This window comes from Rhinolophus ferrumequinum, chromosome 17 (assembly GCF_004115265.2).
Source record: "Rhinolophus ferrumequinum isolate MPI-CBG mRhiFer1 chromosome 17, mRhiFer1_v1.p, whole genome shotgun sequence".
Classification (NCBI taxonomy): domain Eukaryota; kingdom Metazoa; phylum Chordata; class Mammalia; order Chiroptera; family Rhinolophidae; genus Rhinolophus; species Rhinolophus ferrumequinum.
The window spans coordinates 44,270,493-44,399,194 of NC_046300.1; the positions used below are offsets into that span (position 1 = coordinate 44,270,493).

At 40.8% G+C, this 128,702-nt stretch overlaps 2 protein-coding genes across 24 annotated transcripts; one reads left to right on the forward strand and one right to left on the reverse strand.

The window, feature by feature from the left end:
• The first annotated feature begins 3,693 nt into the window (after window positions 1-3,693).
• LHFPL4 (LHFPL tetraspan subfamily member 4) lies at window positions 3,694-29,360 on the forward strand. 2 transcript variants are annotated; one of them, XM_033132947.1, is made up of 4 exons: window positions 3,694-3,825; window positions 4,804-5,245; window positions 24,247-24,483; window positions 26,950-29,360. In XM_033132947.1, the coding sequence occupies exons 2-4, from the start codon at window positions 4,840-4,842 to the stop codon at window positions 27,048-27,050; spliced, it is 744 nt and encodes a 247-aa protein (XP_032988838.1). In that variant the 5' UTR covers window positions 3,694-3,825; window positions 4,804-4,839; the 3' UTR covers window positions 27,051-29,360. The 2 variants fall into 2 exon arrangements, with proteins under 2 accessions (XP_032988838.1, XP_032988837.1); XM_033132946.1 differs by having other exon boundaries at window positions 3,697-3,825; window positions 4,751-5,245.
• A 13,862-nt stretch (window positions 29,361-43,222) lies between these two features.
• On the reverse strand, window positions 43,223-119,749 carry SETD5 (SET domain containing 5). 22 transcript variants are annotated; one of them, XM_033131923.1, is made up of 25 exons: window positions 85,579-85,716; window positions 84,539-84,763; window positions 81,080-81,272; window positions 80,692-80,797; window positions 80,157-80,308; window positions 79,785-79,843; window positions 79,100-79,278; window positions 78,117-78,155; window positions 74,649-74,891; window positions 73,938-74,086; window positions 73,437-73,554; window positions 72,599-72,708; window positions 71,416-71,668; window positions 70,971-71,051; window positions 69,949-70,206; window positions 68,944-69,264; window positions 68,308-68,550; window positions 63,081-63,210; window positions 56,626-56,870; window positions 52,991-53,047; window positions 50,312-50,782; window positions 47,635-47,933; window positions 46,633-46,766; window positions 46,068-46,156; window positions 43,223-45,741 (listed from the first exon to the last, which is right to left on the reverse strand). In XM_033131923.1, the coding sequence occupies exons 3-25, from the start codon at window positions 81,169-81,171 to the stop codon at window positions 45,133-45,135; spliced, it is 4,437 nt and encodes a 1,478-aa protein (XP_032987814.1). In that variant the 5' UTR covers window positions 81,172-81,272; window positions 84,539-84,763; window positions 85,579-85,716; the 3' UTR covers window positions 43,223-45,132. The 22 variants fall into 22 exon arrangements, with proteins under 22 accessions (XP_032987814.1, XP_032987809.1, XP_032987806.1 ...); XM_033131918.1 differs by having other exon boundaries at window positions 71,416-71,665; window positions 80,157-80,365; XM_033131915.1 differs by having other exon boundaries at window positions 80,157-80,365.
• Window positions 119,750-128,702: the final 8,953 nt, after the last annotated feature.

Sequence of the window (128,702 nt, forward strand, 5' to 3'; positions counted from 1 at the left end):
GGGTTAGGGCTCACCCATAGAACCTCATTTTACCTTAATCACCTCTTTAAAGGCCCTGTCTCCAAATACAGTCACATTTTGAGATACTAGAGGTCAGGACTTCAACATATGAATGGGGGGGGAGGAGGGCATAATTCAGCCCATAACACGATCTGATAGAGTTATTGTGAAGGTCAAATGAGACAATACATGTAAAGCAAAGATGGGGAACCAAAATGTTTTAAGAACTTAATGATTGTTCAATGTAACTGAACACTTACGTTAGGCATAAGGGTATCTGGCAAGTTACAAAACTTTCTTCGCTAGAATATTGGCTGGAAGTGCCCTGGGGGCTTCTCTTCTCAGCCAGGTGCTCAGTCCAGCATCATTGCCTGATGGTCAATAGTCCCCATCTTAATCCCCACAACTGTTCCATTCTGGTCCGGCTACTCCTTGGAGACAATACGCTCTTCCCGTAGAGAGTTGTCAAACTTTCTGTAACCGCTCCAAGGTTTGTGTTTAAAATGAGGAGACATTCTGTCCCAGCTACGCACAGCGCAGCAAATGCCTTTCCAATACTACTGCTCTTTCTACTCCTTGGGCAAGCCACTTATTAAAATTTAATGACAATCACTTACATTTATAAAGCTATTTTCAATTTACAAAGCTCTTTTCCATCCATTATCTCTTTAAATCCTCCTAACATCTGTAGGAAGGAAGTATGTTTTCTCCATTTTATAAATGAAGAGCATAGGACTCCGAGGAGTGGCATCATTGTCCCGCGTCACACAGTTGATCAGTGGCAGAGATGGGCCTCAAATTCTGGTCTTTTGGTTCTAACATGTCAGGAGTATCTCACCTATTCCGGCATTCTTCTACAATATAAGTAATCCAGTATACAAGCCCTACTTTCTTTTGAGGGGATGTAGGTAAGTTATTTGGACTATTTTGATTGGAAGTGACAAAACCCCACACTGGCTTCGGCAAAAATTGAATTTATTGGCTCACCTAACAGAACAACCCAGAAGCAGTTCTTCAAGCATGAATAGATCCAGATGCTGAAACTACGTCACCAGGACTGTCTCTCTCCACGTCTTAGCTTCACTCTGTGTTCCTCTTATTCTTTTTTTTTTTTTTAACTTTAAAAACCTCCAGGGCTTAAAAGAAGCAAATTTATGATAACAAGCAAAAGGTGGCGTCCCCGACCCGCAGGTTTCTCAGGAGGAGGACTCTGGGAGATGCGGCAGGCAGCCCGGGCCAGTGTCCCCACGGCTTCTTGCCTGCGGTGGCACAGGACAAGAAAAGCACGGAAGCAACTCCATCTTATTCTTAGACATACGTTCTGCTTGGGATGTCAAAGATGGCCCCCAGTAGCTAAAGCTTATAATTCCCCCAGCTCAACAAACTCAGTAGAAAGTGAACGCCTCTTTCTTGTAAACTGCAACAAATGACCTGGATATCATTCTCAACTACAGAGGGTGCCAAAACAATGTATACATATTTTAAGAAAGGAAAAAAATGTGTTAAAATTGTAATACTCAATATATACTGATAACAAAAGATGAATACAAGTCATGTATATACATTTTTTTGGCACCCCCCGATACTTGGGTTCACTTATGCGCCCCACGCCTGAAGTAATCATGTGTGTAGTACGATGGAGTGTTCTCATTGTCCAGGCACGCTCATATGCCCTCTTCTGGAGAGGAGTATGTGCTGGGATGAGGCTCACCAAACCCAGGGATTGAGTGACGGAGAATGGAGTCTCTTCAAAGCAAAAGTACTGGTGTCCAGTGGTGTGCGTGGTGGGCAGATCCCTACAGGGTGCTTTGCTCTGGAGAACTCAAACAGAACAACCAGTGAGGAATGGGGGGACTACCTGAGCAAGAACTCTTAGTTCTTGACCAAGTAATAAGTGAACCTTTGTGGGGTTTTTTTCTTGGACTTCCTAGTTTGGCTCAGCAGGAAAGAAAAAAAAGGCAATAATTCATGGTAGAGTAAGGAGGAAAGATGGAGCTTCTGGCTCCAGTAACTTGCGTTCAGAATAGTACCAAACCAGGAGCACCCGTGGAAGGAGAATTTGAGGTGCTCTTTGAGGATGACCACTTGCCTGCTCTGTATTCCCAGGGCCTTCTATCTCCCCATGAAGCTGTGAGCTCCAGGAGGGCAGGGACCACATCTGATTTACCCACCGTCTTCTTCCCAGGGCCTAGCATGATGCTATGCTTGGCACATAGCAAGGGCCTATCACATGTTTATTGCATGGATGAATAAATTCATGAATCTGATTGATCAGACTAAGGGGCAGGATTGATTCACCTCTTTGTGTAAGTAAATGTCCCTCTTTGACCTTTGTTCTCCATCTGTCATCTGGGAGGTGTAGAACAAGACTCTCTCCACAACCCCTTGCAGCTTATGATTCCAGTATCTTAGGACCATCAGGATACCCTCTGCAAGGAGCCAGTGGAAGGTAACCAAACTTACTGAGCACTCTGTGCTCAGGTGACATGACCTCACATGGGTCTGAGTTGCCCAAATTGTGGGAACTCATGGACCCGTAATTTTTTTTTGGGGGGGGGATGAAAATGACACTGCCCATTTTTTATTTTGCCCAATAAGGACATTATAAAAATCCTTCCATAAACTATCATTGCCATTTCTTTTAAAAAAGGAATTTTTGCACTAAGATAGTAGAAAGTACATAATCTCAGAAAACAACAACCAGTCCCTTTTTCCTCCTGCATCAGTTGGCAACCTTACATGCTGCTGATGCTGATGATTTGCAGATAGATGCAAATTTCATCAGACTGACCCCTGTGTGGAGTCCAGCATTTGGAACCCATGAACAGATTATTTTTTTCAAACCCCCTTCCACTTTTAAGTGAGCTTAATCTCCCCCACTTTAGGGACGAGGAAACAGGTTCAAAGAGTGCAAGAGCAAGGTCACAGAGACAGTACGTAGGAGTTAGTTTGTCCGAACCAAAGGCAACCCAAATCACCAAGCCAAAGCTAAATTCTTGCAGGGAAAGAAATGACCCACCCTGGCGCCTTGGATTGCCCCCGGGGTGTTCTCGGCCTCACCTTGAGCCTGGATTTGGATGCTTTGTTCTTAATGATGTGCCCACCTTCATGCCAGGCACTGGGGAGAGTGTAGGGAGGGAAACCAACAGGTTCCCAGCCTCCTCTCCTGTCTCCCGATACTCACCTGCGTCCTGTTCCCCAGGCCCCGCTCGTTGCACTGGCGGCCGATGAATCCCCACCGTAGGCGTGGGCTGCTAACAGGTTAGGGGGTTCCCTCTCCCAGGGGTGTTGGCAGTTTCCTAGGCGACTCTAGGAACCTTCAACGCTTCCAAGACCCAAAGGACTAGAAGCGAAATGGTGCAACTTGAGGTACTGTGATAGGCTGTAGGGAAGGTAATTTGGAAGGAAGAGATCAGTTCAAACCCTATCAAATAATACCCCATTCGGCCCCTCCCCCATTCCCACCGGCTTTGTGGGGACCCACAGCCCCACAGCTTAGGCTGGAAGAAGGAGGTCCCCCAATCCAGAGGGCCTTACTGTGGAGGGGACTTACTATTGCTGTGGCTGGGGGACGTCGGGGACCGTGTCACCCCCCCCCCTTTCCGCTCCGCCCCGCACGCCAGAGGCAGGAGCGCGCCTTCGCCTGGCCGCGCCGGTGCACGAGAGCGCCCGCCTTGGCGCGGGAGCGCGCCCCGGGGAGAGCCCGAGCAAGATGGAGGCCGCGCGGCGGCCGCCGCCTGGGCCAAGGCAGCCGCTACTGGGAGCGCCGAGTCGCGGCGCCTAGGCTGTGCCAGTCCCGGACCCGCTGCCCAGGACCAGGCCCAGGTTGGTCTCCCCGCACCCCCTCCCCGAAGCCGCAGCCTCGGTGCTCGTCCGGCCTGGGCGCGGGGCAGCCGCCCCCCCACCCCTGGCCCTACTGGGGCCCGGCCGTTCCCCAGCGTCCGGGGGACACCCCCTGCCCACCGCCCTCTCCTCGTAGCCCAGGCTGCCTTCACGCCAAGGTCCCTCGTCCCCTTGGCCTGGGAAACCTCTCTCCCCAGCCCTGGCCCGCCAATACTAGGCTCCCTCCCAGCCTACATCCAGCCCTGGCTTCTGAAGGACCCCTCGAGTCCTCCCATCCCGTGTCCAGACCCTGCAGTCCCAGACCCCGACTCCCCTCTAGCCTCATCCTGATCCCTCCGCTTCGTCCTCTTAGACCCTCATACCAGCCTCCCCTCCCTCTCCCAGCCCCCATATCACCTTCCCAATCCCCCAGTACCTGCCCCTTATTTCCCTTTCTTACCCCCTCAGTGAAGCGCCCACCCCCTCTCTACAGCCTTTTCTGGACACCCAAAACCAGACCTCCTACCCCTAATACCATTTCCTTCCGAGCTCCGTATGTACAACCCCTCTGCTAATCCTGCAATACCGGTCCCCAGCCTCCATTCCATCTCCCCATGATCCCCTCTTATTCCTCCAATACCAGCCCCCAGGCTCCCTCCCCAACTCCCCCATGACCGCTTTCTAACCCCCACATTCCAGCTCCCATATCTTCATCACAGCCCCCTCATCCCAGCCCCCCAACTTTCACACGGCCCCTTCCTAAGTCCACAATTGGAGATCTCTGCCAGTCTCCCCACAGACTACAACCCAACACTCATGACCCCCGCTTAGCTTCCCCATACCAGCCCCCGGGGCTCCCCAGCTCCGCCCAAGCCCTGCCCTCGCGAGTTCTTTGGCTCAGGGTTGCTTCTCGCGTGTGCGTCCCCAGCTCCCTCCCGGCAACCCGGTGGCGGTCGGTCCCGGGCCGGCGGCCCCCGTCAGCGGCCGCCGTCGCTGCCGGCCCCGCCCCCGGGCACCATGCTGCCCTCGCAGGAGGCCTCCAAGCTCTATCACGAGCACTACATGCGGAATTCGCGGGCCATCGGCGTGCTATGGGCCATCTTCACCATCTGCTTCGCCATCATCAACGTGGTGGTCTTCATCCAGCCCTACTGGGTGGGCGACAGCGTGAGCACCCCCAAGCCTGGCTACTTCGGCCTCTTCCACTACTGTGTGGGCAGCGGGCTAGCGGGCCGCGAGCTCACCTGCCGCGGTTCGTTCACCGACTTCAGCACCATCCCGTCCGGCGCCTTCAAGGCGGCCGCCTTCTTCGTGCTGCTCTCCATGGTGCTGATCCTCGGCTGCATCACGTGCTTTGCGCTTTTCTTCTTCTGCAACACCGCCACGGTCTACAAGATCTGCGCCTGGATGCAGCTCCTGGCAGGTAGGGGAGGGCCGGGGGCGGGACCCCTAGAACAGGTGCTGGGGAAGGGGGCTCCTTCCTTCTAGAACCCCTTCTTGGAGGAGTCAGAGATAGATTCTGCTCATCTGTCTAACGACACACCTCCTTGGCTGCTCCTCAGCGGCCACTGGGGGTGGGGAGACGGGTTATGAGAGAGAGAGAGAGAGAGAGAGAGAGAGAGAGAGAGAGAGAGAGAGAGAGAGAGAGAGAGAGAGAGAGAGAGAGAGAGAGAGAGAGACACCTTGGGGCAGGGGCTAGAGCCTTAGAAGTGGGTCTTTGGGATTGTGTGCTTGGACATGGGCAGACTGTATTTATTGATAGTTTAGCATTATGTTAGAGTCTCTCGTGGCTGTTTTATGGGAAATAATTATCTGATGAGGAGTTACTCTAGGTGTGAGCAGTGTGTGTGTGTGTGTGTGTGTGTGTGTGTGTGTGTGTATGTGAAAAAAGCATGAGATGGGGAATCAAGAGATCTGACTTTGAGCTTTCACTTGCTGACATCATTAAATTGGGTGTTTCGCTTTACTTCTCTGAGGCTCAGTTTCCTCATTTGTAAAACAGTGAAGAGGATTCCAAGAACAAATGAAAGAGTATCTTGTAAACTTTAAAGTTCTGTGCTAAGATAAAGGAGGACAGAAGGAGGCTGTTTATAGTGTATCCAATGTTTGAAATGTGGGCGATTGACAGCACCTGGCAAATGGGTCTCTGGAGGACAGGTCTCTGTTCCCTACCACCACCCAATGCAGGAAGGGTTCTGGTGCCATGCCCAAAGAGAATGAGCTCCTGAGACCCTCTGAAATGTTTGGCTAAGATAGATATCTTAACCTAACAATCAAAGAAGGGCCTTTGGGAATAAGAACTGCTGAGACAATTTTCCAGGATCCATTAGAGTCCCCTACCCCCACCCTCATTTCGATCGAAGACATATTTTAAAGATTCAGCAACTTGGGCATTTGCCTAATTGCAAGCAGGGAAGAGAGTTGGGCTGGGGAAAGTGGGGCCAGAGGATGGGGGAGGAGGGCTGATGAAAGCTAAGAAAAAGTTTGGAGCCTTCCAGGGTGAGAAGGAGAAGGGAAAATATGACGGTCATGCAGCAGAGATGGTTTTTGAAAATAAGCACCTCAAGACATTCAACAAGTGTTGGCCCCTTTAAAATAAATTAAAATAAAATAAAGTAATGACATAACTTAAAAGTCAGGAGTATCTGGCTTCAGGCATGAATGGATCCAGATGCTTAAACAATGTCATTAAAATATGTCTCCCTCCATTTCTTGGTTTTTCTGTGTTGGCTCATTTTTAAGTCCTCTTCTGTTTTGAAGGTGATAAATAAGGCTACTAGCAGCTCTGAATTTACAATTGCTTCAACTTAGTAATGCCTGTGGAAAAAGAGCTCCTCTAACTCAATGGTTCCAAAAGTTCCAGGGCTGATTCTCATGGGCTCAGCTTTGGTCAAGTGTCCACCTCGTAATTAATCAGTGTGACTTGTCTAAGGCCTCAGCCACATGCCCGTCCCTGTAACACATGGACTGATAGTTGAGAAAGATCAATTCCTGCAAAGAGAAGTCAAACCTGACCACTGGAAGAGGGATACTTTAGGTAAGACAAGTGCAGAAAGAAATGGAAACCCAGGGCAATCAAGAAGGCTGCTGGCTTAGTTGGGCAGGACAGGTGTGAGGTGTGGGAGAGCATTCTGAATGGAGAGGAAGGTCATGGGCAGAGACACAGAGGTGAGAAAGCCACATTTAGATTGAGTGTGACATCCACGTGGGGAACGGCGTGTGGAGAGGGCAGGAAGGAATGATGGGACCAGTGTGCAAGGCTCTGGATACGGGGTCAAGGAATCTGGCTTCAATCAGTAGCAGTTTGAAGTTGCTATGACGTTTATTATTATTCAGGGAAAATAGCAGTTAACATTTTATGAGCCTTTACTCTTTGCGTGATCACTTGCTAACATTTACATGCATACTGTTATTTGATCCTCATAGAATCTATGGAGGAGGTGACCTTATCGATATTTTATAGATGAGAACACTGAGCCTCAAAGAAGCAAAAGTCATTTGTTCAAGGTCATAAAGGTAGTTAGTGGTGGAGCCAGGATTATAACTCCGTCTGTTTGATGCTAAAGCCCAACAATTTATAAAGGAACATTAATGCTGGGGATAGTGGTGTGATGTATTTGCATTTACCAGAGTCAAATGTAAAGCACAGGGGCTGGCAGTTCCAGGTCGCCCTTTATGGAGTTAGGGGTCAGCTTTGCAGGGCTTCTCAGGATATCTCTGTGACTCTGTACCTGGTCTTTCCCAGGGACTGGGAAGACACAATGTGCTAGCTTATCTGTTAGACATTTTCACATTTATTATGTCATTTAATCTTCACCTGTGAAAGTGACTTGCTTAAAGGCCACACATCTAATGAAAGGTGGAGATGAAACTTAACACAAGTCCAAAAAGATCTGTTATAGCTGTTAGCTCTATGTACTCAATGTTTACCTGTGGGTTGGGTGAAGTTTGCCAAGGGGGGTTCGCTGGCTGGAGAGAGACTCAGGTTGGAAGCCTGGCCGATGGCCTGAGGGTGCAGTGTGGGGAAGTGGATTAAGAGCAGAGGACTTAGAATTCCCACTCTGCCACTTCTCAGCTGTGTGGCCTTGGATAAAAGTGTTTTTCTCTCTGAGTCTCAGTGTCCTTATCTGTAAAATGGAGATTATTATTGTACCTACTTCAGAGGTGGTAGAAAGAAATATACAAAATGATGGGTATAAAATGCTGGGTGTAGTTCCTGGTGTACAGTAAACACTCGATAAATGGTCACTTTTATTCCTGTAACATAGTCTGAGTGAAGAGCAGTTTGTGAGAAGTCCTTGATGCTCAGGTGGAAAAGTTGGGACTTGCTGGGATAATCGAAGGCCTTGTGAAGTCATAAGCTATCAGCTGGGAAGGGTCTTACGCCTCAGCTTGCCCAACTCCTTCATTTTACAGATGAAAAAAACTGAGTCGCAGAGAGAAGAGACAAGTTCATGATCCCAAAGTGAGACCCTCTATCCACAGAAGGGAGATGATTCTGACCCAATTCATTCAATATTGAGTGCCTACTATGTGCCAGGCACTGCCTGGTGCTGGAGTCACAGCAGAGAACAGAGTGTGTGACATGAAGTGGGAGCTGGGGGAGACTGAAGGTGGAGATGGCAACAAGGGCTGGTTGGTGATCCAGAAATGCGATCTGCCAGCCTTCCAGATGTGTGTCCTGAATCAGCAGGGTTTCGGGGCTAGGCCCAGAAATGACAGGAGCTCCTGTCACTATGGCACAATATGCATCCACATTTCTTGCTGTTTGTTTCAGATTTGGTTTAAGATTTTATTCATCCAATAAGTCTTTGTTGATGTGCATGACCCTGCTGACTACATTGGGGGCATTTCTTTCCTCCCTCCCTTCATCCTTCCCTCATTTTCTTTCTTCCTCCCCCAACTCTCCCTGTCACTCTTCTTTCCTTCCTCCCTTCTTCATGCCCTCCCTCCCTCCCTGCCCCCTTCCTTTTTCTATTACATCAATCCTTTTCTGATACCTCCTCTCGGTGTCAGGCACCGTGATAAGCTCTGGGAATCCTGATGAAGAGCCCTCACTCCCAGGGACATGTTTTCATAGTCTAATGGCAGAGGCAGGGAAGAAAACAGATCATCACACTGTGTACAACACATGAAATGACTGAATCATGCACAGCGTAGTCTGGGGCGCGAATGGGACTTCTGACACAGTTAAAGACAGCAGGAAAGTCTTCTAAAAAGTAACAGCATTTGAGCTGAGTTTTAAGGAATGGGAAGGAGGGAGAAAGCAAACCAGGCAGAAAAGACAGTACGATCAAAGGCATGGAGGTGGGACATAGCCTGGTGTGTTTCGGGGACTACAAGCAATTAGGGCCAAGAGAGGTGCAAGTTGAGACAGAGAGATGGATCATGCAGAGCTTCGAAGCCACGGTAAGGAGTTTAGACGTTACCTATAGGCAGCAGATAGTTGACTTTTTAAAAATTGTTTATAAATTTTCCGGACATCTATTTACTTTTTGGAAAAGTTATTATATGCACATGATACAAAATTCAAAAGGTAAAAAGGTATACAATCAGCCATAAGTCTTTTTCTTGCCCTCGTCCTCCAACGATCCTCCCAAAGGCAATCACTGTTACCAGTTTCTTGCATATCCTTGCCAAGAATTCCCATAAACATACAAGGAAATGCAAACGATATATATTTTTTTACATAAGTGGTATATTACTTACCTATTGCTGCATAACAAATTACCCCCAAGCTTAAAGCAACAAGCAATCATTATCTCTGTTACTGTGAGTCACAGGAATTTGGGGAGCTGGAGGAATCTAGCCACACTCACGTGTTGACAGGAAACCTCAGAATGAGTGATACGAGAGAGAAAGAAAAAGGAAGAAGCTACACTACCCAACCCCCTTTTTCAGTAACAGCTTCGTTGAGATATAACTCATATGCCACACAATTCATCCATATAAAATGTATAATCCAGTGATTTTTAGCATATTCACAGAGTCGAGCAGTTATCACCATAATCAATTTTAGGATATTTTCAACTCAAAAAGAACCCTTATGTCCTTTAGCTATCACCCTCTCAACCTATTCCCGCAGCAACCACTAGTCTACTTTCTGTCTCTATAGATTGGCCTACTCAGGACATTTCATAGAAATGGAATCATATAATATGTGACCGGCATCTTTCCCTTACCATAAAGTTTTTGAGGTTTATCATGTTGTAGCATGTATCAATGCTATATTCCTTTTTGTGGCTGAATAATATTCCATTGTATGGATGTATCACATTTTGTTTACCCAGTTATCAATTAGTGGACATTTGGGTTGTTTCCACCTTTTGGCTATTTTGAATAATGCTGTGAAATTTGTGTACAAGTTTTTGTGTGGACACATGGTTTCATTTCTCTTGGGTGTGTACCTAGGAGTGAAATTGCCAGCTACATAACAACTTTATATTTAACATTTTGAGGAAATGCCAGATTGTTTTCCATTGTAAATTCCCACCAGCAGTGAGCGTTCCCATGTCTTCATATGCTCATCAACACTTGCTATTACCTAACTTTTTGATCATAACGATCATACTAGGTATGAATTGGTATCTCATTGTTTTGATTTGCGTTTCCATAATGATTCGTGGTGTTGAGCCTCTTTTCCTGTGCTTATTGGCCATTTGTATATCATCTTTGGAAAAGTATCTATTCAGATTCTTTGTCCATTTTTAAAATTGGTTTATTTTTCTTTTTATTATTGAGTTGTGAGAGTTCTTTATATACTCTCGATATAAGTCTCTTATCAAATATGTGATTTGCAAATGTCTTCCATTCTATGGCTGTCTTTTCATTTTCTTTGTAGTGTTCTTTGAGCACAAAAGTTTTTAATTTGTGCAAAATCCAATTTATCTATTTTTTTTTTCTTTTGTTGCTTGTACTTTTGGTGTCATAACTGAGAATCCATTGCCAAATCCAGGGTCACAAAAATTTACCTGTATGTTTTCTTCTAAGAGTTTTATAATTTTAACTCTTACACTTAGATCTCTGATCCATTTGAGTTAATTTCTATATATGTGTAAAGCCAGGGTCCAACTTCATTCTTTTGCATATGGCTATCCAGTTGTCCCAGCACCATTTATTGAAAAGATTATTCTTTCTCAATTGAATGGTCTTAGCATCTTTGTCAAAACATTAATTGACCATAGATATATGCGTTAACTTCTAGATTCTCAATTCTATTCCATTGACCTGTATGTCTATCTTTATGCTGTATCAGATTGTTCTGATTACTATTGCTTTGTAGTGAGTTTTCAAGTCAGGATGTGTGTGAGTCCTCCAATTTTCAGGATTGTTTTGGCCATCACACTGCCTTTTATGTCCTAATCTCAGATATCATATACCATCACTTTTGCTACACTCTGTCGTTAGAAGTGAGTTAGTAAATTCAGTGCACGTTCAAAGGGAGGAGAATACACCTCCTCTTCTTGAAGGGAAGACTGTCAAAGAATTTGTGGACATAAGAACCACGACAAATTGTAGCATACTAAACGTTTGGTTTGTCTTGCTTTTTTCATTCAACAATACATTTTTGAGATTGTTTTACATCATTATATATAAAGAGCTACTTCTTTCTGAAGAGCTGCATAATATACTTCTGTATAGCTATATCATCATGTATTTAATCATTATTTGAGTTGTTTATAATATTTTGCTATGACAATATTTCAGTGGATAATGCTGTATATAAATAATTTGATACGTATGTAAGTATAAGGATAAAATGAGACTCTGGGTGGTGAACACACAATGAGAGATATAGATGATATATTACAGAATTGTACACCTGAAATCTATGTAACTTTACTAATCATTGTCACCCCGATAAACTTTAATTTAAAAAAAAAAAGGATAAAATGAAGACCTAGAGTGAAGTTGCTGGATTAAATGGTCTGTATATTTACAATACTGTCAAATCCAGCCGTAGCACCCTCTCCTCCCAGCAGCAGTGCATGGAAGTCCCTGTTCCCTTACATCTTTGCCCACTGAGTGTGTTATCAAATATTTTACTTTTGCCAACCCAATGGGTAAAAAATACTGTTATGTAGTAGGTAGTCATTTGCCTGTTTCTGGTTATGAATGAGGTTGAGTACCTCTTATATTAGTTCATATATGCTTTTCTATCAGTTAATAGTATTTTCCTCTTTTATATGTAAGAACTCATTATATTAAGAAAGTTAGCTCCTTGTCTGTGATGTGAGTTACAAATATTGTTTCCCAGTTTGTCTTTTGACTTTGTCTATGGATGTTTTCCCCATGGTGAAATTCAATTTTTCTCAACATAAGCAAATCATCCTGTATGGCTCCTGGGTCTAGTGTAATACCTGGAAAGATCTTGAAGTATTTTGAGCCTGGGGGAAACGTACCAGATCTGGCTGTTAGTGGAAAGGCTGGGTTGGAGGTGTTAAGAGGATGAGGGCTAAAACTATCCTTATTCTGAAAGCCTCTTAATTTTGTCTTTTTCTTTTCACTCCTGTTTCATGTTATCCATCATTATCAACCTTACTTTTATCCCAGAGCAATTTAATAGCATAATGAGAGACCTGGATCAGGATTCTGTGCCTGACACATAGTAGGTGCTTAATAAATGTCTATTAAATGAATGAATGAATGAGTGAGTCATGATATCTGATTTAAGTCCTCGCTCCACCACCCACCCCTCTGGGAGCATATTCAGTGGTCAGATAACCTGAATTTGAATCCCGAGTGTAGCATTACCAACTAAGTATCCTTAGGAAGGTTGTGTAATTTCTGAGTTTCAGTTTCCTCCTCTATACAATGGGAACAAAAATAGTAACTACTTCACTGGGCTATTGAAGGATTGATTGTAAATATGTGTACAGACCCTGGCAGAAAGGGAACTCTCAGTAACTGTTAGCTGTTCTGTGACTTGTGTCAAATCACTTTGGCTCCAACATTCCGTGGCCTGTACTAGAACAAGGGAGAAAAGCTTAAAAAGTGGAAAGAATTGGGAGATAAGCCCAAAAAGTAGGTAGGACTGGCCTATGGAGAGCCTTGAAAGTTGGGTCTTGGAGTTTGGGTCCTATTCCTAGGTGATGCGGAATCACTTTTAGGCACAGAGTGACCAGGGTCAGATGTGGGTTTAGGAAGGTGACGTGGTGGCTGCTGGAGGGAGGCAGGCAGCCCCGGGAGAAGGCGAGGCAGTGGTCCAGCTGAGAAGTGCTGAGGCTGGGGGAGGGAGAGGAGGAGAAAGATTGGGACCTATTTAGGGGACCAGCAGGTGTGCTGGGGTGAGGACAGGCAGGTGTTGCAAATGACTCCAGCTTTCCTCCTTGGACAGTTGGGTCTCTGGAGTGACATTCCCAAAGGACACAGGAGCAAGGTCAGGTCAGTCTGGGAAATGGTGAATTTGAGGTCCCTATGGGATGTGCAAGAGGAAGAGTCTGACAAGCAATTGGATATTGAGGTGTGGAGCTTAGGAGAGAAAACTAAACTGAAAATGTAGATGTGAAGCGTCCCCTTATAAGACTGAGTAGGGGCTGCAACTTCCAGGGGAGAGTATATGGAAGGAGGGAGAAGAGGAGACAGCTTAGAAACACCAACCCGTAAGAGGCAGGGGGAGGAGGAGCCAGGAAAGGAGGCTTGGCGAGAGAAGCCAGAAGCTGCTCAAATTAGCAACCAAGAAACTGAAAAGGATGGCCTTGAGAAAGGACGCCTGCCTGGAAGAGCCAGAGGGCAACTGGAAAGAGATGGAACCAGCTGGAAGGGCCGTGTCCAGAACTGAAGGGAGTGCGACAGGATGACAGGATGTGGGGAGAGCACACAGCCTAGCACGGAGTGGCTGAGTCTGGGCAAAGGGGTGCACCTGGCAGGTTCAAAAGTTAGTAAGAGGCTGTGTGCTCCATGCAGGCTGGGCCTGGAGGTGGAGGACGAGTGTAAATACTGTTCCCAAATAATGACCATATAAAGTGATGGGTGTTCCATGTCCCCATAACAACGTCTATGGCACCAGATACAATTATTTGTGTTCTTAACCGTCCTTCTACTCAACTATGAGCTCCTTAAGATCAGGATGCGTGAGCTGGGGACTGAATGACTTAGAGGAAGAGTGTCCCAGGGGGAGGGACAGGTCAGTGCACAGGCCTCCAGGTGGGACTGAATGTAACATTTTTTCAGGGCTAGAAAAGAGGCCAGCATGGCTGGAGGGGGGTTAGAGAGAACCTGTGGGCCTTGTAAACCTGGACCAGGCATCGGGGTTTTACCCTGAGTGCAACTGGGAGCTTTTGGAGAGCGTTAAGCAGGATTGACACCATCTGTTTTGGACGGTTCACTCTGGATGCTGAGTGGACAATAGACTGTGATGGGGCAGAGGTGGGAGCAGAGGAGCTAGTTAGGAGGCCACTGCGATGAGCCAGGAGGGAGAGCATGGTGGCTTGCACAGGGGGTGGCAGTGAAGATGGAGAGAAGATGCCTGTCCTGGGTATGTTTTTGGAGCCAATGGGCCTTGCAAATGGATTGGATGTGTGGGGTGAGGGAAAGGATGGAGTCAGGGTGCCTCCTAGCACTGGGGAGCTGGATGGGGAGTGGGGAGCGCAGGCCCAGGAGTCCCATCCTCTGAGATCCCCAGATGACAGAGGTACTAAGATTGGGCCTGGATCTTTAAACCCAGTGGGTCACAAGTGACTGTTAGGAGAGGTCTGTCTCCCTGAGAAGCCCCTGCCCTAGGTTGGCATGGTGAGGGAGGAGCAGAGCCAAAGCTCAGACCTTGTAGGGAGGGGCTTGTGGATAGCCTTCTCCTCCTGGGGAGGAGTGAGTGAGTGAGTGTGTGTGCGTGAGTGTGTGTGTGTGTGTGTGTCCCTGTTAGAGGTTTTCCCTACTGCCTCCTACTGCACCAGGACAGGGGAGGCGTTCCCTGGGAGAGCTGTGGTCCCAACGTGGACACAAACCCTTCACTGGGCTCCTCTCAGCCCCAATCTCAGCCTGACCCTGTCCAGAAAACTGTCTAAAACTTGAGGGAGGGACTTAAAGAGGATACCAGCAGCCCATCAATGGTGTAGTCTATGCTTTACTGCATCTCTGTATATCACATTCTCTAAGACTTTTACTGATTTGTAAAATTATCATTGTTCTTTGTAGAACAATTTGAGAATATAGATGAGCAAAATTAGACCCATAATTTCACTCTCCCAGAAATAGTCATTCTTAACTGCTTGATCTATACACATGACAGTATAGAGTACTGATTATATGAGCAAGCTCTTGAGCCAGACCATCAGGGTTCAAATTCTGGTTCTGCAACTTACCAGCTGTGTGACTTGGGATAACTTGGACAGCCTCTCTGCCATAGCGTCCTCATCTGTAAAAAGAAGATAATAATGGCACCTACTCTTAGTGCTATGGGGATTAAATGAAGTAATCTGTGTATTTAGTATAGTGCCTGGCATAGTAAATTCTATATAACTTTGCTTTAACTATGTATTTTTTCCAAAGTGAAATTATATTATTTTTACAGCCTTTTGAAACCAAACATATCTTGAGTATCTCCTGTATAATTAAATCTTCCTCAGTATAATTTTAATAGCTGGGTAGTACTCCATGGTATGAAAGAGTTATATTTCTGTACTTTTGGATATTAAGTTTCTTTCCTTCCTCTCTTTATTATTTCTCCCCTCCCCCTTCATTTCCCTCTTTTTCTTCTTTCTCATCTTTTCTCTCTTAAAATAACAATGTGATAGACAGCCTAAATCTGTAATGTACTCTAAATCTACTCTACTCTGTCATGAGTATAGCTAAATCTTAGAGCAAATCCATTAACATTTTCTTTCTTTTTTGCATTTTCTTAGGATAAATTCCTAGCAATTGGCAAGCTGAGTCAAAAAGGGCTTAAAGGTTTTCATTTTTATGTTTTTATGATGAATCCATTATTTCTACAAGTTACATTTGGTTTGTGCATTGCCATTCTTTGTTGCTTTAATTATTTCATTCTAAGTGAATGAAAATCTTTGGCAAGAGTCATTTACTAGTAGTCAGCTCCACCCACTTGATGGTTTCAGTAGGTAAGTTGTTCACCTGGTTACAAATTCAAAAGGTGCGTCAAGTTATCAGTACAACATCGCCCTCCTACTGGTCCTCCAGCTACTCAGTTTGTCTTCTTACTAGAAGTAACCAGGGTTATCAGTGTCCTATAAATCCTTCCAGAAATATTTTACGTACATGCAAGATGATACTCACACATATTCTTTCCCCACTGTCATGCGGGGTCTCAGCTCCCGCTCCCCACATAAGAATGCAGGATATGGTGAGGACAAAAAGGAACACCCACAGAGGCATGGATAGGGGGTTCATACCACTATATTCTTGATAGCAGTTGGTCGAGACACAAAAGCAAACATCAACTAGTACCCCAATGAGGGGTTTTCCTGCACCCCAGTCTCGCTGGCGGCCGAGCGAGACACAGGAAGTAGGACCACACGATCTGCGATCCGCCATCCACGCTTGCTAACCCCACTTGCTAGCCGCACTCCACAGTCCGCTTCTCTGCCAACCAACCAACCAACCCACGTGCTAGCTGCAATCTGCACTTGCTAGCGCAGCCACGGCAGTTATACTGGTGGCTAATGGCTAACTGGTTATAGCTGATGGCCAACTAGTCACAGCTGACGGCCATCTACTACCTGAGCCAGCACCTTTCCATGTGAGGCCGAGAGCCTGGAAACTGCTCTCTGGGACTGTTCCCACACCCACTCTTTACAGAATGCTAGCGTTGTACCATATGTGCTGCTCTGAACCTTGCCTTTCACTTAGTAGCATATCCAGATGTCGTTCCACATCAGCACATACAGAGCTTCCTCCCTCCCTTTATGACTGTGTAATGTGCCACTGCATGGGTGTACCCTGGGCCGTGACCTACCGATGGGCATTTAGGTTATTTCCCGTGTTTACATATTACACACAATGGTATGCAGCCTTTTTTTTTTTTCCAAAGTCAACATATATAACATACTTCCAGAAAAGTGCAAAAATCATCAGGTCTACAGCTCAGAGAAATTCCACAAAGTGACTATGCCTATGTAAACAGCATCCAGATCAAGAACCTCATCCAATCACTACCGTCCTGACTTTCAATCCTGTAGATTAGTTTGGTCTGTTTTTGAACTTTATCTGAACGTAATCACACTTTCTCCTCAACGTTATGACTCTAAGGTGCATCTAAGTTGTAGCACCTAGCCACAGTTTATTCATGCTCATAGTTATCTAATATTCCATTGGGTGAGAATGCATGATTGATTTCTCCATCACAGGGCGAATAGTCATCTGGGTTGTTTCCAGTTTGGGGCTATGAATCAGGCTCCTGTGAACCTTCCAGGACATGTCCTTGGTGAACACAGCTGCACATTTCTGCTGGGAGCACCTGTGGAGAGGATGGCTGATTGCTTAGGGATGGTGGACGAGGCTCAGTTCGCAGACATACAATGGCGAGCAGCTTTTGGAGGCTTTTGATCTACCAGGTGGGGCTGCTCTCCAGCACCTGCACCCTCTGAATGGGCAGGGTTTTTCCTTCTCTTGAGGAGGAGGGGCCTATTACACAGAGCCTCTGGGGACCTGTGGGAGGTGAGGGGGCCGAAGGCTCTCTTGGTGGCCTGTGCAGCCCCTCACGGTGCTCCAGTGCCCCTGTAGCAGCTGAGCCTCCTGCGTAACAGAGACCCGTTCCTCCATCCTGCTGAGCTTCCATCTGCAGGGCCTGGGTGCAAGGGACCCAGGCGAAAAAGAAGGAGGTGACACATCAGAGAGGCCACATCAGGAGAGAGGGGAATAAGGCCTTATCCTGTCAGCTCGGGCTGACACAGCAAAATAGCACATACTGGGCAGTTTAAACATTTATTTCCTCTCAGTTCTGGCAGCTGAGGAGTCCCAGATGAAGGTGGTGGCACGGTTGGGTCCTGGTGAGGGCCTTCTTCCTGGCTTTAGATGGCCACCTTCTTGCTGTGTCCTCATAAGGGGGAGAAAGAGCAAGGTCTGGTGTCTCTTTTGATAAGGGCAATAATGCCATCATGGGACCCCACCCTCATGACCTCATCTAACCCGAAGTTCCTCCCAAAGGCCCCACCTCCAAATACCAGCACACTGATGGTTAGAGCTTCAACATAGGAAATTTGTGGGGACACAGTTCAATCCTTAGCGAGCTTCTTTGGAGTCTGCTCAGGGACAGAAAGGCCCAGGGAACATCCAGTCGGCCCCCCCAGTAATGGGTACTAGCTGTGGTGTGTCAGGCGTGGAGTGGACAGATGAGCAAAAATAGAGGCCTCCTTGTAGGAGTGCCCAGCTCAGTGGATGTCTTAGAAGAGGTGTAACAGTATTATAATAAAACTGTTAAAATAGCTAAGCATAAAATGCATCATTAAAAAGCTTTATGTAGTGGCGCTGGTTGGCTCAGGTGGTTAGAGCACAGTGCTCATAACACCAAGATCGCCGGTTCGATTCCCACATGGGCCAGTGTGCTGCGCCCTCCACAACTAGAGTGAAAACAACAGCTCGACTTGGAGCTGATTGATCCTGGAAAAAACACACTGTTCCCCAATATTCCCCAGTAAAAATTAAAAAAAAAAAAGATTGAAAGGAAATATACTAAAATATTAAAAAAATAATAATAAAATAAAATAAAATAAAAAATATAAAAACTATAGATGGGACTAGATTACACTATAAATAGTATTCTGTACCTTGATTTTTAAATTTCTTAATGTATCTTAGAAGATGATCCATGACAACATACAGAGGGTGCCAAAAAAATGTACACACATTTTAAGAAAGGAAAAAACTGTATTAAAATTGTAATACAATGAATGACGCTAGCATTCATTTGATTAACATCATCTTTTGAGCGAATATTGTACTACACACACATTGCTACCGTAATTCAATTCAACTTCAAAAAGTGATACACATATAACATCTCTTAAAATGTGTACATTTTTGTTTGGCACCCCCGGTATACGGTTGTGCTGCATTTGTTTTAATGGCTTTTAGTATTCCATGGCACGGATATACCATATAACCAGTTCCCACTTAATAGACATTTCAGTCCTGTGTTATAAACATGGGGGTGCAGTGAACACGCTGTACACATAAGATACATTTCTGAGTCAAGGGATACATGCATGTACAATTTTTATGGATACCGCCGTGTTGTTTTCCCAACGTGCCACCTTTATGCTCCACAATGAGGCGTATCGCCATTATGGTGATGATGGTGACCACCCAATCTACCTCATGGCCTTGAGAAGTAGATATCACCATTCCTATGATGACAGAACCTAGGTTCAGAAAGGTGAAGTGACTTCCCAAGGACATACAGTTTAAAGTTTTTTCCCCGATATATACATATGATACAAAATTCAGAATGAATAACATTGTATTCATGTATATAAGACTAGGTTTGGCTGCGTGTCATAGGAATACCCAAAATAATGGTTGTTATGACCAACAGTTCTAGTCCTTTTTGTAAAACCAATGCCCGAGAGTTAGGCAGTCCAGAGCAGGTATGGTAGCTCCTGAAGTCATTGGCTCCTTCCAGAGCTCTGCTCCCCCACTCCTGGAGTATGGCACTTGTCCTCATTGCTGAGAGGGCTGCTGGAGCCCTAGCCATCACATCTGCATTCCAGTCAGCAGGATGAAGGAATAGATGAAGAAAACGGGGGCGAAGAGCACATTTTAGCATCCTTATAAATCTGTTTATATAAAGTTGTTTCCTTGAAGATACGTAACACATCTGCAGGCATTTTTACGTAATCTTGTGGCATAGTCATCCAGCTGCAAGGGGGACTGGAAAATGCAGTCTTTGTTTTCGAGAGGTGAGTTCTCAGCTAAAAATTGGGGCTCTAATAGTAGGGAAGAGGGGATGAACAGATAGTATAGTAAACTGTTGGTTTCTATCATGGTTATATGTAAAAATATCTCCTTCCCCTGGCAGTCACTGTTAACATTTCTTGAATATCTAGAAAAAGGCTTCTTTTGTCCATGATTTTTTTCCACTCTGCCAAGAGTTGCCATGACCTGTCCCTACTTCACCCTTAATAATTTGCCCTTCCTCTTCTCTGTCGTTTGATTCTCACAAAAGCTCTATGAAATGAGTAGGGCAGATGTCATGATCCCCATTTTACAGATGAAGAAACCGAGGTCCAGAGAGGTAACTTGACTTTGCCTAAAGTTGCACCGTAAAAAATGAAGCTGAGCCTCCTGTTGATGCAGTACCAGGCAGGCAGTGTTTCATAACTTCAAGGAGAAAGTCTCGGTTTGGTGTTAGTGTGCCTTTAACTCCTCTCACACGTACTATTATAATAAATCTTTTAAACAAGGGAGCAGCCCTCAGACTCAGAGCATTTGGCAGGCAAAAGTACCTAGCCAGAATCTAAGAACATTGTTTTGGTTTCATTATACTTATATTTATAGTTCCCTTCTATTTATGGCAAGTGATCCTGCTTTCCTTTTCTTTGATAGTCATTAAGCTAACTTTTTCAGTAAATGCCTCTAAGTTAAAAAGTGAATCTTCAAAGGAAAACATTAAGTAAAGATCTGTCTGGGTTTGCAGACAGATCCCACCATTTACTGTGTGATGTTGGATATGACACTTGGTCCTTCCGAGCCTCAGTAGCTTCATCTGTAAAATGAGGACGATAATTTTTTCCACCTCATAGATTTTGTTATAGGATTAAATGAAATCATGAATGTCAAGAGCTTAGCACCTTGGCACATAGTTAAGCATTCAATATTATTTGTTAACATTATCATCACATTATTAATAATATTAATATTATTAATCTCAATTTTGTCCCAATACCTCCTGGCTGCTTTGAGCAAGGATAGTGGGCTGTAGGGTAACTGGATAGAGACGCCCCATTCTAGGGCCCCTTTCCCTATACCAGTCGTTCTCAACCAGGGACAGTTTTGTTCCCCAGGGGACATCTGGCAATGTCTAGAGACTTTTTTTTATTATGATGGGGTGGTGGTGCCCCTGACATCTGGTTGGTAGAGGCTAGGGATGATGCTGACCATCCCACAATGCACAGGACAGTCTCCCGCCATGAAGAATTATCAGGCCAAGTGTCAAAAACACTGCGGTTGAGAAATCCTACCCCATGCTGCACCCTGCACTTGTACCTGTGCCTTGAAGCAACCAGCTCTTCAGCCAGCTCATTATTTCCAAAAGAGACTTGAACTTGTACTCCAGAGACCTCAGCCTCACTTCCTTCATCCAGCAAATGGGGTGCTGAAATCTACCTTGCCTCTAGTGATCCCATCTCCTGATGGTGAACCTCTTGGTCACTCCCCTGGCCTACGCTGTCCCTAAGTGGTCTTTTCCTCTCTTCCCCCAGGTCCAGGGAAAGCCATGTGGTTGCCTTTTCTCCTTTTGCTTGATTTCTGGATGTTTCCCATTCCCATAGTTACCACCTAAAACACTGGAAGAGCAAAGCAGGCTGGGAGTGAGAGATGGAGGGAGAGGCTCCATCACCAACCAGCCTCCTTGGAGCACGCTGTTATTCTGGTGTCAGCCCCTAGTCTGTTTCCTTCCAAGAACTGCTTGACATGTATAACTATCCCATTTGTGTGTTGACTTGATTCGATTCCTTCCAACATACCTCTGCTCCCGAGGTTAGAAACCATGCCTGCCAGTGTCCCCAGAACCCTGCTCAGGGCCTGGCACTCAGAATTTATATGTGGAATGTAGGCAGGGAGAGCCAGAGAGGGGAAAGGGCCAAGGGATAGATACAGAGAAGGAAGAGAAGCTACATAAGGAAGAAAAGAGGAGGGTTGTTGAATGACTGTTAAATGCTGAGAGATCTAAACAGAAGAGGAAGAGCGAGGGTCGAGACTGAAACTTGAGCACGATATAGACTAGCTCAAGAGGGGGAGAAGGATGCAAAGAGACAGATGCAAACGGAGAAAGATGGAAAGGGTAAAGAAAGAAAGAAACGGACTAGAGAGAGAGATGCATAAGTGGTGAAGCAGAGAGAAATAGAGAGGAGGTGCAGGCGCAAAACCAGGAGAAGAAAACCTCATTGAGGGCTGAGCGCGGGTGGCGGTGGGCCCTGTCGGACAGCGGGCAGGAGCCAGAGCAGGCACCGCTAGGAGCTCCGGATGCTGGAGCAGTTTCCATGGAGACGGGGAATGTTCCCGGCGGGAGAAGAAACACTGCATGTACCCCAGGAGGAAAGGGCCTGAGAGGAGGCGGTGGGGCTGGCTGAGTTTGCCCTCTCCCCAGTCTCTAATCTTTCCTGCTGCATGAAGGTGGAGTGGGGTGAGAGTTGGGCGGGGGAGGGGCAGCGGAGGCTGCGCACTTGCCTGGGGAAGGGCCCTGGGGACTCTGAGGGCAGGATGAAGGGCTGTGCTGAATCGTCTCAGTCTCTCCCATTTCCCCACCCTGGCATTTGATCCTCCTTCCCTCTCCGTTAGGGGCCTGAAGGGCTTCGAAAAGTGTCAGGGATGTATGGGGAGGTGGCTGGGTCAAGCCTTCTCCGTAGGCTTCTCCTCTCTTCCCGCCCCGTAAATGCTGGAGCACTGCAGAGCTCAGTCCTGAGCCTTCTCTTCAGTTTCCATAACGTCCAGACTTAGGAATCTGTGTGCCCACAGTTCCCAAAGTTACATCTCCAACACTGATTCCCCCCCAGCTTCCCTCTCCATTTGGGTGTCTAAGCGCATCTTCAAACTTGTTGAATTCTTTAAATGGCCCAGCTCATTACCGCCTCAGGGATTTTTGCATTTGCCATTCCCTTTGCAGGAACCCTGACCAGCCCTTAGGTGGCAGGGAGGGTGTTCCACTGGAGCTGAGAGGAGGCGAGCATTGCAGAGGGGAGGAAGCCCTGCTAGAATGTGTGTGTGTGTGTGTGCGTGTGTGTGTGTGTGTGTGTGTGTGTGTCTGTGTAGTCACACTGCTGTGGGGAGCCCTGCATCAGCATGAGGAGCACAACCTGGGGGGGGGGGCAGGGATACTGTCATGGACACTGTCTTATTACAGGAAGGAGGCGGGGTGAGGCCAGGTGGCCGCTGGGGCCTCTGGAGGGAGCTAGCAAAGCTGAAGTCCCCCTCCCTGTCCTGGGAACTAGGTGGGCCTTGTGGACAGTGGTCAGAACTGACCACCACCCCAACTTTGTCATCACTCTCATCTAAAGCCCAGGTTAAGGACCCCGGGGCCTGGTGTGGAATCTCCGGGTCTCAGACACAGTAACCCAGTCGTTGGCGGGACTGTCAGACACTAAGAGGGTGACATCAAACCGCAGGCATAGTCATAGTCATGCGGCCTCCAGCATGGCAAGGCGAAGAGAGACCACCCGCTATGCGGCCCACTGAGTCTGGTTGGCTCCGATTGGCTGTGCGGAGCATGTGCCCCTCTCTGAGCCAATCAGTTACCAGAGGAATGCAATGTACTGATTGGCTCAGACTTGAGTCCCACCCACTAGGCTAATCAGTGGGAAGAGCCTGAGATTGACAGAGCTGAGTCAGTAGACACAGGAGTGGGTGCCAATGAGGGAACCCAAACCCCCTTCTCTCCAATTATTCCCTTATTTTGTGATTTTTATTTTTACCATTATGACTAGTTTTAATAATCACCGCTAACATTTATCCAGGGCTTACTGTGTCAAGCACTTAACATTTGCTGTCTCCCGTAATCTTTACAATCACTTGAATGCCAACATTAGCCCCATTTTACAGATGAGCCTCTCTCTCCCCCACTACATACAATCTCTGCGAGGCTAGGGTCCAAGTACCCCAGGAGGTCCTCAATAGATACTCCTTGAGTGTGTGAATGCCTGGGGCTGTGCCAAGTGTCTTAAAAACATGACTTCATTTAATCCTCACAACCACTCTGTGCGGTAAGTACTGATTTCCATCATATAGACACAAACAGGGGGCACCGCCAAAGTCATACACTAAGTGAAAGAACTAGGCTCAACCCCCATCGTGCTTACCCCAGTCTAGTTACTGAGCGCAGGGCTGAATGAGAACTTATTGCCAGCATCTTGAGGGAAAGAAAAATGGCGCTCAATAAATGTTTGTTGAGTGACCTAAATACATACATACGTACATAGACACAAACATACACAAATAGTGATGAGGACGGGAGAGGGTAAGCCTGGCCAAGATGCTAACGGGAACTGAAGGAGGTGACAGTGATGTGCTATTTTCTGCTATTTCCGGGAAGGCTTCCTGGAGGGGGTGTTGATTTGATGGGTGTGGGAAAGGCAATGATGGGTTCCCTAAAGCTCTCTGAGGCAGGGGCCATCTCAGGCTCTAGATTTTCTGCAACCCACAGGAAGCGGTTAACAGGCTCTAGGGTTGATGGGTGGATTGGGGGCGCAGTCGGAGGAGGGCTCCGGGGAGTCATCATCCCCTTCTCTCTTCCTCACTGACCGCGGCCTTGCGCCCTCTCAGCTCTGTGCCTCGTGCTGGGCTGCATGATCTTCCCCGACGGCTGGGACTCCGAGACCATCCGGGACATGTGCGGGGCCAAGACCGGGAAGTACTCCCTGGGGGACTGTTCGGTGCGCTGGGCGTACATCCTGGCCATCATCGGCATCCTCAACGCCCTTATCCTCTCCTTTCTCGCCTTCGTGCTGGGCAACCGGCAAACAGACCTGCTTCAGGAGGAGCTTAAGCAAGACAACAAAGGTGAGTGGGCATCTCTGGGTGGGCGGCTGCCGGCCTGGGCTGAGGGGTGAGGGCAAGGCCTGCCTCTTGAAGGCAGGGCAACTGCAAAGTCAATAGTGAGGCAAGAATTGGGAATGGTACAGACAGTACGACCACCTTGAAAACAACGTGGCGTTATCCCTCAGACTGGAACATTTGCTTGCCTGTGACCCAGCAAACCCACCTGTGAGTATAAACCCATGAGAAACACGTAAGAATGCTCTTGCAGAAGTTTCAAAAGTAGCTAAGAACCAAAAACAGCCTAAATGGCCATTGACAGGAAGATAGTTCATAACTGTGAAAATGAATGAACCTCAGTTATATCAACAGAATGGATACAGGCTGGAAACAATATTGGGGGAAGGGGAAATGAAGTTCCAGAAGATGACATGAGATTTTTATTGAGCTCAAAAACCAAGCACCACTAAGCGATGTCTAGTTTAAACATACATATATTGTTAGTAATCCTGAAATGAGAAATCCAAACAGTAGGATGGTAGTTACATATGGTTGGGGTGGACAGGGGGAAGCCAGGAACATGAGATGGGGGACAGGCAGGTGGGTACGAATTGTTGGTGGAGTTACAGTTCTTGCATGGTGGGCCCGCAGCTGTTTGTTACAGTATTCTTTATACTGAGTATATTACCTATATGCTTCTGTACATATCAAGTAACATTAAAATGCAATAAAGCAAAAACTTAGGCCAGAGTCTCAGGGGTCACCACTTTTATCAGATGCTTCTCTGTGCATCTTCCTACCAGATCCATTCCTTTACAAACCAGAGAGTAGTGTTACTTGCTAACATGACTTAGGACAGGCATCAGTCATCCTAAAGAAACCCCTCCTCAAATTGCTTTTTGTGCTCCACCCGGGAGCATGATAAATGACTAAAGGTCTGTGTTTTTATCATTTCATGGAGAACCATCTTGCCCTTTTAATCCAACACTTAGCATTACAGAAGATGAAGGAACTGTAATTCTCCTTTTCGGGGCTGTTACTATACTATCACTGGCAACGACACAATGAACGTCTTTGTATTTTCTTGGTGTCTTTCCAGAAGTGGAATCGCACACTTAGCATTGTAATGAGTGCCAGATTTTTCTCCACAGGAGGGTTGGTCTTCTAATCCAGGAGCCCTCCGTGCCCCCTGGAGTAAGGGGAGACACTGCATGGCATCGGTGGCTAGACCCCCGTCTGTCTGGGTGTGCTGTGAGAAACCAGTCATTTTCATCGTCACACCCTTCCTTGAGACCTTAGCACATACTGGGTCTCTAGCGCTTCCCCTGACTCATATTCATCTTTTGGAGTCAGTCTCTCATGTATAAAATAGGGATAACGGTGGTAGCGTTATCTCACGTGGCAAGGGCAGTTTAGTATTATGGTAGAACCCTTGGACCGTGAGAGCAGATTGTGTAGGAAGCAGGCTGATCTAAGAAATGACTTCACCTCCTTGAGCCTCAGTTTCCTGCATGAGGATGGTGAAAACAGTGCCACCTGACAGGGCTGTCCTGTGAAGATGAAAGAAAGGTTATGCCTGTAAAGGGCCACGTGGTGCATGCTCAGTAAAAGCTGTCACTCCTTGCAACTCTCCAACAGGCAGGCATCATGACCACCATTTTACAAATGAGAAAGTGGAGTCTAGAGAAGTCCAGCAACTTAGAGAAGTCCAAAGTCACCGAAGTGGTGGAGCCAAAATGTGAACCCAGGTCCAAGTCCAAAGGCCACGCTCTTTCCCCTGCCTGCCCCCTTTTCAGGCCCCTCCCAGGCTGCTGGCTGCTAACCTCAGCTCTGAGGCTCCTGCCCCTGGACGGCTTGACCTGCTGTGGTTTCTGTGGTGTTGGTGTGAGGTCAGGGCCTGCCCTCTGGTGGCAGCTTTCAGAAGTGCAGGACTAAGGCAGCCATCTGGCCTTTCTGAAGGGCCTCCAGGATGTGACCCGTGTGAGGTGGACGCACTCAGTGGCCTCCCTTCCCTCCCCAAAAGACCTAGCATCTCAGTGTTAAAAGTGACACCAGGGGGCCCCAGTTTGCCTTCTTTCAGCATCCAGTGATCTCTGTCCCTCACTGGGAGCTCAAGATGAGTGAGCCTCAGAGTTCAGTTCTGAGCTAAAGACCTCTGGAACAAAAGTAAGAAAAAAAAAATTGCTATCATGTCCAGCATTTACCATGTGCCAAACACTGCAGAGTCCCTGGCTGGTGTTATTTATGTCTCTCTGGCCCCTCAGAAGCGCCCTGTGAACGAGGCTGTTCTGCCCATCTTACAGATGAGGAAGTTGGGACTCAGCAAGGTCCAATGGCCTGCTCAAGGCCATCCAGCTAGACAGAGGCCTGATTGGCATTTCAGAGTCTGTGCAGCTCATCCATCTGCCCTCCTCTGCCCTGAGGAGGGGCCAAGGGGAGCCCCAGTGCCCCAGAGGTCTCTGACTTTCTCCAATTCTCTCTTTCTCTTAGATTTTGTGGGCTCTACAGTAAGCTCCGTGTTGCGGCCAGGGGGTGATGTCTCTGGCTGGGGAGTCCTCCCCTGTCCCATTGCTCACTCACAGGGACCCTGAAGGCCAGGACCCAGCCCAGGAATTGACCTGCCCTCAGTGTCTCCCATCTCGTGCCCTCTCATCCCTCCACTCAAGCTCCAAGGGAAGACCTCAATCGGACTGACTTCTCTCCTGCTACCCGACCACCAGCTCCAGGCTTTGAAGAGAGGTTGGGGTTGGGTGTAGCCTGGGGGAGGGGAGAGGCCCTGCAGACTCCGGAAGGGCCTGATTCTGCCCCTCCCTCAACTGACCTAAGGGAGCCAGACATCCATCCCTGGGGTGTCTCCTCTTCTCTCCAGCCTGGCCTGGGGGACCCTGCAGTGTCTCCAGGGGAAGGAGGAACTGTGATTCCAGCTCCCCAGGCTCCCTCTTTCAGGGGGCTGCTGCCTGGCTGTATCCTGGCCTCCTCTGGTCCCTGCCTCCTGCAGAAACTTATTCAAGACACTGCCCTAGGGCGACCAGACTCTTTCCTATCTTTTTTTTTTTTTTTTTGCCAATGATGGTTACATCGTTTTTGCAGAGCTCCAGGTGCCACCAGCCTCCCCAGGGCTGCTCTGCCCCTGCTCCAGCCCGCTCCCAGCTCTCTCCAAGGACTCTGAGCTGCACCGAGAGAAAAAGCACAGGGCCTCCCTGTCAAGTGCTCCCTGGGTCCTGTTCAGCCCAGAGTCTGAGAAAAGACAGACAGCCTCTTAGGCTGCCAGAGGAGGAGCTCTGACTTGGGGCTGCGGGGCTGGGAGGGGCTCTGCCTGGGGCTGCCTGGCCTCTCTGCCGGGCTGGCTCAACCTTGACTGGACCCTTGACCACAGCCCGTTTTGTACAGCACAGACTCCTTGGCTCTCTTGTCAGGGTCGAAGGTTGGGGAGAGCGCCTAAGAGTGGGGAGTTAGGGGATGCGTCACCCCTCTGCCCCTTCTCATGCCGCCTGACCCTGGGCATGTGCCAAGGGCAGAGACTGTCTTGCCTCTTTGATACTTTTCTGCATAACTTGAACTTGCAGGTCACCTCTGAACAGGGTACCCCTGTCCCCATACCCAGGCCTTGTAACCCTGTCCCCACCTCTTCCTTCTCCTTGCCCACCTCTCGCCTTGCGTTATGCCCGGGGTCTGCGGCCCAATGGGCAGTGCTTGGAGCTGAGGCATGAGTGTGTGTGTGTATGAGCGTGTGTGTGTGTGTGCGTGTGTGTGTGTGTGTGTGTGACGGGGGCAGATGAGGAGTCTTCTCTCCCCCTCTCCTCCCACTGTGGGGAGCGTCTCCTTCCGCTTAGCAGGGAGCAAATAAGGAAGACGCCAAGTGTTTCTGGACTTCCCTTGCTGCTGCGTTGTCCTGGCGGTACAGCCATCTGGTCTGGGGTGTGGGCAGCCCTCTTCAGGCCCTAGTTCAGGCGGCAGGTGGGCTTCTTCCAGTGTGCCTGCTTCTGTCTGCGGGTGCTGGTGGACTGGCCCCCTGTGGAGAAGGAGTGTGAGACCGCAGCATTTTGTTATGTTGGCCTCAGCCAAAGAAGAGCAGAAAAGCAGTGAGTGCCATGTATTTGCCAACCTTGTGTTCATTTCCATCAGATATGGACCTGAGAGGAGGGTTTCCAAGACAGACCCTAGAAATCCTCTGCCAGAGTCCCCCGATTGGACTCAAACTGGAATCAGATGCTGGGTCCTGATAGGATTCCAGAAACCCGGAGCTTCCCAAGTCCTGACCTCCCCACCCCCACCCTCTCACTGCCTCCTCCTGGGCAAACACCTTCCCCCAGTGCTCTGCCCAGCACTGTGCTCCCCTCTCTTCTGCTCCCACCAAGCCCCCCACTGCAGCTCCCTTGCTGGCACCTTCCCCAGCAGGCTGTCTGCAGGTGGGCTGGACACTGGGGTCCCAGGTGGAAGGGGAGGGTGAGGGGACCCTCGTGGGAGAGAGGGAGTGAGAGGCAGAGTGACACCAAAGCCCAGTGTTGGAAGGCTGCAAGGGGGTGGGGCTGGGAGCAAGTGATTAGGAATGGGGAGAAGACGGGTGAAAGAAAATAAGAGACAGGAGAGGAGAGAGGGAGATGGAGACGTACAGAGACAGAGCAAAGGAAAGGGGGATCCAAAAAGGTACAGAAATGGAGAAAGGAGAGGGGATGAGCGAGAACAGAGGGGTCTGGCGAGGGAAAGAGAACCTGGGATGGAAAGACTGAAGAAGGAATAGGGATAGGGAAGGAAGCAGATGGCAAGATGAGTTGTGGGAAACCAGACAAATGCAGGAAGAAACGGAAGGGGATGGAGAGGAAGATGAAGTACGCTGAGGAATGGGGGAGAAGCTGCTGTGAGGGGAGAGCTCATTCCCCCAAGATTACCCACTGCCGGGGGGGGGGGGGGGGGGGGGGGGGGCCACCAGACCCCGTGTGCCTTGTGGAGAGTTTAGAACTTACCCCCTAGGAGGCCGAGGCCTGGGTTCCAGGCAGCCGACCCTGACCCTGGGAACAAACAGTCCGGATGCCTGCTGAGCTGGTTAGCGCCGCTGGAGCCGGTCAGCGGTAGAGAAAAGGGAGGTTAGTTCCTTTGGGTGACAGTGTTTCCATGTCAGCGTCCACTCAGCTAGCTGCTGCCCTGACCTCGGAATTTGGGGTTAGGAAAGCAGTGTTGGGTGCGCTGAAGGAACACCAGGGTAATACAGGGAAGGGGTGGGGGGGGGGCAAATCATGGGTGTCCCTGAGGCTTCAGCAGAGGTGGGAGTAGAGTGGGCAACAGATGTGTCAGCCAGGGCCCCAGGGGAAGCCGCGTGGCCATATCGAGGCCCAGATGTCTCTTGGGGCAAGGAAGCCATGGTGGCTGGAGGAGGTTTGTGGTTCGCCTTTCCCCAAAGCAGGCGACTGGGCTTTAGCCTCCGGGAGGGGATGGAAGCAGAGGGGGTGTCTCTTGCACTTTAGGTCCCCAAAAGAAGCTGATCTTTAAGCTGGCCTCCGAGATGCTCCTCCCTTTATTGTGACTGAAGCAAAGGCGCTCCCCAGTTTTCTCTGCCCTGGTCGGGGGACTACTTCACGATAGGCTAACGTGGCCACAACCTAGGCGTGGTTCAGAGCCCTCGCTGGTCAAGGCCTTCTGGGTCCCAGGATGGGAAAACTTCCCTTTTTGGGGACCAGTCCCCATGGAGGAACACACTGTTTTCCTGAGGGAGTGATCATGGGTAAGAACAAGATCCTTTCCATGCCCGGAATTGCCAAGACGTTGGGAGCTTATACGAGTAGATAAGGCTGTAGAGGAAAATTCCTTGGCTTTCTTTTGAGATTCCTGCTTGGGCTCAGTGGAATCCCCCTTCTGCAGCTTCCAGTGTGAACTAAAAAAGGGAGACCCTCTCTTTGGAGAAGCTGGGATATTCCCAGCACGAGAAACTTCCACAGGCCCCTGCCTGGATCAGCGCTAGCCTTGGGGTAGGACTGGAGTTTCCTGAGAAGGGAACAAGGGAGCCACAGTTCTTCCAGAGCTCTGACCAGCAGACCTCAGAGGGCCTATGCTGTGTGTCGTTAGGATAGCTTGGTGTTGTCTACATCCCATTAGTAAGTTCTGTCTGAACGTGTCCTCGCTGTTCATTGTCCATTTTGGTAACACTTATTTCAGTCCTGACCCCTTCTGCTGCTGCTGGATTTGAGCTTCAGTGCAGGTGGAATGATGTTCAAATAAAGAAACACTTTATATCACCCACGCTCGCTTCTCCTTTTCTGAGTTAGTCCTCAGGGAATCAAAAGGTGAGATTCAACCTGAGCCTTTGTACGAGGTTTGGCTGCATAGTAACAGGTCTACTACTGACTTAACAGGATAGTTTATTTTCCTGTCACGTGAAGTCTGGAGGTAGCCAGACCATGACTATGGCCCCGTGTTATCAGGAACCCAGGCTCCCGTCTTTCTGCAGAGCCACTTGCAGTCCTGGCTTCCATCCTCCAGGATACCTCATGGCTAAGGTGGCTTCTGGACCTCGAGTCACTTGGTCCACATTTCATTTGAAGGAGACTTCTGGAAATCCCATAGGACTGACTTATGTAGCACACCTAGCCGAAATGTAGTCTGTTCACTGGGGACTTTGCCACCCCAAATAAAATTAGATTCTGTTATCAAGGAGAAAGAGGAGAATGGATGGAGTGAGCAGCTGGCAGTCCATACACTCCTGATTGCACAGGCCATGCCTCTGGACTTAGGACTCTGACGAGAGCGAACAAGGCTCCATCCTCGTCTGCCTGTGTGGTCTTGGACAAGCCCCTTCACCTCTCTGTAAATCCCCATGGAATAAATGGGGATGACGATCGTGACCTCAAAGGTGTTGTAAGGAACAATGACGGAATGTATGTGAATTGCTTCACATACAATTGCTAGCACATTGTTACTTGCCCCAGCTACGTTGATTACAATTTTTGCACTTGGCAATTGAATCTTCGGGCAACACATTTTGAGCACTCAATATAGACTAAGCACTTAAAGAACAAAAAGAGACCATGACTTAACGGTCAGTCTGGTTGGAGGATGACATGGAAAAATGTAAAATTGGCTAGGTGCAGGGTATTGTGGGTGCCCTGGGCAGGGACATCTTACATGGCTTTTGGTGGGATGGGTAGAGCCGGGGATGACATTACTGTACAATGATTAGAAATAAGACAGGCATGGGTCAGGAAAGCCATTCATGAAAGAGAAGGCAGCTTGAGGAAAGAGATCGAGGTAAGAAAAAGCATGTCCGTGCAGAGAACTAAATGCTGAACTACAAAGCGTGAGGCAGGGAGGGTCCGAGACTAGTCTGGAAAATTGGCAAAGGCCAGATGATGACAAAACTCGAAGGCCATGTACAGGAGTCTGGATGTGAGAGCAATGGGGAAACACGGAATGATTTTAAGCAGGAAAGGGACACGATTGGATTTGCATTTCAGAAAAATCACTCTGGTTGCAGTGTTAGGGAGCTGAATTAGAGGGAGACAATTTTTATGAAAGGGAAATCAGAAGCCTAGCCTGAAGCAAGGTGTGGCAGTAGGTCTGAGAGAGGTAAGAAATTTGATATTCAGAAAGTAGAACTGAGGACATTCGGTAACCGGTTGATTGTGGATAAGGGATAGAGTGGCGTCAAAGAGGACAGTTAAATTTCTTGTTTGAGGGAAAAGAAAATTTGCCAGTATAGCAGGGGAGCAAGATGATCAGTTCAATTTGTGATGTGCTAAGTTTTAAGATGAATGTGGGGCTGGTGGAGTTGTCCAGTAGTCAGTTGACTTATATGGATTTGGGGGCTCAAGAGAAAGAAAGATCTGGACCAGAAACATAAGCATACAAGTAACGGCTGAAATGTGACTCATAGGTAAGTGCTCAGTTTATAGTGTGGAAAGACCATGGGGCTAAGGAATGCTGGAAAACACCAACATACAAAGGTCAAAGGAATGGACATCCTGGAGAAGACAATGAAAGTCAGAGCTACAAGGAGAACTGTGAGAATATGGAGTTATGGAAACCAAGCCTGTAGAGTTCAAGGGGAAGGGCAACTGGTCAGATGGAGCAGAGAGGTCCAGAATCAGGGATTGAGTGTGTCCACTGAATTTGGGAACAGGAGGCCACTGTTGAATTTGGTTAAGAGCATGTTCAGAAGAGAGTGGAGAGAGCCAAATTGAGGTCTATTCAGGGAGAGAATGGGAGATGACTGAGTGAGGACCACGTTTTGGAGAAGTGTGTTAAGAAAGGGAAATGAGTGACTGGAATTCATTCAGGAAATGTTCAGTATACACAGTGAGCCAGCAGTGGGCAAGGACCAGCATGTAATCTAGAGAAGACTGTGGAATCGCTTTCTTTAAATATGGAAGAGTTCTGAATGTTCATAGGTTACGGCCAGTAAAAGTTGAAAGATAAAGAGAGGATGAGTAATGGAAGTCTCTTTTGCGGAGAGGGAAGTACAAGGGTTAGGAAGCCTTTGCCTGATGGCATCCTTTTTCTCCGTGAAGCAAGGGGCGACATTTTCTACTCAGAAGTGAATGGGTAGGGGGTTTGGGAAGAGTGGTGAAAGTTTGGAAAAGTTGCTAACTGAGCTGGCAAAGGACAAAGAAAAAGACTGATGGATGACCATGCATTGGTCGTGGCACCCACAGACAGGAGGGCAGGCAGATCGGTTGACAGTAGAGTGAGAAGTAGGTGCTATGTAAGTCAAGTGTCCTGAGAGTGTTTCTAGGCTGGGTATTGGAAAAGAAGAGCCTGGAGTGGGGCAGATAGATGGAGAAAATGGAGGAACTAAGGGACTTAAGGGACTCAAATTTAGAGTCAAAAATTTAGACTCAAAAAAAGAGCTGGGAGGATAGGAGATAGTGGTTGTTAGAAAGCTGAGTGACGTGAATATTCTGGATAATTCGTGAAGATTTTGAGATGCGAAGCACTCTGATTAGGATGTCCCCCCCAAATGGTGAGGATAATGGCAGAAATTGGGGAGAAGAGGATCCAAAACTGTCTAGGAATCAAAGAATCAAAGAGAGTGATTGGGAGGTGAAAAGATGATGGCAATGCAGAGGGCTGAAAGTGCAATAAGGAGATATTGCATGCCTCAAGTGGAGCAGGAACTTTTATCTGAAGGGACACGACGTATTTGTCTGGAAACATTTGAGGGAGAACCTCCACTTAAAAGGGCTGCAAAGAAGATGGTGTCCTAAGGAGAAAACCAAATTTCAGTCAAGGCCAATAGACACAATGGTGGAGGTTTGTCTATCAAAGAAAAGAGGTGTCCAGAGAGCATGGCAGAAAGGATGGGACAGAATACCAAGAGTAAAGAGCACTGGGGAGCCAGATGACACAGAGAACTCTCCTTTGGGGAGGTGACTCAGGGTAACAGGAGTATGAAATTGGTAGAATTCTCTAGACTCAAAGATTCAAATAGAGTTCTATCTTGAAACCCCCTTCAAGTCCACTTAGGCAGTGCAAAAGGACGATGCAAAAGGTGACGTGAGCTGCTGGCACCCAAACAGGTCCAGAATGTGCTGGAAAGCTTCTTTGGAGATCAACCATGATGGTTTGCTATGTATCATTAGGATGCATGGATTTAAACGTATTTCATGCATTTGGTTCCATTATGTTTATTATCCTAATTAATACTTAAGATGTCCCATTGTTGGTCAGCAGAAGTCTCTAAGTTGGTATGAATCTTTTAAACGAGCCCCTAATTATCTGATAATAATCTTGCTCTCTAGTACGATAAGATGGTCCAGACTGATGTAAACTCCCTCCTTCAGACCCAACTAGTTATTTCTGAGCCATGTTTCTCAGCCTCTCCAGTTGACAGAACTAAGACATGGGTATACCAAACTTCATCTATCTATCTATCTATCTATCTATCTATCTATCTATCTATCTATCTATCTATCTATCTATCATCTATCTATTTATCTATCTGCGATCTTCTATTTATGTATTTACCTACCTACCTACCCAGTCTATCTCTCTTATCTATAATAACAAAATACTTCACGAGTTAATACTAATACATGGCAGGTTTTGGCTTCACATCTTACATCTTAACATCTATAACCCCTTCCTCCCCTACGCTGAAAATCCTGATACTCAAGGATATTGGATTCATTTGCTTTATCCCCACATCAAAGCCCTCAGATATAGTACTACCACCAATATGATTACCAAAAACATATTTTCTGGGTTTTTTTTGGGGGGGGAAGGGGAACAGGACTTTATTGGGGAACAGTGTGTACTTCCAGGACTTTTTTTCCCCCCAAGTCAAGTTGTTGTCCTTTCAGTCTTAGTTGTGGAGGGTGCCGTTCAGCTTCAAGTTGTTGTCCTTTCAGTCTTAGTTGTGGAGGGCGCAGCTCAGCTCCAGGTCCAGTTGCCGTTGCTAGTTGCAGGTGGCGCAGCCCACCATTCCTTGCGGGAGTCGAACCGGCAGCCTTGTGGTTGAGAGGACGCACTCCAACCAACTGAGCCATCCGGGAGCTCAGCGGCAGCTCAGCTCAAGGTGCCTGTTCAATCTTAGATGCAGGGGGCGCTGCCCACCATCCCTTGCGGGACTCGAGCAATCGAACTGGCAGCCTTGTGGTTGAGAGCCCACTGGCCCATGTGGGAATTGAACCGGCAGCCTTCGGAGTTAGGAGCACGGAGCTCCAACCACCTGAGCCACCGGGCCGGCCCTCTGCTCATTTTTTATAGTTGTACTGTATCTAGTTGCCTAGATCACATAAACTATTTTGTACTACACTCTTTTCTTATATCCCTCATTTAGTCTTCGTAGGTATGGCATAGCCTATTGCTCCTAGGCTATACAGTGTTACCGCACAAAACACAAGATTAAATCAAGCACAAGAGAAAATGATGCGCGAGGTACATGAGGCTGCTGTCAGCATAACATGGCCTAGTTTCACAGCAAGCTTTTTTCCTAAGTAGAAAGAGTACACTCTAATGATAAACATACTAAATACATTAACCAGCACCACAGTCATACATTATCACTAACAAGCATTATGCACTGTACATAATTGTACGTGCTGTGCTTTTGCTGTGCTTTTACACGGCTGGCAGTGCAGTTGGGTTTGTTAGCCACCAGCATCTGCACAAACATGAATAATACGTTGTGCTACAATGTTAGGGTGGCAATGACATCACGAGGCGACAGGAATTTTCCAGCTCCATTATACTCTTATGGGACCACTGTTGTATATGCAGTCAAATGTCATTCTGCACTGCACGACTGTAATTGGAACCATATAGTACACAGCATTTTCAGATTGGCTTCTTTCAGTCCTAGTAATATTCATTAGAGGTTCTGCTGTGTTTCTTCATGGCTTGATACCTTATTTCATTTTCTCGATGTACCCGTTTATCCACTCACCTACTGGACATCTTGGTTGCTTCCAAGTTTTGCTTCCAAGTGCTGTAATTATCCATGTGCAGGTTTTTCAACTTCTGTGGGTAAATGCCAAGATAATGGCCACACTGCCTTCCAAAGTGGCTGTGCCATGTTGCATTCCCACCAGCAGTGAATGAGTTCCCGTGGCTCCACATCCTCATCACCATTTGGTGTTGTCAGTGTTTTGGATATTGGTCATTGTAACAGGTATGCAGTGATATTTCATTATTTTAATTTGTAATTCCCTGATGACGTGTTCAATATCTTTTCATATGCTTACTTGTCATCTATATATGCAGTATCCGTTCAGATCTTTTGTCCATTAAAGCAAATCAGTTTTTCTTTTTTGCCAATATGATAGAATTATGCATATAACCACAAATAAAGCTTTATTTGAAGAGCTCTGGTAGGTTTTATACCTACTGGTGGGTATCAATACCACTGGACCTTAAAATGTAGGCATTATCTTGAAGTAGAGCCTTTAAAAAACAATGTGGCCAATTGATTTACTAAACCTTTTATTAGTAAATTAAATACAACTTCTTTTCCTCACCACTGTTTCCATTTTATAAGTTTAATCAGGTATTTAATCAGGTAGAAATTTTCCTTAATTTGTACTTTATGGTCTCAACTTTACTTCTAAAAACTTAGGAAAATCTATTTATCTCTCCAAAAGGTTGTCTCTCCTTTTCATCTTCTTGCCTCCCTTCTGTCAACTTCTGAAAGAATGAAACATATCCTGTATGCAAAACTGTGAAAAATAAACATAGTAAAATACTGGTCTTAAGGAAATCATAGTTATATTGGCTGACATAAAAGGTTTAAATAGAGGAAATAAGACTAGAAGTACAGGCTGGACCTAAACAAGGCTATGTATATCTGCTGTCACACTCTAACCCTCTCTGTCTCTCTCTGTCTCTGTCTCTCTCTAATTGACATAAAGTTTCAGGTGTACAACATAGTGATTCAATATATGTACCTATTGTGAAATGATCACAATGTCTAGTTAACATCCATCATGTTACAAAATATTTTTGTGATGTAAACTTTTTTTTTTTTTTAAAGATTTTATTGGGGAAGGGGAACAGGACTTTATTGGGGAACAGTGTGTACTTCCAGGACTTTTTTTCCAAGTCAAGTTGTCCTTTCAGTCTTAGTTGTGGAGGGCACAGCTCAGCCCCAGGTCCAGTTGCCGTTGCTAGTTGTAGGGGGCGCAGCCCACCATCCCTTGCGGGGAGTCCAACCCTCAACCTTGTGGTTGAGAGGATGCACTCCAACCAACTGAGCCATCCGGGAGCTCAGCGGCAGCTCAGCTCAAGGTGCCATGTTCAATCTTAGCTGCAGGGGGCGCTGCCTACCATCATTGCGGGACTCGAGGAATTGAGCTGGCAACCTTGTGGTTGAGAGCCCGCTGGCCCATGTGGGAATCGAACCGGCAGCCTTCGGAGTTAGGAGCATGGAGCTCTAACTGCCTGAGCCACCCGGACAGCCCCTGTGATGTAAACTTTTAAGATCTACTCTTTAGCCACTTGCAAATATACAATATATAGTCACCATGCTGTACATTACATCCCTAGAACTTATTTAGATAAATGCCCCAAAGTGGGATTGTTGGATCGTATGGTAATTCTACCTCTAATTTTTTGAAGAACAACCACAGTTTTCCACACTGGCTGCACCAATCTACACTCCCACCAACAGTGCACAAAGGTTCCCTTTCCACCACATTCTCAGCATTTATTTCTTGTTTTTTTGATAATAACCATTCTAACAGGTGCGAGGTGATAGCTCATTGTGATTTTGACTTGCATTTCCCTGATTAGTAATGTTGATTAAGCACATTTCACGTACTTGTTGACCATCTGTATATCTTCTTTGGAAACATGTCTATTCATATCCTTTGCCCATTTTTTAATTGGATTGTTTTTTGCTATTGAATTGTATGAGTTCTTTATGTATTTTGGATATTAACTCCTAACCAGATATGATTTGTAAATATTTTTTCCCATTCTGTAGGTTGCCTTTTCATTTTGTTGGTTTCCTTTGCTGTGCAGAAGCCTTTTCGCTTGATGTGGTCTCACTTAATTATTTTTGCTTTTGTTGACTATGCCTTTGGTGTCAAATACAAAAAAATTGTCACCAAGACTGACTGATGTCCTGGAGCTTACCACCTATGTTTTCTTCTATGGTTTCAGATCTTACATTCAAGTCTTTAATCCATTTTAATTTTTGCATATGGTGTTAGTGGTCCAGTTTCATTCTTTTTCATGTGGCTGCCCAGTTTTCCCCACACCACTTATTGAAGAGACTGTCCTCTTCCCTTTGTATACTGTTGGCACCAAAAATTAATTGACCACATATACACAGGTTTATTTCTGGGCGCTCTATTCTGTTCCATTGATCTTTGGGTTGGTTTTTAAGCCAATAGCATACTGTTTTCATTACTATAGCTTTGTAATATAGTTTGAAATCAGGATGTGTGGTGCCTCCAGCTTTGTTATTTCTAAAGATTGCTTTGGTTGCTTTAGGTCGTTTTCTTATTGTTTTAAGAGTGCTTTGTACATTTCGGTAACAGTCCTTTATCGTATCTTCTGCAAGTATTTTCTTCCAGTCTATGGTCTTCTCATTCTCTAGGGTCCTTTGCAGAGCGGAAGTTTAATTTTAATCAGGTCCACCTTACCAATTTTTTCTTTCATGGATGATGGCTTTGGTGTTTTATCTAAAAAAGTCATTGCCAAACCCAAGGTTTTCTAGATTTTCTCCTATGTATTGTCTAGATGTTTAAGTTTGCTTTACGTTTCCATCTGTGATCTGAGTTAAATTTTGTGTACGGTGTAAGGTCTGTGTCTGGATCTATTTTGTTTTTTTTTTACATGTGGATGTTCAGTTGTTTAAGCACTATTTGTTGAAAAGACTTTTCTCCACTTTATTATCTTTGCCGATTTGTCAAATACAGTTGACTATGTTTGTGTGGGTCTACTCCTAGACACTTCTATTCTGTTCCATTGACCTACGAGTATTTGTCCATTCCTATTCAAATACTATACTGTCTTGATTACTGTAGCTTTATATTGAGTCTTGGAAGTCAGCTAGTATTAGTCCTCTAACTTTGTTCTTCTCTTTCAACATTGTGTTGGCTATTTTGGGTCTTTTGCCTCTCTATATAAACTTTAGAATCCGTTTGTAGATGTTCACAAAATAACTTGTTGGGATTTTGATTGGGTTATTGACAGATCAAGTTAAAAACTGACGTCCTGATATAGACCATGGATACATGACCATGGAATATCCCTATTTATTTAGTTCTTCTTTGATTTCTTTCATCAGTTTTACACACATAGGTCTTGTACACATTTTAAGATTTATTTTATTTTTTGGGTGCTAATGTAAATGGTAGTTTTTCAAATTCCAATTGTTTTAGGTATATAGCAAAGTGACATTTGTATATTAACCTTGTGCATCCTGCAACCTTTACATAACTGCTTATTAGTTCTACAATTTTTTTTTTTGCTTGTTGATTCTTTTGGATTTTTTACAAGAAATGTCATCTGTGACCAGTTTTATTCCTTCCTTCTCAATAGGTATACTTATTTCCTTTTTTATCCAATTGCATTAGCTAGGACTTCCAGTGCAATGCTGTAAAAGTGGTGAGTGAAAACACTTGTTCATCTTAAGTGTCAAAGCTTCTAGTCTCTTTCCACTAAGTATGTTAACTATAGGTTTCTTATAGCTATTCTTTATCAAGTTGAGGAAGTTCCTCTATTCCTAGTTTTGTGAGATCTGTCACTTTGTTTATCTGTATGTCTTTAGCATGCTTTTATTGTCTGTGGGGTATTATTCTGCTCCTTTGACATTTGATCCTTTCCACTACCCATATTTGAGTTTTTCTAGTTTCAAGGTTCTACAGTCTTTCCTTTTGTGTGTTAAGTATTAAAACATGGACTGTTATTAACAATAGCTATTTTAAATTCAGCACAAAATATGCTTAGAACTTTAGGTCCATTTGTTTCTCTCAGGAGTTCAAGAACAAGATATTTAATATCCTTATATTGTTCCTAGAAGGACAATATATCCGGCATTTAATGGGACAATCCTAGTTTCACTTACTCAAAATACTTCATTTAATGTGATTACCCCACTCTCATCTCTATTTTGACTGTCCGGCTACATCTGTCTTCTATTAGGAGTATGTTTTAAATGTGCTGTCCTGGGGGCTTTGCTGGTTAGAATTGTTTTGAGCCCAGACACTCCAGCCCCTTGACTTAACCAAGCATCCTTTGTATTCGTTGTAAATCCCTCTCAGTTTTGGCTGTGCTTAAACTGGCTTGCTGAATCTCCAAGTATTTGTCATTTTGGAGTTCAGAGATCCATCAGATGCTCCATTGTTTCCTCTGAACTGGTGATATGATGCAGGTTTTGTGGCGATTGGTTTATTTCTACCCACCTTTTGTTTTGGGGCTCACAGAGATACCTAGTTTTCTTGTAATGTTGCCCAAAGTTGTTTTGCTATGACTGCTCTGTGCACTTTTATGGGGGATTTGAAAAATATTCAAAACGATTATCTCAGCATCTCTGCCAGGTAAGTTTTGAATGTAGAAGCCAGGAAAAATGACAGGGGGACACCATCTCCTGCAATAACTATGCTTTTCTTTAAGCTTTTTCCTTTAGCAAGCAGCAGAGGGTTTTATAAGAACCTTGGCAAACCCTTTATCTGAGCCTCATAGAAAGTTATGGAGGTGCAGCTCTGGCTAATGAAATTTATAATTAGTGTAGTTGCAAAGCAAATGACCAACTTCATGAGGACAATCGTGTCTTTTTTCAGGGTGACCTCTGCTAAATAGAATCCTGAACTATCAAACTGATGCCTGAGGGCCAAAAAGGCAAGAGTGCTACTTTTAAGGTAGAAAAGGGTATGATATGCTTTTTCAGCTAGTTAAGTGATTTCTAGTCACAGTTTCATAGCATTTCCAGGTGTCTCTCTTTTGTTTCCTGGATAAACTGAAAAATTTCCAAGATTGTTGGTTTGGGTCTGCCATATAAGAGAGAAATCTTGGACAAGTTATATCCTCTGAAATTCACTTAAAAAATTACAAAAAATGGGAATAATACCTACCTTATAAAGTGTGAATGAAAAAGCTGATCACATAAGTGGAAGTCTGGTAAACTGTAAAGTCACATATAAGGTGGACCACTGCAATACTAGTAATAGAGTAGATATTTGACAATAATAGCAAACAGACTAATTCCTAATTGGCAGTTGATTGTCATAGTTTTAGCACCTTACACATATCCCAGTGCACAGTAGGTATTTAATAAACGACATGGAATACAACCTTCCAATTGTGGCAAAAATCAGATGGGCTTATTCATAATCAGAAGCTCTGTGGTACAGCTGGAACAGTGTATTAGGCCTCAATTTCTTGTCTTTAAAATCTAACATATGATTTGCTTTCACCACATAATTATGAGACCAAATAAAAATTTGTATATGGAAATGCTTTTTAAAGAAGACCATGCACATTTTCTCCTCTTACCTCAGGCAGAATTCAGTTGTGGCGGTTGGAAGGTTATCTAGGTATTCCTATAGGCATTTTGGAAAGGTCATCTTAAAAGACAATCATTTTTATGATGTCTCCAACTGGTTACTTTCTAAGCTCCCTAAAGAAATAGCATTTTCTCCATCTTTGAATCCCTTATTTGCTTAGCAAAAAATGCAGTCTATTAGTCTTAGTATTTGTCAAACAAATGTTAGAGCAAAATACTGCCACACCAATCCATCAGCAAGCACTGCTGTTTACTTGCAAAACACATCCTGATTCCAAGTACTTCTCCTTATCCTCGCTGTTCCCATCTGAATAGAAGCCATCACTGTATTTCTGCTTGCCTGAATTACTGCTAGTTTCCAAACTGGTTTCCTGGTGTCTATTCATCTCTCCCGAAACAGTATCAAAACAATCATTTTAAATGACAAAAGTCATTTTAAAAACAACCAACCAACCATTAATTAGACCATGTCACTTCTCTGCTTAAAATCCTGCAATGACTTTGCCACCTGTACTTAAAATACAGCTTCTTTAAACTGAATCCATAGGCTCTCCATCAGGGACCAGCAAACTACAGCCTACAGGCCAAATCTGACTTGCCACGTTTCTGTAAATATGGTTTTACTGGAGCACAGCCACGACCGCGTATGGTTGCTTTAGTACTGCAGTGGCAGAGTTGACTAATTGTGACAGAGACCACACGGCTTGCAAGGTCTAAATATTTATTACCTGGTCCTTCACAAAAAGCTTCCTGACCCCTGCTCTGTATGTCCGACCTGTCTTCCTGCCTTATTGGATATCTGCCACCGCCTTTCCCCAGCCTGCTCATTCACCATACCCTAACCACGCCCTTTCTTCCTCAGAGGCTTTGCACCTGCTGTTGTAATGCCCCAGCAATGATCTTTATTCACATCGTCCCACGACTGCCTCCTATCAATGAGGTCTCAACTTAAATGTCAACTCCTCAGAGACCTTCCCTGATCAACAAAAATAGAGCAGCCCCTTCAACCTCCCTAGGTCATCTGCTATGAAACAATAACATGACAATTTGAAATTATGGACTTGTCTAATTCTCACCCTGCTCTCCACTGTAAGCTCCACAAGAAAAGAGACCTTGCCTACTGCCCCCATGCCCCATTTTAATCAGCATAAACCCACCACCAAAGCCGATACCTAGAATTGTTTTTGAATGGAAAAGAAAAAGATCAGTAAAGAGTTGCTGAATGAATGAGGCCAAGGTCAGGAACTCGTCTGATTCTTAAGTTTGCAATGTTCGCTTTTCCTGTTGCAGGCGGGCCTTAACACTGGCCCGCCCTTAATCACAAAAGGCTGAAGGAAGATCAGTCCATATTCGTCGCTCCATTATGGGCAGCACAACTCCACCAAGAGTACATTGTCCTGAACGTGGGTCCACCTTGCTCTCTTCAGGTAAGGAAACAAGTTAGGAAACCAGGCAAGGCAAAGGTCACACGACTGGATAAAGTTGTTCTCGGGGATGGCTGGTTGTGGTGAGAGCACGGTTGTGGTGAGAGCGCGTGGTGCTCTTGGCAACAAGGTTGCCTGTTCGATCCCCACATGGGCCACTGTGAGCTGTGCCCTCAACTAGATTGAAACAACTACTTGACTTGGAGCTGATGGGTCCTGGAAAAACACACTTAAATAAATAAAAGTTAAAAGAAAAAAAAAGTTCTCAACTTTATGATTATTATGGTTAAGAATTTTATTATCAAAATTATTACATCTCTTGTGAAAGTTCAAATGTTACAGCAAGGTGTAAACACTCCACTTGAGAAAGAAGTGATACTTCTTCCCTTCCAAGAGTTCCCCCCACCCCCACCCCCATCCCCCCCAGAGGTCTGGTCTTGACAGCACCCTGCCCACACAGAGTAGCTGGGGTCTCTGCACGTGCCAGGCAGGGTGAGGGCCGCCTGCCCGCTGGCCTCTCCCCATGGTTAATAGCCAAGGGGAGAATGCAAACCCCAGCCCAAATGGAGAGACATTTACATACGTTTTATATAATATACAAAGAAACCAGCATCCCAGGCAACATGATTTCTACTCCCAACGCTCTCCCAGACTGATGGGTTTGTGGGGGAAACAACGAAAAGAAAAGTATTCTGCTGAGGTCTCAGCATTTAAAAAAAAAAAAAAAAAAATCTCCCCTCATTTGAGCAAACACCTGATTTCAATTTTGAAAAAGTGAAATTTTGTAACAGTCACACACAAAGAGAGAAGACTGTGCATATGATAGTTGTAGGAGGATAGAAGGAAGGGGATGCAAGAGGCCAGGGAAGAAAAGGAGGAGCAAACAAACTGAAGGGAAAGGAGGAGGGAGACTCACAGTATTATCTTGTCCAAAAGAAAAGAAGTAAGGTCCACTGCAGCACCAGGGATTACACCTGTCACAGATCTGCTACCCCTACCATGGTTATAACTGAATACAAAATTAGATAAATAAAAACACACCGGATATTACAGTAAACAAGTGAAAGAAATAAGCTGGCAACCGTATGGAATTTAAAAAGATCGTGTACCCCTCCTGGCTGGCTCCAGAGCTCCTCCAGGGGCGTACAACAGGCACAATGCACTGATGGGGAGAAGCCCGGCTGCTCTTGTCTCTCATCCAGAACAGTGGTAGGTGTGTGGGTGGCTCCGTAACTCTCACCTGTGCCACTCTCAAAGAAGCATCCCCCAAAGAAATATGGGGCACACCCACACACAATCACAGTCCTGTCGGCGCCACTCCACACACATCTCTCCACTCTTACCCTGCAGTCACGAGTGCATGCTCCCCAATCATGGAGGCGGTCCTGCTCATGGGATCGTCAACTCCTGATTAATTGGGAGTAGAAAAAATAAAATTCAAAGAATTCCCAAACCACTTGGGGTCCTTCCTAATCAAATTTATTGCCAACAGCTGATAAGCAGCAATGCAAAATTGGCCCATCTCACTTATCACTTCTCTTTTCTTTGCCTACTTACGTCATGGGTTACTGAGCTGTGAAATAGCTTGGGGCGGGGGAGCGGGATGGTAACAGCTGGGGGCTCAGACAATCTACCAGGATAATCTGCTCCTGAATAATCAAGAGTTGACCACAAACTCCTCTTCAGAGAGCCAGGTACCCCTCTCTCAGAGCACATTCCAAGCTTCACTATCCCTGCCTATTTCTTGGTGATTTTAAGACAAAGGTAGGAGCCTTCTTGGTGGACACTCCTTGGCTGGATATCTGCTTTTGGAATGGTTGTCTTAGGTGAACATTTACATACCTACCTTTTTTCTCAAGTGCATAAAACCCTAGTACTACTCAGATGGCTTGGGGCTTTGAGATTGGCTCTTTTCATTTTTTTTTCCTTTGAAAGAAAACTTTGTTTTGGATTTAAAAAGATGTCCTCGCTGCACACGTGACTACAGGCTACAGGCAAGGATGGGAGACCGAGGCTTCAACACAACTCATTGCACTTAGAACCGCTACTAACCGAAACACCGTTTGCTTGTCAACAATGTACCCTTAACAGCAGGGAGAAACTTCTTTATAGTCTCTGCTTCAGACAAGATTTACATCTTTCTCCAAGGCCAGAGCCAGTCGCGACCACAAGTCTTGTTTCTTGTCGACCAGACCCAATCCTCTGGCACCTTGTACCCCCTTCCCCAGCAATCTGCTTGGCCTAGGTTCCAGAGGCAGCTGGAAGGAAGCAGCTATGGGCTCAATCAGTTCTGTTTGCCCAAATCCAGAAGCCCTAGGAAAGTCCCGTCTGAGTCTTGACTCCCGACCCTTGCAACGGCTGGAGCCGGTACTGGTGCACACCCCCGGCCCCGCGGTGCGGATAGTGCTGTGAGCTGGAGACCGCAGACACCCTGGAAGCCTGGTAGGCAGCTGACTGCCCAGCACTGGGCAGACTGATAGTCCGTAAGTCTGATGGCAATGACGACCTAGAGTTCTGAGGAAAGGAGGTGGAACTCAGAGTTCCTGTGCTGGACTGGGAAACCGAGTCTGAGGTCGGTGAGTCTGAGGGGCCCTGTGGGGTAGGGCTAGCAGCACTAGAAGGGCAGCTCCTCCTTGGAAGACCGCTGCCCGTGCTGTTTCCAGAATGTGGCTGGCTGCTGTAATACCCTGGTGTCCCCGTAAATGGGGCCAACGAGTCTGTGGACACAGGGTGGGCGGGGCTGGAATAGGATGCAGAGGAGAGAGAGGATTCTGAAGAAGCGTGAGAGGGGGGGTTTCCAGGTCTCAGTGCAGTAGTTCGGTAACTGTATCCTGGAGATTGGGTGGGATGTCCTCGAAAGGGGGAGGAACTTTGCTGAAGGAGATTTTGTGATTCTGTCCGTGGACTATCACACTGCAGGAGCTAGAAAGAGTTGGGAGAAAAGCATAAAGAAGTGAAAAAGTCCCTATTTAAGCTGTTTATGAATATTTAAAATAACCTATTTTTTCTACCTCTTTACCTTCTTAACCATCTTTTTTTTTAGGATACCAAAAACAGTAAAATGGCTGTCTCTGGTCACTTTATTTTTCTGGCATGATTTATTACCCGAAGGTGAGTAGATGATGACATTTCCAAAGCTTCTGAAACTATATGCAGACAGCATCTCAACTGCAAAGGACGGCCAGCATCACGAGACATTTGGAATCTGGAGCAGCCTATGCACAGAGATGAGCAATTTCTCGTCTCACCTGGTAGCTGTATCTGGAAGGGCTGTAAACGGCTGCTCCTTTAGAGAGTGCTGAGCTCAGTGTCTCTGGGCCTTCTCCATCTGCAGGGTCTGGAAGGCAACACAAAATGAACCTGACTTCTTAGAATAAGTGAGAATCACCCTTGTTCATTGAAATCACCAATGCCATCACTAACCCATGCTGCTCTCTCTGACAAATCAGGGGAACGCAGCATGCCAGAAGGGCAAGAGGAGCGGTCAACTATAGGCTATGTCTTAAATGCCTCATCTGATTTCCTGTCTCCTCCTTTCTCTTCATCCTTCATTGAGGTGGACTTCCAGGACTTTGGGGAAATGAGTTACAAAAACGTATCCCTTGAGAAAGAGCAGACAGAGAACAAGCAATCCTAGATCTTAGGAATGCTGAAGCCCAAAAGACTGGAAGCGAGGCTGAGCTGAACCTCGAATACAATGGAGCCCAACTACGTAAGAAGCCGACTCACCTCTGCCCGCATGTGGTGTAACCTTTGTGGAGCCTGGCTCACGTGTCCCTGAACCTGGGTGGCAGCGGCAGGCCATAAACTCACCTGAGTCTTTCTCTGTGATGTTACTCTCCCACGTGGGAGAAGGCTCTCCTTTCGGGGCCACCCTCACACTGCTTCGGAGGACTTTGGGGATGCTCCCTCCTTCTCGCAGTCGTTCTACTGACGTGGGAACCATCCTGCGAAAGCAACAGGGCGCACGTTTATGCCACAGGATTTAGAGTCAAGAGTCTGGAACAACTGAAGCGCTGACAATGGTTGTACAACATATTCTCTAAAAAACATCCTCTCAAACATCATTTGTTTCAGGACCAATTTAGAATAAGGTACTTTTCTCTGCTTCAAATTATGTCAGGCACAGAAGAAAAAACACTTTTAAATAAAAAGCAATCAAAGAGAAAGTAAATTTAAAGATGTATACTTCTTTTAATCCCCGTTTAGAAATGCTAAATTTTGTCTTCTGTGAAGTCATGTACCTGGCACACAGTAGCAGTTTAACTGATGTTTCATAGATTAATAAAAATTATTCATTTGGCTGTTTCTTCTTTTGCAGACTTTATTTCTTCAGTTCAAGATCCCTGAACTCCCTCACTCTTTACTTCACTCATTAGATACTAAGTACTTGCCACCAGTCTTGTTTATTTGTGGTATCCCCTAAAACAGACAAGTCCTTTCAGACTGTCGTATCTCTCTGTATGGGACGGCTGTGTGGAATAGAGACTTCTGTTGTTAATTTAAGTGGAACTGAGCTGAACTCCTGACTTACCTTTCACATTCAATGAGAAAACAGAAGATGCAGTGTTAGTGCTCAGTAAATACTATAGCTCATCTGTGTCCACACTATATGCAGTCCAAAGTGGTGTTCTACAGGCTTGGCGGCAATTCTTTCTCTCTGTAAAGCTAGGGGGTTGTGGCTGATAAACTATTAACTCAGCTGAACAAAACAGATGGCACTGTTGCCTGGCTTTCCCAGACAAGCGTTCCCATACATTTGAGATAAAACTGGAATGATCCATTTAATTATTGAAGCATCAAACATCAACTTACCACCTACTGCTGATATTCTCTTGAGGTCTGCAGTGAGATGAAGTGCCTCTGGAATCAGATGGGCTTACCGCCTCCAGATGGGACAGAGAGGAATGAGATGGGGAGAACTTTTTGTGAGGGGAAGATGGGGTTCGGGTTGAGGATCCCTGCACACCATGGGCACCAGGCTCAGAGAGGGAGTTACTGCTGCCCTGCCCGGCTCCTGCAGACTTGCTTTTACTCTGTGCAGAGTCACCTCCCCCACCGGCAGAATTCTCCTTGGCTTCTTGTTTCCGTTTGCGGTACTCCAGCAGGGATACCTAGGAAGCAAACAAGAAACAGGACTCCAGCTAGACGTTGTTAGTGGATCAGCAGCAATGGGGAAAGAAGATGGGACCCTACGAAACCACTAGTAAGTCATGCAAACAAAGCAGACACCAACATTGGCAACTTTTTTCAGGCATGAGAGAGATCTGAGCACAGCTACATATTTAAATCAATCAGGAGTTGGTAAGGAGAATACAAGACACTAGGAGATGACATTTTGGAAGAATGGTGTTTACCAGTAGAACTCAACCTTTTTTCTGCCTTCAGAAAACCCTGTGAGATTGTCACTGAGTAACAGAAGTGTGCTATCATATTATCTGCAACAATGGGAGAACCCAGAAAGGGATGGTGGAGAGTTGGGAGCTCCTGTAGTTTGAAGACGCCTCCTAGGTGATTCTGATAGCTTTTCCTTACTCCCCAGGAATCCCTAAAAGTTAGCAGTTATTATTTAAAAAAAAAAAAAAAAAAAAAAAAAAAAAAAAGCCAATGCTTCAGGGCTTTCAAAAGTGCTCAATTTCCCAAGATACACCCCAGGATTTATTACTGATTCCATCTTACCCATAGGGAAACTAGTATAAAAAGAGAAAGGAAAAGACTTCTGGTTTCTATTTAAGCAAGTCAGCTCTACTAAACCTCCACATGCTTGGAAGCTGCTTCCCAACTCGCTGTTTACCCACCTGGTTCTTTCCTGACCGCCCCAGAACCCTCTCCCTGCCTTCCTGGGCACACCGCCTCTATAGGTGCTGCTATAGTACACTGTGCTTGCACTGGGCTTACAATGGCTGTTAACCTGTTACGTTCCCCCACTAAACTGTATGTTTTATGAGGTCAAAGACAAAATCTATTTAGCTTTTTATCTTTAACATCCAGCACAGAACTTGGCCTATTGTAGGCACTCAACAATATTTCTGAAATAAATCATGATTTCAATTACTTTTGCACGTAATAAATGAAACCAAAAATCCAAAGACTGTTTTCATTTTTGTTTCTGATAGTCAATGCTGTTCAGGCCAGTGTTCTAAACCCATGGCTATCTTATTCCAAATTATATGCCAGTGTCTCCCCCTTCTTCTATTCCCTTAGGGCTGTCATTAGTCTAAATGTAAAATATAACAGTAAGATAATTTTGTACATGCACTGGTTATACAATCTTGGAAGGACTTAATAATAATAAATTCTGGTAATGCATTTTATTGTAATGCAAATATAAAAAGCCACTAGGCTCTATTTCACCAAGATCAGTACAGGTATTTTGCAATTGTGTGAGATTGCTAGAGAACATTTAGCATCTCTAGTCCCACCCAATAAATAAAAGTTGCTGCGCCAACCTATAATACTCCCATGCATTTCCAAATGCACCTAGTTGAAAATCACCAACAGAAAAAGCAGGGTTTTGGATTTGTAATTTCTAGAACAAGCATTGCTTACAAGTCAAGCCCCAATTCTCGATGGCCTGGCCCTGCACATTTCTCTATACGCTCCTGACTCTCCCCACCTTTCCCGATACCATAGCAACATTCAGCTGTTTACAATTACACTGCATCCCTGCTGTTCACCCAATCAAGTGTCACTTAGTCACGTTCTGTTCCATTTGCTGCAACATCTTCACCCTTATTTGTTGGCTCACTGATTCCTACTGTCTGAGATCAGGTGACCTGTCACGTCTCACTCCGCCGCCCCTCAAACTGGCCAAGAACCTCTTGTTTGTTCTGAAGTACCCCCCATATATCTGACTCGGCCAGGTTTCCCTATTAAGATCTGAACAACTCCTTTGGAGCATCCGTCACGATTGTAATTAATTACTTATGAATACAATTATCTGCTAAGCTCAGTCTCATTTGCTATAAGCTCCATTAGGGCAGAACGTAGGAGGCAATATAGCATGGTGGCAACAAGCGCATGCAGTCTGCAATCAGACAGACTTGGGGGTGTCCTGGCTCTTCCATTTACTAGCTGTGTGACACTGGGCAAGTGACTCAATTTGCCTTAGTTTCCTCATCTGCAAAATGGGAAATTTGCCATCTTACAGGATTACTGTGAGGATTGAGTGCATAAGAGCTTAACAGTGTCTAAAACATGGGAACTGTTACATATTACAAGTAATTAACATTCTTCTTCTCCATTGTCCTTTGAACTGCCTGGCAAGTGGACAGCACAGTCACGGCAGGCGTTTACATTTGCCGATTACTTACAACACTCATCAAGTAGTATTAGAATAGCCTGTGTTTCACCGGATACGGCAGAGAATGTATCTTAGTTATCTTTGTTTTCCTCACACTGAGAGCAGTGCTGAACACATAGTGGTAACTTAGTAAGTACCTACTGAGTGTTAATACTCTTCAAAACGGTCTCTATAAAGTGAAACACGTACCTTTTTCCTCTGTGGTGGGTTCTGGGGGGCAGAGGGGACTCCTTCACAAGCCCTGTCACCACCAGGTGACATGGATCCACGAGAGAGGTCTTTCATAAAACCATGTTCATATCTGCTGGGAAACCCTTCTGCTGGGGAACAATACCCCCCATCCAAATGTAAAGGCTTCCTATCCCCTACTAGGGGGGACCCTCGATATAATCCATCGGCTCGAGGCATAGCGTTCAATGGGGAATAGGCATACATTAAGTTAAACTCTGTCCGAAATGCCTGGTCCGAGTTTCTCACAAGGGTCTGATGTCCGTCCCCACTCCTGCTTGGAAAGCCAGTCTCAGAGGTGGGCCCGAGGGAGGGATGAGGAGCCAGGTCGGAATGACCTGAGTTGATCAGGGAAGGTCTGTCAGCACAGCTGTTAGTGTTGGAGTCAAGGTAGCCTACTTTTGTCAAGTCCAAGTCTTTTCGGTGACAAAGCTGAAAGGAACAAAAAAAGAAAGAAAAATCAATGGAGACATGGAGTAGAGAGGAGAAGGGAAAAAGTCAAAGGGCAGAAAAGGAAGGCAAGAGGGGCACAGGTGAACAGGAAAGAGCAATGGAAGCAGAAGATAGAAAGCCATTACCATTGGTAAGAGTCCCATGGAGCAACAGTGTGGACAGGCCAGATCACTAAAGAATCCTCACCTTTCCCAAACTGCTTTCAAGTCTTTCTGGAGGATACTGGGAAAACCAGGATTAGATAATTGGCCAAATGTGACTACTTTGCCTGCTTAGCCTTTCATCAGGTTTGCTGAGTCATCTTGTACTACATTAAGGGACTGGCAGTACAACTGGGGATATACCTGAGCCTATGTATGTATGCTACAGATTTGAGACTGGTCTTAAGATAACCCACTGGCTTCTGGTGTTATTCATTTCTAAATCAATAATGATGGAAGATCGAAAGAGGGGAAAAGATGAATGAAAGTAAATGGAAAGCCAAGTATTTAATGTACTGGATTCAGTAAAGCAGAATGGTATTAAAGACATCAACCAACCAGGTGTTCACTCACTTCCACTATTAAATGTACCCCAAACAAACCCCATCTATTAACTTGTTATCATGACCTCCCAACACCAAGATTTTCCACTGCTAGGTCAACTAACTCTCTAGAAAGAATGGTTCCAGAAACCCAGCTATCACGCCCTGTCAGCCTCCAAATTATGTTACCTTCGAATCTGAGGCAGCTGAGTAGAAAGCTCTTTCCTTTCAAGATACCACAAAAAGCACCCAGTAGGCCTGTAGACACTAGAATACAACCTTCCTTAGTTTGACACTGATCTATAAAATCCTACTGATTCAGAATTTGGTCAATTGTCACTGAATTTAATACTAATTTTTTATTAGAAGGAGGTGGGGTTAACAGTTCACAGTGACTTTCTAAAAGGTTATCAGAGACTGTAACTTTCTCTTCAAGAGGAAAAACGTTCCACATGGATTCATGGAGTTAATCATTACTACATTTGTCCAAATCTTCTAATAGTTAAGAAATGCTAGCACTAAAATATGATTTTAACATCACAGCAGCAGGATTTCTGAGCAAAGCACTCGACTGATAACCTAGGATATACTACTTGTGTGGCAACCATATCCCAACCACTGCAGAATGGAGGCCTGTGTCACAGAAACCACAAGCTGACAGTTTGCAAACCCAGTAAGGAGCTATAAACAAAATGTAGAAAGCTGACAGGTATGCCTCTACCGTCCTAAAGAAGCTCAATCTGTCAACCAAAACTCAAAACATTTAGTTAAACAGAGCTCTCAGGTTGACCTGGGAACAAGGCATAAATCACTGCCTAACTTTTCCAACGTAAGTTGCTCCTTTACCAGCTCCAGATAATAAATATCAAAAGACAGCTCCTACCAATTTTTTTTCTCTTCCCCACGCCCCTCCACTCCGTTCCAGCCGCTGTTTCTCAGTCTAGTTGTGTAGGACAGAACTCCCTGGCCCATGCTGGTATTATGAGCCTTGCGCTACCCCCTGGCTGAGGCAGTCGGTCGCCAGTAGTTGGTCGATTGCTCACAGCAGCTCACGGCAGCTCTTGCCAGCTGCCGGCCACTCACACTGGCTACTGGCTGCTCATGGCAGCCCACGGCAGCCTGTGGCTGCTCATGGCAGCCCAGCTCCAGGGAGAGCCGTTGTTCACAATCTTAGCCGTAGAGGGTGCAGCTCACTCACCCATGTGGGAATCGAACCGGTGACCTTGGCGTTAGGAGCACGGCACTCCAACCACCTGAGCCACCAGGCCAGCCCTCCTACCAACTTTTGATTCAACATTTCTTAATTAACAAACACACATTATTTGTTAGACTTTCTTTAACAAGGCTCTTACCACATCTTCAGCCTCCTTTAAACTTTACTTCTAGATTCTATTCTTTTAAAACAACTCTTTAGCCATTCCCTCCTCCAGACAACAACAAAAACAAACCCCACAACACATACACACAGCTACTTCATTTTCCTCCACCTATACTGAGTGTTCTGAGTAATCAGTCACACATGGGAAGATTAATTCAACTCATAGTGACCAACTGGCCACCCTCCAGCCCATCACCCCACTCACCTGGATACCTCAGCCCTTCCCACACACTCACGCACACTCACTCAGAGCCTCCAAGTGTGATTGAGATGGTGTGATAACTACCTCAGGTGACAGGGACTCGGGCCTATTCGCAGGGTAACTCTCAGGGGAGGATATGTTCTAGAGGAGGGAAAAGCATCTTGTTATTCATCTACTTGAAGTCAAGAAGCAAACCAAAACAAAAAATAAAGTAAAAGCAAGCATAGATGGTTAGTCACAACTTTTTTGGGGGGCAGAGGGAGGGATAAGAATGCAAAGGGTAAATGTTAAATTGCAGAACTCATTTCAATGGACAAAATGACTTGTTTAAATGCTTCCTGGTGCCTTTGAAAGCATTTAAGAATAAATTAGTTATGTTTCATGCCATAAGTAAACATCTCAAGCAACTATCAGGAAAGAGAGCAGTAAAATTTTACATTATTATAGCTAACACTTGAACACTGGTTTGCACTGTAAGGGTTCACTTATAGTAGTAGTACCTTGGTTTTCGAATGTCCCTGTTGATCAACATTTCGGTTTACGAACACCGTAAATTTTATGGATCTATGGTATCATTAGATAGTAAAATTCAGCTAAATTTGCAGCTTTAGGGGTTGATTTTAAAGGTATGGAACAGATTAATCCATTTTTGCATTACTTTCTATGGGGAAACCGCACCTAGGATTTCGAACGTTTCAGAATTCCAACGGTCCAGAATTTGAGTGTCTTCTGGAACGGATAACGTTCGAAAACCAAGGTACCACTACCACTGTGTATGTGAATTTTTTTCAATAAATACAGTACTGTAAACGTATTTTCTCTTATTTTCTTTTCTCTAGATTATTGTAAGAATACAGTATATAATACATATAACTTACAAAATATTTATTAATCAACTATGTTATTTGGTAAGACTTCTGGTCCAGCAGGCCATTAGAATTTAAGTTTTTAGAGAGTCAAAAGTTATACAAGGATTTTTGAGTGGGGGTCGGCACCCCTAACTCCTGCATTGTTCAAGGGTCAACTGTATATTTCTTTCTAGGTTAGATGAGAATTTAGCAACCTATACTATTTGTTATTGCCAGGCACCCTACCACGTATTCCTCCTTAGGGGAATCTTTTTCCTTCACCCCACATTTCCTTATTCTGAGACTTCAGGCCCGCCACTGTTATCCAGGGAAACTGATTAGCGTGCTGGGGGCTGACAGGGCTAGGGACATGGCTAGTTTCCCTTAAATGACAATTACAGAAGATTTGAGTGATGGAATCTTTGGCTTATAGACTAGATAGTTCTTGGCATAATCTAATTGGATTTGAGCACCCCTACAAACATTCTCTCTGTTAAAATCCACTGTACTTCTGGGAACAGAGGAAAACAAGAAAAGCAGACGTATACACTTTGCGTCCCTGTGTCCTAAACATGTTTATCCTTATCAGGGCTTTCACCTGAAGCACCATTCTACGAAACAGAAACTGGGCAATGAACTCTAATGGGAAGATCTGAATGGTAAATGTGGATAGAATGATGGTGGTTATTGTGACAAAGATTCAGGGTACCGGGGTGTGTGTGTGTGTGTGTGTGTTTCCTAACGTTGTTGACTATGAACTGTATCTGTGGTGGGGGAAATGAGGCTGTTCAGCAGAGCCAGGTATTGGCTGTTCATTTTATTGAGTGGGATGGGTAGTGTGTGTGAGATGGATAGTGGGGTTTGGATCTCAAGGCAGGGAGAGAAGAAAAGGGTCATTCTGGTGGAAAGGAGGGACTAACTAAGTCTGCCTTCCCAATGTTGTTGCTTTCCTTTTTCTTGATGGTTCCCCCTATGATCTTGTTCTCTTCCACTACATGTCGCCTCAACTCCTTCCCTTAGCATTGGAGATTATTTCTCACTTTTCTCCTGGAATGTTTTTTATTTTTCCTTTCAAAAATATTCTTCCCCCAACCAAGCTGATCTTTACTTGGGACACCTTTTGGATTATTTCTCTGTGTCACTTAGTCTTGGATGGATATAAGGCTCCATACCTTCCTATACTATAACAGAAAATAGGAGAGCATGGCAATTAACATGGTGATAAGGATGGTCAAGATGGTGAGGTATGTTTCTTTATTGATTAGGAAGGCTCAATTGCCTCAGTTAAACCATGAGATTAAAATAGTATAAACATGCATTAAACTTTCGAAGAGATGGGCTATTTATTATATGATTTTCTTTCCCTCCTGGTATTCTAACATTATGTTTAGACTGCATCACTAAAAGGACCTTTAATTAAAAACAACAAAAAAAAACCCAACCAACCCCCGCTCCGCCCCCCGAACAAACCCCTTACGTTTTCCCGGTATTTCACAGTTATCCAAAGTGCTACAAGGGATAAGAAATGCAGCGAATGCTAAATTTGACTGGGAAGGCAACTTACCTTTTAATTTCCATAATTTCACATTTAGTAAAACCTGCAATAACAAAGTATGAAACCCTATTCCTATAATATACTGCCTACGGGGGAGAATGTCCTCTCATGAAACTTTACTTACCAAACCCTAACTGAAAAGTCAACAGCACCCTCAACAACCAAACCAGACAGGTAAACTTAGTTAAGGCCTCAATCAGCTGCTTTACTATCTGGCTAAGAAAGAACACCACAGGGAATTTGGTAAAGAGTAACTTCGCTAAGAATCAAATGTAACTAGGAAATTATTTTACCCTCTAGAGGTGGTTTACCCCAAAAGGTCTAGTTTAGGTACAGAACATAGCTTCCCCTTGCTTTCAAGGTTGCTAGCTACCTCCTTCTGAGTTAGCCATTCAAAGTCCAGGTATTTTTAATCCCCATGCTCTTATAAAAGATGAACAGGGAGGATGGCATTGGTTAGAACATTCTCCTTTATGAAAAAACTCATCTGGAGAACTGAAGCTAGGGGCAGAGATGAGTGTGGTTAGTGATCTGAACAGTTTTTTCTGAGAAGGAAAAGATAATGTCTGTTTAATGATAAATCAAAGCAACATGCAATAAATGCATTTTTATACACATGGAATCTACTCAGCAAACCTGGTGTCACCCAAACTTGAATACTAAAGTGATTCAGAATTAACTTTCTGAAATAGCTGAGATATACATTGATCCAAAGACTGAATATAATCAATTTATCTTTATAAATGCCTACTGCTAGCCTTTTTCTAGGTCTCATTCCTAACACATTATAAAAACAGGGAAAGTAACCTGCACTAGGGAAAAAACCCTCATTTGTTATTAACTATATGCCAATGCTTTCAAATCTGTTCCCTGAGGTCAAGACGAGAACACAAACAACAGGGAAAGACACTTCACTGATTTAAAGGCCTACCACACCAGTATAATCGGAGCTTTCAGGCTGGTGTGATCAATAATTATTAGGCAGCTAGAGGCCTATTTTAATCAAAGTACAGAGTAAAGGCAAACATGGAGGTGTAGTATGTTTACTACCTAGAGTTAAGGAGACTGATGGACTGCCTGCAAAAGGCAAATGAATGTCATCTGTGACAGAACTATTTCTGTTTTGGGAAGTATGGGGACTGCCAAGATGAGAGGCTACCAGGTAATAGTTCACACTGAACCTGAGGTTTCCCGTTCTTTTGCCGAGACAGGCAAGGAACATGGTAAAGAGCATTTGAAATGCTACTGTATTTGAAATGAGGAGGTGCAAACGAGGACTTCATATTCAGCACTCCAAACAACCAAACCCAAATCACCTCAAACTGCAGAGGAGTACTGCAGCGACTGGCAGTAGTAAGAGACGTGATTGGTGAGAACATGAGGCTGTATCCATTTCGACATTCCTCTTCTGGGTGAGATGGGCCAGATGTGGTCAGCTGGGGGCTCTTTGAGCCTGGATTGGGAGGGGGTGGTGTGACTGGAGAAAGAGGCCGCAGTAACTTGGTGACATTCTGCTCCATCAGATAGCGAGACTTCCATTTCTTTAATGGGCTCAACAAGTCTGTGAAATACAAAGCTTGGATGAGCGGCTGAAACCACAATTTAAAAGGAGGCTCTGTAGTTGAGCCATTAATCTCTAGCCCCATAATGGCTCTTAACTCCTCTTTTGCCTCACCCCATTGTTATCTCCCACAGTCAAACCAAAACCCAAAGAAACTCTTGAAATGCCACACAAAGTAGAATTGCCAGATGAATCTGACACTTCTGACAGATCCCTGGACCCAATTAATCCCTTCTAGTGGGAAACATAAATTAACTTTTTTACAGTTTCCGAAAATCCCAAATCTGTGTCACTTTGTTGAAATCACCCTCTACTTAATTGACATTCGCCAGCTCAAGCTTCTGGGATGTTAACTACATGCTTCTTTTAGCTTTTCTATTTTTGCCATTTTTCAGCAACTTTCTGTAACCTTCTGCTTTAGGAGGAAAGAGTTACATATGATCACCTGATCCATATCTCTAGCCCCTAGTTCTAAGAGTGCTTCAAAGTGTTAAATGATTTCTACAAAAACTAGGCTGGTATTTTTTCTCATTAGAATATTCTACTTTCTGTATTTCCTAGGTCCACTTAAAAAGGAAGTTACTACTCTGTATATTTTAGTGACCACTTAGGCCAAAATACTTCTTTCTCAGAGGAAAAATCTACTTTTATTCATTTACAACACTTAAAAGATATTTATTTACTTAATACCTATTATATGAAAACCACTGAACTAGGTTATGTGGGGGTAAATGGCCATCATATAGTCTATTTAAAGGGGTTTACAAATTTTTAAGAAAAAGGAAACATGTAAAACACGTTTAATATGTTTAAGAATCTCAACAGAGGTGATCATACTATACTCTGTGTTAGTAAAAAATAATTATGCTTTTAAGTGCTTATTATATACCAGGTACTATACTACAGGCTTTATGTGAATTATCAGATTTAACAATTCTATAAATCCACACTATTATTACCTCCATTTTAAAGATGAGGAATTTGGTATGGAGATGAAGACTAGGTAATCTGGTCCCCATCTACATTCTTAATCACTGGGTTAAAAATTATATCACCAAGGCTTGGTGGAAAAAGTAACATTCATCCCAGGCCTTTGAGGAAAAGTTTTGGGGCAGTAGGTCATGATCTGAGCTATGCTTCAGGAAAATTATTCTGGCAGTAATGGTTAGGATGAGATTAGACATTGGAAACTATTTGGAGTTAATGGAGTAGTTAACAGAAGTTACGAGGCACTGAACTAGAGTAGATGTTAAAACAGAGCGGGAAGAATAAATGCAAAAAATACTGGAGATGCATATTTTCCTTTCTGATATCTGATAATTTATTTTCCTAGGTTGGAAGTATATTCGTATTTTCCTTTTGTTCCAGATACTAAGTTTTCTTTCTTATTTTTCTTTTCTCCTTTTCAAAAGTGCCTAGGTATAAAAAAGACAAACATGTGATTCATGACTTATATTTAGAATACCTTTTCTATAGTTCAAGAGTCTTAAACAGTGAATCTTTAAAAAGACTGTTATACTGTTAGGTCCAACAGTGTAACTACTAAAGGCAATTATGTAAGCGATGAAGCTCATTGCAGAAAGTTAGAAAGTAACAGATAAACTCTCCCACCCCCAAACCAACTTGCAGGTCATTCATTTAAATATGTATTTACTGAGTACTTATTATGATATCACATTCAACAAAACAACCCTGATGTCTGCCCTTATGAAATTTATGGGCTGGTGGTCACTGCCTACTTTTTTCTATCAACAGCACTATGTTTATGAAAAACTTTTTTCAAGTTTCATTTTTCTTTTTGCCATAAATAGCTTTCAAGTTTTATGTGGTTAAACCTATCCCATCGTTTTTGATTTTTTTCCCTTTACTCAAATACTTCCCAAGATTATATACATAAACATCCAGATATTTAAAAACACAACTTGAAATCATTCCCCTAAATTAATGCACTGCTAATATCCTGGTATTATTTTCATCTTATCTAAATCACACTGCTCAATAACTCACTGCTTTCGCTCAGAAATACATGGTAAATCTTTCCATGACAATAAACCCAAATCTACAACTAAGTTTTTAATGGCTGTATAGCATTCATATAATCAAAATTTAACCAACTTGTTTTTCTTCTATTTTTGCTATTATAAATGCTTCAGTGACCAATAATCTTGCTCTTACATATTTCTGCACTTGTTTACTTTTTTAGGACAAATGTCCAGATGTAGAATTGTTAAAAGAATATTTCTATAGGCTTACTAGCTTTGTATTTATTCTTGTGTGAAGTGTCAGCTCATGTCCTTCAGCCTGCATTCTACAGAGATGTTGATCCTGTTCTTCATTTCTAAGGGTTCTTTAAATAATAAGGTGTTGACCCTTGTCAAAAATGTTACTATTATATTTTTCCAATTTGCTATCTGCCTTTTAATTTTATTAAGTCATTTCTGTCTATACAATGTTTTGTAGCTATGTTTAATTTTTTAATTTAACTAAAATAAGCTAAGGTAGTGGTAATCCTTTTACATGCCAAATGGCTAGCACATTCTTCCAAAACCTTTTACAATATAGAATTTCTCCGCTAATTTGAAATATTTCAAATATGGTATTAGAGTCTTACACATACTAGGTTTAGTTCTGAATGTTACTATGTATATTTGCTATCCAAATGGCAGCAATATTGACGTAAATTGTTTGGGTAATGCGAATTATTTTACTCCAGCTATCTAAAATATTTTGCCTATCTTACCACACTTGTTAATGTCACTAAACTGTAGAAATCATTCGTCAACCATAAAAAAGTTAGAATTTTGATTGGGGTTGTATTTAAAAAAAAAAAAATTCATGAGTAATTTGGGGAGTGTTCTCAGCGCCATGGCATTTTTTCCAGCTACTCATGCCTTCATTTATATCCTTCTACCCATAGATTCGTCACATTTCTAATTATGTTTACTCTTTGGTGTTTTCTACTTGTTGTTACCACTGTGACTTGAACATATTCTCATATCCTTTATGTTACCTAAATGTTACTGTTAATACATAAGAAAATGTTTATATGTTTTTGTACCCAGAAAAACCCTACCAGTTTTTCTGTTAATTTTTTCACTATGAAGCATAACTTGAAACTGTTTTTAGATAGATGATAAAAAAAATAATTAACTGTGCTACCTTATTTATCATTAAATTAATTTACTGTGCTATTACCCTCCCTCCTCTAATTGGCCTGCTAATAAATTAATTTTATGAATAAATTTTCAAATACTGAATCATCTATAAATTCCTAGGAGAAATTTTATTTAGTCATAACATACTATTCTATTAATATTTTTACGGAGTCAAGATTCAGATCACTACAATCTAATTCAAAAGTAGTACTATGCTTTTTGTGGGGGGGAGGGTTAAGTTAATTTGATAAAATGAATCAAGAGTAAAACTTGTAATGATATTGCATAGTACTCCATTAAAAGTATGTGCACACAGCACATAAATTCTATCATTCCTTTATCAACTGAAATCCAAGTTGTTTTTAGCCTACATATTTTTGAAATTATTAATAAACCTATGGCTAATGCTTTGTACAAAAATTTTGGCCCATACATATTTCTGTAGAACAGATGCCTAGAAGAACAATTATTAGGTTAAGGAGTATGAATATTTTTAATGCCTATGATAAATCTTACCAAACTGCCAATAAGGATAATACTTTGTCATTTTTATTGCAAATCCTTTCTCCCAATATATTTGGCCTCTGTTAATTCAGAGACAACGTAGAAACAGGCACACTGTTTTTCCAAGTTTGATTTTTAAAAAAATATTTGAATGTGTCTAGAATTTGCTTTGTTAAGTATCTCATTCTTTTCAATCCCGAAGTAAAAATTCCAGAATAATTCATCACATCTTTCATTTATATAAGGCCTGTTTCCAACTATATCCACTCTTGGACCAGCACTGTGATAATTACTAACTTCCAGCTTCATATTAGAAGCTAGTTTTATACTTCTAGGGAAAGTATGTCTCATCATCATTCTTTCTTTAAAATTTTCTTGGTTATTTCCATGTTCTTTTTTTTTTTTTTTGGATAAACTTCAATAGCATTTAATCAAATTCCAAAAACAAGTTTGTTTGATGGGGATTATATGAAGTCAGAGAGTGAGATAGTGATTGTCTTTATTCTTTCCATTAAGGAATATGACATTTCTCTTTATTTCCTCAAGACTTCAAAAATATTTCTCAGTAATATGTTTCACATTTCCCACTACCATTATTCCTAGGCAGTTTCTTAGTTTTGTTAAGTTTGGGAATGAAAAATGTTTCTTCATTCATTTTCTGAGTACATAAATGCTATTAATTTTTGCCTATGTACTTTCTATCCAGAAGTTTTATTAAGCTCTTATCAATTCTAAGTTTTTCAGTAGATTGTTTAAACTCTCCTAGATATATATCCACATCATTTATACGAAATGAACATTACACCCTGCCCCAGCTGAATAGACAACACCTTTCATTTCTATACAACTTCAGCTTTCCGGAATTTATAACCTCTAATGTACTGTAGCTATCTGATAAATTTCTGTAACTGTTCCGTAAATGTTCAACAAGAACGTGTGCTTTGTGTGGAACAATGGCAGTGAGAGTTCAGGTGTGGGGTCTTCCTACTGCGCCACCTGTCTCCCTTTCTCGGTGAACACCTCCTTCTCCTTGGTCTTTTTGAAGAGAAAAAAACAAAACAAAAACCAAAACTAAACCAACAAATAAAAATAATTCCTTGGGATTTACACTAACTTTTGGCTATATACCAAGTCACTCATTTGACTCCTGCTTCGTTTTAATGAAATATTTTCCTTTTGTTTATGTTGCTGCTTAAGGGCAAGGAGTGTCTACTGCATGTTCCTCACTGCTCGAGACCAGAGCAGAAATTCAATAAAGGCTGGTGACTAACAGTTCTAATTCTATTCCAAACAAGGCTCGCAGTAGCAAAGGCACTTTCTCTGAGTCTTTGCTGGTCAGGACATGAACTGCCGCATAATCTTCCTTTCCCAACCTCAAATACATACACACATGACACACAAATACATGCATGTACCAGCAATTCTTTGTATTACTCTGGTTTAAATCCCTCTAATCTTTGAAGAAGAAAGTATTTTAAATACACTGTACCATTTATCTTCCAGATATTCTGAACTGGGATTCTATTATCCTGAAGTTACACATGTGATAATTTATACGGTGCAATCCAATATAAAGATAGAAGAATATTCTAAATCAGTAATTTTGAAAAAATGTATTTTTAGTAGTCTACTTTCCCCCAAATACATTATACAAAAATTTAACATAAAGCAGGTATTAGCAGACACAGTATTTAATTCAAGTTCGTATTTACTCAGCAGGTCAATGAATAGAAACAATGAAGTGGTTTTTATGAAAATCTAAAATATTATCATGTTAGCTATAGCTTTACATGACTTTAGACATCTAATTTATTTTGGTCTTTTGTTCTGATTGCATAATATCCACAAAATTTAGAGATAATCTTAATGGAAATCACAGAGAACTTCTCAATTAAGCTGATATTGGCAGGAGAAACTTTGGTAAAAAGACTCCCAAAATAAGTAACTTGATATCACAAGTGCTTTCAGTTGCAATTCAGTTAAAGCCCCATGCAAGAGTCACTGTGAGAAGCTGTAAACGACATGATCTTTCATGACCTCGTAGTTTAAAAACTTACGAAGACTTTAGATTCAAGATTGTGTCTTCTTTAAAAATTTATGCTAATTGAGTGAGCCCCTTTGAAAACAACCAATGTATAATAATTTCTCGTTTACTTCATTCATCCACTGAACCTTCAACTGAGCCAAACCCAACTCAATCACCTACAATTCTGATTCATTCCTGGATAGTGTCCCACCTCTTTCTTGCTTATTTCCCCTCTTATAAATATGGATAAAGATTTCCTAAACTTACTACTTTAAATGTATCTAACCTTTTAATAACCATTTCTGCTGTTATCTGTACAGTCTAGCTCCTTCTTTGTCGTCCTGGGAAAAATTATCCCTGACTTGAAATCTCTCTCTTCCTCTGTAAAGACAGATGTACAGTAACTATTTAGAGAGCAATGCTATTTCTTTCTTCTATCAGACTTTTTAAGTACTCATACTGAAATTTTTTATGTGGACCTGAAATAATCATTCTCATATATTCAGAAAGGTTTGAGATAAATACCTGCATTGTCTTTGTAGATACTAGAAGAGTTACTATTCTCATTACTTTGGTATAGGTGCTGAGTTCTAGTCTCTTGGGGTACAGATGATGTTTGAGTCATCCCTTCTTCCAAGGCTTGCTTTATCCAGCGCTATAATGGGAAAAGAACCATGGAATTATTAATAATCATTTAAAACAATTTAGTATGCCTATTATAAATGCATTAACCACGTTATTACATGTCAACTGGTGAGAGATGCAATCCAACACACTCATTCAGTTCCATAGTCAAGTCTCATTTTTTTGGTCTTGTGTTTCAGCGTATTAGTATATTGCCCCATCAATTCCTTCTACTGGGCAAAGCTGAGAAAACCTTGATTACACATAATGAGATCCATCAAAGAACCAAAACCAATAAAAAATGATTACTACTCCACTTTTCATACTGCTTAGAATGGGGCAAATGGGAAGAAAAAAGGAAGAAATCTTAGCATTTTTTTAAGAGAGACTCTGATCATATAGATAAAACTAGTACATAAAATAAAGTGCCCAGAAGGAAGATAAAAGATATGTTAAGAGCTGCCTGCCCTGTGCTGTGGGCATATGAGGAGGTAATAGAAAAGATTCACAGGTAGACTTCGAATGAGAAAATACAGCTTTCCACTACAAGTACCAAAATATTTCTCTCAGATGGAATATCCTGTGAGTTTTTTCTCCCTATCAAGTAGTTTGGTTAAATTATGCATGAATAATGCAAATCACCATGATAAATGACTTGCAGAAATCCAAAAAGGGAAAAAGTCAAAAAGAGCTCTCTAATTAGTCACATTTTTTATAGTGAATATTGAAATCTAAATGATGAGAAATAAATTTAGGTAAGAAAGTAAGCCTGCAAAGGTTAGGGTATAAGGTTATGCATCCTGTGGAAGAGGGAAAATTTCTTACCTGTAATTGTGTTCTCTTAAGATACACAGTTGTAGGTTGCTCACCACTCTGTGGCTCTCCTGCCCTGACATAAGACAGATCGAATTTTGATAAACATCAATTTCTGAGTCAGACCCTCCCCCAAATAGGAAGAGCAAAGGTGATCATAATTTTACACCTTTAGAGAACAAGCATTACAGGTAAGTAAATATTCTCTTCACCAAAGAGAGCAAATTCTAATATTTACTCTCTTAGAAACTGAGAAAAATTTCACCAAGAAAAATTTTACACCCTATAAATGGCACTGTGGTCTGCCAAATGAAAGCAAAAATGAGTTGTAAATATGAGGAGGTAAGAGTGAATAAATATATAAAAAACAGATCTCAACGGTCAATTGAATCACAATATTGTAGGATATGATCAGATCTCTGAGAAGTCAAAATAAGACCAAGAATGAACTCTCTCATAGAATACTGATGTAAAGATGAGCTGTCAGAAACATATCTCCTTACAACTTAAAAGACCTTAGAGGTCACCTTTTCCAAAGCACGCATTGTATAGATGAGAAAAATTAGGCCCAGGGGAAAATGACTGAAAAATCCTTTGTTACAGATATGTTTAGTTCAAGTTTTCCTTTTCAGAGCAGATTATAGGACTCACTTAGAGTTACTGTGCTTTCCTCCAAGAGAAGTTAATTTCTAATACTTCCTTGTCAAGTAGATGCATCCATATAAGAATTTACATTCTGGATCTGATGACTATAAAAAGGGAAAATAAAACCAAGATACAGGCATTCTGAGGAATAAGATGCTGCTATGGTTAGATATGACGTCAACCGTAGCAAATACGATCTAACCCACTCCTCCTGGCCCTACTATATGTCTATACAACATTTTAAGGCCCATAGAAAAGGAACACAAACATTTGTTTGTAACTGACCAGTTCCAGTCGCTTTATAGATAATAAATTAACTTTAGACACCCCACCACTGAGTTTGAGCTACAGTTATTAAGGTCTAAAGGGTATTTCTTCCTTTCTGAAATTCTGTATTAAAAAGTTATTTAGGTAGCTCAGAGATGGGCTAGAGAAATGTTTTAAAGGGTAAAGAGCAAGGAAGTAATTTGGGTTTTGGAGTCCGAAGATCTGGGCTGAAACTTGGCTGTGCCTTTTACTAGCTGCCTAACTCCGGACAAGTTACTGAACCCTTCTGAGCCAAAGCTTCTGATCTGTAAATTGAAGCCAATAGTCCCAACTTCACAGAGTTGTCATATAGGCTAAACGAGATAATGTATGTGAAGACAGCTTGTAGCACAGAACTGGGCACACATGTTCAGTGAGGACTTGTTCAGCCAAATTTTAATGCTGTGTATAGAGATACACAGAGTAATAACCCTCCAGTGTATACAATGAAATAACAATGCAAAACAGTGTTTCATTTTCAGTCAGGACGGTAAGCTAAGAAATCTGGAAGACCAAATATTCCACACATATTATGCCTACAGATAAGTTTAGAGAAGGTTTAGAGAGGACGAGGAGGCACACTACCGAAAGACTTCTTAGCCACTTATAAATGCTTTCATTCTAAAATAAGAATTGAAGCAAGACTCAACAAAAGATATACATACCATAACATGCTTTTTAAAAACTATGATTCAATTTACTTTAGAAACTCCAGGGACATCATAAAATGTTCTGTGAAATACTGTAAGAATCTGGGCGCAAACATACAAATGCAACTTTACACTGTATTTAAACTTGTAAGGCCTTTACCTCCTTTATTTAGATAGGAAACAGCAGGCCTATTAAGAATACACACTGTTCTAACTAATTCCATGGAGGATGGTTTCTCATTTCTTATATTCGTCTCTGAAGGATCTTTAGACACTTATTACAATTTTGTTTAACATGGAAATCTTCTTAGGTCATATACTAGAATGAATACTTTCTAACCAATCTACAAATAAGTCTCTTCCATCCATTCCCACTCAGGATAAAGCTAAGTTCAATTTCTACATAAAAGACCCAATTTCACTAGCTTTACCCCATAAAAAGCTACATTCTGGTTTTATAATATAACATTGATATGGTAACAGCAAATCTTAAAGCTGTAATTTAAACTTAAACACAATTCAGATCTAAACTCAAACAAGACCCAATTTAAGTTGGATATTTTTGCTTTGATAATTCAACATACATAGCCTGAACTCCTGGAAGACAGGTAGGACACATGTAGATGAAAGTGTCTGAGTAGACCCCGTGTAAAACAAGACTAAGGATGGTCAGACACATTTGGAGAATATAACATGGACATGAGTTAAACGAAATTTCTATCTGTTGCCAGTGGAGATACAAAGATGAGCTATAGATACAAGTTCTAAACAATAACGGTAAAAAGAGCTCTAAGAAGTGACTTTCTATCAGATTTGAAGTCATATTCATACACATTTTTTGTTTTCATAAGACTCTGCTAGTGGGAACAGAAGCAAGATGGGAACAGAAAGATCATAATCCAGCATCAGAATGATTAAGACACATTTCAAGAGGGTAGTCAGTATTATTTACAATTCAGACCTCACTATTAATCTGTACTAAATAATTGTCTACCCTTGGTAAAGGACCAAAATAGGAGATCCTATCTGGTTTGATAAGATGCTTCAACAGTTAACATGCTTAGATATCCAATAGTGTGTCCAGCCAAAGACAGAAAAGTTTCTTTCATATATGTTAAGCCATCTCTTGACTTGCTCCTCCAAACTAAAGACCATATCTACACCTTCTCTAATTGTTCAATACTACTCTGAAAATGTAGTTAAGATTTTGAGCTGTTACTCTTAATGAGGGACTGAGCTAAACACAATAGGAAGGTTAGTTTTGCATATCATACCAGAGTTAATACAACTCTCTATTACAGAATATGGTTAACCATAATGCTCATTAAATGGCAAACATTTTTTTCCCCTTCTAAGATAATCTCTAAGATCCAAGATAAGTGGCTTGGTATAAGAAAGTATCCCCAGTGACCCAACCTTCCTTTATCACCTAGGCAGATTTCTAGTCTATATTTTTCTTAAGAAAGTTTTCATTTCTGACACCGGAATGTTTTTTGCATTGCATATCTACAAACCCTCGTGGCAAAGATCTCAAGGTCAAATTTCTCTTTAGGAGTTCTTCTACTTGTGAATTTCCCAAGTGAACCAGTAAGTGATTCAAATATTTAGGTTAAGATGTGCAATTAGGAAAGATGTTCTTCATTGTGTGTGGCTCATTCAGTGGTAGGACCCTTCGGCTGTGCACAGATCCCTGTCGCCCTCCCCTCCATATCCCACACCACTCTGGCTCATCTTTCATGCCCCCCTCCCCCCAAGAAATACTTTCTGCTCTTTGGGGAAAGAGAAAAGCTTTAAGTTTGGAGGAGTCAGGGAAGACCTGCCTGGAGTTGGAGACTTCATCACATCAAATAATCTACATGCAGCATCCTCATGTACGTGATGCCAGTGGAGGAGGACAATGGCAGACACTGAGGAAGGCAGCCTGAATCCAGATCTGAGGATAAGAGAAAAGGGTGTTCCAGGGAACAGACTCTACCTCAAAGGAAGACCAAATGAAAGGGTGTCCTACACTTATAGAAACACAAAATGACATTAGTCTGAGGGAGTGATCTATTCCTGAGAGACACCTTTGGAAAATATTCAGGGATTCTGGAAATTAAGCAAGAACATTCCAAAAACAACCATCAAACACTGCCACTAGATCCAAAAACAGTATGTAACTAGAGAGAGGAGAGACACAGAGAAAGAGAGAGAGAATGAATTTTATAGCTGGTTCCATATTCACTAGGGGATAAATAGTCCAACTTGTCATTTGATCAAGAAACAGGAATTATGCCAATTGTAATAGAACTTCCTCTACTTGTATTCAAATGATAATAGTGACTGAATTAATTTAAAACACAATTTGATCATCTTTTACTTATGCAACAGTGCTCTAGAGTACCTGGGGCCCAATCTCACTCAATAATCATGAATGGACATTTTAACCAATACCACAAGAGTACACACAAAACGTCCCTCCCTATCCAGGCATCAAATGCTGTGTGCTCTCAACTCAGTAACCTCCAGGGCTCTCAGAAAAGACAACGGTGAATACTAACAAATTGAGCACCCAAAATGCAGTATACATCCCACCTTAGTCCCTCTGACTCTTGATGCATTGTATTCATGGTTGAACTAACTCATGATAAACTCACATGGGCAGAGTGTGGCTATCTAGAGAATGTTAGATAAGTCGTGATTACAGGCATCCTAGGTTAAAAATAAAGACATACCTTTTTACAGGAGCTGAATGTGCCGTCAGGCAGAAGGGGCCTTCGACGCCTCTCAGGGATAAAAGGTGAGCCAAAGCGAATGTAGTGTTTGGGGGTGGTGCAAATTAACGGGGAATGGATAAGACCGGGTAACATGTTCAGGGTCGTTGCCAGTACAGTTGGGTCCGTGGTGATACGTAAAGGGCACTCAACAGGGCATTCTTGCTTCTCTGCTTTGTCATTCAACCATTCTGTAACTAGATACTAAGGTAAAAAAGGGCTCATTAGTTGATGCTGCAGATGTGACGCAGCTCACAAAGACAAACCTCATCTAGAAACTAGGACAAAGGCAGATATTGCAGCTGCAGAGTATGAACTGGGCATTCAGAATGCAAGGATGTCTTCCTTCACCCTCTCTGTGACCATTAAGGGGAGGAATAATTCCAGATATCAGCAATTTAGCTCTGCCTAAAAACTATGGGAACAAAAGCATGGTAGTAAGATGGCTTCAGCCCTCTGTGTCAAAGCATTTTATCGAAAACTTTCAATTTATTAATACTTAGAGTATTTGTTTTTTTCTGGGGAATTACAGGTCATCTCACGTTACTAACACAGCCCTTGCTAGACTAGACTTATGAAGATGTACTCGTGACTTACCTTTTTGGTTTTGGGGTATTTAGATGCAGCACGGTTGACATGGGATCCAGCCACTGATGCCACTGTTGGGTCAGACCCTGCTAACTGCCTGTTTTCTCCTGAACTGTCTATACTTCCAGCTTCAGTAGGAGTTACTGAGCTGTTATTTCCTCCCTCTTCCAAGGCAGCTTGTGACAACTCTGCCTGCTGTGCAATGGCCTGCTTTTGACGCTTTAGTCTTTGGGCTGAACTGGTCCGATACCGAGAAATTCGACTCTTCGGTCGGGGCCTAGAAGGCTTTGCTGGAGGTGGTTTGGGGACCGGTTTTTCTGCAGCAATATCCTGTAACAACAGCAGAGTAAAATGCTTATCAGAAATTTCTTATCAGCAAACATTCTATCCATTTTCCTATTCACTTTAAGTATTTTGAATATTTACTGGTGAAAAGAGTATTTAGAAAAACTAGTATCAAATGTAATCCTTACAAAAATGCATATATTTAAATTAGCTAAAGAGGCTGCAGGTAGATGATTCAGTGAGTTACTTCTTTTTCTCGTAAGTATTTATAAACTAGGTCACAAGTCAGCTGAAGGTAGCCACCTAAGATAGCCACTTAGGGTTCCTCGCAAAGAAGGTAATTCTTCCTTTTGTTTCTTTCCCGGACACTGAAGTTTTAGAATTCATGGCTAAGGTAGGGAAGGGAAAGATGACTTTATCCTGAAAATCCTATGAAAAGTGAGGTGCGTAACTGTGCTAGACAGAAGGGCCAAAAGAGAAACCAAATGAATCTTATGAACTCACTACCAACAGTCTATCTGGCAGCAACAGTATGAAATTCCATTCTAATCTAAAAGTCTAGTCATTCCAATTCTGTCTCCCTGAATCCCACAGTATCAGCAGATGAAAATGGCCTTATTGAAATATAAGACAAAGATGAAAATGCTGATTTTAACCATTCCAAAAGACGTAACTGATATTAGCAGAAACAAGGATGTTGAAGGCCTGAACTCTTTTCAGACTTCTTACCCCAGTTTGGGAAGACCTCCGGGTGTTCACTCCAACACTCTGCGGAGTGCTTGGGATGGCCACGTTTGAAGCAGAGTTGCTAACTTCAGATTCAGGAGCTTCAGTTTTTGTCTCTTCCCCCATAGGCATCTCTGAAGCGGGGGTAGTAACCTCGATGTCAGAGTTGCTTTGCTCCAAGGGCTGGTCCCGCCGCTTCTTTCTTTTCTCTAAGTTTTCAAAAGCATGCATGATGGCTTCAACCTTCCTGTCTTCCCGGGTCTGAAAAGAAACAGCGTTAGCATAGAAGGAAGCCTTACCAGGAGGAGGGGACAGCTTTTCAAAAGTATTAATAAAAATTTATAGACATTTATAAAAACTACCAGTAAGATGACACATATATCTTGGAAAACATAAGATAAAAACTAAAAAGAAAATATTTCATTTAAGTTTTAGAGTTGTAAAGGAAGGCAAGGTCAAACTTGAACTTTCAAAGAAGGCCAACTGTTCTAAAACTTTAATATGCAAGAAAAATATCCATTGAAACAAATATTTCTCTGCTTTTTCAGAGTTCAAAAATAACCAAGCAGATTTTCTTGAACTTCTTAGGGACCGAAATAAACATGGATGGTTTTAGCAAAAAAGGAGACTTTCTGAATCCACATGACTGATAGGGATTTTTAAATGCGAAAACTCATGCAAACTTTGCAACTTCCTAAGTCAGATCAAACAGCCCCAAAAGAGGCATTTTGTTTTTACCAGGCAGTGTTTTGGAAATGAAATCGTTCCTAAGAAGCCTCTTAAGATCACCATCAGGTAACAGTGACTATCAGACCACTATGTGTGTGTTTGTGAAAACCAAAAAAAGAAATTAAAAAAAACCACAATGAAAAGTACTTTGTAGAAAAAGTCCAAATTGTAACCTGCAGGTGATGGTATAGTATGCTGTCAAAGAAATGAGACGATGCAAATGCAGAAGAGAAGGGCTTCACATGCTGCAGGTAGCAGGAGTCAGCAGGAACAAAAAGATGTTAGAAGGTACCCACCCTCCTGCTATGAGCTGGGTTCTCCTGGTCATCTGTAACCTCTTCTTTCTCTTCTGCTTTTTCTTCTGGATTGTCTATTTCCTTTAAGATAGAAGCAATATTTAGCTGTACTCTTAAGCTCCACGAAAAAAATCAATGTTTTTTTCCTCTGGAAGCTAAAAACTCTCTAGAAACAATTTTTAGTGCTTTATAGTGTTATTCATGTGGGGCCACATGGTAAACACAGATGATAAGCCCCATTCTCTCGACTGAGACTGGCAAGTTGCCAAAAGGGATGTTCTTGACATTAAAAAGAAGAGAGAATGAATAAACAAGCACCCACCTTGACATGAAGGGCATTAAGTGTTACGATAGATTCTCTACATAAAACACATGTGGCAACCTAGGATCCTCTTCATTTGGAGGATCAGTACCATAGCAACAACCTCTGGCCCGGGGAGATTACCTCATGGTCACTGGATACGGTCACTTTCTCAGAAACTTGTTCTGGTGGTGGGTTGCTGTCCTCTTCTGGAGCTTCATTCTGCTGTTCCATCTCTAGCTCTTTCCGCCGTGCTTTTCTCCGCCTTGTCTCTGCTCCGATGATGGGTAGGCTGGGAGGGGGTGGGAGTGGCAGTTCTACAGCACTGGGATTCCTTTTCTGTATAGGGCAATTCCGGTTCCCCTTGTGACATGCGCAGTCCACTTTATAATTACTGCTCCAAAGAAACCACCAAAAGGGCCTGTGTCAGTACTCTTGAAGATCAGTTATATTATCCAGTCATTCTCTTGAAATATTAGTACAATAATTTCCTTGGGAATTATCTTTGAAAAACTTAAACAGAGATATACAAGAGTTCTATGAATACTTTCAATATTCTGTGTTTCTCTATATAACCCCAATTCTTTCCTTACATACAGTAGGTGGTAAGGAAATAAAGCCCCCACTAAATCCCATTCTCCCAATTGTTTTTATGCTATTTAGTGGGCAGTAAATCAGTGGCCATACTTTTCTTCTGCCTACCTTCACCATGTGCTCACTTTTACCTACTAATTTCCTACTTATTATTAATAGTTTCTTCTTGTACCATGTGCCGAACATCGATTTACCACACAACATTTTTAACCTAAAAGGACCCAGGGAGAAAAAGCATCCATTTTACAAAACCCATTCATCTGTGACTTGCTCTACATTTTTCTGCATTGTCATATATAACTAGATTACATGGTTTGAATGGATGAGGTGGGTGAATCTTTAAATTCTCATTCTATATGGCCCCTGGCACAAGCGCTGTGTGCATAACAGATGCTACTGCAATTTCTAGGAGTGTCTTTACATCCCCTTTTTGCTATTCTTGCTATAGAGTAGTCAGCCAAAATACCCTTGGTTGGGAGACTGGTGAACAGTGTCATACTGGTGAACAGTGTCATACTATATACTTATGCCTCTAAAACAAAACTAAACTAAACAAAAACACAAAATGCCCTAAGTCTGTCTTTCCCTCCACAACTTCTAGGCAGGAAATGAAAAGACACTCATGAAAAGACTAGGTAAAAAAAGACAGAAACGGTAAGGAACAAAAGCAGACTCAATAGCTTAACATGTAAGACAAGGCCATTCACGTTAGGAAAGGTTTTAGAGGTCTTACCAGTTACTGTACTCATAATCAAATGCTATGGTGACCTCGGCATCCTTGGTGATGGCAGACACAGCATAGATACACAGGTGAATCATTCCGTCTGCAATCATATGCCGCACCTGAGTGAACAAGGCGTATGGTTCATTCTTACCATAAAGACCAGGAACTCTCCAAAAGAAGGAGAAAGGCTTTTATGCAAATAATTTCTCCCCACTTATCATTATAATAATCTGTTATTTAACTCCATCATTTCATTTGAAACTATTATATAGTAATTATTTGAAAATTTATGTGTCTTCAATAAATAAACCTTGAGATGTTAGAAATCAGTGTAAGGTCACTGCTCTACATCTTAAAGCTGTTTTCAAAGAATTAAAATTCCTTAGTTTGTAAGAAAAGCTCTGTAGCGTTTCTTGCTGCATTTGATATGGTTACACTGATTATGCACTAAGTAATCAATTCTAGAAACGTCTAGAATCTCTCTTACTATTACCTAAAAATCTAAAACTGTAACTACACAGATAAGTTTGGTCCCAATGACATATTCTTCTATTATATGGAAACTTCTTTAATATAACCTCACTGACTTTTTATCCAGTCTAGCTCTTTTTAGCAAATGCTAACTTGCTTCCCCCCACCCAAGTTCTGTATCTCTAAAGAAAATCCATTCCTTGCCCCTAGTCTGTCAGAATACAAGCCATCATAACTTTTGTTTTTTGGTCTCTTAAATGAAAGATCATAACCAATATCTACAGACCTTAATCTGAGTGAAATTTTCAGACTGCTTCTTCAGTAGACTTGTTCTTTGGTGGTCCCATTCAGACAGAAGTTGCTACAGAAATCTTACCTCTGCATTTGGTGTACATGATCTTCTGATGAACCGAGCATCATTACCGAAAGTACGTGCATCCACACACATCTCTACACCATTGAATTTTGAGTAGAAGAGCACAAAGGGATATGGTCTAGGGATATAATTAAGATTCCTGTAATTCTCAACACAAATAAAAAAGCCACCCCATGACTTCAAATATGAAGCATATGCTGACAGAAGCAGCAGCAATCCTTTGCAATGCCTAAACTTGGAAAACATCACATGCTTGTCTGCTGTTGATTAAAGAATAAGCACAAAGCAAGGAATGCTTGGCTTGGAAAGGAGTCATCACCACTTTATACATTAAACAATTTGCAGATTTATTTGCACTTGTCTAGAAATAGCAGATGGGCGTGAGTTTATTTGAGCTGTAATCTTTCCCAAGAGCACCCTATCAACCAGGACAGTTTTTACAGTCATCCTGCTCAGCCAGGCCCATGTTAGCCCTCACTGCTCAATAAATGACGTTCTTACTTTTTGAAGAAATGCCCATTGACCTCAAATTGCTGTCGTAACATGACTTTCCCTCGATATTCTATTATAAGAGTGTCCAAAGCCAAATCTCTTGCAGCCCTCAGGATCTTCCGGTGCTTTTGAACACGCGTGACTCTTCCCAACTGTAGCTGCATAAAACCAGAGTATTAACATTAGACAATTGCAACAGCAGCTTAACAAACACTAAAAATACTTCCTAATTGAGGAAAAGACACTAATGTTTTTAGGTCTTATTTATATATGTTATTTAGCTCAATGATCAGAAAAATTTAAATTTGATAAAAACTCAGTATTTCTAGGAAACAACCATCTAGTGCACCTGTCACCGCCCTCCTCCCCAAGGCAAGAAAAGGTCAAAGAAAAACATATGATTAAGATTTTAGTTGCTCTATGTCTAACGTAAGAATGAGAAAAAACAAGCTTAGCTTATTATTAATCTTAATAATTCCTACTGAGGGTGTATAAATTTCCTATCCTAATTTATCTATTTTTAATTAATATAGTTTAACAATATGTATCTGGGTAGTTTCCAGTTTTTGTAACCTGCTTTTGGTTTAAGATGCTCAATAGCAAATAATTTCTTATTCTAAAGCCTTGTACATTTGAAAGAAATGGTAATTCCCATATATGCTCTCTTCCTGTGTTCTTAAAATCTCAACTACTTAGAGTCATTAACTCTTTAATTCTTACCTGCATTTGGGAACCAATAACTGTATTATTACAGGCCAATTCAGTCTTATTGATAGTGTCTAAAATAGCAGGCTTGCCGACAAACTCCTTGCTAGAATGTAGATGTTGTTCAAGGGCGTTCTGTACATCTGCACTGTACTGATTAGTGAAAGCTTCTTCATACTGATCAGTCCATAGTCGTATCCGATTTTCCCATCCCTCAGTTGTATTCTCATCTAAATTCTGTGCTTCAGAAGGCGAATTCTGTAGAGAACAAAGGTCAGGTAGGTTAGCGGAGTCCATGAATAAAAATGGGAGGGGGAAACAGGCTGAGTTTTCGCGTGGCAGTTGGTGTGACATAAAAGAGCAATGGCCTGGAGTCAGGGGATCTGGTTTCTGCCATGGTTTCACTACCCATGAGCAGGGAGGCCTTGAACAACTTCTTAGAAAAGCTCAGTTTCCTCATTTACAAAGGGAGAAATTAATCTGGATTGTAGTTCCATTCCATTACTGATTTTATGACTATTTTTAAGTCATAAGAATAAATTCTGTTCTTATCAGATGATACCAAGTTCACGAGAAAATTTTCATAAAAGAGAACAAGAGACCCCTCAAAATATCACATTGCTTTAATTTCAATACTTCTTGAGTATCTGCATTTGTGTGTCAGCCCAAACTGGTATTATTTTACTTCTCTCCAGGAGAATGTTTTTGTTTCTATGAGACTTATTTGTTTCATTATACAATTAATAAATTTTCATTCTAAATATACATGTGACCCAAATACACAATAACCCATAATCTCACCTCCCATAGAAAAAGTTATCATTCTGAAGTGTATCCTTCTAACACTCTATTTTCGACAGTTTAAATAGCCACACTCTGAAGAGGTGAGGTGGGGGGAGGAGGTGGATAGGTGGAGTGTAGAAAATTCTGAAAGGTATTTTGATAATACTTCTCTAGGAAAACCACTGCCATCTATGGTGACAGTACTGAGAAAAGATTATTATAACTCAGAAACGTTTCATCATCCTAAACAGATAGTTCATATCTGCTTGAACTATAGAGACAGAGCTTAAGTCTGACACATGTTCCCCTCCATGGTGCTCAAGACTTAAGGTATCATCAGAAAACAAAACAAACACCCAAAGTGATGATGGCTAGAAGGGAAAGACAGTATAGTACCAAAGCTACTTAGAAATCCACGTCCATACAAAATTTGCAAAAACGGGCATAAGAAAATTAAATATACTCTCCATGAATGATACAAAAAATATCTATGCCTATTATGATGATTTCTTTCTTTCACTTTTGTGTCACTTGGTATTGATTGACTATTGTCTACCATCCTTTCCCCAAGAAACAGGAAAGGAAAAAATTAACACCATTGTTTTCTACATTTCTCACTAGAGTCCAAAAGACTGAGCAATAAACAAAGGGATCTAAGAAACACCTAAGGCCAACACACTGAGAACAGATTATCATCTGGCTTGAGATGTCAGTAATAGCTGAGCAAAAGAGAAGTGCAAAACTCGAGACTTTAGAGTACTTATGAGACTGTGGATTGGGGGAGCCCAAACAGTATTCCCAAGTTTAAGCATCCAGTAGTGATCACTAAACTTGTATTAAACATAATGTATATTGGAAGCCTTTGCCACGGTATTAGCTGTTATTGATTCATACAACTGTCTATTCTGCTTTCCCATTCTTCTGTGGACTGGAGACCCCATCTGCGTGGGTTAGAGCAGTGGCTCTCAACCACAGGTGATTTGCCCCCAAGGAGACATTTGGCAGTAGCTGAAGCCACTTTTTATTACCATACCTGTGTGTTACTGGCACCTAATGGGTAAATGCCAGGGATGCTGCTAAACAACCTACAATGCCCAGCACAGCTCCCTGCCAGAAATTACTTGGTTCAAAATGTCAACAGTGTCAAGGCTGAGAAATTCTGGTTTAGAGTAGTTTCTAGCAGAGAAGCTTTTGACTTTGGGATTAAAAATCCAAATGATAAGGTCTTCCCATTCTAATGGCTCTCAACCAAGTCTTTGGTGGAGTTCTTACTGATAAATTATACAAAATTTGTAACTCAATTTAAAATTCTAATGAGAATTAAAATAAACCAAATAGTATTTCTTTCATTGTCTAAATTTTAACAAGTCTGTGGGGTTATCTGTCAACATTTCAAAATAGCAAGCAATATTTGGGGTTTATGTGTAGTTTTCTGGGAGAACCAGTCAACAGCTTTTAAAACATTTCAAACCTCTAGAGGCAAGTTACAATCGCTGATAAAAGAGAAAAGAGCTTTACAGCTGGGATGAGTGCTGTCTGTTCTCTAAGCCTATTTAAGGTCCCATGTAAGTAAAGGAGACAAAAATAAAGGGGCAGTTAAAGCAAATGTAGCCCCTTACAGAAGACAGGTTTAGCAAAAAAATAAATAAATAAATAAAAATAAAGTTGTGTTCCAAGACCTCTCAGGACTCTGATGCCCTCGGGCTCTAAGTCCTCTCCCTTCTCTTTTACAGATACGTACAAGTCTGTTTAAGGGATATGCAAGGTGAGGCCTTCAAATTTTAAAGTGCCACCTGTGATCTTTAACGTCATATCGGTGCTCCATATATATAAAAAAAACCTAGTAAAGCTTATCCTCACTAAAAGATTTTAATGTTTATGCCATACAGTTGTATACCGCCAATAGGAAAGATCCTGCTTTTATATCATTTACATACACATTTACGAATACGAATACTTATAGAATTGAAATAGATCTTAATTCTAATTAAATACTTGAAGCCCTAAGTAATAGTTTGGGAGGTATGCTGTCGTCCTATATATACATTGGTAAAGGAAGATACCAAACCTCCTTGGAGCAAACTCTGTTTTTATCACCCAGTACCTCAAAGTCCATTGCACATAATTTCTCTATTATCCAAAATCATGCCTCATAAGCTCTTTCATTCGATAAGTGAAGAAAAGAAACACATTAGCACCATCTGAATCTTCTATACCAAAAAGATATGCCAGGAGAAAACAGTTCAAAAGTAAGTAATTCCAATAAGAGTAATTCCTATCAATAAATAATACTACTTCCCTATTGATGAAAATTATCCTTCCAACTGGTGGTTAAAGACTCCATGGCGCTAGGATGGGTACACAAGAGATCCTGTTATCACCACAGAAACCTCAGTCCAGCGGTTGAGGCCAAACACAATGACAGAACACATCAGCCTCATTTTGTTTGGTAAAATGTCACTTAACCCCCCAGAAAAGCAGCTAACGAAAAACCAATAAATGAAGGTTGATTACAGAAAGAGAAAATGGCCAAGAAAATCTATTTTGGAGAAAGGCTCTATGAAAACTGAATGGCAACAATTACAAACTAACGAAAAGCAGAGTCCAAGATTCCCAGACCATCAATGTCAGAAAAGAAGCTGACCAAAATGCAAGATCACAGTGAAGTAAAACACAGCATCAGGGAAGAATACCCCTTACCTTCATCCGCAAGGACTTCCGGGATCCCTCTCGAAATGCCTATCCCAAAGAGGAAAACAAGTAGAACAAAACAAAACTTGGTACCAAGAATGACAGTTATACCTATCTGAGACTAAAACTAAGGCAACAACTAGTATTCTAGTCTGTCCCCTTTCCCCTAGGTAACAAATACAATTGAATCCCCCACACTATTATCAAGAATAGGGGTAGCTCAAAGCCAGTGAACTCAGGCTAATTCCAGTACTTCCCACTGTGGAACTAAGTAATTAATGGGGAAGAGCATGCATCACTTAAATCCTACACGTACCCCTGACACTAAAAGAAAAAGTAAACACCAACCCTTAAGTAAGGTTGCAGATTTACCAGTTTTGAAATTAAGAAGGAAACAAAGACCAATCCCCTTAACAAGGGGTGGGCAAGTCACCTAGGAGCAACAAAGTTGCCGTGATGGGGAAGAAAGAACACAAAACAGAAGAGGTTTCTCCTGGAGACTTTTTAATTGAGAATACAGGAAAGTGACCACAACACACTGAGGAAGCCTACACCATTCAAGAGATGTTTCTTGATTTTTTTGAAACAAGGAAAAAAATCAACCCAAACGACATGAGGTGGGCACGTATACCAGGACAAGAATTTCAGACTGCTTTGGGATTGAGGAGGCAGGGAGATATTGTAAGGATAGTGGAAGCCTATACTGGAGGCTGCAGTGTATATGGGCTTATGCCAGGTGGGGCTGGGATTTCATACCTGGGATGGGGCTTGGAGGAGAAGAAACTTTGTGCCAGTTGTGATGGTATGGAGTGGCAGAAGAGGTTGGTCTACATGTTCACAACACAGATTAGCCGATTTTTGCAAGTAGAGCAAAAGTGGCCCTTCAAACATCTGGATCAAACTTCTTAAAAGAATTTTGGTGCATTCTTGGTCCAAAATTTGAGCTATTTCATCAGACATATTTCTATTTAAGACACTTTTACCCTCCATACCTTGATTTTCTTTGTCTTTGGTGCTGTACGACCCTTTTCTGGACTCTTTTTCCGCTTCTTGGGTTTGGTTCTTCTAACAGTTAAGGTGATGCTCGTAGGTGTGTGCTGTGTTGCTGTATACAACACAGTGGAAGGAGAAAGCTCCTCATCCCAGCTTTCTGTTGCACTGCTATCCCCACCTGAAAAAAGATTATTTCATAGTTCACATTGTACAAATAGTCTTAGCACTGCATTAAAAACAGCTTATTCCTTCCTTTAGGTCCAGCCCATAGTCAGGAAGTCATTACTTCTATCAATTCTGTGATCTGTAGAACAACCTAAAGACCCACCTTCCACATGAAAACAAGATTCTTTCTGGATCACTGGCAATAGCATATCAGCCTTGTTCTATATTGTATATATTTCTCTCCACATACCCAGTCCCCAAGCTCCATTGCCTCAATGTGTAACAGAGAAAAAGAACCTACTTTTTTTCTGCTCACAAGGAATATTTTGATTGCTACAGGCCTAAAATGTTGTTTATGGATACATTTAATTCACAAAAAGAGAATTACAGTGGTCTTGAGAGGATTTCTATCTCCATGAAAAGAGCTAGGGACCATGGGAACTTACAGGGGGGTTTCCTGAGACAAATATTTAAAACACTATTAGGTCAAAATATGGGCCTCACCCATCTTTCGCTCACCTGATATGTTGTCCTGCTTCCGCCGATGAAGTCTAATAACCTTCCCCCTGCTCATTCCCCTAAAGAGGGAAAACAAACTTCAAGTAGCACGTCATCACACACGGGCAGTGTCCCTGCGTACATACCCCGTTCCTCCCGCCTACCCAGAGTTCCCAGGACATTAAATTTCAGATCAAAGTCAATAGCTTTAACATCAATCTCTCCTTCCTTGTTGTCAGCAATTCTCACCTAGTGCAGAGAATTCGAGCCAAGGAGCACTAAGGAACATCTACATTAACAAACACAAGAAAGAATACTTTGAGCTTTTCCCTACGAGGAAGAAACCCTAAACCCAGCAACCCAGGTTCGCACTTAGATGGAACGTGATCTTACCTGCACTTGTCACAGTTGAGAAGGAAGCCATCCTGAGAAAGACCACAAGGACACCAGGTAGGAACAGTCTCTCCTTCAGAGTTCGGGCTGTCTCCACAGCGTTCCTCTACGGGCGACGGCAGGCCATTCAGGTCAGAACGAGGGATGATCGTCTGGACAGGGGGAGAAGCAGGAGGTGTCGGAGGAGGAGGGGCTCCGTAATTATGATCCTGAAAATAAGATTTTTTAAATCAACAGTGTCCAAACACTGGCCCCTCTCTCCCCTAAAGTATGGTACATATGGAAAGAAAGAAGAAAGTAGTACCCTTCGTTTTTTGGCTTCAACCAGGAAAGTGATAAAACAAAATGCCAAGGTCAACTGGGACATAAAAACAAGAACAATGATGCAGGGCTAGACGTCCGCTGGAGGCAGGGAAGTGCAAAAGGGGCAACTTCGTCATGCTGCATATAAACATTGCAAGAAAGTCACAATGTATAAGAATGGATTACACTCCAGGAAGATCACTGCTCTGGAGAGAAACAAATGCATACTCACAGCATAAGGCAGTCCTCGACACCCATGCCTCTGAGTGGTCCCATAATTATGAGTGGAATACACGCTCTTCTCATTAACTGCTGGACTAGCCTCCACAGATTCAGGGCTGCACAAAGGCGAAAAGCAAGGCATGATAGCATAACACCTAATCTTCCCTTAAACTGAGACTTAACTTCCCATTCTAACCCCTCCTCTTTCCACAACCACCAGCCACTAGAATAAGAGAAAGAACTCAGTGAAACAATCTGATTAACATAACTAAGCCTATAAATAACATTAGGAGTGTTATTAACTGTGGATTTGTGTGTAACATGAAGCCAGTACAGGCAGATGTCTCAAGGCAGGCACCTGGGATACAAGGTGTCCCTAATGACAAACACAAACGTACCAGCTGAGCAGGGAGTTTCCCCTAGAGAAGCCACTCTGGGCTGCTTTAGACTCAGAACTATTCTTCTTAATTGGATCTCTTAATACTTCCATGAAACCTCACATGACATTTGCAGTGAGTGAGATGATGAAAGTGCCTTCTGCACTGCCCCAGAGACCAGGCCCTCTTCCATTCACTACCAAGACAGGATACCCTGAAGAAAGTACAGGTAAAAACATGGCATCTTATATTTATCATACCTCTCATCTTGATGAACCCCCAAACACCTTTCAAATATTAGAGTAATAATTTCTCATTCATCAATGACATGCAAGCATATCAAGGACACAATTATTAAACAGCTGCATGGTAATACAACAGAACTTCAAAATAATCAAAACTGTATTCAGAAGTTTTGTTAGTCTAGTGACAAATATAACAACAGTAGTAGTAGTTACCATTTTGAATTTCCCATTATTTGCTACGTGTTTTATAGATATTTATAAATTCATTTATTCTGCAACTATTAAACATGGTAAATAGCACCTCATGTTTACAGAAGGGTAAACTGAGGTGGTGAGATTACGTGACTTCGACAATGTCACACACTGACAGAGCCAGGATTTGAACCAATTCTGACTCCAAAGCCTGTGCTCTTTCCACTATGCTGTACTGGTTTGTAAACCAGGATAACATTCCATCTTTAAAGAAAATCACATGAGATTACAAGCGAGAAGCTTGGCTAAGTATCTTTCTGTACCCGCACTGAGTGGAAAATAAACAGTTCAGGAACAATTCAGTTATATATAAAAAAAATTACAAAGGTATTCAAATTTAGAAATTTAATATAATCCTTTACTTAGCAATAAAAAGGAATAGGTGGCAAAGGATAAAATTCAAGTTTTGGGGAAAAAACTTTAACTGGTTAAGTTTCGTGGAATTTTGAAAGATAATTATCTTAAGGAATGCAACTGTATGACTTTGCAGAACTGAATAATAGACTATCTGTCATTTAGTTAATCAGAGCAGAGATTCACAAATTAGAAACTCTAAGAACACCACGTCTAACTCAGTCTTAGAGATCAAAGGGTCTCTTATGGAGTCAAATAATGCATACTGTTTGCTTCAAGTAACACATTTTTCCTGCTTGAAAATACACAATACATAATACTTGGCAGGAATAAAGTGTGAGGTTTAACGTGGTGCAATGTGAGCTGAGAAGTGAGGGATAAAAAAAAATTCTGAAATATGTATCCAACTCACCCAGTAATATGCTCCAAAACTGCGAGATGTTAATAACAGCAAAGATTAATTTCTAGGTGAAGAACTTTATAGACATAGGAAAGTATTCTCTGTTAGTGAAGTGCATGCATTTTATTCCTTTAAGAGCGTCTGCAAGATCGGAACTAGGGGGGACATATCAAGAATGCAGGTCAGTATTCTTGAGAAAAAGATGATCTGACCATGGCTCAATGAGAGGCAATCAACTCTGAGTATTAGGAAAAAGGTGGGGTTTCCTAAATGAAACCAAAGGCAAATAAGCATTGACAAAATGAAGGCAGAATTTAGTTTCCATGATGGACAGTTACGAGAAAGTAATTTTATAAACATGTTTAATTTACTAGATAAACAAGTACTCCAAAAAGCTGTACGTATTTTATATAAGAGACTTTGTACCACTGAACACATGGGGTGAAACATGACAGCTGTTTATTAGCAATGTCTTTTTTTCCCCTTGGATAGGAAAAAAGACAGTGGCATGAAATAAAAGATGGCCATGGAGATGCAGTTATGTTTGTTGTATCTCACTCATCTCCAAACTGGGTGAATATGAACATACGCACTTCACGTGCAAGTCTAAGGAACAAAATCTATATTGTGGAGGTTAAAGGCCATCTGCACAACACCTTCTATGTCAAGTACAGCATTTAATATATTGCTATGCGTGCCACACACTAAAATTTAAGCTCTTGTCTTTTGATAAGGAACCTTTGCAATTTCCATACTGGTTATTGATTCAATACATAGTTACATGTTGACAGGTAAACTATAGGATTTCTTAGGATATTCCTTGACATGTGTATCAGCTCTTAACTATATTTTAAATGGATTAAAAACTTTAAGTGTTAGGATTGCATCTCTTTATTAGCCAACTATTTTATGCAAATGTAATTATAGCCTCCCCCTTACCCCCGCTACGTTTGAACTGCTATGACAGATTGGCACAGACACAAGAACGCATGCGTACAAGAGATATACTCCATCAATGGTCTTCAAAGTACAATAGGCAATCTTGCTGCTATAATGCTACCTCTTGAGAAATCTGAACTTTATTTACAGCAGGATTGCAAATTCAGAAAAATTTTTGCTCCTATTGTTATACCTAGAGGTTTTCCTACAAATATATAAAAAATGCATAACGTATAATGTTGCCATCAGCTTTAAAATCCCATGAGGTAAAGTCTAGGTCTTTTACTTGGTTGAGTATGTTGCCCTTCATACCAGGTTTAACCTTCGTGTCAGTGCCCAGAACAGAATATGCATGGTGAAGCATTAACAAATATCATCAATAATTTAACAGAATGGTACATAATTGTTGACGTTTTCTTGCTTTGCAGAAATACCGAATGAACAACTGTAATTAGTTATAACCACAGTATCTACTGGAAATTATGAATGAAAATGCTTCAGGAAATAGAAACTTTGCAGTCAAAGTTTTAGGCCAGAAGTATTTTTTTCTTTCTGCAATTACTTCTGGACCCCCAGCTATAAATATGGGTAGTCATCTCTGTACTCTATCAAAAATATCAGTTTTAAGAATAGTCGCTTTAGGTCTTTTTCTTATCTATTTATTCCAAACTCACTGATTTAATCTCTGTTGAAATTTCTCTCAAATATGTTAATGCTATTTACCTAAATAGTTTGTTAGTTAATTCATATAGGAGGCTAGTGGCTGACCTCATAAAAATCTATTAACACTACACAACTAGTCACCGACTAATGTAGGAAGATTTTTAAGTACTTTATTTGGAAAATAGTTATAAAATTGTAAACCTCAGCTATTGGCCATAACTGAATCTCTTTGGCATGCAAAGAAATAAAAACAAAAGAGGAAAAAACCCTGGAACACAATCCACCCTTCCCCACCCCCCCACCCTCCGTCTTTGTTTTTATATGGGAATAAGGCCAAAAATTGCTTTAAATTCTAGACCACCCCAGAATATAATATACTGCTTCTTAGGGTAGTTTCATTTTAAGTCTTCCTCTTTAAGGAAGCCAGTAAACAAGTGGCTTTGTGAAGAAATATACATGCTCTTTACTATCATAATATTCTCCGTTTTAAGGAAGAAAACCACTATTAATCAGGGACGCAGTTGAACCCAGAGTTCTGGTACAGTTGCTTTGCTTTGCTGAAGGGGGAAGAATCCCCGGGGACTGTGAAAATGGCAAGAGAAACAGGGGAATTAGAGCAACACCCACCTCACTCAAGAAGTGGCTGTGGGATCAAGAGTCTGAACTGGACCTGAACATATTCAAAACACCAGGATTTTTCCAGCCCAGACCCTAATCCCTGGTACTGCCTGGAATAGACTTGGCTTCTGGGGGTGTGCTGCCCCCTAGGCCCCTTGGGTCTCTTTCGCTGGACTTTCACATCCTGGTGTAGTGCCACTTCGTCTTGAAAGGTAGGGGGCTTCCACTTCCTTTCTGTAAGCAAGGAAGATTGGGTACAAGGGAGGTAAAAGGACAAGAGGGGGAATCTGTGAGCAGGGGGAATCTCGGACAACTTAAAAGAGAAGGGATACAAAAGGCTAAATTTTTTAAAACTGTGAATAATATATAAAGTTTTATAATGAAGGCCTACCTTCATTGCCATTTGGCACTTAAATTCTTCAAGAATTGAGAGTCTATTTTAGGGATTGGGCTTTTCGACAAACTCTGAATTCCTAAAGCTGCTCTTAGCTGAAAAAAAAGTTTGGTGCCACTGATTTTGAAGGTCCTCTTTCTAGGCAATGAATATTATAAAAAACAGATGACACTGCTTTCCACATTTTCTACCCCAAAATGTCAGAACATCTAAGTAACCGGCCCATATTCAGTTACAGCCCCTTTACTCTACAACAATGAGAAGTACATAGGAAGAGGCCTTCAAGGAAAATCAGTTGGAGAGAACTTCTCGTCATCTCCGTCCATCAGAAAAATCATTAACTCTACTACAGCAGGTAGTGACACCTATTTTATTTCAATCTTCCCCACCCATTAATACAAACAAAAATGCAATCACTACTTTGCAAATTTAATTCTATTAATGATTTACTCAGAAATCCTGCCCCCACCCCCAAATTCTTTTCCTCTCTTTTTTCCCTCCAGCTTCTAAGGGAGAAAGGGAAAGGTCTAATGTCATTTACAGTGGGCTAGGTTTGGGTTTAGAAAATATTGTATATTTATCATGAGATGCCCATAAGAAAGTTGTCTCCACACAAACTGGTAATTCACCTATGACCTAGGAAGTTATCACTTACTCTGATCCAGCAGCCATATCTGAATAGGATGTATCTGGTGTGGTGACTCCCAGAGGGATTGCAATGCTCATGACGTCCAACACAGCAGAGAGTGGAAATCACGGGGTCCAATTAATGGAGACTGGCCACTCTGAGAGTGGGGGTGAGCTGCAGAGCCTCAACCAACATGTTATGGACATGAGGAATCCTGGCACAGAAAAGGAAAATATCTAGTAACCAGACAGTTCTTTAAATTCATCCTAAATACTACTAAATGGTTTTTCATTTTTTTGAATAAAGCTTTTACAAGGGATAAATATAAAACAAGTACAGCAAGGGATCTACACATTATCCCATGTTTACTATGTACTATATTAATGTTCCACAAAGTAAGGTAGCAAAAGTTCTGCTTACTTTTCATTTTTATTTTAATTTTTTTCTTTTCTGATAAAGGGAAAGTAACAGTCTGCCCAGCTCACTAATAAGTACGTTTCCCCTATTCTACAATCGTTCATCAAACAAAATTTCCTGGCAGCCTAGGACCTAACAACTAACAATTTTTAAGATATAGGATGGTTAATAGAATTATCACAATTTAATTTCTTTTTTAACAATTCAAGATCTTTCATTTAAACTCCCCCCCGCCACAAATAAATGCAGTTTACCAGAGCCAATAATGCTATTTCTTCCAAATTAAATATGAGATCGATTTGTTTCTTTTTGATTGGATACAGCTATTTCCTATTGCCTTCTTTTATCACAGAACACTGTTCCTTTATAAAAACCATTTTTACTTTATAATTTTGGGAGAAGATCATCTTAACTACATTTGCGAGGTAATATCCACTGCTAGGTATGAATAAAAACATAAACCACAAAGAATATGGTTTCATGATAAAGATTAGACAACTTTCTATGGAAAAGCAGTGAGGATATCTTGAATTGGTGGCCATATACAGACTGGAATTTGGGAACAGAAAGACTCAGCAACTACTGAAGTGTAAAAAAGCAAAAGTAGATTAAGAGATTTTGGAGGTATGGTGAAAAGGGAAAACCGTATACTTCGTATAGTTTTACATTAGTTGTTGTATATTGTTAAAAAAACACATTGAAAAGATGAAATAAGCATTTCATACGGAAGAAAGTCAATGTGAATGTTAAAGACTCAGCTTAATAAAGACTGCAAAAAAAAGACTACAAAGAGTCATGATTCATATACTGATTCATAAGAAATAAGACACTAGAAAAGTCAAGAGATTATACTAAAAATATTAAATGGAATGAAAAGTGTAAGATATTAATTGAGCCAATCTAGGGAATTAATGCAAATTTTAAATGGTAGACGATCTGAGATGTTTGAATCTTATTTTGATACACAAAGCAAATTAATGTGGATAAGAAAATCAATTATGAACAGTGAATCAGGCCAAGATTTTTAAGAATGCATAAAGATAATATTACTTCTTTGTGCCATCATTTTAGAATGCTTGAATAGCTATACACTGAGCAGTCTTCCCTGGAACCTATACTTTGAAAGAGCTTGATCTCACCAAAGGACCTCTCCAAATATGGGTGAGGCAATACAACTGTTCCTATTCAACTCAAGGTGACGTATTGCTAGACTTGGGACCAAAATGAAAAGGGCAAATCTTCCTATCCATTGCTTCCTCACAGGTCACGAAAGAGAAGTGATTAATGTAACTTTCTGCCTTTGCGCCCATCTTACATACAATGTTTTCTTTGACCCTAACAATATGTCCAAATAGAGATTTAAGCAGTATATCCTCAACGTCTCTGGGAAACTGAAACAAAATCTACAAATGACAGTAGAACACTTATCAAATAAGCCCAAAAGGCATAAAATTAAATATTGGGGATTGTTGGTTACAACTCTGTCTCTACTTTTAGTATCACCGTATAATTTGAATTAAAAATAAAAAATAAAAAAAGCCCTAAAACTGCCTGGCTTGATAATCAGACAGTGTGATAATGATCATACCTTCCCTGATTAATACAGGAATCTGAATCATGTACTATATATTTTCAGTAAAGGACCAAAAAAAAGTTACTTAGCACCATTAAAAATCCTTTGTCACTGCTATACTATTATATGACCATAAAACAATGTAGGCTTCCAGATAGAAGTCAATTTATAAACCTAAGCTGACAGTTGTTATTTTTCTGAGTAATTTTAAAAAGATATACCAAAAGGAAAAGACGAAACAATTACTTCAGTATCTCCTTAATAAACGAATAAATGCTGAAGACATTCCTTACTGCAATTCCGCCCTTGCTAATCTGGATAGTTGAGAAACAATTCTGAGAAACATTAAGTAGCCAACTATAAATTTCTCTCATGAATTTCTCCATTTTCCTTTTATCTCGTTTTACCCTTCCACTCCTCTAATGAAAGCAATCATTATAATAAGCTTCACCATCTTGTTCTAAATAATATTTTCACAATATTGGAGCTTCTTAAATGATAACAAAACCAAATTTCTTATATAACTCTGAGAATAGTTCCTTCCCTAAATAAGCTGTGCAAAATGCAGCTATTAAAATGTTAACTAAAGAACTTTTAACAGATCGTCTATACGCAATATTTTCTTAAAATTACTCTAGTTTTATAAGCCAAGACGATAGATTCCTACTATAGTTTACTAAGCTTAGTAGTTGTAGCAGTTATTCATCTGCTATAGTTTGGAGATATGTCCTAGAGAGATTGATAAGAATTAACTCTGTCTCTAGGTGGAACAATTTCAAGATATCTTTTACTTGTTAATTTGTCTGTCTCTTCCTAACAGAATACAAACTCTATAAGGACAGGTTATTTTTGTTTTATCTTCTGCCATAGTTCCAACATCCAGAACAGTGCCTAGTACAAAGAGGGTGTTTGAGAAATATTTGCTGAATTTTGATCATCATCTCAACATATGATTTTAACATTCATCAAAATACAAAAACAAATTAAAAGAATTAAAACAAATTAAAAGAATTTGGCTCAGTCACCTTTTTATAGACCTCTGAATACGAAGTCCCAAAAATTATGTCAGTAGCTCTGAAGACCTAGAAAAAGTTGAGACACAAATTAGTACAGAAAGAAGTAACATTGATGCACACAAAGAATTCTACAGAAATATTTTTAATGCTGATTTTGTTTCATCTCTGTATACTGTCTTGTTTAACATCTTATGTTCCATCTAGTACTATATTTTTGTCCTTTAACCTTTACATCCCATTTTCCTGTAAAGCCAGACCTAAATAAAGAAATGGTGGAGAGGAAAATTATCTTTATTTGACTTAAGAAGTGGTAAATACTTTGTCACTGGATAATCCTCTTTCCTTCAAATTAGAATTCTCTCCCATTTCCAAAGGGATTTCGTCTTTTTATCTCTCTTAGGGGTGCTTCTCTTCTCCACTGACCGCTTCCCAAATCCAGAGGCTTTTCTTTAATCAAATGTCAAATTTATTCTCTAGTCAGACAAGGACTTACCTACCCGTCACCTATTAACGTATAAGTCTACATTACTCCTTTCTTACCCGACACTCCATTCCACCTATAGCCTCTTGTCCTACTGTAGAAAGAGTGACAAAAGGAAGTCATTTCTATTTGTGGTCAACTCCATAACAGAAACATGTGGAAAAATAAGGCCTTAATTAACTTTCTACCCTCCAAAAAGGAAAGGAAAATAGGTGATGACCCAGGACTTTTAGGGGAAAAAAGTAAAATTTAATTAACACCTGCTATGTTAATGTATCGTATGTGTGAAAGGAGCTGCTTCTGATATTTCACATACCAAAGAGTAGAGAGGAAATGCACTTTATGTTGATACTTTTATGGATTTCCAATTTATTAAAAATTGGAAAATAAACTTTTTTTTTAGGAGGGTGCAGCTCAAAATGGCTCCTGCAGGGATCAAACCAGCAACCTTGATGTTAGTAATTAGTAACAATGCGCTCGAACCAACTGAGCTAACTCGCAGCACCGAAAATAACCTGTGCTTTAGAAACGATTCTAAAAGAGCATACTGTGTTTCCCCGAAAATAAGACCTAGCCGGACAATCAGCTCTAATGCATCTTTTGGAGCAAAAATTTATATAAGACCTGGTCTTATTTTACTATATATAATATATGTCTTACATTAATCTTTGCTTCCAAAGACGCATTAGAGCTGATTGTCTGGCTAGGTTGTGTTTTCGGGAAACATGGTACTAGGAATTATAAAAATAAAAGGTATGAAGATTACAGTAAAGAAAAAAAACGAAATAAACCAAGGACAACAAATAAGAAAGAATATAAGAAACAACAGAGGAAAAAGAGAAATGAGTAGTAGGGGGTTAAAAATGAATGCATCAGAATTTCAATTTAACTATATTCAAAAGAATCCATTAGAATCCACAGGAACACTAAATGGTACGTTCTTGGATTCAGAGGCAGAACCAGCCTGTCTCCCACTACTGAGTCCTCTTTTGAGAAGTCACCATTTACATAGTTTCTTGGGAAAAGGGTATTAAATAAAACATGTCAGAAAGTTTATAATTATTTGTCTTTTTAATTAGGTTCAGAAATGGTCAATAGTCTCTATATTTGTCATTCTGACAGTCTCTTTTCTATATGACTTGCTGAAAGCACAAGACCTGTGTGATTTGTCTGGTCACTCTCAGAAGACACACAAAAAGTGTTTTAAGAACAATTCCAACAGAGATTTCAGAAAAAGAAATTGCATCAGCCAGGTGAGCCGGAAGCAGCTGGGAGACAAGAGTCCCATAAACAGCCAATCCAATGAAAGAAATCCAGAACAAGTCTGCTTCAGTAATCCTGTGAAGAGGACTGGCAGGAAGAGGAGTGCCGCTTCAGAAAGAGAACAGGCCTCATATGCTTCAGACAGTCTTTGTACTGAGGCTGTGGACCTTGGCCATTCTCCCAGAAATGATGCAATCCTGATGAACAAGATCTGCTGCCAGAGAAACAATTGTTAACAGCCTATGCAGACAGCAACTCAGCCAAGGAGCAAACTGATCAACTCTCCACAAATCACCAGAAAACCAAATCCCATCCTTAATTTTGGTCTCTGACAAAACATGTAAATAAATATATATTTAGATATATACGAACAAACCATTTCTCCAAAATGTCCCTTTGCTTTTCATTTCTTTGGCTTTACAACACCTATCATCCATCATTAAACTTTAACTAGAACACTGAGAGCATTTTCTCTTTTATGAATAGAATTCTCTCTCCGAGCATATTAACAGCAAGGTATTTACATCGAAATTTTACACTTATTTTTCTTTCTCTCAAGGTAGTGGCTCAATTATGAGATTTCAAAGTAAGGACAACTATGCACACTAATTCAAGGCCAGAAAGATATATTTTATAGATATTTTTAAAATGAAGTGAAACTATTAAAAATATGTATGTCTTAAGAGAAAAAGAAAATTTCTTCTTGCTTAGGCTGACATTAAAAGGTAGGTTGAGTACTATCATCACATTTTGCAATGCCCATTTTTCTCAAGGGCAACAATATTACTTCAGGTTTTAAAAGAAGGTTAAAAATTATTTTCATCATATTGGCCACAATGTACAATTTAAAATCTAGTTAAAAATATCGTCAATTTAGAAATCATCCTTAGATTCCTCATCTTCTAGGCCTGGTTTCTTTTTCAGAGCTTTGGTATCAGGTTGTTCACACAGTATTGTTATCAAATTAGTAGGAGTTTTCTTTTTCTCACTAAATAAAAGACGCTGCATACAACAAAAAGTTCTCTAAATTCCACCTGGCCAGCAGCCACAAATACCAAATTTCTTCCCTTAAGCAGTAACCCTTAAACTGGGATTCACTAAAAACACAAGCATCTAAAACATATCCTCAAGTCAATATATTCAGCCCAATCTACTATCCCTTTATTTAAATTATTAAATAATGAAAATTAATAGATATGCAGAATGAAGCAATGAAAGATCTTTAATGGGTCAATAAATGAATATATTTAACTCGGTTAAGGAGATGAGAGAAAACATTTCAGGAAAATTTAAAATTAGGATTAAAATAGTCATTAAGATTCAGTTTCTGAACCTACCGATTATTTAAAATTGTTATACATGTAAGTTAAACTTCTTAAATACTTCTATACTTCAATTTCCTTCTTTTGAATAACTTTACAGAATAGTAAAAAGGGGAAATGGAGTAAGATTATTAGAAGGTTTTTTACATTATTGTTACCCTCACCTTAATTTTTTAATGTCAGAAAAAATGCAATAAATATATGCCTGAACTTTATCCACACAACCAACTTGTTAGAGAACTAACATGGCAGCTGATGCATTATATGCTTACTTCCATCTCCAACCCAAATTGAAATATTGAGGAAAAACACTGCTGTCATACTGTAACATGTCGCTTTTTACCTTTGGAAAAGAAAAAAGTACTCTATTAGGAGGTAGGAAACTTGAGTTCTAGCCTACAACTTAACTAGTTTGGTGATCTCTGAAAAACCACTTTTTATAGATGAACCTTAAATTCCTCAAAGTCTTCATTAGGTTTTTTCCTGCTCTAAATTTCTATGACTCCCGGCATTAGCTTAGGCAATTAATGCAATGTCTCAAAGTCTCAGTTTTTTCATCTGTACAATGGAAAGAACAGTACCTGTACCTGTCCTGCTGACTCAGGTGCATATGGACTAGTGGTTGTAGCAAATATGAGTTTAAATGGCACTTTGAAACCTTTAAATATATGTGAAGAAAGAGGAGCTGCTACTAATAAGCTGAATGTGGCTAAAATTATTTTCACTCTTTTCCAACAACGTGCATTTCAATCTTGCTACAGTAAATAATGTAAGATGACGATATGTGGGAAACCGGGGGAAAAAATTATAGGAGAGAGAAGCGATAAGCACTAGAAGAAATAAATAAGAATTATTGGAAAATAAGAGATGAACACTTAAAAAGTGCTCAGAGACCCAGTGAGAAGTTCACATAACTGGGACAGTGTACGTTCTAACTCAGTCTTACCATCTGAAGCAAGTTAGTGTAGGCAAAGGATCTAAAAGAAGTTCAAGGTTGAAGAGAAAGAAAAGAGAGAAACATTGGGGGATGGAGTGGTGGTAAACAATTACAAGAGGCTAAATGTCATGATATAGTAGTTTAGAACCAAGATAGTTTTCCTTTTCTCACACCTCTTCTCTTGCAATACTTGTTTATCCCTTCTCAACGTTGTCTAAATTTATACTCCCTCGAGGGGCTCCTGGGCTGGGCACAAAAACCAATGACTATACAAGCTCAAATAAGTTTATTAGAATAGAAGCTAATTAAAACCCAGTTAAAAAAATCTTATCTTAGTCCATAGTAAGAATTTCTTTCCCTATGAAAAATTTCATTAATAGCTATAACATAGAGGCCACGACATACTCAGTTGTACTTGGAGGGGAAGTGAAGTGGTGGTTGCATAAGAGTATGTGTCATAAACAATGAAACTAAATATACCTTACCACAATCTTAAATTATTTTAAGTTGCCATTGAAGAAAAAATTTTATTTATAACTCATTTAACAATGACGAACACATACTTACTGCTAAACTAATCAAAGATGCACAGACTCTATCCTTAACAAAAATCAGAAAAATTTTAGGTTTCTAAGTATCAAATAAAGATGACACCTTCAGAGAACTTTGATTTACCTTGTCATAGAGCTATACTCTCAAGACCTTCTGAAGGTTCTGTCCTACTGTGTTTGAAGCCTTCAGCGCATGCTTTAGAAACATGTACTACACCACATAGAAAAAGAAGCTCTCATACCTCTATGTTTGCCTCCTCTGTCCAGGCCTTTTTCATTTTCAAACCCTGAAATGGGAACCAGGTTTACTTACTCCACATGAAGTGGGTTATGCAGTTATGAGGCATTGATATCTGTTATACTTTCTGTAGCTCAGGCAATATTTCTCCAGTTGATAAAAAAACTTAGTTTTAAGAATAAAGTCTAATTCATTATTTTGAAGATGAAGAAACAGGGCTACAAATATATTAATTGTAAACTCATACACACACAGTGGTGGAGTTCAGAAGAAAATTTTGATTTTAATGTATAGCTTCTATCTATTAAAGTAATTTACCACCTGCTTTAGATAGCAATATCTGAATTAAAACAAAAAAGATTTTTTAAAATTAAGACCAATTATTGGTGCTATGTTAGATAAACACATCCAGATTAAAATTCCTGGCTCTCTTGGGATTTATATTATCTAGATTTTCCAGTTTTCATTCATTTGTTCATTCATTCATTCAACAAACACAGAGTAACTACTCTGTATAAAAGCTACTATGTTAAGTGCTATTTTAAGATGTTTCTATTACCCAAAGTAAGAGAGGGTAGGCAATTTGCAAACTCTTTAGGTTTGCCTATGTGCCAAGTATTGCATTTTCACAACCATGAAGGAAAAAAATATCCTAAAGTATGCCTCTATAATTAATGAGTCATTCTGAAGAGAAAACAACACCCTCCCCCCAAAGAAAGAAAACCCAAACCACTCCATAGTTTACCAGTGACACACAGAGGAGCTTATGAAAACAGATTCTTTTATAAATCTCTTGAACTGTTCAGACAAAACTTACTGACTGGTCTCATGGAAAATTCTATTAAGAATGAAGGTCAGTGGGCAGCAAGAATCCTCAAAACACAGATAAACAGAACCTGACTATACATGTTCTGATTATTTGGCAGACTAGGTGGCTAAGTATATAGCAGTAAAGGAATTTAAAGCTTAATAATTCTGATACGCAAATAGGAACCCCCATCCCTGACCAACAGCTGTGTCTTTATTCTTATTGTAAAAATGATAAATACTTGTAAAAATTATGCAAACATTACAAAAGTATAAAAAAGTGAAATTCTTACAATTCTACTTCCTAAAGGTATCCCAAAGACAAAATAACCCTACTGTTCTGCAATCTACTTTGTTCATTTAGCAATTAAGTTTTAGACATCTTTCCATATGCAAAGCAGATGTACAAATTTACTTCTTCCTCTTTAATGATGGCACACTATTATACGCTACGGACCTACTATAATTTAAGTCAATCCTCTGCTGGTGGATGTTTAGATCGTTGCTAATTTTCCATAACATATGCAATGCTGCACTGGACAGTATGTACATATGCCTTTGTCTATACATATGCACAAACATTTCCTTAGGATACAGTTCCTAGAAGCGAAACTGCTAAAACTGCATGAACATATTTAAATGATACTGAACCACCTTCCAGAAAGTAAAAACCATTTTACACTCCCACAAACAGCGGGAAGGCTACATTTTCTCATAAGGTTTAAAATAATTTCAGTTCTTTCCTCATAGTCTTTTCCTTAGAAGACTCTCTACATTCTAAAAGAAAACCCTAAAATGAAAGTTAACTGTAAATTCTCAACAATTCTGCGATACAATTTTAAGACTACTGATTAGATGAGCTTTTGTTCTCTAAAATTCTGATAATTAAATAGATCTCAGTTGCTTTTTCACTAAATTTGGGTTGGGATCTTCAAAATAAAATCTAGAGAAAGCAGTATTCCAAAACCAAAGTATTTTCTTACAGTTATCCCATGAAGTAACTTTTAATTCTTTTAATAAATGCACCAGTCTCTAAATTTCTTTTCCCAGTAATGAAAAAACAAATTATGCTAGCCATCTGTAATCTAGTTGGCATCTGCAGGGTTCTGACTGAAAGTGCAAGTAATCTAGAAGATCTGAGCTCTTTCGGTTTCAAACAGGTTATCAAAACTCTGTTCTAGCAGTTCTGCCTCAGTAGTACAAAATATGATGCCTTCATTTTTTAATTACCCTTAGAAAGAGAAGAAACTGAAAGAGACCTGTCAATATTGATTTACTAAAAGACAGAGCCAAAATATTGACTAAATTTGTACTGTAGCTACAAATTCATTTGGTTACTCCATTATGACACGAGACAACCACAAGGTCCAAAGCCTCTCCTTTTCGCTGCACTGGCACTAGCGCAGAACCAGTCTGGATGCAGAGCCATCCATTCTCCTTTGAAATGTTTCGCAGACTATATCCATCCATTCACCACCACTCCTCACTCACCTTATGATTCCAAGGTCTCACTGACTCTGGGCTCTCAACCCTGCAATCTACTCTGCATGCTTCCATGACAGTTAAGCCTCCCGGAGCAGACCTTTGATCTTTATCACTCTGTTAGGAATCTGCAATGGCTCCCTACATGCCTACTAAATGGAACAAGACCTTCTTTGTTAATTAGCTACTAAACTGTTTCTTCTCCTTTAAAATTTTGTTCAAGTACGAACAAATAGTGATTTATCCTGTATGATATGCTATTTTTTACATCTTTAAAAAACTATCATGAAAAATGTCAAACAAACACAAAAGCAGAGAAAACCCTATCATTAACTCATAGCACCTACCCAGCTTTCATCAACAATCAACTCAAGGCCAATCTTATTTCATGTGTAACCTCTCTTCCACAGCATTATGTTACAACAAATTCTAGAAACATTACTTATATACATTACATCTGCTTAGTGGAGTTGTCCCTTTTTTATTATAAAAATGGGTGAGAGAGGTCTCCTTATAATGATAGGTGGTGATAAGGAAAGAAAGGCCATCATTCTGCAAAAATTAAGATGGATAAAGAGCTCAAGGCCGAGTAATGTTTATGTGTTAAAATTATAGTTATGACTATTAAAAATGTCAATCATTTTTTCTTAAGGAAAAATCATTGAAATTATTTTTTTAACATGAGTTTGTTGATAAAATTTCTTTTGTTCTTAATGCAAATTTCTCCTTATAGCACAGCTAACTGCAAGTATACCCATAACTCAGCTGTGACATAGCATTATTATGTATGCTCTATGTCAGTAAATAAAAATGGATAAAACACAGAAGAAATACCCCAAAGACGGTAAAGCATAATATTCCATAAACCTATGTATTAAAGATAAAAACAGATTACATTATAGAACAAATGGCTCATCTGAGGTAGTGACCAGTTGGTCTCCTTATTTTTAGTGAGCAGTTTCTTTGAATACTAGGGGAGTCTTAGAGTAATGACAACCTTAGGGTAAAAAGGATCACCTACATGACTGAGGTGAATTTTTCAGTTAAAAAAAAACTCAGTAATAATGGTGAATGTCACAGAACAAAAACAACTGAGGTGCATATGGATGATTCCTATTTGAACCACAAAGCACACATATCTTAAGGTTCAGTTAGTGGAAAATAGGCACAAATCACTGTCAATGCAAATATACACCACTACACATTCTATTACCAACTACTCCTCAGAAGCTATACTGATAATAGTAAAATTAAACTTAGAATAATTTGTAATTTAAAAAGAGTGATAGAAGACAACAATCAACTAGTAAAACCCCACAACACACTGATGACATACATTGTTTTGCCTCAGCATAAAATTAGCCTGTATTTACTCATATAGTAGGTTACTGAGTAAAATGAAATCTTTGGAATGGTGAGTACATTATTTCCCTAGAAGCCTGAGGATGAGCATCTATGGCCAACCAGCTGGTCCACAGAAACTTGCTGAGACCCAGAAACTTCAAGAGTTACCATCATGCAAAACATCAAAATACTGTAAAATTTTTCTCTGGCAAGCGTAATATTAAAATTTAAAAACCTTGACACAGATGCTCATCTTTGGTCCAGTTGCAGTAAACATTTCAGCCATATTTAGGCCAAAATTTTCATTAATTAATTAATACTTAAATGAATTAGCCCCAGGACTCTGACAAAATAGTACTTTTTAGTTAATGAATACAACTGGCATAGTAAGCTGCTCCAAATTCTTATGCAAAACATAACCACAACCATATACTATACTAAAAGTGCCCAGTTATTTTATTGTCTCCTTTAATTATCTCTGTTGGTTTTCCTGTCATATCAGTTTGACCGTAAGCAAAGCTCAGAATTCTAGCACCAAATAGAGTAACACAAAGAATCTTAGGATTTGCCTATTTTCCCATTTTAAAACATCTTCTATTTACAAATTTATTTTTAACTAAGTAAAACATTTTTAAATACTGAATATTACTGTTTCTGAATACTGTATTTCCTTTTCTGGTACTTAGTAACCAAGTACTTGGTAATCAATATAAAAATTAGGGTACCTTTTTTTAACCCTACACCTCAGATTATGACAAATTTCTTGTAGACCACCACTAATAACTTTATAGAGTAGTGGTTCCCAATCTTTTTGGGGAAAAGGATAGTCTTTTAAGAGAGCAAAAATATGTGGGGGCGGTGGTGGTAGTGATGGAAGAAATGGATGGAGGGGGTCAAAAGGTAGAAACTTCCAGGTATAAATAAGTCCTGGGGATGAAATGTACAGCTCGGTGACAATAGTTAATACTATATTGCATATTTGAAAGTTGCTAAGAGGGTAGATCTTAAAAGTTCTCATCGCAAGAAAAAGTTTTTTTTGGTAACTATGTAAAATGATGGATGTTAACTAGACTATCGTGATCATTCTGCAATGTATAGAAATACCAAATCATTATGTTGTACACATGAAACTAGTATGTCAATTATACCTATCTTAACATACTGCAATAAACAAAAAATTTTTTTAAAGAAGACCGTTAGGGTGGGCCCTAATCCAACATGACCAGTGTCCTTATAAGAAGGGAACTTGGACATACAAAGAGACAGTAGGGATGTGTGTGCAGAGAAAGATGACAATATGAAGAGGCAGCAAGAGGGCAGCCACTTGCAAGCCAAGAAGAGAGGCTTCGGGAGAAACCAATCCTGCTGGTATCTTTTTTTTGGGGGGGAAGGGGAACAGGACTTTATTGGGGAACAGTGTGTACTTCCAGGACTTTTCCCAACTCAAGTTGTTGTCGTTTCAATCTTAGCTGTGGAGGGCGCAGCTCAGCTCCAGGTTCAGTTGCCGTTGTTAGCCGCAGGGGGCGCAGCCCACCATTCCTTGCAGGAGATGAACTGGCAACCTTGTGATTGAGAGCCCACTGCCCCATGGGGATATCCAACCGGCAGCCTTTGGCGTTAGGAGCACGGAGCTCCAGCGCCTGAGCCACCTGGCCAGCCATCCTGCTGGTATCTTGATCTTGGACTACTAGCCTCAAAAAGTACAAAAAATTTTATCTGTTGATTAGGAAAATACAGTTTAAAAAAAAGTAAAGAAAACATATACACATATATGTATATATTTAGATCCTTTTCAATTGGGGCTTCTGGCCCACAAAGTACCAGTGTCCTAGAATAATAATTACAGACAACTGACGGTAATTCTGTACAAGATCCTTTCCTCTTATGCCCTTAAGAACCATTATCTATTTAGCCATTACAAGACTACCCAATTTATACCCTGGTAAATTTACCAGATGATACTATTAAAGATGACAAAAAAAGAGAAACAAAGCAGATTCCTCCCTAAGAAGGTATCACCTTTGACCTACTGGGCCAAACCACCATGAAGCCCCTATTTAAGCAATGATGTCTTCACACTCATCCCTGAATTCTAAAAAATTACATGACCCGTGGGTCTTCAATGAATTTAGGATTTCTTGAGAATCCACTAAGATTCAATGTTGTGTTTCGCTTTTTAAATTCCAACTCTTCCACAATCTGTTTAAGAAAGCAGAAGAAAACCCACCAGGCTCTCCATTTGCCCTAGTATCAATGTTCAAAAATTGATCCTTGGTATGGGTGTAACCAGCTTGTTGCTGTTTACCTAGCATATTTCAAACTTTGAACACTCATACTTGTAAGAATTCCTACCAATTCTGCTTTGGTGAACTCAAAGGAAACAATATTTGCCTAATCTCTTCTTTGAGGGCTCTATCAGAAATGTTTATTTGGCTATCAGCCAATTACAATACATAAACACTAATTTACAAAGCAAAAAGTTTTAAAGACCAATGTTTGGGACCACTTATCACCGTCCCTTATTCTACCAAAATACAAATTCCTTTAGGAAGACCTGTTATTAATCCCTTCCTTTTAAAAAAGTATTTTCTTTTGGAAAACATTGAGTTTACCAAGCACAGTTGAGAGCGCATCTATGTCAAGTTAATACAAGTAAAACTGAGCAGACTTCAATGTTTAGTAGCAACATTATTTGAATTTTCAAAAATAAAAACTAAAATCACAAATCATTTCTTTATAAGCAAACAAGTAAATATGTTCACAGCGGGTTTTGTGGTTTGCAACTTTGCCCAATAGGTCAATGGGAGACACCTTTTCAGCCTAAGAAGAATCAACTGAGTCTAGTATCTTGCTCTCTTAGGAACCAAATCCTAGGGTACCTGTAGTTCGTAACTCTTTTGAAGAGTGATCACAGATTTCTATGAGAACCTGGTAAGGACCATGAACCTTTTTCTCAGAAAAACTCAGACAAAACCTGTAAAACTTCTAGGAATTCATGGGTCTCTGCTCTATACCCTTTCCCAAACTGCTGACAGTCTGGGATAAAGGAAGCCCGTAACGGACTAACTGGTGAGGTATGGGTGATTGCAAGAGGACCATTAACTTTTTTTTTTTAATACCAAGGAAGCCAGAATTTATAATTACTCCAGTAGAGGACAATGCTCAATAAAAACCTATCTATTTTGTCTTTCTCTATTCAGATCCAGGAGCTTCATCCAATTCCAGGAAAAGAATCCTAAAGAAAAAAAGGTCAAAACTACAGGACGGGTCGCAGTACCCAAAATTAGGAGAGGAAAAGGTAGATTATATTGGTGGAGGTGGAAGGCTCTTTTAAGATACGTAACATGGCATAGAAGAAGATTCTGGAATCATAAGGACTTGATTCACCCTATTACTAGTTGTGTGATTACTCTGATTCATTTTGTTCATTTGTAAATCACTATTTTGAGAAGTGAGATAACATTCATAAGAGAACCTAGCAAGATATTTGGCACATTGCAAGCACCCAGCTTTTGGTATGCAAGGTTCCCATACTATATTTAAGAAGCAAATAGAGCACATAAAGAAGGCAAACAGGAATCACCTTCCTGCTTCCAAGGCAATAGTGTGAAGTGGAGGAGAGGAATTTACAGTTTGAGCTCTGTTAGTAATTTGTCAAATACACTAATATTGTGTTTCCCTGAAAATAGGACCTAGCCGGACAATCAGCTCTAATGCATCTTCTGGAGCAAAAATTCATGTAAGACCCCGTCTTATAGTAAAACAAGACCGGGTCTTATATTATACATTACATTATATTATTATCTTATAGTAAAATAGGACCAGGTCTTATATGAATTTTTGCTCCAGAAGACGCATTAGAGCTGACTGACCGGCTAGGTCTTATCTTTTGGGAAACACGGTACTGACATTTGCTAATAGTCACAGAATAACCTTCACCCTTTGTCAAATATCCTATTAATTTTCTTTGAGAAATCTTGACTGTTTGCCATTGATCTGATACTTATTAGATATCTTTTCAGAATTTCAACCATCTCAGAAAATGAAATCTATTGTATCCTGAACATACCGTTAACTTACCCTTTTGATTCCTCAATCTACATCAGGAATGCTTTCTAGAATCTACAAAGACTTCTTTAAAATATGAAAATTTAATTTTAGTATAAAGTTATTATATACCTACACAGTCATTCTATTTTTCTGTTGATTGGAAATATCATATAATAGTCACGAGGAATTGGGCTCAGAGGGCAAGTAGCACCAATGGGGAGACTGTTTACTAGCCTGCTTTAACAAGATCCACAACAGCCACGTCTATAGATACTTTTAAACTTTAAAACTTTTTATTGTGAAAAATTTCAAATAAGTATAAAAGTAAAAATTTACAAAAAAAGTCATTTACTTATTGTTTTTTGAATAATTACCAACTCATATTCAATCTAGTTTCATCTATTACCTCTCCTCCATTCTAACATAAACACTAGCAACATATCATTTCATCTATAGATATTTCAGCATGTATTTCTAAAAGATAGATTCTTTTGAACAGTAGAACCATGTGTGAATTTTAGTTACTCTGTTGTTTTGGGGGGATGGGGGAAGACAACATTAGCACATCATTTTGTTCTTTCCTAGAACTCCCTATCTCTAAAATAGTAAGATAGGGAATATGGTATAATGAAAAGATTCCGGAATCATAAGGATTTGTCATTCAATCTGAACTCATTTGAGCATTCCTCAATCTCACTTTAACCTCAAAGTATTAAAAACAAACATAACTTCCAAAACACTGAAGAGGAGGGAACACTTCCAGACTCATTTTATGAGGCTAGCAGTACCCTGATATTAAAGCCACACAAGACTACTACTATTACTGCTACTACAACCAAAAAAAACAAAAACCAAACAAACAAACGAAAAAAAACACAGGCCAATATTCCTGGTGAACAGATACAAAAGTTCTCAACAAAATAAACTGAATTCAACAGTACATTAAAAGGATAACACATCATGATCAAAGGATTTTTTTCCTGGGATGCAAAAATAGTTCAACTACCCAAATCATAAATGCGATATATACCACATTAACAAAATGAAGAATAGGTGGTGGCTGGATGGCTCAGTTGGTTAGAGTGCGAGCTCTCAACAAGGTTGCCGGTTCAATTCCTGCATGGGATGGTGGGCTGCGCCCCCTGCAACTAAAGATTGAAAAAAAAAAACCACGGCAACTGGACTTGGAGCAGAACTGCGCCCTGGAGAAAAACACTGCTCCCTAATATTCCCCAATAAAATCAAATAAAAAAACTATAAAAAAATAAAATAAAAATCATATGAGCATCTCGAACAGAAAAATCATTTGACAAATTGAACATTTTTTTCATGATAAAAACGCTCAATAAATTAAATACACAAGTACCTCAACATAATAAAGGCCACATATGACAAACCCACAGTTAACGTCATACTCAATGGTGAAAAGTCAAAAACTTTTGTCTTAAGATCAATAAGAAGACAAAGATGCCTACTCTCGCCATTTTTATTCAAAATAGTACTGGAAGTCCTAACCAGAGCAATTAAGCAAGAAAAATAAAAGGCATCCATATCAGAAGTAAAACCATCTGATTGCAGATGACATGGCACTACATCTAGAAAACCCCAAAGATTCCACCAAAAAGTTATAACAGTCAAGTTGCAAGATACAAAATCAATATACAAAAATCAGTTGCATTTTATACAAATGATACGAAGGAAAGTAAGAAAACATCCCATTTACAATAACATCAAAAAGATTAAAATACTTACCGTGTTTCCCCGAAAATAAGACCTAGCCGGACCATTCAGCTCTAATGTGTCTTTTGGATCAAAAATTAATATAAGACCTGGTCTTACTTTAATATACGACTGGGTATAATATAATATAATATGTGGGTCATATATTAATTTTTGCTCCAAAAGACACATTAGAGCTGATGGTCCGGCTAGGTCTTATTTTCGAGGCAACATGGTAGGAATATGTTTAACCGAGGAAGTGAAAAATCTGTACACTCAAAATTATCTAAAGCATTGATAAAAGAAAATGAAGACACAAATGACTGGAAAAATTAATATTGCTAAAATGTCCATACTACCCAAAGTGATCTATAAATTCAATGTAATCCCTATCAAAATTCCAATGGCATTTTTCACAAAAATAGAAAAAAAATCCTAAAATTCCTTTCATGGAATCAGAAGACCCTGAATAGTCAAACCAATCTTGAGAAAGAACAAAGCTGGAGCATAACACTTTCTTTTTTTTTTTTAAAGATTTTATTGGGGAAGGGGAACAGGACTTTATTGGGGGAACAGTGTGTACTTCCAGGACTGTTCTCCAAGCCAAGTTGTTGTCCTTTCAATCTTAGTTGTGGAGGGTGCCGTCCAGCCTCAAGTCGCCGTCCCCCCAGTCTCAGCCGTGTCGGGCGCAGCCCACCATCCCCTGCGGGAGTCGAACCGGCAACCTTGTGGTTGAGAGGATGCACTCCAACCAACTGAGCCATCCGGGAGCTCAGTGGCAGCTCAGCTCAAGGTGCCCTGTTCAATCTTAGCTGCAGGGGGCGGAGCCCACCATCCCTTGAGGGAGTCAAGGAATCGAACTGGCAACTCTGTGGTCGAGAGCCCACCGACCCATGCGGGAATCCAACCGGCAGCCCTCGGAGTCAGGAGCATGGAGCTCCAACTGCCTGAGCCACCGGGCCGGCCCAACACTTTCTGATTTGAAACTATATTACAAAGCTATAAGAACTATGATCAAAATATACGGTTTAAATTAAAAATGACATTAAAAGTCACATTGCCATTAATCCCCCTCAAAATATTCTCCCTCGCTTCAAATACACTTATCCCATTTTTCTTGCCACTTTCTGAAGCAGTTCTGGAAGTTCTCTCTCTTAAGAGTGTCTTTAGTTGCACCGTCGTGGCTGCTTCAATGTCCTAAATCGATTCAAAACGTTTACCTTTCATGGTCATCTTGATTTTGGCGAAAAGCCAGAAGTCACATGTGCCAGATCTGGTGAATAAAGTGGATGAGGACACACCGTAGCGTTTTTATTTGACAGAAATTGCCGTACCAGAAGCGATGTGTGACACAGAGTGTTGTCATGATGAAGGATGAAATCAAGACACAAAAGAGAACTTCCAAAACTGCTTCAGAAAGTGGCAAAAACAATGGGATATGTGTGTTTGAAGCGAGGGGGGCATTTTGAGGTGGATTAACGGCAATGTGTCTCTTACTGCAATAATTTTTTTAATTTAAACATTCACCGTATCTTTTGATCACACCTCATAGTTATCAAAGTAGATGACATATTGGTATAGCAACAGATACATAGATCAATGGAACAGACTAGAGGGCCCAGAAATAAATCCATGCATATGTGGTCAATTAATTTTTGACAATACGGCCAAGAATATACAATAGGGAAACAACAGCCTCCTCAATAAGTACTGCCGGGAAAACTAAATATCCACATGCAAAAGAATGAAACTGGACCACTAGCTTATACCATATACAAAAATCAACTCAAAATGGACTTGAATATAAGACTTGAAACTGTACAACGCTTACTAGAAAACAATAGGGGGTAAGATCTTTGACAATGATCTTATTAATGATTTTTTTTGGGTTTGACACCAAAAGCAAGGGCAACAAAAGCAAAAATAGTCAAGTAGGACTACATCAAACTAAAAGCTTCTGCACAGCAAAGGAAAAACCATCAACAAAACACGAAGGCAATGTATGGAATGGGAAAAAAATTTTGCAAACCACATATACACTGAGGGGTTAACATAAAAAATGTATAAGGAACTCATACAACTCAATAGCAAAAAACAAAACAAATTTAAAAAATGGGCGAAGGATCCAAATATTTCCCTAAAGACATAAAAAGGACCAATAAATCCTTGAAAAGGTGCTCAACATCACCAATCATCAGGGAAATGCAAGTCAAAACCACAATGAGATGTCACTTCATACCTGTTAGGATGGCTATTATTAAAAAGACAAAAGATAATAAATGCCAGTGAGGATGTGGAGAAAAGGGAACCTCTGTACACTGTTGATGGGAATGTAAACTGGTACAGTCATTACAGAAAACAGTATGAAGGTTTCTCAAGAAATTAAAAATAAAACTACCATATGATCCAGCAATCCCACTTTGGGGAATACATACCTACAAAGAAAACAAAATCACTATCTCAAAGAGATTATCTGTACTCTCATGTTCATTGAAACACTATTTACAATAGCCAAGGCACAGAAACAACGTGTCTGTCTAAGGATGAATGGATTAAGAAAATGTGGTATCTACCTACCTACCTACATCGGAATATTTAGCTATAAAAAGATGGAAATCCTGTCATTTGTGACAACATGGATGAGCCCAGAGGGCATTATGCTAAACAAAAGCCAGAGAAAGACAAATACTGCATGGTATCACTTATGTGTAGAATCAATAATAAATAAATAAAAAGTTGACCTTAAAGAAACAGAGTAGAATGGTGGTTGTGAAAGGCTGGGGTGTACAAAAAATGAGAAGTTAGTGAAAAGGTACCAACTTTCAGTTATACAGATAAATAAGGTCTAGGATCCACTGTACAACACAATGACTACAGATAATTCTGTATGTATTATGTAATAGAAGTTTGCCAAGAGATTAGAATTTAAGGATTCCCCCCTCCATGAAAGTTTTAACTACCTTATGACCCAGCGATTCCTCTCCTGGGTATGTATCCAAAGAGACCCAAAACACTAATTTAAAAAAATATGTGCACCCCTATGTTTACTGCAGCGCTATTCACAACAGCCAAGATATGGAAACAACCAAAATGCCCATCAATAGACAATTGAATAAAGAAATTGTGGTACATTTACACAATGGAGTATTACTCTGCCACACAAAAAAATGAAACCGTCGGAATCTAAAGAAAAGAATAACTGAATGAACTAATCAGAAACAGTTTTGGAGACAAAGAGGAAAAACTGAAGGTTGCTAGATGGGCGGGAGGGGTGGGGGGTGGGGGGGAGGATGAGGGGATTGGAGGGCAGTCGGTGACCACAGGATGGCCACGGGTTTGAAAATTAATCTGGGGAACGTAATTTGGTGGTTACCAGAGGGTAAGGGGGTTGGGGGGTGGGGGATGAGGGTGAGGGGGATCAAATGTATGGTGATGGAAGGGGAGCTGACTCTGGGTGGTGAACACAGTGTGATTTATGGATGATGTGATACAGAATTGCACACCTGAAATCTATGTAATTTTACTAACAATTGTCACCCCAATAAATTTAAAAATAAAATTAAAAAAAAAAAAAATGAAACCTTATTTGCAACAACATAGATGGACCTAGAGGGTATTATGCTAAATGAAATAAGTCAGACTGAGAAAGACAAATAACATATGATCTCACTTATACATGGCATCTAAAGAACAGAATAAATGAGCAAACGAAACAGAAAGACTCATAGATACAGAGAACAAACTGATGGTTGCCAGATTGGAGGGGGGCTAGGAGATGGGTGAGAAAGGTGAAGGAATTAGGAAGTACAAATTGGTAGTCACAAAATAGTCACAGGGATGTGAAATACAATATGAGAAATATAATCAATAATGCTGTAAAGACTACGTAGGGTGTCAGATGGGTAATGGATTTATGGGTGGGGAACCAATTCACAGATTATATATAAATGCCTAACCACTGAGCTATACACCTGAAACTAATATAAAATACTGAATGTCAAATATTAAATATATATGTATGTATATACATACATATACATAGTCACAGGATGTAAAGTACAGCATAGGGAATATAGTCAATTGTACTGTAATAGCTATGTATGGTGTCAGATGGATTTGGTGGGTTATCAGTTTGTGAGGGGTGTAAATGTCTAATGTTGTTGAGTACACCTGAAACTAATAAAAAATTTTACAAAGATTTCATTTAAAACTTACAAAAATCAACTAATTTGAATTTTAAACGACAGTTAAAAAGTAGATGACATTCTTTCTAATATCTAAATTTCAGGTCTAAAGGTGAACCATTCAAGAAAATGTTAACTGATGAGCTTTCTATTACAAGAAGCACCAGTGTCCACAGTGGTAGCTGGGTTTAAATATCTGAAATCATTGGAGACGAATGGAAAATGATCTAGCATTTCAGGAGAGGTAATTTTTACGAGAGAAAGAAAGTTTCTTACCATAAGTGTTTATATTAAGTTAAGAAATTGTAGTTCCAGAAAAATAGAAAAGTCCATGTTCCTCTTCCATGGCCTAAAAATACCAGTCATTGAAAAACCTTGAAGAAGATGAGTGAAAAACCTTGAAGCAGATGAGTTTTAGCAAATTAACTTAAATGCTTCTGTTACAAAAGTACCACAACAAAATATCCCTTTAAATAATCACAATGAATCTGTCAAGTCTTGCATACAGGGACAGAGAGAGAATAGGGTGGAAAAGACTAGAAGCTATATTTCTCTGACTATATGCATATTTGTAAATTTCACTCAATAGCTATATTTTATATAATTATGAAACGAAAAGTAACCCCTGAAAAATCTGAAAGTGAAATGAAAAACACCGTGTATCAAGTTGGTGGCATAACTATACAGAAGAATGATTCCAAGTTATTTTTTATTTTTAAAAATTTTTTAAAGAAGGGAACAGCTCACAGTGGCTGAACCATCAATCTTGGTGCTAACAGCACCTTGCTCTAACCCAGCTAACCGGACACCCCCCAAGTTATTGTAAAACATTGTATTAGATTGGTGCAAAAGTAACTGCGATTTAAAAGGTTAAAAATAACTGCAAAAACCGCAATTACTTTTGCATCAACCTAATGATTTGACTGTGTATATTTTGGAGGGACATAGCCTAAGGCCAAAAACAAACAAACTCTCTTTCCAGTAAGCATGTTGCCCTGAGATTCTAAAACTGGTGTGTGTGTGTGTGTTGGGGAATAAGGCAAAGAGTAATTAATTACAGTTGAAGTCAGCAGAAATTGGAATTTTGAGTATGGGGAAAAATTAGGTTTACCTAAATATATAGTACTGAACTCAAAATAAAATTTATCAAACACTAACAACTGATATTTAAAAAAAAAAGAGGAAAGAAATCCCTTTTTAGTTCTGTCCATTCAAAAGATCTAGAAACAGGAACAAACTCAAGAGCAATGAACACTCCTAGAACCCAGACTATGGTCTTTAAGTACCATTTCCACTAAAAGAAACCAAGTTTTGCAAAAGTAATTCTAGGTTTGGGACAGGAAATGTAAAATACAATCCTGGAACATCTTGTCATGTGGAAGGAAAAAAAAAAGGCAAGCCTTCGGGAAGCGATTGAGAATGAATAAAAAGGACTTAGAAGCCAAGAGTCAAATGTGGGACAATTTGAATGTCAAAAATAATAACTGCAAGAGACTGAAACACATCAAATGTACTTAAAACTACAAGTACACAATAATAACACTTCATTGATCACCTTTGGAGGTTGCTAGATTACCAACCCATTATTCTGAAAACTGGTAAGGGGCAAAAAACAGGTACAGGTCTTGCCTTTTGTATTCAAATTGTATCTTAGGGTAACCAAATAGTACTAAATGAGAAGGAGTTTTACAAAAAATAATGAAGTAGTGATAAAATATCATCACAACCATAAAGGAAATAATGGATCTAGGCCTGTTGCTCTCAAAGTGTGGTTTGAGAACTCCTGAATGTTTCCGAGACTTTCAGGAGTACGTAAGGTCTTTTCCTTTTCAACTACATATCTGTGTTAGGACAGATTTTTTTCATACTTTTCAACCAAACAACTTATCACACAAATTAAATGCAGAAGCAGTTATGAGAAAGCAGTTGTCTTCTATTAAGACAGACACTAAAGAAATTTGCAAAAATGTAAAACAATGCCACTTAAAAATCAGTTATTTTTCATGAAAATCACATTATTTATTGTTATTTTAAAATTAGTTAATTTAAAAATTTTGTTTTTATTTTTTATCTGGTAAATCTCCATATAACCCATACAAACAAAAACTCTTTGGGTCCTTCAATTTTTAAGAGTGTCAAGCTTAAGAATGGCTGATCTAGGCAATAAATATCAACAGCTGCTTAACAGCACATAGACAGGTAGGTAGATATTTTGTAACTCTTAACGGAAATACACAGTATTCTTATAAAGCATACTTCCAATAGAGCTAATTACTAATTTACATGAAATATGGGCAGGGGATCATCTAATAGAATACGTTAAATCACACCATGTAGATGCAACCTCCAAAGTCTAAAGAGTAGGAACTTTAAACGATGATAAATTCCTTTAACTATATTATGTGAAAAAGAGAGGGAGAGAGAACTTATAAATTAGAAAGAATCAAAATCGTAAACCAAGTGCAATGTATGAACCTTACCTTGATCAAATGGAATGGTTTAAATAAAATCCAAAAGGAGCCCATATTTCTATTCCCTCTATTTTATTGTATTTGGACTTTTTTATAACAAAAAATTAATTGAATCTCTATCTCCTCCCTCACCACCAATTAAAAGAAAAAGGCATTCTAAAAAACTGCTCATGTGGAAATGGGGATTCAGAGGCCAACAGACAAATCCTAGCAGAGAGGAGAATCAGAAGAGCTCTGTAAAAGAAAAATGGGTTGCTGGATAGTGACAGAAAGTTCCATGATCCTGTAAAATTAGAGTGAGCATATAATTTATGGTCCAAACTGGGACATTTTGAGAGTGAAAGGGGTGCTATTAGTAATTATGCAGTAGGCATAAACCAGGACTGTCCCAGGGAAACCAAGACATATGGTCACTCTACCTATAAAAGACTAAATTTTTAAATCATTTTCACAAAAGATACTCAACTCAATCCTTCGGGCAACTATTTTCCATAGAAACACATTCCTAATATTAGTTTTCAGAAAAACTAAGGCATTCTACACAAAAAAATTACTTTTCATCTCTCTTGCCTGGCACATAATTACTTCATAAAGTGGGATATGTCTACTTCTCTTCTTGTTGCTCTCAGTGTACTCTGCAAAATTCCAGCAATTCCTTTTCATGACAAACCATGAGAGGAAAGTTATACTTACCCAGAACCTTGCTTTTCTAAAAATACATGGCTTCCCCTGGGCCTCCACACATGGTCCAATCAGAGTCCTACTCAGCTTAGGAACAGATACGTATTCCTAGCAACACTTCAAATATTAACAGCCTAGGGGTTAAGTAAGGAAGAGTGAGGTAAAAACATCTGGGTCAGGTCAACTAGCATGGGCTCCAAAGAGCAAACCTTGGGGCTGGTATTATTACCTACTTGGTCTAAGTGGAATGTCTACTTAGGCACTCCATATGTGATATTAGCATAATTTTCATTTCTTGGATTCTAGTAAGTATCTGATTTAAAAAATCTGATTATCGCATATATAACATGCTGCTAGTAAGTTATTTAATTTGTGACTATTTAATCTGTGACTACCTATTTAATCTGTGACTATTTTATGCCACATCATAGGTTTTTAAATATTGAGTAAACTTCTTCAATCAAAGTAACCTAAATATGTAATATGTAGCCTCATCTTAAATGTCCATTGAAACCATGTCAATCTACCATTATTTTGTTCTATTACTAAGCTACGACATTAAAGTTCTAATTGCCATAAATTAGTCTAACAAGAACAAAAATCATTAAAAGAGGACTTCAAATTTGGGTTGCTACAACATTTTCCTCAGACGTGTTATTTTTTTTAAAAAGATCATTCCCCTAATATTTTTCAGGTTGTAGGCATACAGACATTTAATTCACATGGCTATCGTAGTTTGCACCACAGAAATTGAGAACATAAAAATGTATGCATTCATACAATAATCCGGCGCTGCATCGGGCATGCAATCAATCGTACTGCCCAACAGTCCTTCTCTTTGTTCTATATTAAGAGGTTAAACTCTTTTGTCTAGAACTAAAATAAAGTTTTTTCTTTTAAAGTACCCTAAGATTCTACCCCAAATATCATCATAAACATTTGTTTTTTAATTGGCCGTATGTAACTGTGGCTCTTCCCTTCTGTCTGGTTTCTCTCATAAAACAAGTCAACTCTCAACAGCCTACGTTAATAAAGGAAAAGGTAACAAAAATGCAGAGGCAGTCTAACTGCCTACAGGTCCTTCCAGGTTCTTCCTCATAAAATCTTCCCCGGACACCAAGAATGCCCAAACAGATGATTATTACCTGCAGATCATCCTCCCTCACCAAGCTGGGAGAGTACAAATTGTCTGTGTTGTGGCATGCACAGAGGTTGGTGGAAGGAAACAGAATTTTTCAACACAGGCCAAAGATCGGAACAGGACAGGAATAAAAAACCATGGAGACTTGGAGGGGGAACGCCTCATATAAAATGACAAACAATGGGTACAAATATAAAACAATGAGATCCATCTGGACATATATCAAAATTAACATGTCAACATTACTAAATACGCTAACATGATAATGGAACATCCTAACCAAATCGTAAGTCATAAGAATTATGAAATAATCCTCTTACTACCATGTTTCCCCGAAAATAAGACCTAACTGGATTAGAGCTGATTGTCTGGCTAGGTCTTATTTTCGGGAAAACATGGTATATTCAGCAGTGCACACACCTTATTACATTTCTAAATTTTATTTGAGTCTTCACATTTCAGGAGTGAGGAAGAGAAAATCTCAGCACCAGAAGACAACAATAAAAATGATAAAAATAAAATTTCTTGGTATTTTGGGGGAGGGGAGTGTTGTGGGAAAAAAGCTTGAAGAAAAAATTCTGAAGAATGAAAAATTTATATCTGAACTAATAATTTCACCTCCACTAAGATAAAGGGGTAAGCATAAAATGAAGGTTTGATTTTTTTAACCTTATTTTAGTCATAAATCTGAACTACAAAGGTTAGTAATTCCCAATACAAACTGCAAATATTATCTACATAAAAGATTTTCCCTTTCCTTTAGCTAATAATGCAGTGGCATCTGGTGGTGTTAATGATTGTGTGAACAGACAATGAAAAATTAAGTATGCTTAAAAATATTTGTTTTTCTGTAAAGCTGAGAACCTGAAATGGTTTATCAAGAGAGAAAGTAGAAGATACTGAAGTTACAAAATCTTTTTCTACTGACTTAAGAATAGGACAAATGAACTTTGTATTTAAGTACATACAAACAAACCCATAACCATAGTAAAAATTGTATTAGCCCGTCTAATTTTCCCCCTTTGTCCTACTTTCTTTTTGGCTGGGGAGAGGCGTTTGTGGGATAATAATAGCAGGAAATAAGGTGGAGCAGCTGCGAAGGCAAGATGAGGTACAGTGCTGCATTTCACCTCCATTCTTGGCTACTGCTGGCTGAGTCTTGTTGAAAATGAGATTAGCTGTTTGGGGAGCCAAAGCAGTTATCAAAACCTATGGGATCAAAATGTGCCCCCCCTCCGACACACACACTGTTGCTAGTAACTTTTTAGGGCCTCTGGCAAGATTCAGGTAATAGGAGCAGAAGCCACAATGGAGATTTCTAATTATTTAGGAAGTGTGTGTGTGTGTGTGTGTGTGTGTGTGTGGTGTATGACTGTGCAAAAACGATGTTTACCTTAGAGCTAGCAATATGGGTCTTAGTACATGTAAACTGTCTGGAATGGAGTCCAGGTTTGGAACTACATGGCTTCTATTTTAGCCCCACAAATCTATGAAAATAATCCATGTGAATAAATTATAAAGAAATGACTACTCTAAAATTCTATAGTAATATAAAATACAGCCTACTAAATTTCCTATTATTATTGCTATTTTACTGATGAAGTTCTAACTAATGGCAATGATAATTAGTCCAATTTCCCTTTTCAGATCAAAGTCTTTCATTACTGCCCAAAATTATACACAGACAGTAAATGACACAAAATTTGGTTAGGTTTGCTTAATATTACAATGTGTATTAAGAGCAGTTTTTCAGTTATTCTATTAAAACATCTTGTCTTTGCTAACAGCCACAGCTCTAGACCCATAAGCAAATTTTAACATTCCAGTTTCTTTACGTCTCTTGCAGTCTGGATAGAAGGCTAGTTTAATAACTTGCAATATAGGTGGTATCTCAATTCAAGCAACAGATGTACACTTGGAAAACTGAGTTCTAACTAATTATTTCTAAAAACCAAATTCTCTTAAAATACATTAAGGCTTGTAAAGAACCTCAGCATAACACTCCTTTATAAAGGAGGAATCCTTTTGCAATCCAAATAATTACTACCTAATCTGTGAATGCAATTCTTTAATAGTATGTGTTTTTTTTTTTAAAAAAAAACAAACAAAAAAAAACTAGCACACACGTTCTACTTGACATTTACTGAAAAGTAACGAAAAATACTGTTCAAGACACTGATCCTTTTAACATTTTAATGAAAACTTCCATAGGGGACCAAACTTTGAAATACTTCATTACGATTTTGCTTAAAGGACCAGATAACCCATATATCTCTTCCAACTCTGTGATTCATATTAATTTTAATAATATGGATGCAACTGCCCCACTTTTCATTTGGGAGCTGAGCATAAGTGTAACAAACAAGGTTGCCCCAACCCTAAAATGTGGGGGAGGGAGTAATCTCCAGGGAATATCAGGTTCTCCAGGAACTAGGGATGAGACTGAAACAATAAGTAGCCTTTTTTTCAGTTAGCATTTACATGATGGCAAACCAAAACATGAATGCTAGAGGGTGCTCTCTGCTACGGATACAAAATCTGGACCTAACAATATCCAACTATTTCACAAAGGGAAACAAATTATTCTACCTAATCTGGTCTAATCCCAACCCAAATAAAGACAAAGTATGTGTTAAAATGTTTTATTCAGATGGCATATTCTTTAATCCCAACCCAAATAAAAACAATGTATGTGTTAACGTGTTTTATTCAGATAGAATATTCTTTTCAATTTCTTAATGAGAAATGTGCTGTTAGATGCTCTAGAACTGGTCTACTCAAAGGGTGACTTATATTTAGGAGTGTGGAGAGCATGGAATTTATTTTCTTTTAGCCTATATAAAGCTTCAGTGTTTTATTTTTCTTGGAGGAATGGATGCGTCCCTACCAGATATTCGGGGATATACAAAATTTCAGTTTAACGGTATATCGTTGACACAAATTCAATGCTTCAGTGAGAACTACAAATGATATCTTTAATTGTATGCCAAAGTGAATAATCTCCCAGGGAAAAGAACCTTTCCCTCCTGTCTTTCCTACCTCCTGCCCCTCCCCCACCAACATTGCCTCCCTGCTGCGCAAAGAGCCCTTTGTCCTGCCCTGCACTTATCTAGCTGTTTGGCCATATTGACAGGCCAACTAGAGGCATAATAAGGGAGTCAGTCTGACATAAGCAGCTGGCAATTTGAAACAAAAATCTTCCTTTTCTACTCAGATCAAATCCTGCTGCAAAGGTCTCAGGCTCCTCCCATGCTTCCATTTATTTTTCAAACAGAACAGCAAGGAATTCGGCATTTTCCCTCAATTAGGTAGTACATCAAAAACTTGATTCCCCAGATAGAAACAAATTCTGTATAAATTCCTATATCCTCCACTTTTTTTGTGATTCATAACATAGGCCAAGGAGTATTCCCAGTTCTGGGTATATACACATAACTAACGTGGCTAAGGAAATGATTCTTATTACTTTAGTTTGCCATCAAAACTCTGAGAATTCTCATAGTACAAAGACAGACGACCACAGAGGAGAAGGCAGTCAGACCAAACCAACAGTTGAATACACAAGGTAAAACTGGCCAATAATCTTAAGTATTTTAAAAATACTAAGGCATTATTCCAATAAGCACAAAATTCCTTTTCTGCCTTTACATCAAAGATACTTAATGTGACCCTTACATTTCTCCCTGAGGTATTCAGCAAACAAAATCAGTATGATTGAAAAACTGAGGAAAGGTGGGATTATAAATTCCTTGCTCAGTGAGGGCTCCTATAAAGTAGACGGAGATTTAGTTTCATTGTTCCTTTATTATATCTCATAGTTCCCTTCATAAAGTGTTAAGAGTTTGAATATGTTTTGTCAAAATAAGAGAATTCTCTAAAATGGTGCTTTCCAACAGCCCCCAAGTTCTTGGATATCTTTTACTCAATTTAGACTTGACTATACAACAGGAAAGTTTTCATAAAACTCTACCTGACTTAACAAAATATGTATTAATAACTGAAAGAAATTATATTTTCTCACCTTTCATGAACCTCCCTGAAGCTTTACCACAAATCAATCATTGCATCAAATGAAAGGTTAAAAATACCATTTTACCACATATTTTGGGATTTTTGGCAGTAAGGAATGGTACCAATCACTTTCTCATAGGTACATTACACTTATTTTTTTTTAAGGAGTTTGAAAGGATGTTTTTAATTAAATTACAAATAACTACCAGTTGTACTAAAATATACACTATTATACATTTTGCAGTCAAAGTAAGTTTTGTAGTAAGATGTCCCTATCAAGAGTTTTAGTTTTCAATACCTGAAACAATTTTAAGTAAAATTCACTGCTAGGCCTTTTAGTTTCAAATTAAACTGACAAATCACAAGAATGGAACTGGAAGTTCTAAGAAAATTTTATTCTATTCATGATCCAATTTCTCATTAAGATGTATCCAACAATCATTGACTGTTGTTGACTATGGCCTAATGTTTCCTAAGTTATTTCAACAGGAAGAGGATAAAGTAAAAGTGTTTGTCTGCACATCTGCATTTTGCCCTATATTATCTTCCTGTCCAAAGGCAAAAATTAAATAGCCACTCTCCCCCAGGAAGGCCAGAATAACTTTAGAAAGTACTGAATTTCCTGGGCACAAAACAGTATCAGAAGATAAATTTTCAAGCATACTGGTTAAATAAATCCTATGAAAAGGGCCTCCTATGATCTTTCAGAAAAGGATTACATCAAGATCACAAGGGGTTCCAAACAACAGCAAATACAAGTGAAAAAGCAATTATTTTATAAGGTAAACTTGCATATTATAAAATAACTTAAGCTAAAAAACATTCATATCTAAAATGTAAAACAGCCACTATGAGTGAAACCATTATTTACCTGGTTTCTTTTATGGTATCTTTTATATATGACAGTAATGAGAGTTAGAACCACCTAAAATATTATCCACGAAAGGTTGTTTCATTAGACAGCGTGTATCGCTGAGACACAATACAAGCCACATTTGTGAATGACAAAACTCATTTCCATTCTTTCTGGTTACCTGCTACAAATACCAGAGTCATGCTACACAGTATTACAGATGATTGTGGTATTTAAGTACATTTACACAAAACTGAACACATGAAAATTTTGAGGGAAAAAAATAGGATTCAAAAGTCTTGGGGGAGGGAGAAAATGTATCTGTTAGATATTGCATGTAATCGGGGGTGTATTTGGACGGTGGTTCTCCTTCAAGTACTTCCATACTCAAACTGTTCTGCTTAATCAGAGAGCTTCCCACTGTGCAGGAGCTGTGGGGGAGGGGAGACCACATAGGGGCTCAGGGACCATCTTCTCAAGTATCCTGTACACTAGACTTACTCAATTTCTGATTATTCCTTCTGGTCTGTCCTATATTTCAGATGGATCACGGTCAAACATACATCCTTGTGATCTTATAAGACTATATCCAACATATAATGAATCCATTTTATAGGTCAAACACCAAATAAATAATCTAACCTGGAGAAGTCTATTACCAACATAAAAATTAAGAAAATACTTGAGATTCCTATTTACAAATCATTCTGAAAGGGCAGTCCTTTTTAGTTTAAGATTCTAAATTTAATAAAATGTTTAACAAAAACATCTATTCAGTAAGGTAAATATGGCCTAACAACTGAAAGGAAACAGACAACAAAAATGTTAAAATTGAATCAATGATTAAAGAGTTGGAGGAAAAGACGTCAGTTGCAGAAAAAAGAACTGATATTTCCCCCTTTTGATTCTCAGGAAGATTCTTAAATTCTTATTATTTTGGTTTTAAATGGATTGAAAAATTAACTCTAATGAAACTTTCAGTCCTATCCAAGCACAAATCTGCATATAAAAACCAAAAATCTGCCCAAAAAACAAAACCAAAAAAGAAAGTCTTTAACTATAATCCAGTTTCCAGATGCTGATATCCATAAATGGGTAGAAGGTTGTGAATCGCTAATTCTCATCTCCCCACCAATAAAACGCAAACCAGCTCAGCAGTGAAAATTCCCAGGAAAGCAAGGTTTCTTCTTAGTCCTGAAGCAGCCATTGCCTAAGTGCAGCTCCCTGCAGCCAACAGCATTAATGGACGCTGCACTGCTGTCCTTCCCTGGAGACAGCAGCCAGCACTACTCAAGCTTCTCACGTAGCAACCAGAGCTCCAGAGCCAGCAGCTGCTGCTGCCTTGTATACCCACCCCTGTGATCCAACCCAAAGGAACAACCTTCTCCTTACCCCACCCCCATTCTTTACACAGTTTTTTTTTTTGGACCAATGCTCCATGCCAGAAGGGCTTGAATTATGCTTTTAGAAAAACACAATCCTAAGGTCACCTGTTTGTTTTAAACCAAGGGCTTTTTATTAGAAAAATCAATATTTACCAAATTTCAGATATCCATTTTAATTAAACCAGCAATTTAGGAGTGAAGATTAAGCTTTAGTCTTTAAAAGGCCAATTTTCCAAACACTCTTTATAGTCCAATTTAAATTTGCAACTAGAGACAGAGCCTTGTCTTGTCCTACCAAAGGACATAATTCATTTTTCTATCTTAATGACAGTCTGAGTAAACCTTAAAGACTCAAATCCCATAACGGGCCAGAATTTTTGGCTATAGAAGAAAACTAATGATCCTCCTGAGAAAACTGGAAGAAATCCAATAAAAAAAAATTTTCCTGTGTCCTCCAAGAGGCCCAGAAACCTCTGTGTAAATATTCTCTGCTTTAGTCCTAGGTCAGATTCCACACATCTAAAATTTCAACTTGCAACTTTTTTCTGAGGGACCTAAAAACATTAATAATATAAAATTAACCACCAAGAAATCTTCCCAAATAGGGGGTACACAAACATTCTCCTGAAAAGCATAACACTCAACTCAGCTGGACCCTCCTCAATCAAAAGTATAGCTATGTAATATCTGCCCAACAAAGGATGTAAATATGACCTTGGTTACAAGTAAGTCATTTAAAAGCAACTTGTTTAGTCAGGGGATGAAGAAAATTCGCAGAGAATTTGGGGATTCTTTCAGTACTATGAGCACGGGGAAAATTGAAGAAATGAACTAAAGTGTAGACAAAGCCCCATGGAACCCCAGAGATCTGGGCAAGAAATGAATTACTGGTGAACACATTGCACAAGTAACATGAGAAAGCAGAAAATGCAGGTCATACACGCACTCCTGACCCAGACCAGCAGAGCTGGCTGCAGCATCAGTATCCAAGGGAAAGACCAGTTATTCCTAAGAAGGGAGACGAGCCAAAGAGCTCTATAGAATAAATTAGCATAGAAGGGGCTTTCCCAACAGTTAAACTTTCCCTCTCATGCGATTCACCTACTTAAAAACCAGGGCTTTTTCTCACCGCCATTCACTTCGCATCCCTGGCTTCCACGCAGAGAGAATGGGAATGCATAAAGGGTAAAATTTTCTGCCTTTAAAGACGTTCTCAAACGATCGCTTTCCACGCCCAAGGCAGAGAGAACGACACAATCTGGCTCAACTCCAAGCTCAAACCCTACAAATTCAATAGGGCTATTTTAGAGATACTGGGGCAGACGCCACTGAGAACCCAAGAATGTGAAGTAGGGGTGGCGAAGGTAATGTCCCTAGTGTGGGAAACGCAGCAATCATGTGAGATGGGGACCCGAGAACGAGAGGAAAGGCGTCCAGGAACATTACGGAGGGGAGATCGAGGCCCCCAGAGCCATCAGAGTTGTCACCAGGCCGCGCGAACGAGGGTGGGGGTGGGGGTTAGGGGAGGGAAAAAAAGTATGCCTGTGTATTTTGAGAGGAGAGTAGCGAGGCGCCTATCCTCAAGTCAAAGATAAACGTGGAGTAGGCAGTTCCCAGGAAAGGAGGTGAAGAAACGTGGGGGGAGGGGAAGCGTCCTGACCCAGGAAAGACATGAAAAGGGTCGTGGGGTCGACTAGATTACGGACGGAGCCTCTCTTCCTGGGAAAGAGAAATGTAACGGTGTATGGGGAGTGGCGAGGGGGGCGAGAAGGGGCAGCATCCTCCTGCTAGGAGCCTGGGAAGAGCCAGGCCCACGTCCCAAGAACGAGCGCGGGGAGACGGAGGAGGTGACCCTTCCCTCCCCCGGGGCCCGGTCGTGAGGGTAGGTCCCTCTTTTCTGTCGGACCCTTACCTTGTCCCAGGCGCTGCCGGGGCCTAGGCCCGGGCTGCGGCGCACGGCACTCCCGGGAGGCAGCAGGACTCGAGTTAGGCCCAACGCGGCGCCACGGCGTTTCCTGGCCGGGAATGGCCCGTGCCCGTGAGGTGGGGGTGGGGGCAGAAAGGCGGAGCGAGCAAAGGCGGGGAGGGGGAAGGGCCAGGGGAGGAGGGGGGCCGGCACTACTGTGTTGGCCGACTGGCGGGACTGGGGCTGCGTGAGTCTCTGAGCGCAGGCGGGCGGCGGCCGCCCCTCCCCCGACGGCGGCGGCGGCAGCGGCGGCGGCGGCGGCAGCGGCGGCAGCAGCTCACTCAGCCCGCTGCCCGAGCGGAAACGCCACTGACCGCACGGGGATTCCCAGCGCCGGCGCCAGGGGCACTCGGGACACGCCCCCTCTCGCCGCGCCATTGGCCTCTCCGCCCACCGCCCCGCACCCATTGGCCAGCTCGCCGCCAATCAGCGGAAGCCGCCCGGGCCGCCTAGAGAAGAGGCTGTGCTCTGGGGCTCCGGCTCCTCAGAGAGCCTCGGCTAGGTAGGGGAGCGGAACTCTGGTGGGGGGAGGTCCTCTGGATCCGGCGGGGAGAATGGTGACCTAGGTGGTGTGACCGGTTACTGGGGATCGCCTCCCGCGGGAAGTCGGGAGTATAACGTTTGTTACGCTGGAAGGGAAAGAAGAGGTCAGAGGAAGGCGGGAATGCCGCCCACCCGGCGGCAACCGGAGGGGGAGGGAGAAGGAGCGGAAAGGGCTCGAATCCGGACGGAGCCATTGCTCCTGCAGAGGGAGGACCGCTTCCGGCTTAGGTCTTGTCACTGATTGGCCGCTTCTCCTCCCGCCGTGTGTGAAAACACAAATGGCGTATTCTGGTTGGAGTAAAGGGCCTGTCAGTTACAGTCTCGGGAGTGCGCAGCCGCTCAGGGATTCGCATTGCTCCCTGGGTGGGGTGGGTAGGTAGGTGGGGAGAGTTGGATCGGCGGGCGCGGTCGGCCTCCCGCGGGGGGAGGTGAGGGGGAGAGGAGGGTCAGTGAAAGTGGCTCCTGCTTTGGCGTCCCGCCACCCTCCCCTTTGGGGGAGTCGGTTTACCCGCCGCCTCCTCGGTTTCGGCATTTGATTGGTTGCTGAGACCCGGGGACCAGCCCCTTGCTATTGGCTCGGGTCCCAAAAGAGTCAAACCACTGCGCAGGTCGGCGGGGGTGGCGGAGAGGCGGTCGTTGGTACGATCCTCCCCGAGGCCCAGCGCCGCAGTGTCTGGCCCTGCGCCCCTGCGCAACGTGGCAGGAAGCGCGCGCTGGAGGTGGGGGCGGGCTGCTAGGCCGAGGCTTCTGGGTGGTGGTGACCGCGGCTCCGCCCCAGGCGCCCGCCGCCTGAAAAGCTAGACAGGCCCGACCTGCTCCCGTACCCGTGGGGGTGGGGAAAGAAGCGGGGGTCGGTCCTGCTGGTTTGTGGGTGGGAGGCGCGTGTTCTCCGAAAATCGGCGCGAGGTCCTATCCTGAAGGAGCCGCAGTAGAGGAGGCGGAGAGAAGGCCGCACCCTTCTAGGCAGGGGGAGGGGAGTGCCGCAATACCTTTATGGGAGTTCTCCGTTGCCTCCTGTTTCCTAAGGACCGCCCTGGGCCTAGAAGAATCCCTCCCTCCCCCGCGATCGCGTCATTGCCTCCTTGTTGAGTCGCTCCTTCTAGATTGTGGGCCGGATTCTTGGCCAGGTTTAACTTGGTGCCAGGGCGTTGTCCTGCAAGGGTTTGAGCAGGTGTGAGATTTTGAGGGTGAGCCTAATTTCTCTCTTCCCACAGACGAGTTTGTGTCACGAAGTAATTATAATAGGAGTGGAGGAGGGAAATGGAGTCCAGGCATTCACCTTGGGGTGATTTTTGTACAGCGAGACTGCGTGTTATTGCTACTTAAAACGATCCTTTCTGTAACATTTTTCCTGGAGATAAAGTGAGATAGACTAAAGGTTGAGTTTTACACTCACCCCATTTGAGACCCTTGCTAAAAATAAAACCCCTCAAAGAATGGCATCTCAGATTAAACCTTAATCTTAACATTTTAGGCTCCCTTCCTTGCATTCCCAAGGTCAGGCATCTTAGCAACTCTCACTCATACATTTGAGCCCATTTTGTTGTACTTGCTCATCCAGTCCCCAGACATGCCGTTGGCGCTCTCTCCTGTTTTTGGTAGGCCGGTGAGTCATGAAACCAGACAGTTGGGTTCCACCACCTATTATGGATGGATACCCAGCCTGAGCAGAGGCCTCACTTTTATCTTTTTCTCCTTACCTGGGAGTCCACCCCTGACACTCTTCGCAGTCCAGGTGATCTTGACTACTGTTACTGAAAATTAGCCCTGAGGTTCAGCACCATCTTCTTTTACCTCCTTTGAAACACTTCTCAATCCATCCCATTATTTCTGTTCTCATCAGTTAGTGATGCTCAGTTGCCATAATGCGAACAGCCTCCAAATCAGTGTGTCTTCCCCTGGTATCCTCTTTTGATGCATCATATATTGCCAGGACAGTTGCCGTAACATGATAGAGCATGAAAATGACTGATGGAACTCCTTTACTGGCTCCTAACTACTTACAGGATGAATTACATCATCACTAATGTGATACACAAGTTCCCTAACAGGCTAATCTCATCTGTTTTTAACTTTTTTATTTGCCACAGTTTTCCACATATACACATCAACACTGCCTCTACTCAGGTCACACTGCATTGATTACTGTTTACCCAAATGGTCGTGACAGTGTCATACCTCTTTGTAGGGTGTTTACTTCTGGAATGCTACCCTTGATGTTCCTTACCCTTCAAGACTTCAGACTCAAATATCTCTGTGATGATACCGTCCTGTAAGCCAGAATCCCCTATAAAAAAGTTAGTGCTTTCTCCTGATCCCATAGCAGGTTGAATCATAGCACTTCTGTCCTTGTCATTGCTTGTTTAAATTCTCCTAACTATTCTTGAGCACAGGCTCTTGTTGAGTCTTGTACCACTAAGCTAGTTTATTCCTTGATGTCTAGCCAACCCTAAATAAAATGGAGTGAATGACATGTAGATGTCTCTGTAAAGGATGATTGTTGGTCTCAGACAGTTCTTTGTATGCTTGCTAGTGCTCCAGATTAGCACTATCCATTAGAACCTTCTGCAACAATGGAAATGTTCTATATCTTTGCTGTCCAGTATGGTAGCCACTAACCATATATTACTGTTGAGCACTGGAAATGTGGCTAAAGAACTGAGTTTCTGATTCCATGTAATTTAAAATGTCACTATGGGCAGTGTAGCTGTAGCCACAAACTTACGGATTGCAGAATACTTAATGTGGACATTGATAATTTTCATATTGAGTAAGGAAATAAAAATTGAACCTCTCTGGCCCATTTAGTTCTTTTTCCTGCTTGTTTTATTTTACCGATTTCTATACTTCAGCTGTACTTATATGAGAGCTAAATCCAACTATCCCTTACTAAAGATAAACCTGCCTTGGACAACTGTTGAGAAGGCAGGTATTGACTAGTTTGGATTTTACGAATGCATAATGAATTTTACGAAAGTGAGATTTCATTAAACCATAACAGTGACAGAAGTTTAGTGAGGAATAGGACTAAATATCTTAATGTTAATGAAACCAGCCCTAAATTGCAGTCCTGCAAGTTTTCATTTTGGGAAAAACTTACCAGAGGAGGCCCCAAGTATCTTAAGTTACAGAAACCATCACAAAGTAAGTTTCATCCTGATAAAGTATAAATTATTTTAACACTAAATGCTTTTTATGTGCTTATATATTTAGCATCTTATAAATTTCAGTTATATCTTACAAAGCTGTTTTACTTAAAGTTTCTCCTTAGACTATGAAACCTTTAGGACAGTATTCTTCTAACCTTCAGTGCACACAAATGGCTTGCTATATAACGCAGATTCCCAGTCTCACACCCAGAGATTTCTGAATTCAGTTAAATTCTGTATCTTTTTTCAAATTCCTTATTTGCTTCTGATTTTGGCAGCCCAGAAACAACACTGCAAAAACAGCCTGGGGGGATAGTATGCCTATTTGACAAAAATGATCATAACTTGAGAAACACCTGTCTGGTAGTTATGTCCCCTCTATTTTGTACCTAATATTTTCCTCAACTGAGCTGTTTTTTCCCCCTCCCCCAAAAACTGAATGGGAAATCATTTTGAAAGGCAAAGAGTAGTAATATTTAATAGTTTTGGAGATTTGCAGGTCAGATTATGGAGAAACTAGGGTCATACTTAACCGAAATCTAATATTCTATTCATAAAGGAAACTGATGCCTCATGGTCTCTGAATATATCTGTCCACTATTCAGCTCTTCCTTGGGTTTCCTGTATGAACCACTGCACTTATCTTCTTCCTGTGCTTTACTTCCTTGGGCTTTAATATTTTTTAATAAACCAGCAACCTTTTTCCTGTAGAGACATATTTCTATTAATAGGACAAAAATTAAGTACATTGCAACACTTGTACTTACATAAAAGAGCTAAACTTTTGTAATGGCTCTTAATTTTTTAGATTTGCAAAATTTGAATTACACACTTTCATATATTTTTTTATGCATGGTTTGGTATAATTATGGTTTGCAACTGTTAGTACAGAATCTGATAGGGATCAACATTACATGGTTAAGACTGGTTTGACTGTTTTAGGCCAGTCTTAATTGTGGAGTACCTTGTTAGGTCACATCCAAAGAGTCTGGTAATTTGCAGACCAAGAATTCTTGATTTTGTTACTTTACCTAGTGACATACTACTTTATATTGGAGGACGTATTTCTCCAGAAGTATATAAAATATTTTTTCCTTATCTATGACTCCCCAATTCTTGACAGAGGGGTCAGAAACTGGATTGTTACATAACTGTTAGTAGTGTGGAATCAAATATTTAGGTTTATTTTATCTAGGCGAGGGTTGAACCTGATGAATTATTACTGGTATATGTACTCATATATCTTCATGGTGAATAGCGAGACTGTTTCTGCTTCTGATTATATATCTCAAAGCCATGGTTACATTTAATAATCCTGCTTTCCAGCTTTTTTCCTAGAGTTCACAGTTGTTACTGATCTTTAGTTTGTTGTGGTAGTCACCCTTTGTTTTCTAGGTTTTTTTTGTTTGTTTTTTAACATGTTTAAGATTGGCTCTTCCTGATGACAGCTGTAACACTTTCAGATCATGTTAATAGAATGAGTTATTTTACTAGCTAACTAATCCCACATGTAGTTGTATGAATTCTCGTCAACTCGGTCACACCTTTGACAACTTTTTACTGACCTTGGCTTAAAATGTCATCCCATACTTTTTACTATACTAAATAATGGCAACATATTCTAATGCATACTATAGGCAAAAGCCAATGGAAATATAGTTAAGTTGAAGAAATGAACTAATAATATTTATTGAGTCCCAATTGTATACCAGATAGTGGGCCAAACTCTTTGCCAATGTATTTAGTTGTGGTTCTGATATATAAAACCCATTTTACAAAGTAGGAAGTTAAAGCTCAGTAAGGTTGAACAATTGCCCTGTAAACACACCAACAAATTCAGGGATTCAAACTCTGGTCTGACTTACATAAATCAGTATTTCTTACCAACTTATGGTACTACTTTTCTCGAAGGACACAGTCTTTTGGGAAGTTCAACATGGCTGCAGGATACAGGATGGGTTGTAGGAATGGAGAAATTTGAAGGCAGAGAGACCATTTAGGAGGTTCTTTTGCAGTAGTCCAGACACGAAGTGATGAGGTCTGGTTACAGTGACGGCAATCAAAATAGAGAGGAAGTTAAAGGACTCAATAACTGTCAGTCACCGAGGAGGACAGTCTCAACCTAATCACTTTTCAAGGAAATCTTTCTAGATGCCTTCAATTCTGCTACATTGGATCCCGCAACTTGAATTTGTCATAGAATTTCTCACGATTGTAGTTAAATTAGTAATTATAATTTTTTTTTCTTTAACTTTTTTAGGTTGTTCCTTGAGGGCAGGACAGTACTTGTTTATGGTGTATCCTTGTTGTCTAAGCATAGAGGTCTTCAATGTCAAACTATTTTCGTAATACAAAGCTGTACTTACCTTTTCAATTCATTCTCACAAGTGTGCAGAGCTACATGATGTATGATGAGATTACTGTGTTAATCAAATGGTGCTCTGCATATTTTTGAATTTTCTAGAATTTCCTAAGGTGTTAGGTTTAGGATATGAATATTTGTTCTTAAGAATTAACTCACTTTTAGGTTATACGTTCTGTAATCCCAGCAAGCCTCAATATTATGCAGTTGTTATAAAATCCTGTTTTCTTTGTGCCAAAGTATAAACATAACTACATTACATTGTGTTATGCAGTCAGTAATGATTTCAAAATTTTCTTAAAACTTCTAAATTTTTAAATTTAACTACAACTTATTTTAGAATTTAATAACTTCTAAAATAAACCAATTTGTATTTTTCTTATTTGAGAATTGATCACTGGCTTAAAAAAGGTTATAAGATTACTTGTTCAACCCACACTGTCTAAAAGTGCTAAAAAGATGAAAGGAAGAATCAACTCCAAAGAAACTATAAGAAAAAGCTACTGAAGTAAGTTATTGTTTTGGCTGGAGAAACACAATAGCTGAGAAACTTTACAAAAAGCCATATACATTTGACACTGCTGAATGTCTGCCTGATGAAAAGTAAAAAATCATGGTAGTGTCACAACTTGTCATATTTAAGATTTGTGTGCAGACATGAAGTCTGCATTAATATCCCATCTGTAAAAGTGCACTTATGCCTTATAAATGGATGAACCAACGAACGTGGCTGGGCTTGTTATTTTGCTTGTATTTGTCCATCATCAGTGTGAACTAATTAAAGAGACTCTTAAGTGAAAGCTTGGCAACAAAACATGTCCCAAAATAGTCAAAATGTTGAGAAACTTTAAAATCTCATGGTCTTTCCTGATGTTTTCACTAATAGTGAAAAAGCAAAGGCGGGTAAACTGCTGGCATCTTGGCATAAATCAAGGCAGTGCAACCAGACTGTAGTAGTCCTTCTTCACTGCCATGCTTTTGCAGTATACACCCAGGGTGAGGGGGAGCAGTTTCACTTCATGTCCTTGTGAAAATAGTAAAATTATTATATCTGAACCCTGGGTAGGTAACAAGTTATGAAATGGAAAATCTGCATGTGTCTAAGTACAATGGTTTCAATAAAAAGCACGTTTGCAACTGAGTTGCAAGTAGAATTAGGCACTATTTTCTTAAAACACCATTTCTACTTGAGTGACTCAAATTTTCTCAGAGTCCGCTATTTGGCAGATATTTTTTCAGATATAAAGGAAGTGAGCCTTTCAAGGAAAACAATTGATAGCAATGTTGTCAGTGATAAAATTCAAACTTTGAAGTAAAAATTAGAATTTCTGGAAAACTTGTTATCTACTGTTAGGTGCTGGACATCTTTCCAGTATTTAAGGTTTTGTTTTGAGATAGGTAGTGACATTAATATGATTTTTAGATGTTATATAATGAACTGGGTCAACATTTGGTAGATTTATGTAACTAAGTGAACCAACATTTTCCAAATGGCCAATACATGAATTACAAAAAATTCCAAGTAAGTAACATCTCAACCAATTGAATGCAGAAAGATAAACAGAAATCCAGCTGCCTTCTATTAAGGCAGACATTTGAGAGAACTAAATTGCAGAAATGTGAAACAATCCACTCTGTTGAAAATAGTTACTTCATTGAAAATGTTAATGTAATGCATTTGTTACTAATTTTTTTTCCTCAGTTTTAATTTCTAATATGGTAAAAATTGGTCAGCAAAGCTATTTGGGGTCCTCAATTTTTATGTGAAGGGGTCCTGGGACCAAGAAGTGTGAGAAACAGCTGCTTTAGCACAGTGCATATAGTAAACACTCAAATGCTGGTTGAATAACTGGATGGAGTTAAAAAAAAAAAAATGACTCCCAGTATTAAGCCTGGATGACTGGGAGAATGGGTACACTAGGACATGAAGCAGGTTTTAGTGAAGAAAGGTACATTCATGTTGAGTCTGAGGTGGGATACAAGGGTAACTATTAGCAGGTAGTTGGAAATTTAGAATTTGGGCTTGAGAAAAACTAAAATACCATTCACCTTTCCAGTGCAAATTGCTTTTATCATAAAATATATCATTGAATAGCTACAACTGGTTAGCAGAAATGTTAGCATTGGGGCAAAAGTATAAGGGTGACAGAATAGGCCTGTTTAGACAATGATGCATTTTTTTTCACATTGTACACATTTTAGAAGTTTAGTATAGGAGACCTGTACGTATGTGATGTTTCTCCTGAACCTTTAAAAAAAAAATGTACCAAAGTACAGTAATTAAATTTGATTTTTTTTCTCATAGAATTTTCAACCTTTTTCCATGTCTCCACTGAAATTCCCATAATAACACCTCACCTGAAATTTTTGGAAAAGGCTATGCTGAGAATAAGGATGTTTTACTTTTTCAATGCCTATCTCACTAATATTAAGCACTCCTAGGCTTTATTGTGCTTTATTATATTTTAGGTATTTTACAGGCCTTTTAAAATATTTCTTTTTTTTTGTCTTTAGCTTATCATTTGGTCCTTGCAGTGAAGACATGAGTCATATCTGACACTGATAAGTCAAAATGTACAGTTTGGCAGTTTCCAGAAAGTCTTATTACTGTTTTAAAAGAAGTGTTTAACAAATGTTTCCCTTTCTTGCCACTAGTATGAGGTGTGATCAAAAAATACGGTAAATGCTGCTGCTGAGTGCCATCCAACGGAAAGGCAGGGATCTTCAATACGGGAAGTGACGCATCATAACTGTGTGACAAGTTTCAACTTACTTGATACAGTCAGTTGGGTGTGAGCTACAGTTGAGAGGAGGTGTGTTTTCCAGTGTGCCGTATATCATGGATTACGAGCAACGCATCAACATGAAATTTTGTTTCAAACTGCACAAAAGTGCTAAAGAAACACATGAAATGTTAAAATTAGTTTATGGTGATGCTGCAGTGACCATGAAGACAGTTTACAAGTGGTTTGAGCGATTTCGTAATGGTTGTGAATCGATTAAAGACGAAGAGAGATCAGGACGTCCTTCAACATCAAAAACTCAAGCGAATGTTGAAAGAGTAAGTGAAATGATGCGATCAAACAGGCGATTGACTATTAGGGAAATTTCTGAAGATCTCAACATCTCGTATGGTTCCGTTCAAAGCATTTTAACAACAGATTTGAACATGAGGCGAGCGAGTGCGAATTTTGTTCCACACGTT

Excerpts from the sequence above, each read along its gene's own strand:
- LHFPL4 (XM_033132947.1), top strand. The coding sequence starts at position 4,840 with ATGCTGCCCTCGCAGGAGGCCTCCAAGCTCTATCACGAGCACTACATG. Across the intron at positions 5,246-24,246 it reads CTGGATGCAGCTCCTGGCAG|CTCTGTGCCTCGTGCTGGGC; the intron begins GTAGGGGAGGGC and ends GCGCCCTCTCAG. Across the intron at positions 24,484-26,949 it reads GCTTAAGCAAGACAACAAAG|ATTTTGTGGGCTCTACAGTA; the intron begins GTGAGTGGGCAT and ends TCTTTCTCTTAG.
- SETD5 (XM_033131915.1), bottom strand. The coding sequence starts at position 81,171 with ATGGAAGTATTAAGAGATCCAATTAAGAAGAATAGTTCTGAGTCTAAA. Across the intron at positions 46,767-47,634 it reads GAGAATATCAGCAGTAGGTG|GATGGTTCCCACGTCAGTAG; the intron begins GTAAGTTGATGT and ends TTGCTTTCGCAG. Across the intron at positions 45,742-46,067 it reads CTTCCAGATACAGCTACCAG|CTCCTGCAGTGTGATAGTCC; the intron begins GTGAGACGAGAA and ends AACTCTTTCTAG.